Source organism: Mus musculus, chromosome X, assembly GCF_000001635.26.
Source record: "Mus musculus strain C57BL/6J chromosome X, GRCm38.p6 C57BL/6J".
NCBI classification, from domain to species: domain Eukaryota; kingdom Metazoa; phylum Chordata; class Mammalia; order Rodentia; family Muridae; genus Mus; species Mus musculus.
Genome location: NC_000086.7, coordinates 103,516,488 through 103,660,666, shown reverse-complemented (window position 1 = coordinate 103,660,666; position 144,179 = coordinate 103,516,488). Strand labels below are relative to the sequence as shown.

General features: G+C 42.3%; 1 protein-coding gene, 1 long non-coding RNA gene, 3 other non-coding genes and 4 pseudogenes across 7 annotated transcripts; 4 read left to right on the top strand and 5 right to left on the bottom strand.

Moving 5' to 3' along the window:
- Positions 1-29,002: 29,002 nt before the first annotated feature.
- Zcchc13 (zinc finger, CCHC domain containing 13) lies at positions 29,003-30,081 on the bottom strand. Its single transcript, NM_029158.2, has one exon. The coding sequence runs from the start codon at positions 29,992-29,994 to the stop codon at positions 29,482-29,484; it is 513 nt and encodes a 170-aa protein (NP_083434.1). The 5' UTR covers positions 29,995-30,081; the 3' UTR covers positions 29,003-29,481.
- A 6,831-nt stretch (positions 30,082-36,912) lies between these two features.
- On the top strand, positions 36,913-99,757 carry Ftx (Ftx transcript, Xist regulator (non-protein coding)). Of its 2 annotated transcripts, none has more exons than NR_028381.1 (11): positions 36,913-37,120; positions 45,475-45,602; positions 47,472-47,644; positions 51,251-51,363; positions 52,875-53,130; positions 53,641-53,743; positions 54,285-54,349; positions 57,578-57,625; positions 64,660-64,736; positions 96,095-96,137; positions 96,700-99,757. It is a non-coding gene; the product is annotated as an Ftx transcript, Xist regulator (non-protein coding) (long non-coding RNA). The 2 variants fall into 2 exon arrangements; NR_028380.1 differs by lacking the exons at positions 96,095-96,137; positions 96,700-99,757 and adding exons at positions 55,048-55,209; positions 88,106-91,162 and having other exon boundaries at positions 47,472-47,623.
- On the bottom strand, positions 62,240-62,921 carry Gm9159 (predicted gene 9159; annotated as a pseudogene).
- Positions 87,513-87,607, top strand: Mir374b (microRNA 374b). Its single transcript, NR_030418.1, has one exon. It is a non-coding gene; the product is annotated as a microRNA 374b (primary transcript).
- Positions 87,534-87,582, bottom strand: Mir374c (microRNA 374c). Its single transcript, NR_037298.1, has one exon. It is a non-coding gene; the product is annotated as a microRNA 374c (primary transcript).
- Positions 87,671-87,746, top strand: Mir421 (microRNA 421). Its single transcript, NR_030558.1, has one exon. It is a non-coding gene; the product is annotated as a microRNA 421 (primary transcript).
- A 13,210-nt stretch (positions 99,758-112,967) lies between the features above and the next one.
- On the bottom strand, positions 112,968-115,167 carry LOC668415 (uncharacterized; annotated as a pseudogene). The gene has a single exon (NR_033398.1). The product of NR_033398.1 is annotated as an uncharacterized LOC668415 (transcript).
- A 15,191-nt stretch (positions 115,168-130,358) lies between these two features.
- On the bottom strand, positions 130,359-131,327 carry Gm9157 (predicted gene 9157; annotated as a pseudogene).
- On the top strand, positions 134,820-135,348 carry Gm9785 (predicted pseudogene 9785; annotated as a pseudogene).

The window sequence follows — 144,179 nt, the reverse complement described above, 5'->3', positions numbered from 1 at the left end:
TTCTACTACTAAGGCACATCACAAATCTTTCTCTTTTTTATTTATTTAAGACATAAAAGTCACATTGCAACCAAGGCTGTCCTAGAATTTACCATAAATCTCAGGCTTGCTTTGAATTCACGGAATCCTCCTGCCTCAGCCTCATGCATATTGCTGAGATTACAAGTGTGAGTCACCAGGCCAGTTTTGTGTGTGTGTGTGTGTGTGTGTGTGTGTGTTTGTGCATACATGTTAAGGATTGAAGAAACACCAAACAAATAAGTACATAGTACATTAGAGAAAACATTGCAGAGAAATATAAAATGCTTATTCACCCAAGCTGAATATGATGTTTATCACTAAGAGGCATCAGTATGGAGAAGGTGATTTTTCAGGCTGAGCCATACTTACTAAAGCCTAAGCAAACCCAACAGTAGGAGAAATCTTCCCCAGAAATTAGTAGACCTTGAGGATCAGAAAAGCAATGTGCGGATAACAGTGCCCAATAACCTTCTGATGCCCTCCTCTATGAGGGAATGGTAACAGCCAGCAAGAACAATAAGCCCTATGGTCACGGACTCTTAAAAACTGATGTAATGAAGATGGTCATTGTTTTGCTCAGAGGGGCACATTCTACAACAGCAGTTTATTCCTAAATGTATCAACAGAAAATTAAAATGATCTACAATGTAGGTCATCAATAAAGCACTTGCTTTGAACATATGAAGAAGACTCTTCTGCTACATAACCCTCACAATGAGAACTAGCCCCTCATGGTTTCAAGAAATAAGTCAGTAAGACCAGTTGGAGACTACAGCATGGAAAGTCAGATAGTCAGAGGAAAGGTCCTTCTGTCTTCAAGTGTGTCCTCTGAGGTTCCTAGAGATGGAGAGCAGAGCTTAAAAAGGAGATGACTGTCTACCGTGGGACAGATTAGATCACCAGCCTTCATCACAAAGGCACTAAATTGAAGTGGACTTGAGTGGAATAGGAGAAAGCATGTATTAAGGGTAAGCTACAGACAGGTCTGCTTTAGAAGGAAGTGAACCATCTTTCTGTCACTGCTGAGGTTATCTGAGTAAATATATAGATGGGTTCCAAAATGCTCTGATCCTGTCTTTGGAGCACAGGTCCTGACCAATCCTATGTGGAATGGCTAAGTGATTCAGAAAGACCTGAGAGAGTGGTAGCCTTCCCTAGGGGTTCTCAGAGGACCAGCAGTAACCCTCATTAATCCTCTAATCAGCACCTTAATTGCTGGTATCTTCCTACTCTGTACTGGGTGCCAGCCTAGTGCACAGTTACCCTGGCGCATCTTTCAGCAAAAATCTTCCCCAAGATATTTACATTCTGCCTTCTTTCCTCCCCTTCCCCCCCCCCCCCCCGGAGCTCAGAAAATTGATTTTAATTCACCAGGCTCCTGTTGCTTAGCAGCAGAAGTGCCTTCTCCTAGAAACCAGGAACCAAAGAGGATACTATCAAAAGGGGGGGCTGTCTGGGCCCTGCTCTTGCTCAACCACCAAATGCTGCATCCACAATACTTCTTCTCTCCCATGCTGAGCATTAAGAGGCTGATCGCTGGGACAGCTGAATGACCTTACCTAACACCGACCTGCCAGCCTGGGGCCTCTTTGAGTCAAATGAATAAGGACAGCAGGAATACAACTTGTGATGATGAGGTAGCTGTAGGTATAAATCACATAATCTAGATGGATGTTGTAGGACTCTCATTAGCTTACTGAATGGCAGAGGGATTCTGTTACCCTGGGTGACTACAACTCCCTCCTGGAACAGGTACATACATGACCACCCCAGACACTGAGGTTGAAGGGGACTAGGGACCACATAAGATAAATCACTCCTAAAAGTATACAAACTGAAATTCTGGAATATCTTAGGCATACAGGCCTGATGAAATGCCACAACACAGAACCAACCAACATGATCAGCTTTGCTGTTAGGCCAGCGGGCACTGTCAGAGGCTCTGCCCCTCCCTGATGTGACAGCAAGAACAGGATGTTCAACCTTGAAGAAGCAAGCCCCTGCCTCCAGCTTTCTAAGACAGTTCCAGGACCACGCTGTAGTGGTCACCTAGGGAGAATTACGACTTGTCTCGCTTTCCAAGAATCTTTGAAATAGTTAAGAATTCAGGAGATGGCCAAAGCACTGATATTATATATTTGCTGTAGAGAGAATTATAAGAGTTTTATTTTTCTGATATTAAAAGTTACTTAATAAAAAAAAAGAAAGAAAGAAAAAGAAAAAAAAAGAATTCAGGAGCACCAGGAGAGGCCTTTCCAGAATTTGACTCTGTGTTGTGATAATGGATATTTTCCCAGAATTCCCACATCTTGACAGAAACAGCAGCTGATGGCTCCCTGAGGAGTGGAAAGGGACCCTGTAGTAACTACAGAAAAGAAGGCACAGGAACTTACATCAGGAGACTCAGCCATCTCTTCCCCCAGGTTCAACTCAGAGGCTCATGCCTGCCTCTGAGCGAGTTTCTTCCTCCTCTCCCTCCATTCCTCCCAAGGAACAGGCTTTGGCCTCTCTCGTCCACTGCCCAGCACACAAACCTGCCTCCACAGACTGAGGGGTAGCATGGCTGCCGCCAGAATGAGGGGGCTGAAGAGAAGGGCCATGCTAGCCGTCTCCAGGCACAAGCTGCTGCCTGCACACCCACAGTGCTGCTAGTGCACAGGGAGTGACACACAGAGGGTTCCTGTCACCTCTGTGGGGGTTATTCACCACACCAAATGCCTTCCCAAGGAGGCCAGGTAACCACACTTGGGTACACACCTTCCTTGACAACTTTCTGTATCCCACAGTAAAACTGGCTGTCACAGAAAACAGCAAACCTAATCACAAAAATGTAAGGGTTCCTGTACACATCGCCCAGCCTTAGAGATGGTCAGCTCCCAGACATTCATCTCAGCACTGGATCCCTAGGAATTTCAGGATGCAATCCAGAAGGACAAGAACTCTTGTCACTCAGCCTTGCTGTCATGATAAGACCTAGGATGAGTGCTATCCTAACACATCATCCGATCCTGAGTGTCAAATGCCTGATGGCTCATTGGTGTCGTGAAATGTACTAGTGTGCTTTTTTCAGTGTGCAACACTAGAAGATTCTACATCCTTGCCCAAGCAACACCAAGAAAAGGTTGCACAGGTAGGCTTGGTGGCAAACACCTTTGATCCCACCACTTGGGAGGAAGAGGCAGGTAGACTTCTGTGAGATCAAAGCCAACATGTTCTAAAAGGGGAGTCTCTAGAAGAGCCATGGCTATACAGAAGAGAGACCCTCTAAAAAGAGAGGCAGAGAGATGGGTGAAGAAAAAGAGAAAGAAGTGCCTTCCTCATGCTCTCTGATAGGGTTCCAGCACAGGGTAGTCACCCATGGAAAAATTCCACAGTGCACACACTCTTCCATAAGTGTGTTCTCCAGAGTTGACTGAGTGACAGGAACCGCTGGTCCTCAGGCTCCTCCGGAGACCTGCGGGAGCTCTGCCTTATGCTACTTAAGGCCATGCAGGGTCCTCAGTTCCAAGATGGCGCTGAGAGTCAGAGCAGTGAGGTGAAGAGGTGACAGAACCCTAGAGTTGGATTAACTTATGTCAGCCTTAAAGGAAGCCCTTGGAAAGAGGACAAAGAGGGCCTCCACCCCAATCACCCCTAGGCCTCTCTGGGTCTTCCCTAGCAGATGTCATAGGCCAGCATAGTTCCTTTTCCTCTCACCTCTCTCCTCCCAGGCGTTTGTCCTTGAGTAGCTCCCCGGAATGTGATGACTTTGGGAACCTGATTCCTGAGTGACTGTGTCCCCTCTTCAGTGAGCTACCAGAGACATTAGGAAGGTGTTTCCCACGTGGTAAACCATCTGCCTGTTTGCCTGAGTGAAGGTCTTCCTTGGGCGAGAGATGAACTGCAAGTATAAGCCAGTTTGTGGGGAGACAAGAGAAGCCAAGGGTGTGGGGGACCTTCAAAGACTGTCGGGTCTAGGGAGAATTGGACTGTTTCTGGGTTAGGGACAAAGTCCTCTCCGGTGTCCTCTCCTTCCCTCCCCTCCCCCTCCCTCTTTTCCTTCCCTCCTCCCTCCTTCACTGTCTTCCCTTCCCCTCAGGTCTCCTCTCATCCTTTCCTCCCCGCTCTTTTGTGGTTCTGGATACACTCTAGGGCCTTCTGGATGCTAGACTAGTGTTCCATCACTGACCACATTCCCAGCCCCAGAAGCATATGAAAGATAAACTCAGTTCTCTCTCTGTCTCTCTCTGTCTCTCTCTCTCTCTGTTTCACTTTGATTATAGTGATATGAAAGGTGGACTTAGGAATCTTTAAACATGGCAGAAGTTGGGACTATTTAGATAGCTCAGACGTTAAAAGCACTTGCTGCTCTTCAAGAGGGTCTAGGTTCTATTCCCAACACCCACACAGGATACAACTAGTTGGGTTTTTGTTTACTAGAAGAGCACATTTTTTTTAACCTCAGCCGCATTATATTCCATATATATTAAATGTAATTTATTTTGACTTATTCACTTTACATCTCGCTTACTGCTCCAGGTCACCCTCTCCCACCATCCATCCCCCATACAACTATTTGTAATTACAGGTTCAGAGGATCTGAAGCCCTCTTCTGGCCTCTGTAGGCACTCATGTGGTGCACAGACAGGCATGAAGGCAAAACACGCATACACATTTAAAAAATAAAAATAGATTATTTAATTGATTGGTGGATGGATTGATGGATAGAATGACTAGAGATATGGCAGAAGTTCAGTGGTTAGGAAAAGGCAGTTTTTTCATTCTGCGGAAGCTCAGGCTCAAATGTTTCCTTCTCAAGCCTCTGTCTGTGATTGGACTTTTATTGGCCTTTACAGTTAACATGCATGTATCCAGAGGCTAGAAAGATGCAGTTATAAAGTACTGGCTGCTTTTCTAGAGGACCTAGATTCAAGTCCCCACACCTGCATCGGGGCTTACAACTACTTCTAAGTCCAGTTCAAGAGGGTCTCCCTAAGCACAAGGAATACACCACTCCAAGGAATACACACTTAGAGGCACAGACATCCAAAGAGACAAAATACAACCAAGTGTCTGGCATGGGGTGTTTTGCTCCTTCAGGCTCTCCTGTATGTATTACACAATGCTTGTCCTGTGGATTCTGTATTCACTGAGCTCTGTGACACCCTGCTCTTAGATTCTGAACTTATCAGTTTAAGTAGATTCTCTCTTAGGAATTTTCCATCCAGCACCCCTACACCATGTCCCCCACTAGCACACACACACACACACACACACACACACACACACACCTTAACTTTTTAGATAGATGTCAGCTTGATTTGTCATGAGCTTAGAACTGGGGATGGAAGTTGCTAATTATCACCATCTATTGCTGCCATGGAGAAACACTTTTCAGGCCTTGAAATGACGTCCGAGCCTCTGCTTGGACCACAAACTTCAGAACTTTTAAAATAATCCCCAAAAGATAAAAAAGCAAACAGAAAATAACATCTATCACAAATTTACACCTTTAAGCCTTTGGAGGGGGTGGGGCATAAGCTATTACTATGCAACCTAGATCGTCATAGAACTCAAAATTTTCCTGCCTCAATCTCTGAAAGTAGTGAGTTACAGACATACACACCAGCCCAATGAACTGCCAAAATGCAAATATATATGAGTTTATGTCATCATAAAAATTCTGTTCTTAAACTATTAGAAAATAGAGAAGGCCACATGATGGCAGGACAATTAAAATACTAGAAAAACAAAGCAAAACAAAAACAGCACCATGGTCCTTGCCAGTAATCCTAGCACTTGGGAGAGGAAGGCAGGAGGTTCAGATATTCAAGGTCAGCTTTGGTAACAAAACACGTTCCAGAGCAGCTTATAGTCCATGAAATTCCATACAGAAAGGAAAGGGGAGAAGGAGGGAGAGGAGGAGGAAAGAAGAAAAAGAGGCGGAGGAGGAAAGACAGCAAGGGAGAAGATGGTCATCATGGGACCCTCCACACATGCAGGCCAAACGTTTATACAAATAAAACAAATCTAAAACGAGTTGGGCAGTGGTGGCGCGTGCCTTTAAATCCCAGCACTTGGGAGGCAGAGGCAGGCGGATTTCTGAGTTCGAGGCCAGCCTGGTCTACGAAGTGAGTTCCAGGATAGTCAGAGCTACACAGAGAAACCCTGTCTCACCACCCCCCAAAAAAAATCTAAAAAGAATTAAAATAAAGAACAATAAAATATACAATGGCACACATCTGCAATCCCAGCACCCTTATATTGAGTTGGAAGACAGAGACAGGAAAATCGCCCAGAAACTCAGGAGCCCAGCTAGCCTGTATGCAGTGTACTGTGTAAGACAGAAGAAAAGAGGTCCTGCTTCAGTAAGATGGAAGGAGAGAACTGGCTCCTGAAAATTGTCCTCTCACCTCCACATGGGCTGTCATGGTGTGTGGATGGGCTTGCACACACACACACACACACACACAGAGAGAGAGAGAGAGAGAGACAGAGAGAGACAGAGACAGAGAGACAGAGACAGAGATGAGAGAGAGAGAGAGAGAGAGACTAGTAGTATTGTAATTATTACCAAGCTCACTGTTCCTTTGCAGAAATCTGTTTAAATTAAAATAAAGACAAACCAGAAAAAAATTTAATCTTTAGGAAACTTCAAAATTTCAGAGCCTCCCATTAATTGGGACCCCATCAAAATAAAACTGAAGCTGAGTATAGCTAACTTTGTTTTTTGTTCTTTGTTTGTTTTTGAGACAAGGTTTCTCTGTGTAGCCTGTCTGTTCTGAATCTCTCTGTCTCTCTGTCTCTCTCTCTGCCTCTCTCTCTGTCTCTCTGTCTGTCTCTGTCTGTCTCTCTCTCTCTCTGTATGCCAGGCTGGCCTCAAACTCAGATTCATCTGCCTCTGCCTCCTTAGTGCTGGGATTAAAGGGGGGCCCCACCAGGCCCAGCTGCTACAGAATGCAATATGATTTTGGCAGCAAAACCACAACTGGTTTGATCTTGGCTGCACTTATGCAGTGGTTTTTTACAGTCATCCTGACATTTTTGACATAAACTGTATTGAAGAAAAAAAAAAAAAAAAAAAAACAGAACAAACTATGCATTGCCTCTTGTCAAAGCATGGTGAGGAATACTTTATTTTAGATTTAGATTTAGGAATTTAGGAATTACTAAAATCTACATTTTAGATGATGGAAGGTTGGGGATCAACTGTATATGAAGCATGGACAACTTGGAATTCACAAGAAAATAAATGAAAGTCAATGGGCAGAAAGTCACTAAGTGGAGGAATCATCAGGGCTCAGGAGGTTCTGGTTAAACTGAGCTGAGAGGCAGGGAGAAAGCGCCACAGTGAGCCTCCAAGGAATGTGCTTGGACAGCAGTTGTGTTGGGGGTGGGGAGCCTTGCTAAACTGACTTAGAAGACTGCACAAGGAAGTAAACAGGTTTAGGAGAAGGTTCAGGAGCTTGACTAAAGATTAACCAAACAAAGAATTTTGGCGCCAACTTTGGCCCCAGTTTTAGCAAGAACCCTGCTGTTAGTTTAGGGAGACTCTTCCACCTTTGGTAACTGATCACTTAATAGACCTTTGTTCCTACCCTTGATATCTGAACACTAACTCAGGCACAGTTGTCAGCAAGAATTCTATCTGGCTGAGGAGTTCTGGCACAAATTTTGAATCCCAGCACTTGGGAAGCAGAGGCAGATCAATTTCCGAGTTCGAGGCCAGCCGGGTCTAACAGAGTGAGTTCCAGGACAGCCAGGGCTATAGACAGAAACCTTTTCTTGAAAAACCACAAAAACAAGAACAAAAACAAAAACAACAACAACAACAAAACGAAAAAAGAAAGAAGAAAATCTTATCTGGTCAGGTAAGCAAGACTCTCCCCTACATTTGCTGGGCTCTCTAGTAACATGTTCAATCCACTCAGTGTAACCACCACCCTGGCCTTCAGGCCCTTCCTGACACATTGCTTCTTAACTGTAAATTCCTGGGTGTCTTTCCTCTATTCGTCATTGAGCCCAGCCCCATACTGAGATCTCTCTTTTGTTCTACTGCAAATTTCTTAACAATATTTATCTTTATCATCACTCCAATGTCCAACTCTAGTTTTCTTTGACAGAATCCAGACCCTTCTTTATTATTACAGAGAACCAAGACCCATAGAATACCTCTTCCAAGAAAACAAGGCACAGCATGGTGCAGCAAGATCATACCCAAAGCCTCCTGCATGCTGTAGTACTAAACTATGCCCAACCCCAAGGCAATTCTTAGTGAATTTTAAAGATAAGCATGAACATTTCAAGAATGCCAGAAGATAATGGCAGACAATTGGAGTGAGTCAGATTGTATAGGGCCTGGTAGCCAGAGTTTACTTTAGACTTTGGTTTTTATTCACCATAAAACGAGCATCCATTATAGATGCTAGCATTCCTTCTAGGCTCTGCCCCATAGTCAGGTGTGCCTGACTCACTAAAGGGGCTGTTTGTCCCCTCCTCCCTCTCTCTTACTCTTTTACCCTCTCTGTCCCTTCTCTCCCCATTCCCTTCCCCCTCTCTCTCCACATATTCCTGCAGCCTCTACTCTCTCTCTCTCTCTCCCTCTCTCTCTCTCTCTCTCTCTCTCTCTCTCCCTCCCTCCCTCCCTCCCTCCCTCTCCCTCTCCCTCCCCCTCTCCTTCTTCCTCTCCCCTCCCCCCTCTCTCTGCCCTTCTCTGCCTGTACTTCCTCCACTCCACTCCACATGCCCTAAATAAACTCTATTCCATATTATATCAGTCCTATGTCTGGTCCCTGGGGGGGTTGGGGGGATGCCTCAGCACTGACCCACAGAGGCACCCCCTTCCACCTCAACATACCTTGCTTCTGCCAAACATATCCTGGTTCTTTTTTCTCTTTTATAAAACACAACAACAGATTTTCAAGAGGTGAGTAAAAATATTTCATCAAGTCATAAACTGAATCACTTTGGCAATGATGCTAGTCAGGAGTGAACTGGCTATAGGCAAAGGCTGAAGTTCTTTTTTTTTTCTCTAAAGATCTATTCATTATATATGTGGGTACACTGTAGCTGTCTTCAGACACCCCAGAAGAGGCCATCAGATCCCATTACAGATGATTATGAGCCACCATGTGGTTGCTGGGAACTGAACTCAGGACCTCTGGAAGAGCAGTCGGTGCTTTTAACCTCTGAGCCATCTCTCCAGTCCAAAGGCTGAAGTTCTAAGGCCACTCAGAACATGTAGCCACATGACCCTTATTGAGGACCTCTTGCTATGAATGATACATTTGAAAAGTGCCATTTCTGGTTTATTCAGTCCTCTTAACTTATCAGCATCTAGGCCAGCACTGGAACTTGGTTTACAGTTCCAAGACTGTGTTCTTTCTATTGGCTTACATTACATTTCATTGCTATTTGCCAATAAGAAGGATAAAAATAAGGTATGAAGCCAGGCATGGTGGCACACACCTTTAATTAAAGCACTTGAGAGGCAGAGGCAGGCAGATTTCTGAGTTCGAGGCCACCCTGGTCTACAAAGTGAGTTCCAGGACAGCCAGGGCTATACAGAGAAATCCTGTCTCGAAAAACCAAAAAAAAAAAAAAAAAAAAAAAGTGTGGTAATGTACGCCTTTAATCCCAGAATTCTGGAGACAGGCAAGTGTAGCTGTGGGTTCGAGGCTAGTTTGATCTACACTATGAGTTCTAGGACAGCCAGGGTCAATGATGCCATGTCACAAAAACAAAAAAGGAAAAAAAAAGACAAAAGTTTTTGCCAGGCCTGGTGTTGCATGTCTTTAATCCTAGCACCCAGGAGGTAGAGACAGGCAGATCTCTGAATTCAAGGCCAGCAAGCAGCCTGGTCTATAAAGTGAGTTCCAGGACAACCAGGGACTAAACAGAAAAACTCTTCTGGGGTGGGGCAAATAAATAATGAAACGGGCCAAAGAGATGACTCAGTGGATAAAGGTACTTGCCACCAAACCTGACTGTCTAAATTCAGTTCACGGAATCCACAAGTCAGAAAGAGAGACCTAACTCACAAAAGTTGTTCTATGATCTTGGACACCATTGTACCAGCACTTGGGAGGCAGAGGCAGGTGGATTTCTGAGTTCAAGGCCAGCCTGCTCTACAAAATGAGTTCCAGGGCAGCCAGGGCTACACAGAGAAACCCTGTCTCAAAAAAAAAAAAAAAAAAAAAAAAAAAAAAGGCTCATATTGCCTAGCATATATGAGACTGTTTGATCTCTAGAACTGCATAAGCAGAACATGGTGGCACACACCTGTAATACAATCACTTGGTAGGTGACAGCAGGAGAATCAGAAGTTTAAGGTTATCTTGGCTACATAATAAGTTCTGTACCAGCCAGGAACTAATGGGACCCTGTTTCAAGAAAAAAAAAAGTTCTCAACCTATAGGCTGTGACTCCTTTAGGAAACCTCTACCCCCAGAAATATTTACATTATGATTCATAACACTAGCAAAATTACAGTTATGAAGTAGCAATTAAAATAATTTTATAATTGGGGTCATCACAACATGAGGAACTATATTAAAGGGTAGAAGCATTCAGAAGGTTGAGAACCACTATTTTATAAAAAGAAATGAAACAGTTACTTTTAAAAAGGCAACAGGGCTGAAGTGATGGCTCAGCAGATAAAAGCACCAACTCTCAAAAGTTGTCCTCTGATCTCCACTACAGCAACAGAACGAGCACGCTAGAGCACACACACACACACACACACACACACACACACACACACACTCACACACTCACGGACATGCACTTATGAGCACACACACAAATAATAATGACAAAATGCTGTCTTTTGAAATCAGGTATTTGGCTCAGAACTGTAATCAGAAGACTGATACGGGCAAAACAATACAAGTTCGAGGCCAACCAAGGCTACTTGGCAAATCTATGTCTCAAAAACAAATAAATGGGCTGATAAGATGGCTCAGTGGTTAAGAGCACTGACTGCTGTTCCAGAGATCCTGAGTTCAAATCCCAGCAACCACATGGTGGTTCACAACCATCTGTAATGGAATCTGATGCCCTCTTCTGGTGTGTCTGAAGACAGCTACAGTGTACTTACATATAACCATAAATAAATCTTTAAAAAAAACAAAACAAATAAAGGCTGGAGGTTAGTGGTAGAGATTTTACCACTATGTATCAAGCCCTGGGTTTAACAGTCCCTCGAAAAAACAATAACACCAAGAATAGTGTCATGGAGAGTTTATCTGGGCAGTTAATTGTAGGTTTTGTTTATTCTTTATTTTTTCTGTTATTTCACAATTAAATAATAGTTTTAAACTTATGGTTTATTTCTAGCAATTACCATTTAAATTTAAATGTTTTCTTAGCACATGTCAATTATACATAATAGTTTCATTACTTCATAGTTGTACATAACATATTTCAATTAAAATCATATTCATCCCCACTGGTTACCCTCTCTCATCCCTCTTCTACTCCAGCTAACCCCCACCCTCTTCCTGACCTGTCCCCTACTACCACCCCACTTTCTACTTTCATGTCTTTGTGTGCTTGTATGGGACAAACATATAATTTCTTCACAGTAGTATGGTACAAATGTTTCTGTAAGCTTGATGTGTTCAGCATCCAAGAAAGAGATTGCTAGGCCAAATTTATTGGATTGGTTTAGGATACGTAAAGGCAATTACAGCAAAGGAAGAAAAAAAAAGTCTTAGCATAGAACTGGCCTCCATCTCACAGGTAACTAAGTTAGGAGGGATTCTAGCCAAAGGGTACAGTAAGGCTCAGCAGGGAGAGAATGACTAAGACAAAAAATACCTGGGTTAAAAGGAACCATGATTCAAGTGACTGTACTTTTGCTGAAGGCAGGCCTGGGTGATGAGATAAGCAGGCTAGGGAATCTTGCTGAACTGACCCAGCAAGATTTTTGGCTATGACTGTACTTTAGTCTTGCCTCTCTTAAGGAGGAAGGATAGAGCCTAAAAGCAAAGTTTAATCGAAAAGAAAAATCAAATAGTCAGAGGCACACTAAGCAGAGAGGCTTTGTCAACTGGTTCTTGGATGCTTGTTTTTCTTAAGTGAAGGGACAAAAAGTGGTTAAGAGGCCAAAGCTCCAGATTTTCTTATTCTCCCCAAGAAAATAAAGAAATGCAGCGCCAGGTTCAGCACCTACTCCCCCAACCTGGAGAGCAAATACCCTAGCAGGTGGTTGCTTGGCACTTTTGGGATGCGGAAATGGAGAAAGAAGTGGAGAAAACATATGCCAAAGGTGTGAAAAAAATAACTTGCTAATCAAGAAATAGAAGCTAAGCTACTCTACATGATAAACAGGGACAAGGAGAAGGGAGACTATAACCCAGTGGGGAATCGGTTGCCCAGCATCTGGGAAGCCCTAGCTTCCAACCCCAGTGTCTGAAAACAGTAAAGTAAGTAGAAAATGTATAAATAAGTAGTATACTTATTAATAATACATAAAATAAATAAGTACAAAGGACATCAGAGAGGGAGAGAAAGAGAGAAAGAAAAAAAAAGAAAAGAGAAGAGAAGAGAAAAGAAAAGAAAAGAAAAGAAAAGAAAAGAAAAGAAAAGAAAAGAAAAGAAAAGAAAAGAAAAGAGAGAAGGAGAGAGAGGGGGAGAGAGGGAGCAATTTCCCTGCAGCTTAAAGGTTCTCCAGAGGATTGGAATTGTGGACTTATAGCTTACCTTTACCAGAGAGACTGAAAATAAGTACATTTATGAGAAATGTTCTACTTCTTCAATGTTGACATCTGACTGACAAATATCATTAAGCAATTTGGAGATGAAAATAGACACACTTGTGAGCCTGGTTTTAGATTGGCCTGTTTCTTCCTTCCTTCCTTCCTTTCTTCCTTCCTTCCTTCCTTCCTTCCTTCCTTCCTTTCTTTCTTTCTTTCTTTCTTTCTTTCATTCAGATTTATTTATTTATTTATTTGATTTTTTTCGAGACAGGGTTTCTCTGTGTAGCCCTGGCTGTCCTGGAACTCACTTTGTAGACCAGGCTGGCCTCGAACTCAGAAATCCGCCTGCCTCTGCCTCCCAAGTGCTGGGATTAAAGGCATGAGCCACCACGGCCCAGCAAGATTGATTTATTATTATATATAAGTACACTGTAGCTGTCTTCAGACACACCAGCAGAAGTCATCAGATCTCATTACAGATGGTTGTGAGCCACCATGTGGTTGCTGGGATTTAAACTCAGGACCTTCAGGAAAAGCAGTCAGTGCTCAACCTCTGAGCCATCTCTCCAGCCCCAGATTGGCCATTTTCTATCTGCTGGTATAGGAATATTGATAAGGCCAAATAAAATTGCCTTTCCCCTGAGACAAGGATGAGTTGCCTAAAGCGAAGAAATAGAGGACTTAAAAGTATTGGATGTGTCCTTAAAAAAGGACCCCGCTTCCTTCCTTGCTACCCCATAATTCTAGGCCCAATCCCTGAGGAATTAAACTGTTATTGGGGAGAATAAATGCAAAGATTTCAGTATCTTGGAAGGACAGGGAGAAAGAAAATAACCATATTTAAAGAATTTTGGGATGTGTGACTACAAAGCTTCCAGAATTATGAGACAAGCCATAAAAAATAATGTTGAGCTGGCCACGATGGCCCACACCTTCAGTTCCAGCACTCAGGAGGCAAAGGTCGATGGGTCTCAGTTCTGAGATCTAGATTTTATCTATCTACCCCATGATGTATGACTCCCCTTACATGTGAAGGATATTCTTGCTTTTATTCTTACCTTTTATTGTATTTTTTTATAATAGCCAATTATCTCACCGTTGTAAACATGTTCAAAGATCATTTGTATGAACCTTAACTTTTCCTCATAAAAGGGACCTCAAAATGCTAGTAAGGAGTTACTCTCTCAAATCCAGACCTAGGCTGAGACAGCCAGCTGGCCAGGCCCAGGACACCTCTAAAATAAAAGCTTATGTTAATTGGACAGTTGTGGATTGGTCTTTCTCCCCACAAATTCAGGTTTAACAAAGCGTCTGGACTTCTCACATAGTAAACAAATCCTCTACCATTGAGCTACATCATCCCTAGGCCTTGATCTGATCCATTTCTTTTCTTTTCTTTTTTTTTGGGGGGGGGTCATTTTTTTCTTCATTTACATTTCAAATGCTATCCCCTTTCCTACCCTTTCCTAGTTTCCTCTCCAAAAGTCCCCTATTACCACCACCACCACCACCCCCAGCCCTGCTCCCCAACCCACTCACTCCTGCTCCCTGGCCCTGGTGTTCCCCTGTACTGGGGCATATAATCTTTGTAAGACCAAGGGCCTCTCCTCCCAATAATGGCTGACTAGGCCATCCTCTGCTACATATGCAGCTAGAGACACAATCTCTGGGGGGGTACTGGTTAGTTCATATTGTTGTTCCTCCAGTAGAGTTGCAGACCCCTTTAGCTCCTTGGGTACTTTCTCTAGCTCCTCCATTGGGGGCCCTGTGATCCATTCAATAGCTGACTGTGAGCATCCACTTCTGTGTTTGCTAGGCCCCGACATAGTCTCACAAGAGACAGCTATATCAGAGTCCCTTGTGGGGTTTCTTTTGTTGTTGCCTTTTAAGATTTAATGGGGAAGAATGTGAACTCAGAAAAGAAAGAAAACGCAAGCTTAATACAATAAGCACATTAAAGATGCCATGGTCCTGAACTCCAGTGGCCTCCAACAGGAAGCGAAGAGCCCAGGAGTCTCCTGAAACCAAGATACTCAAATGCCCCACTGTTCCTGGATTCAAAAGGAAGTCTCAAGCTAGATATAGTGGTGCACACTTTGAGTCAAATCACTTGGAAAGCAGAGGCAGGAGGATATCTGTTAGTTCCAGGCCAGCCTGGTCCACATAGTAAGTTCCAGGACAGCCAAAGCTATGCAGAGAGACCCTGTCTCAAGAAAGGAGAGGAGAGGAGAGGAGAGGAGAGGAGAGGAGAGGAGAGGAGAGGAGAGGAGAGGAGAGGAGAGGAGAGGAGAGGAGAGGAGAGGGCAGGGCAGGGCAGGGCAGGGCAGGGCAGGGCAGGGCAGGGCAGGGCAGGGCAGGGCAGGGCAGGGCAGGGCAGGACAGGACAGGACAGGACAGGACAGAGTAGGACAGGACAGGACAGGACAGGACAGGACAGAAAATGGAAGCAAAGTAAAAGAAAAAGAAGGCTTCATTGACATCGTTGTCTGTCTTCTTGGGGGGACTGTGAAAGGAGTCTCCAAGAGCCAGTGGGAGGACCAGATGTTGGTGGCCACCTTAGTGATCTGACCAGATTTCTCTGACAAAAAGACAAAAAAAAAAAAATCCAAAACAACAACAATAAAATCAATCTACTGATACTGGTTTCTACTGGCAACCAGGTGTCTTACTTTTTGTTTTGTGTTTGAGCCAGGGTCTCAACTCTGTAGCCCAAGCTGGCCTCAATTTTGTGGCAATCCTCCATCCTCGGTGCTGGGATTACCAGTACGAGCCACATCTTATAGATGTGTCATAATTTAAATAATTTTCTGCTGACTGACAAAGAAACACTTCTCATTTATCACTAGAGTGAGTAATGCAGGCATGAACATGATTCTAATTATGTTTTGAGTATATATACATGAACATTTACATAGGATAAATTTCTAACACTTAATTACTATTTCAAAAGATAAGCACTTTTTTAAAGAACTTTCATCTATAGTGCCAAATTGCCTTCTGGAAATGTCATGTGATATTCACATTTATCATTGCCCCAGACAACATTAAATGTGTCATTCTTTCTCATCTTTGACAGCTTGATATTTGAAAGACAGTATCTTAGGGCTATGGATATAACTTAGGGGTAGAGCATCTGCTTAGTATGTTAAAGCCCTAGGTTTAATCCCCAGTAACAAAAACTGTATATGTGTGTTTTCCCAGGCAGTAGATGACAGATTCCCATGTTTCTGCTTCTTTGGGCCATGTCCTAAGAGGCCTAACAGCCACTGTGGCCCAACAATACTGAGAATAACTGCTGGGCAGGAAGATGGTTGTTGTATACTTAGAGGACATCAACATTTCTGGAAACTTCTACAGAAACAAGTTAAAGTACCTGGCCTTTCAAGGCAAATGACCACCAATCCTTCCAGTGACCCTTGTCACTTTCAGAATTTCAGCCATGTCATTTAGTTCACTATGCCAGGCATGCTGCCAAGGTCAATTGAAGCCAGGCTGCCCTGGACTCCCTAGGGGTGTTTGATGGAATTCTTTTATACCATGACAAGAAAAAGCTGATCATGGTGCCTGCCACACATTGTAACAGGCCCCCATATCTTTTTTGTTTTTGTTTGTTTGTTTTTGTTTTGTTTTGTTTTTTCGAGACAGGGTTTCTTTGTATAGCCTTGGCTGTCCTGGAACTCACTCTGTAGACCAGGCTGGCCTCGAACTCAGAAATCCGCCTGTCTCTGCCTCCCAAGTGCTGGGATTAAAGGCATATGCTACCACTGCCAGGCCAGGCCCCATATCTTAGCAGATGCCCACCCACCTCCCACTCCCACCCCAACCTTAGCACAATGGACTCTAGAAAGTAGCACTCAGGTTGTAAAATTCAGCATGTAGACAGCACCACCTACCCAAAACAAACAAACAAAAAACCAAACAGACAGACAAAAAAAGCAAAGTCTTAATCCATCAAAGTCCATAGTTCTGGGCAAGTCTCTAAATTCACTAACCTTGCCTTTGGACATCGATAGTTTGGTTTCTGGCTAACTGTTCATATTAACTGAAGTATATCAACCCAGGACATTGTTTTGGGATTTTAAAAGCTCACTCGGAATAATGATGGTGCTACACTGGGATCTTTCAAACACACAGTGTAGTGGCTGGTTAGCTAATAAAGACTTTCTATTACCTTAATCTCATGTCCAATTAGTCTTCTCTGATGGATACCCCACCATACCTCCAAGGTTGTGTGTTGAAGCCTATTAGAAAGTTCGCTTACCTGCAGTGCCTGGCTCATGAGGTCAGCTGGAAAAACCAGGTGCTGAGGGCTACCCTGGAGAAGAAGAAGATCCACTCCTGGAAACAGCAGCTGGCAAGGCTACAGTAACAGGCAGAAAAGAACGTGGAGAAGAAAATCAGACAGTTCACAGATGGCTCAAACCCAACCACTGCTCGTGTGAGCCCGATAGATAGACTGAGTTTAAAAGAAGAAAAAAGGAAGATAAAAAGGGAAATTGGGAGCTAGTGAGATGGCTCAGCTGTTAAGAGCACTGACTCATCTTCCGAAGGTCCTGAGTTCAAATCCCAGCAACCACATGGTGGCTCACAACCATCTGTAATGAGATCTGACACCCTCTTCTGGGGTGTCTGAAGACAGTGACAGTGTACTCACTTACATAAAACAAAAATAAATCTTAAAAACAAACAAACAGGGGGCTAGAGAGATGGCTCAGCAGGTAAGAACACTGACTGCTCTTCCAATGGTCCTGAGTTCAAATCCCAGCAACCACATGGTAGCTCACAACCACCTGTAATGAGATCTGATGCCCTCTTCTGGTGCGTCTGAAGACAACTACAGTGTACTTACATATAATAAATAAATAAATCTTTAAAAAAACAAACAAACAAACAAACAAAACCCAAGTTGTCACATAGCCGAGTCTGCTAAGGATGGCTTGTGGTTGGTTTTTCCAGTATTACATGTGTCCTCTTATCCTATAATGAACTGCTACATAAGTGGGGACAATTTGATGGCAGGAAACAGGACCTCAACTTATCCAAGAAGAAGAATAACTAATAAATAAGATCTAGCAATGTATTCGATCAGGTAAGACCACAATAAAGAACCAGGAAGCTGCAATTAAGAAATACTCTCAGGGCCCTACTCTGCCTCCCTCAGCTTATCAGCCTCAAATCCATCAAACAATGGCAAGAATTCCTTGCTTTCTAACAGCTAACAGTTTAAGAGCTTTGTGGAGACTGGTTACAAACCTAGGTTAGATAATGAGTTAGTGACTGGAGGCTGGAGAGATGGATCAGCTGGTTAAGAGTACTGACTGTTCTTCCAGAGGTCCTGAGTTCAAATCTCAGCAACCACATGGTGGCTCACAACCATCTGTAATGGAATCCAATGCTCTCTTCTGGTGTGTCTGAAGACAGCTACAGTGTACTCACATACATAAAAATAAATAAAATACCTTTTTTTAAAAAGTTAGTGAGCAGTTTAACATGTCCTTTTACTCATTTTAAGTAGTCCTAGTGTGTAAGGCCAGGCAAGCAGAATGCTATTTGGAAAACTAAGACAGCACCTCAATTTTGCAGTCAGTATGTGCAATTTAGTGAAAATTCATCTCAAAATAAAGGGGGCCTACGGGTGCAGCCAGGGGTAAATCACTTGTTTAGCATGTAGGAGCCATCTAGGGCATAAGCTTCAGCACTCCTCTACTGAATCAACTGTATTGTTTCTCAGTTTGTTTGTTTGTTTGTTTGTTTGTTTGTTGCGCTAGAATCTTACTCCACGAACCCTGCTTTAATCCCAGCACTCCAGAAGAAGAGACAAGCAGATATCTGTGAGTTCGAGGCCAACCTGGTCTACAGATCGAGTTCTAGGTCAGCCAGGGCTACAACAGAGAAACCTCATCTCAAAAACAAAACAAAAGAAAACAAAAAAACAACACCAACAAAAGACTAGAGAGAGAGAGAGAGAGAGAGAGAGAGAGGAAGGAAGGAAGGAAGGAAGGAAGGAAGGAAGGAAGGAAGGAAGGAAGGAAGGAAGTTAGTTAGTTGAACCTAGGACCTGATGCTCAACATGCTCTGCCACTGAACTACACTGTCGGTTCTAATTTTATAACTCTACTTCATTATTTGTTGGCTTGGGTTTTTTGTTAGTTTTTTGTTTTTCTGTTTGAGACAGGGTCTTGCTTTACAGTCCAGATTGACCTCTAACCCCAAAGCCCACGTGCTGGAATTGCAGATATGATCTAAGAGTCCCAGCTATATGTTTTTGATTTACCAAACAAATGAAAGATGGAATAGGAAGTTTTACCACTTTTACTTTTTCTGTCGTTATTAAGTATTTCTACTAGTAAGGTATATTTGTTAGAACTAATGAACCAATTTTCATGTATTAAAGCTCAAATGTTTTGTTTTTGTTTTTGTTTGTTTGCTTTGCTTTGCTTTGGTTTGAGACAAGGTCTCAATGTATAGTCCAGGCTGTCCTGGAACTTTCTCTGTAGACCAGGCTGGCCTCAAACTCAAGAGATCCTCCTGCCTCTGCCTCTCAAGTGCTGGGACCAGGCCCTTTTCTGCTCTAGTAACTTAGGCAGTATATGGTTACATTTGTTTGTTTGTTTTGATGGTTTGCTTTTGAACTCTCAACCATAAAATTATTTTCATTGCTACTTTGTAACTGTAATTTTACTTTATGAGTCCTAATGTAAGTATTTTTGGAGATAGAGGTTTGTTGAAAGAGTTGCTCCCCACAGGTTGAGTAGCGCTGTTCTAGGCTGTCTGTTAGAACTGGTGCTTTTTGGGCTGCAGAGATGGCTCAGGGGTTGAGAACACTGATTGCTCTTCCAGAGGTCCTGAGTTCAAATCCCAGAAACCACATGGTGAATTACAACCATCTGTGATGAGATCTGATGATGCCCTCTTCTGCTGTATCTGAGGACAGCTACAATGTACTCATATATAATAGATGAATCTAAAATAAACAAACAAACAAACAAACAAACCGGGCGGTGGTGGTGCACGCCTTTAATCCCAGCACTTGGGAGGCAGAGGCAGGTGGATTTCTGAGTTCGAGGCCAGCCTGGTCTACAAAGTGAGTTCCAGGACAGCCAGGGCTACACAGAGAAACCCTGTCTCGAAAAAACAAAACAAAACCAAACAAAAAACAACAACAACAAAAAAAAAGATCTGGTGCTTTTCCCACGATTGGACTAGGATTTTAGATTCATCACATCTCATGAACACATGCAATTGGCCTTCAGTATTCCTAGTTTCTGCATCCAGAGACTCAAACAAGTTAAAAATACTTTACTAAAACTTGCATTTGGGGGCTGGTGAGATGGCTCAGTGGGTAAGAGCACCCGACTGCTCTTCCAAAGGTCCGGAGTTCAAATCCCAGCAACCACATGGTGGCTCACAACCATCCGTAACGAGATCTGACGGCCTCTTCTGGTGTGTCTGAAGACAGCTACAGAGTACTTACATATAATAAATAAATAAATAAATAAATAAATAAATAAATAAATAAATAAATCTTTAAAAAAAAACTTGCATTTGGATTGATCATAGATAGTTTAAAATTTTGTAACTGTTCCTAAATAATATAGTAAAACAATCATTTACCTAGAATTTTCAATGTACTAGTTATTATAAGTAACGTATAAATGATGTAAAGATAGAGGGAAGCTGGTAATGGTAGGTAACATATGCCTGTTATCTAAGCCAGGAGTTTAAGTCCAGGCTCAGCTCTGTTTTCAGCTCCAGGCAATCTTGGGCTACATGAGACCCTCAATAAAAAGAAAACAAAAAAACAAAACTAAACACACACACACAGAGAGAGAGAGAGAGAGAGAGAGAGAGAGAGAGAGAGAGAGAGAGAAACTTGGGAGGCAGAAGCAGGAGGTGCTCTGTGAGTTCGAGGTCAGCCTGGTCTATAGAATGAGTTTCAGGGCAGCCAAAGCTACACAAAGAGACCGTGTCTCCAAAAACCAAAATAAAAAAGTAAAAATAAAACAAACACACACACACAAACAAACAAACAAAAACAGAAAAACAAAACAAAGTAAACGAACAAACCAAAACCAAAAACAAATAAATACAGAAGCAGGTAGGCCTTCTTCCTCAACACCCTGGGAAATAGATTAAACTACAAACTTAGGTGAGGAAATAGATGAAGGAATGAAGTGTTAGAGAAGTGGACTAGCCTGTGTAAGGCCCTGCTTTAATTATCTACAGTACCAAACATAAAAGTGAGGTTGAGACAGGAGGATTGCTTTTGAATTGGAGACCAACCTGGACTCTATAGGAGCTCCAGGCCAGTGAGAGATATCCAGCAAGACCCTGTGGCAAAAGCAAAATAAAATAAACAAACAAACAGTAAGACAAAACCACAACATTGATTCCATTTTAAAGGGGTGCAAGATAAGTTGGACAAGTATTTTTAATTATCTAATCCCTTTCGACTACATTTCTTTGATTGTAACTCCTTATAATAAGTTGAGTCCAATGGATCCACCTATTCCTAATGGGTAGCTATTGGAAACCAATTTGTGATTATGAGCTACGAAGTTACATTCCACTCAACATAGGTCTTAACATGCCATGGATATGAGCCAAAAAGAGTCTACCTCTGCCACCTAGATTTTTCAGGCAATCATGAGAAGAAATTGACAAAACAATATGAGAGGAACAGAATTTGAAATAGCCTTTCCTGGATGCAGTAACAGCGGAGTCTTAGGACAGAGGCCGCTTTTGGGGTTTCTAACAGGTCAGGTCTAAACACCTGCTCCAGAGAAAACAAACAAAAATAACGGTGAAAAAGTGAGGGAAGGATTTTAATTAAAATAGCCATTTTGGCAAGACAGAAATTAAGCATTGGGCCATTTGTGATTTGATTACATTGTGGTCTGGTTGATCATTATATTAGTTTGGATTCTGCCAGGTGGCCACGGAGAAGTCTCCATCACCCTATTATTATTTTAGGAACAATGTAATTTCCTTGAAATGATTGCTTCTGCTTAGGGGTGATTTAATTATGGAGCGATCTATGATCTTCCTGGAATCCAAGGCAGTTGCAGGTTTAGGACAACGAGTGGAGATTTTCAGGGCTTGCCTTTTAGAGAACTTCGAAGAGAGCATGGTAAAAGCTGATAGTATATCGCCCTCACCTTTGTGCCTTCAGCCTTGAAGTGGAATGAGTAGGTTAGGTTAGGGATTTACCAGTTTTGAAACAGGCTTTGAATGATTAACATGTCCATGTGCTTCCTAATGGGTGTCTGAAAGAAAACAGGTAGATTTTTAAAATGATAAAGCAGAGAAGTCCACATGAGGAATGTAGTGTTGTTAAAAGTGTCTTTATTTATTTGTTCTACTAGTATGAATAAATGTTTAGAAAACTCGTACATGGTGAGTTCTCTCTCTCTCTCTCTCTCTCTCTCTCTCTCTCTCCCTCTCTCTCTTCCCTCCCTCTCTCTCCTCTACAGAGTCTGAATGAGCTGACAGTCCAAAAACAGCCCTGGATTTTAGAATTAATGACCAGAAAACAAACGAGGGGAAGGGTTTGGTTTTCTTAACTGGCATTTCTTGTCATAATGATGAAAATATGGCCCTTTACAAGGCTTTCCAAAACCCAGGCCTGGCCTCTGCAAGTAAAGTAGCACATTTAGGAGGCAAAAAGGAACGGTTTCCATTTCACACTCTAGGTATAGTCTTTAGTCACTTATATATAAAAGCTGTCATGCTCACTCAAAATGCTAGGCCAGGCCCTGCAGAGGCACAGGGAGACTTTCACTCACATGTAATTACTACTATTTCCACTTTAGCTATAACTATTGCCTGTCTTACCAAGTATAGTGAAGCAGACAGCAATTATAAACAACCTAAGGAACAGAGAGCTTTGGACCTTGTGATAGGCTAAGTAGCGGTCTTAGGATCTCTCTGTACAGTTGTCTCTTATTCCAGCAGCCTTTGGAGGCCAGGCTTCCTCTGTGGACCAGAACCCATCTCTACTCCAAGACTTGTTGATCAGTTGCTACCCTTCCCTGTTCCTGGTTTGGGTCAGGGGGCTCTGCCCATGTGAGTATAGGGGTAGGGAGAGCCCTTCTGTGAACAACTATGACAGGCAGGTTTTCTCCCAAAAGTTCTCAGAAATGGTCAAATTAAAATGCAGGTTTGGGTGGGGAAAAGAGATAAGGACCCCCCCCCCAAAAGGAGCCATGAGTATAGTTCCAGCTCACCTCCGATTCTGTGGCTTCCTCTCAGCTTCAGGAAGACTTGGCCCGGGTCCATGGGGAGTCCAATGGGGATCCAGCAACACCTGGGCCCAAGACAAGCAAGCGGGAGTCACTAAAGCCCACTTCTAGGTGTTTACAGACTAGAGTAGGAGGTGGAAATGCCCAATGCTGCCTGTAGCCCACAGTCCTTGCATTTCCCTGGATTTGGGTCCTCAGGAACCGGAAGTAGGGCCTGCTTGCCCCCACACCACCGCTTTCTTCCCCAAACCACCAGATCTTTCTGGTAGCCAGGCACATATTTCCCGAAGAATGAAGTCTAGAGTGGGACAGGAGACCCTTGCCTCCCCCTGCCACCTCCCCACAAAGACATACACACACACACACACACACACACACAGTAGCAGTAGTCAAAACAAAGGGTTCCTTATAAGAGTGCCTCATCTATACTTACAGAATTCATGTCAGACCCAACACCTAGCCCTATGCTTGGCCAGTGTACATAGAGGGTTGTGTGTGTGTGTGTGTGTGTGTGTGTGTGTGTGTGTGTGTGTGTGTGTGTGTGTGTTGTGTCTCCAATGGCTGCTTTCCGGAACCCCCAAAGCAGCATAAATTGAGTTTAGGATGGACACAGAAATTTGGAAAGAGGAAGCAACTAATCAACAATGAACTAGAGATGGGACCTTGTCCACAGAGCATTGCCTGGGCTCTACAGCAGAAGTCTAAGGGGAAAAGCTTAGGGAGGAATGCCTGGGCAAAGGCCCTCATTACTTAAGAAACAAGTCCTGACTTCAAAGTGAGCTCCCCAGTCCTTAGTATCCCTCACCTGAAGTCCTGAGGCTCTGTTTCCCTACTGGGGTCCACACTTGTTAACTGCCTAAGCTCAGATCAGCAGCTGCATATCCTGTTTCTTCCCTGAATTTAGGCTCAAACTAATTCACTGCTTTGTTTTGTTGTTACCTTTTTGTTTGAGTTTAAGTTGGGGAGTGGGGGAGTGGGGGGTGGGGGTGGGGGGTAGTCTTACTTAGCCCAGAATAGGATGACAAACTGTCTTGCCTCCACTTCTCAAGTACTAGTGATCCTGAAGTGATGTGTCATTGTCATCCTGGCAGCTTTTGCTCTTTTTCATTCTTCTTTCTATAACCTTCACCTCCCCCCCCCCATGCCACCCTCAGTTTTGGATGGATTCTAGAAGTGCTGGTGGGAAAAATTATTATTTTTCTTAGTTGTTTTAATTGTATTTAACCTTTTCCATCTAAAGTTGTGTAGCATGATGATTTAAAATGTGAAAATAGAGGGTCTTTAAAACCCTGCATGAAAGGATGGATGATAGGGTGCTTCCTAGCTTGTATGAGACCCCTGGGTTCATACTCAATACCACCAAAATGGGGTGTGTGTGTGTTTCAATAGCATGTCATGTCAATGAAGATACATCCAGGGCCTGTGTTTTCATCTATTACAATGATGGTAATACATAACAATCTCCAGGCTAGGCAGGAGCTAGACAGACAAAGTTAATGTTTAAAAGAATACTGAGAGCATATGACCAGATGGTTTAGTAGGGAAAGGTGCTTGCCACCAAGATTATGATCTGAGTTTGAACCCCAGGACCCATATGGTAGGAGGACCAACTCACACTAGATTCATCTAGTCTCCACAGGAGTGTTATGGGGTTCTCTCTCTCTCTCTCTCTCTCTCTCTCTCTCTCTCTCTCTCTCTCTCTCTCTCTCCCCTCTCTTCCTCATCCCTCCCCCTCCCACCCTTTCCTCCCTATCCCTCTTCCTCCCCCCTTTCTGTGTTTCTCAAAATAAACGAATTAATATTCATCAATGGCTATTGCATACATAAACCCAAGGCAGCTGTGGTTGCCTGTATGAGATCAAACCAACCTAAATTCCATCAGGAAAGGAGAGGCTGCTTCAAGCTTGTCTGTAGAGGAGTAGCTGTTGGAAGTTAATTAGTTGATTAATTGTGGAGAGAGGGAGAGTCGTTTTTCTTTGGAGTTATGGCTGCTGGTAGGTTACCCATGCCCTAGTGAATGCTACCACACCCATGCATCCTACGCAAAGCATTTACTGAACACAAGGGATTATTAATAAGAAAAAGAAAACATAAATTTGGGAGACTGGTTGGAGGGTCCTGAGGGTTAGACATGATCAAAATACATGTGATTTAAAATAATGAAATAGTACTACACAGTTGTAATAATGTTTTAAATGTTGCCTGGGACTCTTGGAATATCGCAGTTGAGTCGTAGGGGCAGGGATTACTAACATGCCCTATGAATTTGTCTATAAGAGTACTGTGGTTCACTCCTGCAGCTTCAGGCTTCTCCAGAGGAGCATGTGCTTGTAGCCTCCTAATCTTCTTTCCAGAGAGAGTGAAAATAAGTATTTTATGAGACATGTTCTCCTTTTTGATTTGTTTATTTATGACAGGGCCTCATGTAGCCCTGACTGACTACAGCTCACTGTGTAGCCCAGGTTGGCCTTAAATTCCTAATCCTACTTCTTTTACTGATTTTCCATTCAGAGAATTGAGATTAAGGTCTTGCAGCATGTCTCCCTTCCCCCCCCAGGGCCTCAGGAATGTTAAAACCTAGGGTCTAAACCTAGGGCCCCAGGAGTGCTAAGGCAGCACTCCCCACCACTCTGCCTCCTCAGCTGTCCCCTTTGTCAATGTGGGCATCTAATTCAGAAACTCTGTAAAGCAATGTGCAGGTTAAATAACATGCTTGTGAACCTGTGTTTCTGTCTTCTGGCATAGGAATACTGATGAGACAAAATAAGGATGATCTTCTTCTAAGTAGAAAGAATTACCTAGGAGAAGAAATAAAGAAGTCTAACCTTGAATGAGCCTTGATAAAGTGTAAGATCTTTTTTTCCTGTTCAACTCTGACTCTCTTGAGCACAGGAGAAATAAAATTCCAGATGATTTGAAGGGATGCAAATGCAGAATCCAGGGCTGGGTACATAGCTCAGTGATAATGCCTAGAATGATGTATAGACCCTAGGGTTGAAAAGAATGTGGTTTCCAGTGTAAAAATGAGTTGCATTTCTTGAGGACTTGGGTTTACAGGACAAAAAAAGAATTATAAAAGCTCACTAATCCTTTTGTTATAAACTCAGTCATAGTCAAGGTTTGTCATAAGGTATTCATTGTTAACTGTCCATTGGGGAGGGTTGTTACTATTGCTGTTGTTTGTTTTCTAGTGCTGAGGATGGAATACAATACCTTGCACATGCTAAGCAAGAACTCTACCATGAAGCTGCACTCCCCAGCCCCAAATTACATGTTTTTATGTCTATGAAAGTGTGCTTTTCAGAAAACTCCTGATTGTAAATATTATTTTGATCTCTGAAGTATATTTATTTGGAATCACGGGGTTAATTTTATTAGAGGGAGGGAAAGAGCAACAACAGCAAAACACCTCAGGGCAGGCAAACTGTGAAAGTTCAGCAGGTACCTGGAGAATGGAGAGAAGGAGGGTGGAGTGGGGAGAGTCAACTGAAGGCAGGAGGTGAAGACACTAAACATGACAGGACACTGTGAAGAAAAGCATGCTTTAAAAAGGGAAGTGAAGGAAAAGTTACACTTACAAGTGAGTAGATGAAGAAATAGAAGTAGAGGAAGAGGTAGAGAATGGGGAAGAGGAAGTACAGGAAGAGGAGGAGAAGAAGGGGAAGAGGAAGGGGAAGAAAAGGAAGGGGAAGAGGAAGGGGAATAGGAGGAAGAGGTAGAGCAAGAGGTAGTAGAGGAAGAGGAAGAAGTAGAGAAAGGAGGAAGAGGAAGGGCAAGAGGAGGAAGAGGAGGAGCAGGAGGAAGAGGAACAAGAGGAGAAGAAGAAGGCAGCTGGTGAGATGTCTCAGGAGTTAAGAGCACTGACTACACCGGGCTTGGTGGTGCATTCCTTTAAGCCTTTAATCCCAGCACTCGGGAGATAGAGGCAGGTGGATTTCTGAGTTCAAGGCCAGCCTGCTTTACAGAGCCAGTTCCAGGATAGCCAGGGCTAGGAACAGCCAGGGCTACACAGAGAAACCCTGTCTCAAAAAAGAAAAAAAAAAAAGAAAAGAAAAGAAAAGAAAAGAAAAGGGAGAAGGAGAAGGAGAAGAAGAAGAAGAAGAAGAAGAAGAAGAAGAAGAAGAAGAAGAAGAAGAAGAAGAAGAAGAAGAAGAAGAAGAAGAAGAAGAGAAAAAAACAAAACAAACAAACAAAAAGCACTAACTGCTCTTCCAGAGGTCCTGAGTTCAATTCCCAGCAACCACAAGGTTGCTCACAACCATCTGAATCATCTGCAGTGGGATACAATGCCCTCTTCTGGTGTGTCTGACAGCTACAGTATGAAGATGATCTACAGTGTACTAATATACATAAAATAAGTAAATAAATCTTTTAAAAAGCGAGTAAACGCACACGCATTTGATCCCAGCACTTGGGAGGCAGAGGCAGGCAGATTTCTGAGTTCAAGGCCAGCCTGGTCTACAAAGTGAGTTCCAGGACAGCCAGGGCTATAGAGAAACCCTGTCTCAACCCCCCCCCCCAAAAAAAAGCGAGTAAACATGTCTCTACATGGCTGCAGTCTGTAAGATCCTGCCTTCTGAAGAATTTTTCAACATTTTAAAAGCTTCAAACTATACTTAATGATTATATTTTGTTTTGTATGTAAAACTATATAAATCCAAACTGTATCATCGATATCTGTAAGTCCATTATATGCTGTTACAGGTTTTTGTTTAGGGGCTAAAGATCTCAATAATAAAGCCCACTTGCTCCTCTTGTAGAAGGTGTTTCTAAAGACCCATGTTGGGCACTTCTCAACCATCTGCAAAAGGCAGCTCCAGAACTCAGAAGGCACCTGCACTCACATACACCACATACATATACATAATTCATATTTTAAGAAATATTTTTTAAGAAGGAGAGCTGGAAAGATGGCTCAGTGCTTATGAATACCGGATGTTCTTCCTGAAGACCCAGATCGATTCCAACCCCTGCCCCCATACATGGCAACTCACAACCACCTGTAACTCCAGCTCTAGGCGATCTGATGTCCTCTTCTGGCTTCCATGGCTACTTCATGCATGTGAAACACAGACATACATCCAAGTGAAACAACCATAAAATAGAAAATAAATAAATCATTTAAGTTATATAAAATAAAATAATTTTGATGCTTCTACCTTTCTCAAAATGATTCATACACATTATACTACTATTTTGTGGTTTATAACTGAATGTACACTGTGTGAAAGGTAAGAGGTTTATAATTTCTAGTTCCTGGTAGGCATGATAGCACATACCTCTAATCCCAGCATTTAGGACGCCAAAGCAGGAGGATCACTGAGTTCAAGATCAGTCTGGTCTATGTAGCAAGTTCCAGGACAGCCAGGGCTACACAGAAAGATCCTGTCTCAAAAAAAAAAAAAAAAAAAAAAAAAAAGAGGGAAAAATTGGGTTCTTCTTATTAGTATTATTTTCGTTCCTATTATGAGTAGTTTGTATGCAGTGTGGCACGTGCCTGTAAGAAGACAGTTTTGTGGAGTTGGTTCTTTACTTTCTCCTTTAGGTAGGAACCAGACAAGTGGTCAAGCTCACACCACCAGGTAGCAAGCAAGCGCTTTTACCTGCTGAGCGGGGCCAGTTTCCTTTCACTGGCCTAAGATGGCTTTCAATATTATTTAAAAGTTAACAAGATCAGAGCTGAGTGTGGTGTTTCATACCTGTAATCTCAGTATTTGGGGCACTAAGACAGAGAGAGATGTATGCTTCAGGGGGTCAATTCTGCGATAGCATGAGCTCTTTTTTTTTCTCCCGAGACAGGGTTTCTCTGTGTAGCCCTGGCTGTCCTGGAACTCACTCTGTAGACCAGGCTGGCCTCGAACTCAGAAATCTGCTTGCCTCTGCCTCCCAAGTGCTGGGATTAAAGGCGTGCACCACCATGCCCGGCTTGAGCTCTTGATAAAATAAAAAATCACTTAAAATAAAACCAACCAACCAAAAAGCTGACAAAATGAAATAATCTAAAAGTTATCAATATAATAAAACTAAATATAAAAAGCTATCAAAGTCATCAATGTTTTCAGAAACACTTTTATTTGCTCTAAAAGTCTCTGAAGAAATGTTACTTCCTCAAAATGTTCTTGCCCCCACCACCAAGGAAGTAGTTTCTCTTCTTATTTTAGTCAGTTGTCTCTCGCTTCAAAGCAGTTTATCTCTATCTGACATACATATATAGTATTTGTTAGTAAATTCAAAGACGATGTTCCAAGCTTGCTGTAATTTTTCACTATCAATTTCTAATTTAGTGTGTCAAAACGAACCGTACTCAAAGGATCCACTAGTGTCCAATTCAAAAATGGCTGTGCCCTATCTGAACTTCCTCATGGCAACCAAATAGCATATTGATTATAACATTTTTGACATGTTTCCCCCCCAGTCTTTTCTTGCTTTAAGATGATAATTATAATGGTATAGGAGTAGCTTCCATCTATCACGTTTTTGATTAGCAAAGAAATGTTAGAAACAGCGTACTTAGTAAAGGATGGCGTTTAAGGGGGTTACTAAGCGGTAGCCTCAATGGGGCATTCCCGAGCCAGATGTCCAGACTCTCCACAGCGGTAGCAGCTGACTTCGCTCGTCTTGCTGCAGTTCACCGCCATGTGGCCATTCTCACCACATCTGTAGCACTTAATTTGGGTACAATCTTTCTGGATGTGCCCAAATTCACCACAAGTGTAGCATTTCTGTTCTTCTTGCCGGTTGCAGTCCCGAGCCAGATGACCAGGCTGACTGCAGATGTAACAGCACTGCTCCCTCTCTCGTTTAGCCTGGGTACAGTCCTTAGCTATGTGTCCTCTTCTCCCGCAGTTGTAGCAGGTATCCTGGAGAAGATCACAGTCCTTGGCGTAGTGACCAGTTTCACCACAGCGATAACAAACATCGGACTGGTTGGCGGTGCTGCACTGGGGACCTCTGGTACGACCTCTTGCTGTTCGCCCTCGGGTTCCTCCCTTAGGACACTCCCGGGCCCAGTGGCCAGAGTGTCCACACTTGAAGCAACTTTTACTGCTCATGGGTACGGTGAGATCTTCCGGTGAGCAGGCCCACACCCCACTGCCACGGGCCCCGAGGCTACCTGCCTAGGATGGCTTAGATGGAAATGGTCGCTTTTCCTGGCAGGCCTCTGTGACGTTAATGAGCTTTGCACACGGCCTCAATGGCCACGTACATCACAAAGCCTTTGGGCTTTTTTTTTTTTTTTTTTTTTTAAGTTTTTTTCAAGAGACTGGCCTCGAACTCAGAAATCCGCCTGCCTCTGCCTCTTGAGTGCTGGGATTAAAGGCGTGTGCCACCATGCCCCACACTTTTCTATTTTATTTTAATTTAGTTTACTTTAGGTTGGTTTAGTTTTAGTTTTCCCAGACATCCCGATATCATCTCACCACCTACTCCAGCCTCGTCTTGAACTCAAGATTCTTTTCCCTGGGCATCATGAGTGCTAGGGCTACATATATGTACTGTTACACACGCCTACCTTTTTTGGGGTTGGTTTTCAACACTTGAGTTACTAAATTTGGGGATGAATCTCTTTCTGTTCAGGAATTCTGACCTGTAGAATATTTCCTAATTCAGTTAGTCCCTTTAGATGTGGTGGCACAGGCCTGTAGTCCCAGACTCAGGAGGCCTACACTACAGTAACATTGGGTACGTAACAAGAAAACTTGATTACTTCCTAAATCACAAAGAAATCCCTTTGCATATTTGTTATGTTAGCTTAATTCACTAATTTGAGGCAGGGTCTTGCTGTGCAGCCCTGTACTACCTGAGACTCACAGTTTAACACACTCTATTGTTAGTTTATTGCTGCAAACTTAACTTGCCTGTTTTGTGGAAATGAGGGCTTTTCAAATAGCCTAGCTTGCCTTCAAGTAATTGAGAATGAACTTCTGATCCTTCTGCCTCTACCTCCAATACTACTAGTGTACTAGGACTACACGAATGGGCTGCCATGCCTGACTTGCCATCTTAACTTTCAACAGAAAAGCACTATTTAGGTTAGGAAAGAACAAAATGGGGGAAGGGAGGAGGGGACAGGGGATTTTTGGAGGGGAAACTAGGAAATGATGGGATAACATTTGAAATGTAAATAAAGAAAATACCTAATTTTAAAAAGAAAAGAATTTTAAATAAATAAATTTAATTTTTTTAAAAAAAGAGCAAAATTGTAGCATTCAATATAAAACCAATGTTATTGCTTGGAAAATATATGCAATTAAAAGGAGTTGGGATATAGCTCACCTATTTGTTTAGGCCATGGGTTTGATCCCAACCAAAACAAAATATAAATGCAATCAGATATTGGATTTCTTGTCTCATAGGTGTATTCCCTACTGTTTATACCTTATATATGTACATGTACATTTAAACAAATACAAAAGTATTAGGGCTAAGAAAATAGCAGTCTTTTAATTTTTCTCTTTTCTGGTTTGATTTAAAAAAAAAAAGATTTACACCAAAAGAATGTATCAGACCCCATTACAGATGGTTGGAAGCCACCATGTAGTTACTGGGAATTGAACTCAGGACCTCTGGAAGAGCAGTCAGTACTCTTAACCTCTAAGCCATCTCACCAGCATGCTTGGTTGGTTTTTCAGTCAGGGTTTCATGAAGGCGAAGGTGGCCTTTACCTTTATTCTCTCACTGCTGCCTCCCAGTGCTGGGCTATAGGCATGCAATACCACACTCAACTTTAGGTGAATGTGTATGTATGTGTCTGTGACACTGGAGGCCTAACTAGGTCTTACACATGTTAGGAAAGCACTCCACTAGTGGGCTATATCCCCAGCCTGATAGTCTGTCTCCTTTCTTTATTTTAATGGTGTTATACTAGAGTATGCAGCTAGGGCTAGGTTTAAATGATTTTACTGCCCCAGCCTCTCCAAAGGCTAGAATTCATGGCAATCTAACCTCTTGACCTTCTTTATTGTATGTATGTATACATGTGTGTATGCATGCAAGCATGTGTAATAAATAATATCTGATGGTTCATTTTCAAAATAACTCCTCAAGACAGTCAGCTTTGGTAGAACTAGAGAGGAAGAGGAAACACTGGGCCCCTACATTGGAGCCTGCTTAAGTTAACTACCCTCCCCCAATTTCTGCTAGTCTAAGCACCAGCTTCCCAACTAAAACTTTAGAGTGCAAGTGCTTGCTGACAAGAGCCTGATATGGTTGTCTCTTGAGAGGCTCTGCCAGAGTCTGACAAGTACAGAGGAGGGTGCTTGCAGCCAATCACTGGACTAAGCATAGGGTCCCCAGTGGAGGAGTTAGAGAAAGGACTGAAGAAGCTGAAGGGGTTGGAACCCCATAGGAAGAACAGCAATATGAACCAACCAGACTCCCCACGGCTCCCAGGGACTAAATCACCAACCAAGGAGTCCACGTGGAGGGACCCATGTCTCTAGCTCCATATGTAGCAGAGGATGGCCTTGTTGGGCATCAATGGGAGAAGAGGCCCTTGGTCCTGTGAAGGCTGGATGCCCCAGTGTAGCGGAATGCTAGGGCAGGGAGGTGGGAGTGGGTGAATGGGTGGAGGAGCACCCTCATAGAAAGAAACAGGAGGAGGAGGGATGGGATAGAGTGTTTCGGGGGGGAATCATATTTCCTGGGAGAAAATCATATTTCCTGGGGAAATATCTAATAAAAAAGAAAAAAAGAAAAAAGAAAAGCATAAAAGTTTTGTTTCCAACTTTTTAAGGTTTTCAGTATATACTTTTTAAAATTTATTTCTTTATTATAGGTAAGTACACTCTAGCTGTCTTCAGACACCCCAGAAGAGGACATCAGATCTCATTATGGATGGTTGTGAGCCACCATGTGGTTGCTGGGATTTGAACTCAGGACCTTCGGAAGTACAGTCAGTGCTCTTACCCACTAAACCATCTCTCCAGCCCCAGTATATACTTTTAAGAAATTATCCTTCCTTCCTTCCTTCCTTCCTTCCTTCCTTCCTTCCTTCCTTCCTTCCTTCCTTCCTTCCTTCCTTCTTTCCTCTCTCTCTCTCCCTCTCTCTCGCTCTCTCTCGCTCTTTCTTTCTTTCTTTCTTTCTTTCTTTCTTTCTTTCTTTCTTTCTTTCTTTCTTTCTTTCTTTCTGGTGAAGGGGATCAAATGCAAGACCTTGTGTATGATAAACAAATGTTTTATCACTGAGCTACATCCCTAACCCCAGCAAATTTATTTAAATTATAATTTGTGTGTATATATGTGCATACAGGTGTGTGTGTGTGTGTGTGTGTGTGTGTGTGTGGTTACGTGTATTCATGTGTGGATGTGTGTGCGTGTGTGTGTGTCTGTGTCTGTGTCTATGTATGTGTCTGTGTATGCTGTGTGCAGAGGCCAGACTTTGACTTTAGATGTCAAAACAACATCTTTTCACTTCATTCTTTTTATTTTTTTCAAACAGTGCCACTCAATGAACCTAAAGCTCGTTGAATCTACTTGTCTTAGGCTCAGTCCTCTGCCAGCCGGGGATCCCAGGCATTCTCCTCGGGGCCTCCTTGGCTTGGCTTTCTTTCTTTCTAGCAAATAGGTTTCTTTGGGACTTTTTTGGTAAATTAATGGTTCCAAGTGCTATAATCAATTCCTTTGAATAGGAGACAATAACCAAGTCAAAAGAACAAACGCTTGTTAATTATCAGAAAAGTTTACGGCCATCTGGTGTGCTGATAGAGCACAGAGAATAATTTTTATAACTAACTCAACAAACTCCTTCCACTCTTCTCAGGCTAAGTCATTAGGCAGGTCCAATCTTACATGTCATGTAGGTCTTACATGTCATGCAGCTCTCTACTGCTGACATTTGTCTTCTCTCAACAACAACAACAAAAAACATGAATAGGTTCATCTCTGTTTTATATCCTGACTATTTTCAAGTTTATCAGGCAAGCCTAGCTGTTAGTAATTTGTACTCTAAAGTTGTCGTTTTTTAATGCTTAGTCTTTTTGTTTATTTGGGTTTTTTTTTGTAGTATTTTTTTTTTTTTTTTGTATTTTTTGTTTTTTTGCTTTTCCAGACAGGGTTTCTCTGTGTTAGCTCTGGCTGTCCTGGAACTCACTTTGTAGACCAGGCTGGCCTTGAACTCAGAAATCCGCCTGTCTCTGCCTCCCAAGTGCTGGGATTAAAGGGGTGCGCCACCACCGCCCAGTGAGACAGAGTCTTATTGTGTAGCCCTGGCTATCCTGGAACTCACTCTGTAGACCAGGCTGGCCTAAACTCACAGAGATCATGTGCCTCTGCCTCCTGAGTGCTGGGATTGAAGGCACTGCACATTGCTTCCTTTTTTTTTTTTTTTTTTTTTGAAATAGGATTTCATTCTATAGCTCAGGCTGGCATGAAATTTACTATGCAGCCTAAGTTGACTTCAAATCATTGATCCTGCCAGGCAGTGATGGCGCATGCCTTTAATCCCAGCACTTGGTAGGTAGAGGCAGGCAGATTTCTGAGTTCGAGGCCAGCCTGGTCTACTGAGTGAGTCTGAGTCCCAGGACAGCCAGGGCTATACAGTGAAACCCTGTCTCAGAAAAAAAATATCATTGATCCTTCGGCCTCATTTCCCAAGTGCTGGGATTACAGGATCACAAACACAAAACCACTGAACTTAGGTGCTATATCCCCTGCCCCAAAGCTGTTTTTTGTGTCTGTCTGTCTTTCTTTCTTTCTTTCTTTCTTTCTTTCTTTCTTTCTTTCTTTCTTTCTTTCTTTCTTTCTTCCTTCCTTCCTTCCTTCCTTCCTTCCTTCCTTCCTTTCTTCCTTTCTTTCTTTCTTTCTTTCTTTCTTTCTTTCTTTCTTTCTTTCTTTCTTTCTTTCTTTCTTTCTTTCTTTCTTCCTGTCTATGTCTGTCTTTTTCTTTCTTTCTTAGATTTATTTATCTATTATATATAAGTACACTGTAACTGTCTTCAGACACACTAGTAGAGGGTGTCAGATCTCATTACAGATGGGGTTGTGAGCCACCATGTGGTTGCTGGAAATTGAACTCAGGACCTCTGGAAGAGCAATCAGTACTCTTAAGTGCTGAGCCATCTCTCCAGTCTCTCTCTCTCTCTCTGTCTCTCTCTGTCTCTGTTTCTCTGTCTTTCTATGGTCAGGGTGTTATATATCCCAGGTTTGCCTTGAACTTTCTATGTAGCTGAAGATGACCTTGTATTTGATCATTCTCTCTATTTCTTGAATGCTGACATTACAGGTGTGTTTAAGTAGTACTGGGCATCTGAAGCCAGAGCTATGTCCAGGAAAATACTCTCCCAACTGAGCCACATCCTCAAACCCTAAACTACAATTGTTCCTATCTCTTATAATTAAAAATATCAGAGAAATTAAATTCTAGGAAAGAGATATCTTGGAAATTTAGAGATGATTTCTAACATTTCTATTTATGTTTACAGTTTGTCAGATGAACAAATATGTTGTTTCCCCTGGTGGCAATCAAGAAAAACTCTCTTACATGGAATCTTCAGATGGAACTAAGCTTGTTTTACAAGAAAAATTGTTTGAACTTTATTTTGTTTTTTGTTTTTAAAGATCTATTTACTTTTACTTATATAAGTACACTGAACTGTCTTCAGACACACACCAGAAGAATGCATCAGAGTCCTTTACAGATGGTTGTGAGTCACCAAGTGGTTGCTGGGAATTGAACTCAGGACCTCTGGAAGAGCAGTCAGTGCTTTTGACGTCTGAGCCATCTCTCCAGACCTAGTTTGGAGCTTGTAAGTACAGCCTGTTAATTCTGCATGAGTACAACTTTGTTCGAGATGTGAGCTAACACTTTTGTAGTGAACTCCAGGTAAACTTAGCTTAAAGGCTTCTTTCATTGCTCAAATTGGGCTGAAAAGAGCTTTTCCATCACACTCCCTTCCCCCTCAAAGAAAAAGCTCTTTCAGAAACCAGGGAGGGAATTGTCAAAGTGGGGATGTCTTACTAAAGCTGAAACATCAGAGGGGTTTTTTATGCATGTTACCTATATGTCCATTAGGTGTCGCAATATATCCAATGGCCCTGCCTTCTACTTCTATTCTGCTCATGATATTGTTTCAGATGCAGGCATGGGACTGCTTTTCCTTTTCTCCTCCTCCTCCTCCTCCTCGACCTCCTTCCCTTCTTCCTCCTCCTTTTTTCTTCTTTGTCTTCCTCCTCCCCTCCCCCACTCTTTTTTACTTGTATGGTTCTGGTGCTTTGATGCTCTACATGAAAATTCACAATTCAATGCAATGATAGATAGACAGGCAGGAGCCAGTCGGATGATCTCTCAAGATCCAGGGCTGAATAAGAAGGGGGAGTGGATCTTAAGGAGACCCTTAAAACTCAAGATTCTCCACAGGAAACAACATGCTGAGAGTGAAAATAGCCTGCCCCAAGAGTTCTGGTTCCAGGTATTAGAAAAAGACTTTTTCTTCAGGCTTTGTAACTTGGGCCCACAATTAAATCTACATACGTATATTTCCATTCCCCCAACCCCCCGGATCGGTGGAGGCTATTTTTTTTTCCTTCAGGATCTTTTGTGGTCCAAGCTGACCTAGAATTTGTCATGGAGGTGAGGTTGTCTATAAATCGCTGGAATTACAGGCACTTATCACCATGCCAGTGGTTGGTTGGTTGGTTTGTTAGTTTGTTTGTTTTCGAAACACTTGGAATATTGGGTACATCAGGAAATATGAGGGGGCCTAGCAGAGCTCCAGAGAAGCAGAGAAGGTCAAGAATTGTAGGGTGAGCCAGAAAGGGAATAATAACAGTAGTGAGATGTGATGGTAAATTAAAAAGGATGGGGACTTATTGATTAGAAAAGGGGCTGAGGAAAGGATGGGTGGTGGACGCCGGTATGAGCAGAGGTAGGAAAAGAAGTGTGGGCTAGGGACCTGAGTACTGGACTCAGTGGGCTGCTGTAAGTTGTAGAGGGGCGCTCTGAGGAGAGGGAGGAGCGCGGCGCATGCGTTGCAGCACAGCGCAGCGCTCCTGGAGAGGCTGTGGGTTCGTGGCATCCGCGCCGCGGCCGCAAGTATAGCAGGTTTCGTACCTGGTGTTCATCGCCGTTAAGTCATCGCTGCTGCCACCCAGGCACGGCTCTCTATGCCGCCGCTCCCTCCACCCTCTAGGCACTGCCTGCCGTAAGAATTTTAACTGCGACACTCGCTTCAGCAGGAGGTAAAGGAACGACGAAGGACGAAAATGTAACATGGAGGGCGGAGGAGGGAACTTGTGTCAGGGAGATCCTTAATTTGTGCATTTTCTCCTTTGAGGGGAGGGAGAACTGGAGGCCAGTACGAATCCCCAGCCCTCCAAAAGGATGTTGCGCATTACTTAATATTATGAAAGATTTTTAGACTTCTCTAAGCAGGTTTAAGGCACCTGAGCATCACTGTTTTGTTTGACATCTATTTAAAACAAAACAAAAAAAACTTTCGAGTTCTTCATTTGTTAAGGGTGAATCAAATGGATGAGTCTTTAGGATTAGGCTTCATCCGCTTTTTGTTTTCCTTGGGGGTGAGTGAATGTAGTTTGAGACTGACAGCAGCAGGCCTCGAACTCGCGGCCGTTCTCCTGCTTAAACTGGGATTACAGGCGTAAATCACCACGCCGGACTCTGATTCAGTGGTTTTAGGTTGGAGGGTTTTTAACTGTATTAAGGAATCCGTCTACCAAGTAGCCTCTCCCTTAGGCTGCTGACGGATTCCATCTGGGTTTGGGATATGCTTTATCGCCTACGACGTTTTTTTAATTCCATGTGTAACTTAGTTTATCACAGTTAATCCTGTTAAGGATTGTTGTTAATGATATGGTTTAGACACTGGGGCATAACTTTGGCGAGAAACACGTGCAGATGCACCCGGCATGAATATATATACATATATATGCGCATATATGTATATATATTCTTCACAGAGTTATCTCACCAGAGTAGCAGAACGCAGTGGCCACAGAGATTATATATATAATATATATAATATATATATATACACATATACGTATATATATTATATATATAATCATACACGAGAAGGGAGAATAGTAAAGATAGGCGCGCTTTGCGTGGATGCCAAAAGAGGAACCATATCACCAGGTGGTGGCGCTCAAGTACCCTTGAGAAAGCGTGACATGATGGGTAGGACTCTGCTGGCACGGGAGATCGTGGCCCCTTAGGCGAGGGTGGGGCAGAGAGGAGAGAAGGTGAAATCACGCATGCTCACTGCAAGCAGAAGGCCTCTGCGCGGGAATGAAAGTGCGCATGCGTAAGAGGGAGCATGTTGGCCGTTTAACACTAGGTATCGAGAACTGCGCGTGCGTGTTGCCAGTGGCTTGGCTGGGAGGGAGGGAGGGAGACGCGGAACGTTCTGGTAATTATGATTGCGAAATAGCGAGGGGTTCGGTAAGTTGTCCTTCGCTCAAATCGCCATTTTAGTCTGGGAGTACACTTAGAGAGGCAGTTCTACCATTCTAGTTGTTGAAGAGATTAGTCTGAGTGGAGGGTGTGACCAAACCCACTGGAAAAGAAAAAATCATTCCAGAATCTTAGTCTCTCCCTGGTCAGTCTGATAATGGGATTTTAAAATACAGAGGCAATAGTGAGGCTGCGAAAGATTGCTTCCGCAGCATGTTGCGCTTCTAGTCCAACCACATTCAGACAAAGCCTATGCAAAAGATCCTGGCCGAGCTTGGCTCTCCGCAGACTCATATCACCAGAGTAGCAGAACGTTGTGACCACAGCGAAGTGCGTTAAAAACCCTTGGGTTTTTCTCCCCTACAGAACATAGGGCAGAGGATTTCACTGTGTTTCTAAGTGCTTCTACATTGGTTGAAACCTAAGATCTGAGCAAACCACCTCCTGAAACTCTGATATGCAGAGTCATGTCATTGTCATTACCCTGAAAAGTAAAGGCAGTGGTGATAGGAAAGTGTCCCGGGGCTTACGTCTTCCCCTCCACCCCAAACACACACACCTTTCTCTTCTGTGGAACTTTCTGCATCATTTGGTCTGAGGTAGAAGTGGGAGATTGGAGGTTGGTTGTTTGCTTTTCTTTGGCTGCAGAACTGTTGTGCCTTTGAGGATTGCTAGTGAAAATCTATAGTAGTTAATTGCTTAAAACTAGTAATTTAGCATTTAGATATAGGAAAGGGTACAGAAGTTTAAAATGTCTTTTCTATTCTGCCAATCTTTTGCTGTTACAGTTTCATTCTCTGGGCCCGTTTATCAACTAATTCATATACAGGTCTATAGTACTTACTATCACAAGAGACCAGCATAAAGGTTTTACATAATGCGCTAACATTAACTTATTTCGTAGCCCCCACAATCCTATGGACTAGATAAACTATTACTCATTTTATTAAAAATGAGAACTTTGAGAACACATTAATTTGTCTAAGGTTTTATAGCCCATTGGATGGGCAAGGTATTTCTCCAGGTTTTATTGCTGCATAATTCTGTGTTCTTAGACATGCCTTATCCCTTATATTGAAGGGACACAGTTAAGAGTTCTTTCAATTTTTGTCTGAAACCATAAACCTTAAGGAAAGCATTAAGAAAAGAGACAGTTGTCTGTTTTTTACCCCAGTGCATAGTATTTGGTTACCCAAATGGAAGAGAACAGTGCATTGTTGCTGTGGAACCCGTGGGGGTGGCTCTCCTTAATGTTCAGTTGTCTTCTGTATTTTTTGTTCTGCAGAGGGTATAAAATGGCCGACTGCAAGATGCTGGACACACTCTTTTTTTTTAATATTTTTTATTACATATTTTCCTCAATTACATTTCCAATGCTATCCCAAAAGTCCCCCATACCCTCCCCCCCACTTCCCTACCCACCCATCCCCATTTTTTTGGCCCTGGCGTTCCCCTGTACTGGGGCATATAAAGTTTGCGTGTCCAATGGGCCTCTCTTTCCAGTGATGGCCGACTAGGCCATCTTTTGATACATATGCAGCTAGAGTCAAGAGCTCCGGGGTACTGGTTAGTTCATAATGTTGTTGCACCTATAGGGTTGCAGATCCCTTTAGCTCCTTGGCTACTTTCTCTAGCTCCTCCATGGACACACTCTTGTTTTTGCTTGATTAGTAGGTCCAAGGCAATCACACTTGCTTCAGACAGATTCGTTTTGGAAAACCTTTTATTGATAACGTCTTATGTTAACTCATAAAGATTGACTTTTGTTGGTAATATAAGAAAAATATTAGTTAAAATTATTTAGTTAGATTCATTTACATGGAATTGTTATATCAAATGGTATGAACATTTTATCGCTTGATCAAATAATTGTCAAATTCTTCCCCAAAAGATTGTACCAGTGTTTACTCAGAAGGTCTGCCTGAGGCTTTAGATAAATTGTATAAAAAAGAAACAGCACGGTTTTTCCTTTTTTGGGGGGTGGGGGAGGTGTTGAGGAAGGGTTTCTCTGTATATCCCTGGCTGTCCTGGAACTCTGTTGACCAGGCTGGACTCGAACTCATAAATTTGCCTGCCTCTGCCTACCAAGTGCTGGGATTAAAGGCGTGTGCCACTACTGCCCGGCTTTTCCTTGTTTTTAATTGGTGAAATTAAAATTTTTCTTTGTATGTTTTTCAATTTTATTTTTATTCATCTAATATTTCATATCTTAATATCTGTTGAAATGTTAACTTTTACTGCTTATTGCCCCTTAATATTCTACTGCGCAGATTTCTATAACATGGATAAATAACGATGTTATTATTATTTGACATCCCATCTTTTTAAATCTTGGGGAAATATAGATTTGATACCATGTGGTCAGATTTTTTTTTCTTCCATTCTTCACATTTGAATAGGTCTCCAAACACACTAAATACTCACTGTGGCTTTGTCTGTGGATAACCATTCAGAGGAAAAAGCTAATATCACCCAGAGACAGTGTTAACTAGATTGTTCACTAGTTTTCTCTCTTTTTGTGTTCTTCTGTATAGTTGATATAGTTCATGTTATATTTTCTGTTTAACATTATGTGTATATTTCCACATTTGTCATTCAATGGTTTCATATGTGTTAAGTATTTTATGCAGTTTTTTAGTAAATTATTTAATCAAAATCTTTTTGTTTTTATTCGATTTTTGTTTCTTTTTTAAAAGATTTATTTATTATTATACATAAGTACACTGTAGTTGTCTTCAGACGTACCAGAAGAAGGCATCAGATCTCATTATAAATGGTTGTGAGCCACCATGTGGTTGCTGGGATTTGAACTCAAGACCTTCGGAAGAGCAGTCGGTGCTCTTACCCACTGAGCCATCTCACCAGCCCTCTGTTTCTTTTTTTTTTTTTTTTTCCATTTTTTATTAGGTATTTAACTCATTTACATTTCCAATGCTATACCAAAAGTCCCCCATATCCACCCACCCCCACTCCCCTGCCCACCCACTCCCCCTTTTTGGCCCTGGTATTCCCCTGTACTGGGGCATACCTCTGTTTCTTTTTAAAAAAAAAAAACTTATTATTATTCCAGGGATAGGGGCATATGTGCCATGTTGTGTGGCGGTCAGATGTCAACTTTGAGGTTGGTGTCTTATGTCATTATGTGGGTTTCAGGAACTGAACTCGGGTTGGTCACTAGGCATGTGTGGCAGGCTTCTTGGCCTACTGTTTGCCCTGATTTGTTGTTGTTGTTGTTGTTGTTGTTTTTCTCTTTCTTCATCAAGGTCCAGAAATAGAACTACTCATTAAAGATTGCAATGAATATTGGTCGTAATTGCTTTCCAGAAAATTATGTCATTCTTTGCACCTAGTCATTTAAGTACTTAATTTTTTTCTCACTTAATATGCAAAAGAATGATATGTAAAAATTATTTTGAAAAACAATGTATGTATTTTGTTTGGAGACCGGGTCTTACATATACTGGGCTGGCATCAGGATGATATAAACTGCTGATCTCCACGCCTTCCTCCTTCATTACAAATGTATACCACTAGTTCCTGTTCTTGTTTTAAAATGAAATAATGAGCTCATAGGTAATGTAGGTCCCCAAACCCGGGTTTCAGTGTATATACTGCCAGTATATATTATTGTATATATTATTGTCATTTGTTGGAACCAGCCTAGAGCTTTTAGCTCAGTAGCTAAAGCCTGACCACTTGAGTTCAAACCCAGATCCACAGGGTTGGATTAGAGCCAACTCCTGAAATTCTCATCTCCATGTGCACCTGCCTATATGCACATAAATAAATTCAACAATGATAATAAAAACCCTAGGCCGTCTTACTTCAAATGTGAAGGGTGGGAAGACAGCTAGCTCAATTGGTAGAGCACTTACTTGCCTAGTCTGAACAAAGCTATCGGTTTGATCCCCAGCACAGCATAAAATCAGCTATGGTACGCATGTTTGCAATCCCATCACTCGGGAAGAAAACATAAGGACCGTGCTTAGCTACCTAATTCAAGTCTAACCTGAAGTGCATGAAAACCCCTTCCTTAAAAGAAAAAGTGTTAAAACCAAGCATGGTGGCGCATGCCTATATAATCCTAGCACTCTCTAGAGAACGAGGCCAGAGGATTGCTGTGAGTTGGCTACACAGCAAAATCTTGTCTCATAAAAACAATTTAAAAAACCCACCTTCCAAAACAAAACAAAACAAAACAAAAAACCCTATGGAACAACCATGGAACGTTTTTTGTTTGTTTCTGAATAACAAATTTACTACAAAAGATTTGCTGTTTCAGGCAAGTTGTCCAGAATCATTACCAGATTTTTGTTTTTGAAGGGAGGACTCTACACTTGACAGTAAGGCCTGTGGTGTTTAATGTTCCAGTTTGAGTTCAGTCACACTTGCTTATATCTTCAATATTCACTACTTAGAGCTGCCGGGAGAGAGAGAATGTTGTAAAGAACTGGTGAAATGCTTTTAAAACATACAACTAGAGCACCGGAAAGTGAAGAAAGGAGGTCAAGCAATTAAGAAGTACCCCCCCTCAAAACAACAAAAAAAATCCCAAAGCGGAAAAACCCATCATTCCTGAGAACTGCCTTTATTGACAATGTTTTACCATTAAACCACGATAGGGAAAGTTAGTAAAAATCAATAAAAGCAGAGAGCCATTGCTTTAAAAGTCGTGCAAAAATCTAGATGATACATCTTTTACTGATGGATGCTCAGGGTTAGGAGCATTTTTTAAAAAGTCGTGCAGAACTATGGGTGTGCAATACTAGGCACTGCTGATCTTTCAAAATGCTTAAACATTATCCTCAACTTGTCTACATTAAAATATACAAATTTAGTCAGGAAATACATGTCAGATGCTGCCACTAGTTATTCTGGATCTTTTCAAGTTTAAAGGCCCTTCCCGGAAGATGGAATTCGGAGGGTCAGTACTGACCACGTGAAAGTAACGCTTTGTTCTCTGGCATCCCTCCCCCGCCCCCCCCCCCCCCCCCGCGCGCGCTCCTTTTGAGGTTCTGGGGGTGGGGCTGCTGAAGTCTCTAGGACTGACTTCCATCTTCCTGTGGACGCAAGGACAAAGCTTGATCTTAAAGGTCTTCACATCATAAATGCTGTGCTCATCTGATTCTGGTTTAAACCGGAAATTTGCTCTTTTAGCAAACTCTGGCCCTAAAGATCCCTTGTGGGGTGCTCAACCATTTTGTTGGCTCCAGCCGGCTCGCCTCACACGCGCGTGTAAGGGCTAGGATCCATTTCCGGGTGACATCGCGTCTACGGCCTCTCGGGAAATGTAGTGTCAGGTAGTACGCGGGCTGAGCCAGCACGTCGCCCGTCGCCCGCCGCCCCCCCCCCCCCCCCGCCCTCCGCCCGCCGCGTCCGCCGCCTGAAGGAAGCTTCTTTTCCCGCGCCTCGCGCGCTAGCGCGGGTGGCAGAGAAGGAAGTGACGCACCGGGGTAAGGCCGGGACTCGGAGCGGGGTGGGGGGGGAGTTGGGGGGGTCTCCCGGAGCTGGGGTGCTCCTTGCAGCACATGCTGCTGAAGCTGTGCCAGATGTTGGGACTCACAAATAAATTTTTACAGTGGTAATCTCTCCTTAAAGAGACTATTACTGTTGCCCAGTTTTGAAACGGGAGTGAAAATGTGTTGCTTGCTTGCTTTATTCTGGTTTTTAAAATACAAACTAATCAGATGTTCTCAGACTTTGTGGGAAGGGTGGCCAGTATTCTTTAATTACTGAAACTAGTTGCTCCTGATCCATATACGCTTTGTTTAGTTAGGCTTACTAGATACAGTGGTCTAACTTATTTTTATTCCATATGTTGTATGTTTCATCTATTGCATTTCTTAGTCTTTCTCCCTGTGCGTGCGAATTACGTCTGTCCGTCCGTGTGTGTGTGTCTTTATTTTAGCATGACCATTGAATGTCTGGTCCTACTTTACGTCCGTGTGTGTGTGTGTGTGTGTGCGCGCGCGTGCGCGCGCATGTGTGTATGTGTTATATGCGCGTTATCTTACGTATTTTAGCATGACCATTGAATGTCTGGTTGTCTGGTCCTACTGCCTCCACTTCTCTGGTGCTGGTGGCATTGCTACGTTTGTTTTTGTTTTTATTTTTACATATTTCTGAAACAGTCTCACTTAACGTGGCTCAGGCTGGTCTGATGCTCCCTATTTAATGCTGGCTTGCCAGTTGTAGGGATCGTTCTGCCTCAGAGTCCCACGTACTAGGATTATAGACCTAGCAAATGGAACTTTTTAAAAATCAGAGTAGGCTGTAGATCTGGGGGTATGAAGTTGCCGAGGGAGTTTAACTGCTTTCAACTACATCGTTACGCTGACTTTAACCTAGTTGGTTGCAACCTCTTATTTTTCAGTATTTTTCTAGCTGTAGATAGTATTAAATTGGACTTGTATGTAGTGGGTTGGATATACTGAGATATTAGGGTGGGGTCATGCTTTACAGAAAATTGATGGAAAACATTCTTTTTGGAGCTCTGTGCTTGTCTTAAGCATTCTACCCCATGCCAGCAGCTGCTTCTTCAATATAAGTAGGATCCGGAATTAGGGGAAATTTGGAATAGTTTGAAATGTCTCCTCCTCCATTAAAGCATTTAACCCTTTATATCCCTCCCCACCCCCATCTCCAGTTGTTACAGCCCGGGAAGAAATTTTACATCAGCCAGTATAATACAACCTGTATTTAGTCAGACTGTATTCTGTCTGGGTACATAGCTGGTTTGCTATGAGGGCAGGGGAAGTTTCCTTTTCAAAGCTCATTCTGGCATATTAGTAGGCCTCCGTAAATCTTTATCGGATGAATAATAATTAGTCCATCAGCAAGCATCTGTGTGCTTGGTAAAGTCACCTCTACAGGTTCTTTTTCTGTTTTGTTTTGGTTGGTTGGTTTTGGTTTTTGGTTTTTTTCGCCTCTACAGGAGGGTCTTGACCATGTTATTGAAAATGGTCAGACACTTTCTATTTCTCTCTAGTTAATTATTTTATCGGGGATTTTCAAGAGACAGTTCTGGTTTTGTGTCTGCATCTCTGGCCTTGGTATTTGCACATTTCCATTGTTGGAACGGCTGACATTTACTTTCTTTTTTAAAACTCTTTTTTCACAGATTTTATTGGCTGCAGACACACGCAGCATCTTCTTGCGCTCCTCCTTGAGGTGGATGGGCAGCTAGCTGGAGATGACACAGGATGATGCGCATCTTTCGCACGCTGGCTCCAAGATCTCCGCTGCCAGGTACAAGGGCGCCCCCGTGCCCTTGCGCTCTTCATAGTGGGCCCATGCATATCAATCAGTGAACGCAGTCAATGGGGAAACTTCCTTCTTGCGAGGGAACTGCAGGCCCGCGCACCATGAGCACAACTAGGCCTTGGCGTGCACCTGCCCACCCTGCTTGCCTCGCCCGGACATGCTCCACTGCGCCTGAAGCTCCCACGGGCTCGTGCCGCACGCCAGACATTTATTTTCATGATGGAGCCTGGATGCTAGATTTTAACTCAGCCTCACGGCCCAGTGTTTGCCAAATGGCTCTTTTTTTCTTGTTTTCATTTCTCATTCAACCTATGCCACCGCCACCGTTACTGGAGCCACCCTTTAAATATATAAAGCCATGTAGCCCCGGGGACCCCTATTTTTGTTACTACTTTTGTGTCATACAGTCATACTCGTTCCTTAACATTTTTGGCTCCGACTGCTTTGGCAAAGCTTTTGCATTCACCCACTTCGTTCACCAGGGATCCTTTGACCATTTAGAAACGCATTAAGCAGCATATGGTAATCGCAGCACGGGAAAGTTGAGGCTGGAGGATCAGCATGGGTTTGAAGCTAGCCTGGGATACAGGAGTAAATCCTCCATCCACACCTTCCGCCCCCCCCACCCCCCCATCCAAAAGGAGAAAGAAAGAAACTCCTTATTACTTTTGCAAGGGTTTTGTTTGTATGTTTGTTTTTTGTTATTGCTGTTGTTGATTTTTTTCAGACAGGGTTTCTCTGTGTAGCCTTGGCTGTTCTGGAACTCTCTCTTCAGATCAGACCTTCGGGCTACTGATGCAATGTAGTACTTCCTGAACATTAACTGAACAGTTTACCAACTCCTCTGCTATCATTCCCCGCTCCCTTTTAAAAAAAGAATTTCCACTTCTGAGCTAGTGTCTGCTGTAGGCCAGTCTGCCTTTGAACCAAACTCCCGATTCTCCTGTCTCAGCCTTCAGAGTGCTGGGATTGCAGGCATGGGCACTGTACCTGGCAATTAATTACTACTAATTTTGTTTTTTAACCTTTATTTTTATGTGTATTGGTGTTTTGCCTATAGGGGTGTGTGTACCATGTTCGTGAGGTGCCCGATGACACCAGGAAGTGTACTGGAATCCCCTGGAACTGGAGTTAGAGTAGGTTGTGAGCCACCATGTGGGTGCTGGTAAGAGCAGCCACTGCTCCTAACTGCCAAAGCCATCTCTCCAGCTCCTAACTTTGATTTTTATTTATTTATTTTTTTACTTTGTTATGTTTTGTTTTGTGATAAACTTTCTCAGTGTAGCTCGGGCTGTTCTGGAACTTGCTCTGTAGACCAGGCTGGTCCCACTACCTGTCTGCCTCTAACTTTTTTTAATGCACTCATTTCATTTTAAATCAAGTCAACATGTATTAGCAGTTGCATGTTTTAGAAATGGTTGTGGAGAATGGGGTCAGGGTTGTAATGAAAACAAAACAAAACAAAAAAACCAAAACCTAGTTGTTTTTGTTTTCTTTCTTTTTTTTTTTTTTTTTTTTTTTTTTTTGAGACAGAGTCTCTCTGTGTAGCCCTGGCTGTCCTTATTTTTTTTTTTTTAAGATTTTTTTTTATTTATTATTATACATAAGTATACTGTATGTCTTCAGACACACCAGAAGAGGGTGTCAGATTTTGTTATGGGTGGTTGTGAGCCACCATGTGGTTGCTGGGATTTGAACTCAGGACTTTCGGAAGAGCACTCGGTGTTCTTACCCGCTGAGCTATCTTGCCAGCCCCAGCCCTGGCTGTCCTGAAACTCACTCTGTAGACCAGGCTGGCCTCAAACTTTTGTTTTTCGATTATCTGTAAGAGAATAATGTTTCTGTTCCCTTCAGATGCAGCAACAAAGCTTCTTTGTACAGACAGCCCTGGACACACTTCCAGCAGCAATTCTTCTTGCAGGAACTGGTGCAAGAACAGGATTTATTCGTGGCACAGGAGCAGTTGGTGTCCACTGGGAGTGGAGGCAGAAGAGAGACCAGAGCGGGTATGTTAGGAGAGAAAGCAGGTGTGTAAAGTTACTCACTCAGATTTATTCTGCTAGCCAGCTGGAATAGTACTAAGTAAGTTTAGAGCCCACCCCTGGCCCAAGAGCAAAAGCACTGTTTTGGTAGTGAGCCTAAGAGTTTGTTGTGACCCCAGCACTTGGGAGGCAGAGGCAGGCAGATTTCTGAGTTTGAGGCCAGCCTGGTCTACAAAGTAAGTTCCAGGACAGCTAGGGCTACACAGAGAAACCCTGCCTTGAAAAAACAAAAACAAACACAAACAAACAAAAAAGACCAGAGTTACTCTAATGCTGAAAGCAGATAAGATCACAACAAAATGAAATGAAGCAGCAGTGGCCCTTATTGCTCAAGTCTGACAACCTCAATTCAGTCCTCAGACCCCTGGAAGGAGAGACCTGACTCCTCAAAGATGGCCTCTGACCACTACATGCATATTCTCTCCCTCCCTCCCTCCCTCCCTCCCTCCCTCCCTCCCTCCCTCCCTCCCTCTCTCCTTCCCTCTCTCCTTCCCTCTCCCTCTCTCCTATCTGTCTGCCTGCCTGTCTGTCTGTCTGTCTGTCTCTCTCTCTCTCTGTCACAAATACATACACATACCCTGTCTTGAAAAACCAAAACCAACCCCCCCCCCAAAAAAAGAATTTGTTGTGATTCATTTTACTACACTGAAAAGTAAAATGAAAGAAAGTGAAATGAAATAAAACCAACTCTGCCTCAGGGTACAGTCCAAGGTCTGCTCTCACCAAAGCAAGCATTAAAAACAACAAAACCCCACCCTAATGGGGCTTAGAGCGAAGATCTGGGCCAGGGTTATAAAGGCTTGCTCAGTCTTGTTCCCTGAACCGAAAGAAACCCAAAATGGAGGTTACTTTAGTGATGAGCTCTTTCTGGAGGTGAAAAGGTGGGACGGACCTTACAGATTTATTTTTCAAACTATTTTCAAGTACCCATGTAGAATTCCTCATTCCTAGATTTGTAGGGGACATTTTACTGTATTTGCTTTATCTTATTCATTCCTGATTGTTGGGCTTTTTTTTTTAAAGTTCATTTTCATTTCATTTGTATCTGATTTATCAGGGTGCAGAAAAACAGCTTCTTTTTTATTTTTTTCTCATATATTTTCCATGATGAGATGAATATTAATTAGCACAGCCTACCTAAATACAACCATTTAGCTTTTGAAAGCATGGCTTCTGCTCATTGTTTGCTGAAAATCATAAGAGGAAGGGAAGCTGTAAAGCCAGGCTTAGTACTCTAGGCAGGCCCCATCCCAGTCTGCCTCAAGTACTTTGTGCTGGCTAAGTGTCTACAACAAAAGGAAAAGTTGAAATACCAAAGAAGGTAGAATTAGCATTAGCATAACTTTGAATTCCAGTGATCAGGACTTTACATTCACAATGCTTGTAGTTTTCCTTTAGTCAATTGGATAAATTAGAAAAGAGGACAAAATCCCACTGTGGCATCTTTACTCCCATGTAGGGAGTCGCTGTGGGGTGTAAGCAGAATGGCTTGCGGTTACACAGAGAAGCCCAGGTTGAAAAACAACAAACAGCCAGGCAATCCCAGCACTTGGGAGGCAGAGGCAGGCGGATTTCTGAGCTTGAGGCCAGCCCAGTCTACAGAGTGAGTTCTAGGACAGCCAGGGCTACACAGAGAAACCCTATCTCAAAAAAAAAAAAAACAAAACAAAACAAAAATAAAAACAAAAAACAAAAAAACACAAAAACAAAGCCCAAGCAAGATGGCTGTTTATTTTTATCTTGAACTCTGGTTGCCTCTGTGTTTGTTACCTTAATTTAAGTGAAAAGGCAGAATCCACATCATAGTCCCTTTTTTTTATTTCCCTTAGAAATAAAGATTTATATTCATTGCAGGGTATATATGCCAAAGTATGTATTTAGGGATATATAAAAAGTTTTAAGGATGGGCGTGTTCACAGATTTGATAGCCGTAAGTAATGGAAAAATCTGTTCACGCGTAGGAAATTATTAAATAAAACTTGGTGTATTCATGTACAATGACAAAGCTGCTGAAAATAAAAATATTCTCAATACCCAGGAGGCAGAGGCAGGTAGATCTGTAGAAGTTCAAGATCAGTGTGGTCTATGTAGCAAGATCCAGACTAGCCAAAGACTACATTATTGAGATCCTGTCTCAAAAATAAATGAATGAATGTAGAAGAAATCTAAAAGTAATAAAGCTAATCTTATAAGGGATTTGCTGTTAGATTTGCTTAGGAGACATCTAATCACAAAAAGTAGAATTAGCGAATGGAGGTCCGCTTTTAAAGCTCCACAAAGATGCGTAGTTAGAAGGCCGGTTAGGATGCTAGATGTAAATGATTGTTTATCCACCAGGATAGACCCCCTTTAGGCACATTCACATAACCAAAGGAGACAATCAGGGCTTAAAAACAGCCATTAAGACCATTCCCAGGGAATATTCCTCTAGCAACTCCAAGGGGGCAGTACAGGATCACAACCAAAGTTAACTTCTGGCTTGCTATAAAGTTCTTGGGATTTCTTTTTGTGGGAGCAGGAGCATAATTATGCCAGATAGAAAGATCACCCTGGGTAACAACTATTTGAAAAGAACAATATTGCTGTGCTTAAATAATTCGGGCTAGCCTGGGCGTGGTGGCGCACACCTTTACTCCCACACTGAGGAGGCAGAGGCAGGCGGATCTTTTTAGTTTGAAGCCAGCCTGAACAAAACCAAAAGAAGGAAAACAAACAAACAAACAAAAACCAGAAATAATTCTGGCACTATCATTGCTTTATAAATTTCCCATTTCAGTGGCCAGACTAAATCTCCAGGCTCTGGTTATTGTTAAAAGTAATGAGGGCTCTGGGACATCAAAAAGGTTTAAGGCAGATATACCTTTTTCTTTTCAAGGCCTCTCTTCTTTGAGCAAGTGGTATTAAAGAGCTTTTCCTTTATTAATCTCAAAGTATCTGAAGTGATCTCTTACTGAGTGAGAAAAGGGTGTTATTTCTATAACAAAATCAATTAAAAGGGCAATCAAAGCATGGTGGCCCGTGCCTGTCATCCTAGCACCTGGGAAGGGGTGGCAGGATAATCTGGAGTGGAGTCGTCTTCGCTCCGTAGAGTTTAAGGCTAATCTGGGTTACTTAAGACCATCTCAAAACAAAGAAAATGTCTCCGATGAATATTGACTTCGACTACATTATAGTAATTTAAGGAAATGACTACAGAATAATAAACATAGTTGATGCAATTTTTATAGAATCAGAGCTCCTATTTGTACCTATACATGAAAGTAGTTAGGAAAAATGGACTCTATGTCGTGGACCTTTTGGATGGCTTTGGATTTGCCCATTAGCAATAGACTTGTGATCTATTTTGTCTTATTTTACAAGGGGTTGAGCAAGGCCTTACACACATTCAGCATGGCACTCTGACCCAGATCCTCAGATAATACTCCCACTGTGATGAGGTCTTATTATGATTTGGTGGTATGGTACTAGGTATCTTATCAACTCAGGGCCCTGCACTCTGGGGGACTCACGTATACATATTTGTAGGATGACGCAGTATTTAAGACTTTAGCATCCTTGCATCTGACTTAAGGCTCTTTCTCTTCAATGCAGTGACTTCAACAGAAGTGGAGTAAATAAAGATGATCACAGAACTTGGAAGCTGACGAAATTAATTTTGGAAAAGAGCTGGCTTGGAGCATGACAGAAGAATTCGATGGAAAGAGGTTCGTGGCTTTCAGAGAAAGGCACTGCCCAGTGGGCAAGTGTGGGCATTTTACAGCCTAAGTTTATACTTAACATTCATTGCCCTATTAGGTCATGAAACATTCTTTCTCTCACCCTTGGCTCTCCAGATTAAACATGGTATTATCAGGAGTGGCAGCAGCTGCTTGTGGCTACATAGATCTTGCTCTTGTGTTTTTGTTTTATTAAGGTTTTTTTTGTTGTTGTTGTTTTGTTGTTGTTGTTGTTTTTTGCTTTTTGTTTTTGTTTTTCGAGACAGGGTTTCTCTGTGTAGCCCTGGCTGTCCTGGAACTCACTTTGTAGACCAGGCTAGCCTCGAACTCAGAAATCTACCTGCCTCTGCCTCCCAAGTGCTGGGATTAAAGGCGTGTGCCACCACGCCTGGCAAGATTTATTTATTATATACGAGTACACTTTTGCTGTCTTGACACATCAGAAGAGGGCATCGTATCCTATTACAGATGGTTGTGAGCCACCATGTGGTTTCTGGGAATTGAACTCAGGACCTCTGGAAGAGCAGACAATGCTCTTAACCTCTGAGCCATCTCTCTTGCTCTTGTCAAAAAAAAAAAAAAAAAAAATATATATATATATATATATATATATATATATATCAGCTTTAGTTTCGTATCGGTGAGGCTACAGACTTTCTCCACCTATGGTGAGAGAGCTTTGACTTGAGGTTCCGTGCCCACTAGTAGATTAGAGAACAGGTAGTGCGTGGTGAATAGTGGGTGGTGAATGACAATAGGCAACTTAAGCCCTGGGAATCTGCTTCTTGTCCTTTGTGAGGTTTAAGCTGAGAAGAGCTTTCCTCTCAAGAAAAAACAGGAAACTGAGCAGTTTTGGCTAGTGCTACCAATAGGTATAACAGGTTTGGGTCGCTGCTGAATTGCTGGATTTGAGGGTTACTTCTTATGTTAAGCAGCTGAAATGCTGTAAACATACAGTACGATGCCTTCTTAGAACCATGGGTATGATTGGGGTTCTTTCTCCTGTGACATCTCACCTTCCAATTATTCAATCAACTCAGCGTCTTGGAGGTAGGATACTAGCCATTGCTGATAACAGCAGCTGCTGTTTTTCACTTACTATACAACTGTCAAGGTGATGAAATTGTGAATGGTAGTGCTTGGTCCAGAGCCCAGTTTTGTGAATCATATACTGTCTAATGATAACTAATTGAAGATTTGGGACTCTTTTTGTTCCTGAGATACGGTTGCTTAGGCTGGCCTTCGGACTTTCAGTCCTTTTGCCTTAGCCTTCTATGCAATTAAAAGTTTATATATACCATTATGTGTTCTGTTGTGCTGTTTTTGTCACGAATATGGATTTATAGAAAGCTCGCCAAGGAGTCATATTTGTCTCCCGTTCAAAGATAGGGCTACTGAAGCCTCAGAGGAAAGATTATAGAGCTCACAGACATTTGACAGGTTGGTGTAGTTACTATGTACTTCTCTACCCAGATTAATTTCTTCTTATCTTTTTATAGTGCTGGGAGCCCAACTCAAGACTGATGTGTGCTTGGCAGGCAGTCTACCCCCGATCTCAGTCCTCCAGCCTTTCGGCCTTTTTTCCTTTTTGGAGACAGAATTGCATCATATGGCATCCTACACAGTCCTGCCTCAGTCTCTGCAGTGCTGGGATTGTAGGCCTATGCCACCTAGCCTTTCTACAATACAAACAAATATGAAAAGAAGAGGGACTTCTTTGGAAAGGAGTACAGGGACTATGGAAGAGATGAAAAGGTAATTGGGGAATATGATCAAAATTACTCTACACGTGCATGAAAATATGAAAAGATACAATTTTTAATGCAAAAGTTTGGATGATGAGAATAAAAATACAGGCCTGGAGGGGTGGCTCAGTGGTTAAGAGCACTGACTGCTCTTTCAGAGGTCCTGAGTTCAAATCCCATCAACCACATGGTGGTAGCTCAACCATTTGTAATGGGATCAGATGCCATCTTCTGGTGTATCTGAAGACACTGACTGTACTCATGCATAAATAAATAATTCTTTTTTAAAAATATACTGCTTATAGCTATAAATATTAGATTTATGTATGTATTTCCTTATGCCAGGGAGTAAGTCAAGGTTTCAGACTACCCTTGAAACAAGGGAAGGAGGGAAGGGAGTAAAAGTGGGGAATCTTTGATAGATTTAGATGTCTAGATGCCAAAGGAGGAAAAATAAAACTAACATTGGGTTTCAAACTTGACTATTCCTTGTCAATTTGTTTCTTTTTCCTCTCTACAGATAATATTGTCAGAAATTATGCCGCTTTTGAAGAGATAAACTGAACTCTTGATTCTGTGAGGTTATTAAAGAATATTAATTTTCAAATCACGGTAAAATCTTGGTAAGTGACTCAGTGACTCTACTTGGCTTGCTCAGTTAATGAGAGCAGACCAGAAAGGAGGTCTTAACTAAGCATCAAACAATTACTCCACAGTTACCCGTTGTCTGGAAACACATTGAAATAGCTTACCCTCCCTTTCCTCATGTTAGACATTTATAGATGGGGAAATTGGAAATTGTCTAGTGGAAGATAGATTTGATTCAATCTAGAAATGGTGGTGTATTCTCTGCTAAAAGATTTTTATTAAAGATTTTGTGTGTGTGTGTGTGTCTGTATTAGGATCTCAATATGTAGTGCAGGCTGGTCTAAGACATAGCAGTCCTTCTGCCTCAGTCTCCCTATCCCTGGTAAAAGCCTGAGCTACCACTCTTGGAGTATAACAGATTCCAAGATCATACTTTTTCTGATGATGGTACTTAAAATATTATTTGTTACATAACAAATCATCTGGGATGCTTGTTCAACATACAGATTGCTGGGAAGTTGGAATTTTGTCATTTGTGGAATCTGTCCCTTACTTATACTGAGGTTTTCTGCTTAGATTCAGCAACACATGAGGATAATCATTGTGTCCATGGAAACCTTGGGAAGCAGTTGAAAGCCTGGGTAAGGTGTCAATACTTTTGGGTGAGGTTTCTCATTTTGAAACAAAAGGAAAGTGGTTCCATGTGGCATTTCCATCCTTCTTCAATAGATAGTATGTGCTTACCTGAGATTATTTTAGGTGTTAAGAAAGCCCTGCCCATGGGGCTGGAGAGATGGCTCAGCGGTTAAGACCACTGGCTGTTCTTTCAGAAGTCCTCAGTTCAATTCCCAGCAACCTCATAGTAGCTCACAACCATCTGTAAGGGATCTGATGTCATCTTCTGGCACACAAGTATACATGCAGACAGAGTACTCATATACATTAAATAAATAAATAAGTCTTAAAAAAAAGAAAGAAAAAGAAAGCCGTGCCCTTATGGGACTTTCCTTTTTGTGGGTTAAAAAAGAGAGAGAGTTATATACTATATGTATAATAGAGCATATATATTAAATTGAGTTTTTCCCTTTATGATTTGAAAAATTACATTGAATAAAGTTAGCCAAAACATAGTTAGCCAAGCATAGTGGCTCATGCCTGTAATCCCAGTAGGACTGAAGTAGGAAGGTTACCAGTGTGAGGCTATCATAGTCGACATAGCAATCTTCCTGTCTCAAAACGGCAGCAGCAGGTGCCTGAGTTAATAATAGAAGCAGTGTCTTCTGGTTTCCTCGCTTCCTCCTTTCTACTGTTTTTTCTGTTTATTTTTTAAACTTGACAGTCCCTCTTGCCTGGAGCATTAACACAACGTGGCTGCAAAGTTAGTCCTTTCCCGCTACCATCTCCTGAATACTGGGACTAACTACACGTATGCACGAACCTGCCCATCTTTGCCTCTGTTAACAGCTGCCACTGTCTCTTCACGACATGATGGCTGACCTAGGTGAGTGGAAAAATCATAGGTGTAGGGTATCTTTTCGTTGCCCCTCTTTTGGCTAGACTCCAAACGGCTTTTTTTTTCTTGGGTGCTACACGGGGTTTTGGACCTACTAAACAATTCCTCTACCAATGAACTGTATCTCTGGCTCTAGGGAAGATATTTTTGAAAAAGGGTTTAGCGTTTGCCAGATCCTATGCGTGAGTGACCTCAAAAGAGAAGAGGAGGGTACTTCTCAATGACAAAGCAGTAAGTAGAGAAATACAGGCCTCACTTTTTGTTTTAGAAGTGCCGTTTCTAAGCACAAGTCAGTTGACACGACAGATATCCTCAAATGGTTTGGGGAGATCATGTCCTTCTCAACCTGATCAACCTGAGGGCCAGAAGAGCTAAAATGGCTCCTAAGGAACGGAAGCTGGGCACCAGAAGCTCCTGGTCTGCTTTGCTTTGGTTTGGTTCTGTGTTGAGGATGTACCTAGTGCTCATCTTGGTGCTCTGCCATCGAGTTATACCACCAGCTCCCAAGCTCCTGCTTGATATAGAAGGTTTTATTGAAACATAGTCATTTTCATTTATTACTGTCTGTGGTCTTTTGTGCTACTGCCTAGCTGAGTGATTGTACCAGCTATGTGGCCTGTAGAGCCTGGAGTATTACCATTTGGCCTTTTGAGGAAGTTTGGCCATTGCCAGTGTAAGTTAACTCCTCTCCCCATTTTATTTCTATGGTACTTGCCTTTACAACGGATCCTACAAATTGAAATCAGTTTCTTCCTGCATTGCTTCCCAGGAAAATTAAGATCAAGAATGTATATTGGAGAGCCGGGTGTGATGGTGCACGCCTTTAATCCCAGCACTTGGGAGGCAGAGGCAGGCAGATTTCTGAGTTCGAAGCCAGCCTGGTCTTCAGAGTGAGTTCCAGGACAGCCAGGGCTACACAGAGAAACCCTGTCTCCAAAAACAAAAACAAACAAAAAAAGAATGTACATTGGAGAGGCGAGAGAGATGACTCAGTGGTTTAAGAACACTGGCTCTTTCAGAGGTCCTTTGTTCCGTTCCCACCAACCACATGATGACTAATAACATTTATAAGGGGATCTGGTTGGTGTCCTTTTCTGGCATGCAGACATACATGATTCCACAACACTGTATACAAAATAAAATAAGGAAATCTTTTTTTTTTAAAGGGGAGAGGGGAGTGTATATCGACAGAGCGGGCTATGGTTGTGCCCTCCTGTGATCTCAGCTTTTGGGGACTGACTTCTCGAAGAGTAGGAGAACAAGGCCAGCCTCAGTCACATGAGACCCATCTGAAAAAATACGAAAGCATTTTCAGACTGGATGTGAATACAGAAAGAGCTCTTTTATATGCCTCATGGAGCCAACTAATTTATTCTCTATGGCTCTCCCCTTTCTCTTTTCCCCTTTCTTTGCATGGATGCCTTTTAAAATCCAGTTTTTGTTTGTTTGCTTTTGGTTTTGAGACAGTGTTATACTGCATAGCCTTAGCTGGCTGGAACTTGCTCTGTAAACTGTCTAGTCTCAGAGATTCACCTCCGTCTTGCCTCCTGAGTGCCCGGATTACAGGTGTGTACCATCACACACAGCCTTATCTGGCTTTTTAAAAAATTAAGAAATTACTATAACATGCGTTCATGCACGTGTAATGTGATAGGTGAGCTTTTTATTACTTGATGCCATTTATTGAGCATCTAGTATGAAACTTAGACATGTTCTCTTGTGAAATTTTGTCCCAAAACCTGGAAGAGTTGCCATTTCCATCTCCAAAAAAGATATATATGTTTTTCAAACATATATAACTTTACCCTGACGCACTGCTATAAGGTTTGGATTTTCTTTTTCCTTTTTTTTTGTCACTTGTTTTTTAATCCTTCAATGGTATTGTGCTGTGTTGTCCAGACTGGTCTTAAATTCCTGAGTTCAAGTTATTGTGGCTTTACTCATAGTAGGACTACATACAGTGAACGCACAACACTGGAATAATAGAATTGGAATTTTTGGTGTTGTTTTGTTTCTTTTGAGAGAGGGTTTCTTTCTAGTCCTGCCTATCTCAGATCTCACTCTGTAGAACAGGCTGGCATTGGATTCATAGAGCTCTGCCTATCTATGCCTCTTGAAGGGTGGACCACCATACCCAAGTTAGGATTGGATTTTTAAGTGTCTTTTGAAAGTTGTTTCCTGCTTTGACATGGGGATTCTTTGGAGATGGCTTTCTCTCTCTCTCTCTTCTTTTTTTTGGGATGCTGAGGATGGAGCCTTGAGGGGGGCACTGTGGCTGTGACCCCCTTCCCCGTTTTCTTCATGAGCAGCACTCTACCTTGTTCTCTCTGCCATGGTGATTTCTTTTTTGCTGTAGGTTGGAAGGAACAGAGCCAGTTGGCCATGGACTGAAACTTTTGGAACTGTGAGTAAAAAGAAACTTGCCCTTCTTTTAAGCTGTTTGTCGCTGGTATTTTGTCATAGAGACAGTAGTTACTCGCCATAGTCTGGTTTCTAATTAGGGGTAGAATTAGATGTTAAAAGCATCATGAAAATTGTCATTTTCTTTCTTCTCTTCACCCCCATGCTGATTTAACACAGGGCCTCTTTGTAAGCAGCTTGCTCTTATCACTAATCTATATATCCACGGCCGCTTTCGCCCTTGCGGTTCTAGAAATTGAACCTAGGGTGCCACACACATGCTAGGCAAACAGTCTGTCACTGAACTTAGTTCAAAGTCTACTCTACCACCCCAGAATGGTCAGATGTATGTACGTGTGCATGCTTTACCAGTGAGCTATACCCACAGCCCTCTCATTTCCTTTAAAAAAAAGTTTTAAATTGTTATTTTATGTGTATGAGTATTTTGCCTATATTGATGTGTGTACCACATGCATGGATAGTAGAGTCCAGAAGTGGGAAAAAGTCCCCAGGAGGAATGGCCAGTATTCTTAACCACTGAGCCATCTTTTCAGCACTCCCACCCCATTCTGCTACACTTTTTATTTAAGTATTTGAAGTTTCACAGTGTGCTGGAGAGATGGTTCAGTGATTAAAAGCCCTGACTGCTCTTCCAAAGGTTCTGAGTTCAAGTCCCAGCCACCACATGTGGTTACTTATAACCATCTCTAATGGGATCAGATGCCCTCTTCTGGTGTGTCTGAAGACAGCTACAGTGTACTCATATACATAAAATAAATAAATCAAGAAGGAGGAGGAGGAAGAAGAAGGCGACGAGGAAAAAGACGAAGAACGTGTTTTGAGACAGGGATCTTGGTTAATTGCCCAGGCTTCCAATGAATTCACTCTATAGCCCAGGCAAACTTATACTTTTGTTTTTCCTGCCTCAGCCTCCCAGTAGCTGGAATTACAGGCAATTACAAGCCTTTGTCACCATGCTTGACATCTTGACATTTTTTATTTTCTTGTTGACACTGCTGGCATGTGGTCCTAGGGACCTTAGGGATACTAGACAAGAAGTCTACCAGTGGACACCAGCCCTATTACATTTTAAAATCTTAGTGGGTCAGAACACATAAGGACCTCAGTTTCTGTTCTCAACACCTACATAAAAAGCTGGCTATGGAAGGTAGAGAGATGGCTCAGCAGAATAAAAAAGTCTTGCTGCTCTTGCATTGGATAAGAGTTCGGTCCTAATGTCCAGGTCAAGTTTCCTAGAACTCCAGCTCCAGGGGTTCCAATACGCTTCTAGCCTCCATGAACTCACACATACGTATACACATAAGAGTAAAACCCTAGAAAACAAAGCCTGGCATGACCATGAGTGCATGTAACCCCAGGGCTGTTGCTGACAGACATGAGGAGGCTTGTTGCCACTAAGTCTACCTCCAGGTTCAGTAAGAGATCCTATGTCACAAGAATAAAGTACAGAGTAATGGAGTAGGACTAGACTCTTAGTCCCCTGGCCTCTACATGAACATTGCCCTGAATGCCTATATGTATAGGTACGTTACATACCTGCATATATATGTATATGTAGAAAAATATAATATTCAGAAATCCATAGCTGCTAATGGGAATCAGGAATCAAAAAGCCAATTTTAATATGTTCCTATGTAAGTACCTTTGTTCTTCCCAGGCATATCATACTGTCTGTCTGTCTATCTGTAGGAATGACTATCCCTTCTTCAGACTCACTAAGCAAAAGAGTGACCTAGTGATGTTTCAGCTAACACCATTCATAGCAGTTTCTCTTCTATAGTACCTTCTGTCAAGGGCAGCTACGAACACACTTTCTTCCTCTCCTTATCTTTTCTCTCTTTTCAAAGACATTTATTTATCTATCTTTATGTGCATGAGTGTTTTGCTTACATGTAGGTATGTGTACTGTGCATGTGCCCGATTTCTATGGAGGTTAGAAAAGAATGTTAAATCCCCTGAAACGACTTGCAGACAGTTATAAGCAGGCATTGAACCTAGGTTCTCAGGAAAAGCAATAAGTGCCTTTAACAGCTGAACCAATCCTCCAGGTCCCTGTCCTAATCTTTTGAAGACAGGGAACAGCTTTTGGTTTTTGGTTTGGTTTGGTTTGGTTTTTTATTTGTTTGTTTTTCAAGACAGCGTTTTTCTGTGTAGCCCTAGCTGTCCTGGAACTCACTCTGTAGACCAGGCTGGCCTCAAACTCAGAAATCTGCCTGCCTCTGCCTCCCAAGTGCTGGGATTAAAGGAGTGTGCCACCACTGCCTGGCTTTTTAATTTTCTTGCCTTAGATCTTTTTTTAAGATTTATTTATTTATTATATGTAAGTACACTGTAGCTGTCTTCAGACACACCAGAAGAGGGAATCAGATCTCATTAAAGGTCTCTGTGAGCCACCATGTGGTTGTTGGGATTTGAACTCAGGACCTTCAAAAGAGCAGTCAGTGTTTTTACTCACTAAGCCATCTGAGATGCCAGCCCCCAGGGAACAGCTTTAGGTAGTAATAAGCATGGAGAAACAGAAGAGATTAGGAACTTCCCCCAAACCCTATTTTCTGTTTTGTTTTAATAGCTATTAACTATTAGCTATTAGGTATTATTTTAATAGCTAATAGTATTAGGATGACTGGGATTCAATTGTAGGAAATGTTGAAAATTCTGTTCACATTTTAGATTTTTCCCCCCATTGGTTAACCTTGAATCATTAGCCTGAAACAATCCTACTGCTTTGGTCTTCCGGTTAATTGGGTCTACAAGTACATGCCTCTGACAGTTTGTACGTGAGGTGAGAGTAACTTTCAGACAAGAACTAATAGTCATAATTGGCTAGGTATCGTGGCACATGCCTTTAGACCTTGTACCGAATTGCAGAGGCAGGTGGTGCTGTGAATTTGAGCCTGGTTTACATAGCAATTTCCAGGCCAGCCGGAGAGCCAAAGTGAGACCTTGTCTTAAAAATAGCCATGGGGAGAGGAAGTTTTAGCAAAAGTATGCCAGTGTGAGGTTAGAAGCCATTCTGCCCTTGCAGTCCATGAGACTATTTTCTCGTTAGCCAGATCTTAAAATTCAGTGGCCTCCCCTAGGAGGGATCAGTGGGTAAAGGTGCTGGTCACTCAACAAGCTGACAAGCTGGGTTCAAGCCCCTGAAAGCTAGCCAACTCCCACAAGTCGTCTTTTGCCGTCTACCTGCACTGCAGCACAGGGAACACCCGCATATACAAGAAAAATATCATTGAAAAATGTGGAAGAGTAGCCTCCTATCAAGGCCATTGTGCCAGCCTTGTAAAAGAAGAATGCCTCACTAGATTAAGAAAACCATGGCACTGCAAGAATTTCCAAGACTAGTTGGTGGTTTTGAGATTATTTTTTTTTAAAGTTAGCTTTCTGAGTCTTTGTACAACTTTTCATTTGTGTGTTTGTTTTGTAGCCTGATTAGAAATAGGGTTTCACTGTTGATGAGACTGGCCTCAAACTTACCTACATTGCCTCAGCCTCTTAAATAGAAAATGATTCTTTCTTTTTAAATCCTCTCGTTTTACCCCATCTCCAGAATTGAGTTTCCCTCATTGTTTTTATTGTTTGTTTGTTTTTGTTTTTGTTTTTTGTTTTGCTTTTTTGAGACAGGGTTTCTCTGCATAACTCTGGCTGTCCTGGAACTCACTCTATAGACCAGGCTGGTTTCGAACTCAGAAATCTGCCTGCCTCTGCCTCCCGAGTGTTGGGATTAAAGGCATGTGCCACCACTGCCCAGCGAGGTTCCCTCATTGTTATGTTTTCTGTGTGCAGGTATATAGATGTCTGTCTGTGTGTCCATGTGCGCAAACGGAGGTCAGAGGTCAATCTGGACTGTCGTCTTTGCCTTCTTCCTTGTTTGAGACCAGATCTCTGTTTTATATACTACTGTATACACCAAGCTAGCTGACCCTTCAGCTTCCAGGGATTCTTGTGTCTCAGCCTCCGTCTTTTCATAGAGGGCACTGGTATACAGACAGATGTGCACAGTTTTTACTTGGGTCTCTTACTTTACAGACTCAGGTGCTCCTGCTTGCCTAGCAAGTGCGGTTACCCCCTAAGCCCTGTTTCTGCCTCAGCTTTCTAAGTGTTGGGATTATTGGTTTGAGCCACCATGCCAGGCTTATATAGCTTTCCTTAAATTGTTTTTTAAAGAATTATTTTATGTATATGAGTACATTGTAGCTGTCTTGAGACACACCAGAAGAGGGCATCAGATCTCATTACAGATAGTTGTAAACCACTATGTGGTTGCTGGGAATTGAACTCAGGACCTCTGGAAGAGAAATCAGTGCTCTTAACTTATGCTGAGCCATCTTTCCAGCCCCTCATCTTGATTAACATCAGGGATAATACTCAACGTTGGAAATCTTCAACTAATAGAGTACAGTCGGGGGCTTGTTATAAGGCAAGTCTAGGATCCATAGAAGTAGATCTTGCTTCAAGAAAATGTAATAAGATGAGAGTCCTTGCATTCTTTGGGATCCTCCCCTTTATGGTTTCTTTGAGACATGATCTAGTTATATAATGTAGTCGCACTAACATTGAGATAAAAAAGAGAGTCCCCTTTCTTATTTTTAGTTTTTTATTTTTCATTATTTAAGTCTTTTATTCTCCCCAAAGAACTCAAATTGTACTTTTAATTGGGATCTTGTTTCTGGAGCTAGGTAACTGAGGTCTCACTCGTCAGCCTGCTGCATGGTTCCCTTCCCAGACACATAGATGCCATCCAAAAACTTCCTGATATCCTTGTTTTTAACTGCTGTGGCTTGCTGAATCAGAGGGACTGAATTTGAAACAAGTTCAATATCATTTCCTTCAAGGATTAACTCATCTTTCTGGGCTTGAGAGACAGAACAAGTAACACTTGTCCTCATCCGAACCCTTCGGATGGATTTTCTACCCAAGAAATTTTGGATTTCAACCAAAGACCCATTTTCTTGGATAACAACGTTGATGGGGAAGTGAGCATACACAGACCTCATCTTGTAACGGAAGCCCAGTGTGACATGGCCCTTGATCATGTTCTGAACGTGACTGCAGATGGTTCTGACAGTGGCCGGTTCCATTCTGTTACCCCACCATTTGTCAACCTGGAGCCTTTCATTTTTCTTTCCAGGAAGACTTAGCTCCACACTGATGTGATTGAGGTCCCCCTGGGGCCCTTCACAATGACTGTGCGCCCCTTCAGAGTGATGGCAACATCTTCTGGAATGTCGACAGTCTGATTGCTGAAAATGGTCTTTTTTCTCGTAGGAAATGGGGCAAAGCCAGAACCGATTTGTACTTTTTATTTTCATTTTATTTTTTGGTTTTCGAGACAGGGTTTCTCTGTATAGCCCTGGCTGTCCTGGAACTCACTCTGGGATTAAAGGCATGCACCACTACCGCCCAGCCTATTTTTATTTTTTTAAAGACCGTGTCTTACTATGTCTTAGGCTGCCTTTAACTCAGCATCCTCAGGCCTTCGTCTCCCCAGTGTGAGACATGCCTGTGCTCTGTAATGCCCGGCTTTTCTGTTACTGTTTTTGTTTTGTTACTGTTTTTTTTTGTTTTTTTGTTTTTCTTCTGTTACTGTTTTTGTTTTGCATGCATATATTGTACATTCCTGGTGCGCACAGAAGGCAAAAGGAACTATTTAATCCTTTGGAATTACAGCGTTACAGATGATTGTGGGTGCTGTGAATCGAACTGTGATCCTTTGGAAGAACATCCGTGTGTGTGTGTGTGTGTGTGTGTGTGTGTGTGTGTGTGTGTGTGTGTTCCTACATACAACCTGCTCATGTATGTTTTCAGAACTGACCATTTGGTATTAGATTAACCAATTAGTGTACCCTTCCCTAGTGAAGACTTGCTCCCACTCAGGGCATCCCTGTAGTTGATTGCAGTTAGTTCTCTAGGGTTGAGGCCTTAGGAGTTTTCCTCTACTTGATTCCCTTTCTTCCTTCCTTCCTTTCTTTCTGTTTGTCTATCTTCCTTTTGTTTTGTTTTGTTTTTTGTTGTTTGTTTGTTTTTTAAGACAGAGTTTCTCTGTGTAGCCCTGGTTGTCCTGGAACTCACTCTGTAGACCAGGCTGGCCTCGAACTCAGAAATCCTCCTGTCTCTGCCTCCCGAGTGCTGGGATTAAAGGGGTGTGCCACCACTGCCCGGCTTTTCTTTTTTACTTTATGTTTATGGGTGTTTTGCCTGCATGTATTGCCTGTGTTCCACGTCTATGCAGTGCCTGGTGAGAGCTGAAGATGGCCTTAGCTCTCCTGAACTCTATTTACAGATAGTTGGTGGGCACCATGTGAGTGTTGAGATTCTAAACTGGGTCCTTTGAGACTAGCAAGTGGTTTTAACTGCTGATCCATTTTTCTAGCCCTGAATCGACTTGCTTAATTTTACTGTAAAGATAAGATTTTTTTCTGATCCCATACCGCTCCCTTGGTACTAGGGATTGCATGCATGGCCTCATTCCCAGACCTATTTTCCTTTTTGGTTTTGAGACAGTCTTTCAGTAGCCCAGGCTGGCCTTAAAATTTTTATTTTCCTTACTACTTTGTTTTACCCCTTTAATAATAATATGTGATAGAAGCAGTTTAAGAAAGGTGGCTTTTTATGTTGTTTTTTAATTTAATTTGTGTGTGAGTTGGTTTTCTGCTTTCACTGTATAAGTCCCAAGCATGCCAACACATGGAAGGATTTCTTTGGCTTACCGTGCCAGAAAATACAGTCTATCGTGATGGGAAAGAGTTAATGCTTGCTTCGCTTCTATGGACGCTTGTGGTACGATTTCTTGTGCCTTGAAGCAGAGAATGGGAGAGGTAGTAAGGCTCAGTTATTACCTTCCAGGGTCTTCCTCCATAGACCCACCTCTGCCGGCTAGGTTCCACTTCTAAAAGTTTCCATAGACAGCATCACCCCCACCAAATCATGGGTTGTTTCTTGTTTGTTTGTTTGTTTTAATTTCTAACACTGTCCCAGTAGCTAAGTTCAGGATGATTTGTCTTTCCGTTCGACTTTCAGGATTCTGAGGAGTTAATGTTTCCATGAATATCTCAGAAGGAGATGTGGACAAACGAACAGTTATCTCACTCCTGTAGGTAAGTGGTTGATGAGTATGGAAGGAATAGTTTACTGGTGTAGTGTTTCATGCCTGTAATGCCATCCCTTGAGGCTGAGCCAGGAGGATCCAGGCAGGGCTGCATACCAAGACTTCTTACCAAAAAATGAAGGGGGAGAAAACTTACCTTTTCTTCTTTTGGCTGTTGGGTGGTATTTGGTCCACTCAGTAGCTTTTCTAAGACTGTGCTAGCCTTACGTTTCCAGAAAAACTCCCTACTTTCTAAGGATTCTGAATCCAATTTTTTAACTTTGCTGTTTTTTAATTCATTTACTTTTTGTTTAATTCATTAGTGTTTTATTTCTAGGTTCAAATTGCATTTCGGTGGGGGAATGGTTGACAGTTTGCCATTTTTGGATGGACTCATTAATGTTTTTTGTCGGTTTCAAATTAAGGAGATCTCAAACATATGTCATGCCATTAAATATCATTTAATGGCATCATTTTACAACTGACGCACTGTATCCCCCTGTATGATTATAGGACATTAATTTACATTTCTATTTAGACTTATCACAGATACTGTTCTCCTTTTCTCCTGGGCTCTTTTTAAGACTGTTACAAGCTAGGCAAAGATATTTGCACTGAGCTGTCCCCCCAGTCCAAACTGCTCTTATTTGAATTTATATAAAGCAAGCTACAGTAATTATTTCCTAAAATTGGATGAAGTATAAGTCCGTCTAGTAATGTGAGAGTAGCCATAGTTCTACATTGATACTAGGATACTATATTAAGTTGTTTTTTGAACATTCATCAATTGTAAGCTGAATATGGGGGCATGTATCTGTAATCCCAGCATTTGGAAAGGCTGAGGAAGGAAGGAATATTGGTACAAGATGGAGGCTAGCATACTACCCTGTCTGATCCTATGATCCAAAATGCAAATTCAAGGAGAGAGAATCATTGTTTCACTAGTCGTGAAAGCAGATCATAATCTCCTTTAGTGTTTTACTGTGTTTCCTTGATTCCTAATTAAAAGGACAGGTAAAGGTGTTTCTTGACTCTTTATTTTGAATTTTCGTCCATTTGATTTTTTAAAATATTCCTAATTGTTTGTATCTGTGAATGAGAGAGACCAAGTGCTCACATGCATGTAGACAGCAGAGCGTATCTTTCAAGAGTTGACTTTCTCCTGTCTTATTGACAGTTTCTCCTGTTTCTCCCCCTACACTAGTTAGACTCCACGCCTGCTAGTCCTCATGTTTTTTGTTTGTTTGTTTTTTGGTTTGGTTTTTCGAGACAGGGTTTCTCTGTATAGCCCTGGCTGTCCTGGAACTCACTGTACACCAGGCTGGCCTCGAACTCAGAAATCCACCTGCCTCTGCCTCCCAAGTGCTGGGATTAAACGCATGCGCCACCACTGTCCGGCAACTAGTCCTCATGTTTACTGCTGTGCACTCGAGGCTAGTTTGCCTGGCACTTCCAGGCACTTCTGTAGGGGGGCTGGGGTTATGGGTGGCTTGTACCAAATCCATCTTTTTACATGGTTAGCCCATTTACCTGCTGAGCCATCTCCCTGGCCTTTCCTTATCTCCTTTGCAGTGTGTGGTCTCAAGTGTAAGGCAATTAGAGTGCATATCCTGAGTCGAAATTCTGTTTGCTTGGTTGACGTACTTTTGTGATTTTGACTTTTATTGGGGTTTAATGAGTGGAAAAGATCACTTTGGGAGATAATTGCTTCAACTTGGCTTCTTTGGTTGTTTTTGAGACAGGGTGTCATAGCTTAGGGTTAGGGTGTCTTGGATCTCCTTATGTATTCCAAGCTGGTCACAAACTCAGAAGTTCTTTTGTTTTTGGATTAAGGCTTGAACCACTGGCTTTTATTAGCTCATGTTTCAGAAATTGTGTCTGGCCTAACCCACACCTAGTTATGTAGCTTAAGCATTCTTTTCTTTGTGACACTTAATATTTTTGTTTGTTTCCTTTTCTTTGACACAGTGGTTTGCTATATAGTCAAGTCCAGCCTCAAATTCAGAATCCTGCTTTATCATAACCTCCAGGAACCAGAATTACAGGAATGTGTCACCAATATGCCTAATTTATATTTATTTTTCACGAGATGAGCATAAGTATAGTTTCCCATAAGTATAATTTATTCCCATAATAAATGTTTTGTTTTGTTTTGTTTTGTTTTGTTTTGTTTTGGTTTTGGTTTTTCGAGACAGGGTTTCTCTGTGTAGCCCTGGCAGTCCTGGAACTCACTTTGTAGACCAGGCTAGCCTCGAACTCAGATATCCGCCTGCCTCTGCCTCCCGAGTCCTGGGATTAAAGGCATGCGCCACCACGCCCGGCTGTATTATATATTTTTGTTTTGAAATATTTCTAATGATCTTTTATCAACAGAGACTCAATGTACACTAGGCAAACACGCTACCAGCTTCAGTATCTACCTAGCCTTCACAAAGTTTTTATCATAGCTTGTCTTCTGTGGACACTGGGCTTGTACATACTACCGAAGTAAGTAGCAGTCTACCATTGAGCTATATAATTTCCTTCACTATTTTTTTTTTTATTTTTATTTTTATGTCTTTCTTTTTTTTTCACTATTTTTTTTAACATTTTATTTTTAGATCTCACTGAGTTGTTCAGGCAATGATTAAACTCAACTCCTCTATAGGATGCGCAGTCTCGAACTAGTGATCCTCCTGACTTAGACTCACTTCTATACCCCAATGCCTGTAATTATAAATGTGTGCCATTATTTGTGACCTATTTCTTGCATACAGTATTTATAGTTTTAATTTATATGTGAGTGGTTTGTCTACATATGTATGGGTGTATACCTCATGCGTGTCTGGTACCTAGGAAGATCTGACAAGAGTATTGGGTCCTTGAAAGTGTAGCTATAGGTGTTTGTGAGCCACTGTGTGGCTGCTGGGGATGGCCTCTGCCTGACAGTGCCCTTCCCTGCTGAGCCATCTCCCCCCACACACACTGTAGCTAGTGTGTCCATGTCAGCACATTCAGGCCTGGGGGTGTGCTAAGAGGCTCTGTGAAGATCTAGTACAGTGTTCATTTCTAACATGAAATAAAAGAAAGTCTTTGCATATGAGCCCAGCTCTGCTAACACTGGCTTTATGTTCTCATAGAGAGTTTTGAGTTTTCATACGACAGTAGTTTCGGTTTGAGGGGCCATATGGGTTCTGCTGTTGTAGCATGTAAACAAATCTAGGCAGTGCATAGACATGAGTGCATTTGTGTTCCAGGAGAACGATTTGATAAAAAGTGAGTGAGCTTTATTTGTGTCCAGTACCTGCTTTATTACATTTTGTTCTTATACTCTCTGTAATTATATTTCAAATGTTCACGCATCTGATTCTCTGCTCTAATCTTTTTTATGTATGTAAGTGAATCCCACGTGGACAGTACCAAAGATGTTAGAAGTTGGGTGTTAGATACCTAGAACTGGAGTTACAGAACACGGGTCCTCTCCTAAGAACAGGAAGTGTTCTTAATTGCTGAGCCATCTCTCCAACCCCTCCTTTGTAAATTGCTGGGAGGTTTTTTTTTTTTCTTTTAATTGTTGTTTTCTTTTCTGAGGCTCTGGCTCTGTAGCCCAGGCCTGGAATTCACTGTGTAGCTCAGTTTGGCTTCCAACCTGCAGTGATTCTCATGACTCAAGCAGAATTCGAGGCACTACCACGCTCAACTGGAACGCTTTGATTGATTCACTTGGTTCAGTCCAGGTTTTTGCTGATGACCGGTTTCCATAACAGGTTTTTGTTTGTTTTTCAAAGAGCAACCTTAGCTAACCTAGTAGCTTCCTCTTTCATTAGCTCCCGTGCGGGGGGCTGTGAAAGTGATCTGTTATATTAGTATAATTCCCAGTAGCTGCCTTCCTTTTGTCCTAGCTTACAGTGATAAAACGCTGACGGAAAACGTGAGGCAGGAAGGAGCTTATATAACTTATATGTCACAGAGGAAAGCCAAGGCAAGAACCTGGAGGTAGGAAATGGAGAGAGCACGAACCGATACTAACTGCCTTGTTCCCCTGCGTTGCTCAGCTATCTTTCTTATCCAGCCCAGGCCCTCCCACCGAGAAGTGGCACTAACCACCACAGGTCAATATAATGGAGACAGTTCTTCAATTGATGTTCCCCCTTCCCAGGTATGATACAAAGCAAAATAAGCTGTCATACCATTTGAGAGTGTTCTTGTTGAACCATATTTCATTGTAGAAATAGGCTTAAGTTTCTGGAGCTTGTCTCTAGTGTAGTTTCATGACTGCTTCAGCTTCCATCTGGTTCTCTGTGCATGCCACCTTGCTTCTAGTGTATTTGGGTGTCCCCGTCATAATGTAGCCTTGGCCTCCTGTTGACTTAAGTCTTTTTTTTCACTCCTTCCTTGAGCTTCTGTGGTCTGTGGGCATGGCCTTCTTACTCCCTGCATCTTTCTCTATATAGACTGTTTGCTGTAGCTCTCATCGCTCACCAGTCTCGTTGGTTATTAAATCTCATTCCTCTTGGTCTGTTACATTCCTGTGAACATAGGTGTAGCAGATCCTATTTGTCAGGTCCTAGGATATTTCCTACTATTGCCCGTTATATGTGAATGAATTTTCTCTTTATGTTTAAGTCGGAAATTGCTTCAGCCCAAAGCAATCAAGCTAATGTAAATATAATCAGGATTGTTCAAGTACTTTAAAACCCTAAAGGCAACCCAGCCCTGGAGTTGTATCATATCTGACTATCTTTGGACCTGCCCATCACACAGATAATTCTGAAACCCCATTCTCTTAGCATTGTCTTGCTTTCTCCCTGCTGCTAACAGACTTCCCCATCCTGTTTACCTGGATGCGTGGATTCTGCGTCTTCATAGCTCTTGAGTCGTTCCTTTGCACATTCCACACTTGATTTTAGCTATTTTGATTATTCCATGGACTTTAGTATTTTCTTTCATATTTCCATTTACCCCATTAGCTGATTTTGTATTCCTTTGTTTTGTTGTTGTTGTTGATTGTTGTTTGCTTTTTTTCTTTTTTCTTTTTTTTGAAACATAGCATCCTGTAGCGGTCATCAAAGTTGCTATAGTAGCTGAGGCTAGTCTTCCATTTCTAATCATGATATCTCTGCCTCCCAAATATGAGATTAAAAGTATACACCACCACAATACCTAATTTGTTCATATTCATTTCTTTAATAGGTGCTGGGGGTTGGACCTAGGGTCTCACACAGTAGACAAGTATTCTATCATTGAGCTATATTCCAAGTCCTTGTTTTTTGAAATTGTAAATTATATAGAATTTGTCACTTTGTTCTTGTTTGAGGAAAACTTTTGCGGCATGACAAATCTTAGGCTCTTGACCAACTTATGGATACATGTCCTTGATTCTGGTCTTGTGTGTAGGTGTGTGTGTGTGTGTGGGTGGTAGTAGTGGTGGAGGTGGTGGGCGATCTGACCCTGACTTGGGAGGATGCATAGTTAGACGCAAGAATACTTGTCTGTTTGTTTGTTTAAGTTTCCTTAAATATTGGACATGGGGAACACTTGCTGTTTTTTTGAATTTTGAATAGATTTAAAACTGATTAGACTGATTTAAACCTTCACGTTGCAGTAACTTGCAAGTCTCTCAATGGTTTACTTTCTAGTGGACAGAAGTTGTTGTTGTTTTATTTGGAATATAGTTTCTCCTCCCCCTCCCCCCCCCACACAAACTAGTCTTACATTCATCTACAGCCTTGGTCTCCTGAGTGCTGGGATGCTGCCATTATAGACAAGTACTACCATGTGCCATTATAGGCATGTACTACAGGGCAAGACAGTGCAGCTTTTCCTCCATCTTGTATTCTTGCTGAGGCCATTTCATGCTTAACTAGAATTTCATCTCCGCAGTAGAGAATCCTATGGAAATTCTTGGAACCCAAGGTCAGAATGTCCTAGCTAACTTATCTTAACTTCTCGTAAATTGTCTATTTGTGCTGGAGCCCCTCCAGCTAACTTATCTCAGTTTCTCTTAAACTGCCTGCATATGCAGAACACCCTCCGGGTATATCTTAGTGACTGTTAGGTTAAAGGGCTTGCTCCCTGTAATCCTAGTCCCCAACTGCCAATTAAAATGCCAGACTGCCAGGATATGGTTTTGGGATTTTTTGGATTTTTTTTCCCTTCAAAAACCTTGTGCTCTGAACACTGGGTGCCAGTGGGAATGCAGACTTGCAATTCACTATAAACTGTCTGAGTAGTCATCTTGGGGCTACCAATAACCTATGCTAGCCCTGTTTGCTCACTTGGTTCCCCTTCTTCCCTTCTCCCCTGGCAAAATCTAGGGTGGTTTTTTTTCTTCTTCTTTAAATGTTCTTTAGAAATACCAGAGAATGTGGGGCTGGAGAGATGGCTCAGTGGGTAAGAACAGCAACTGCTCTTCCTGAGGTCCTGAGTTCAAATCCCAGCAACCACATGGTGACTCACAACCATCTATAATGTGATCTGATGCCCTCCTCTGGTGTGTCTGAAGACAGCTACAGTGTACTCATACATAAAATAAAATTAAAAAAAAGAAATACCAGAGAATGAGTCATACTTTGCCACTGAGAAGGACTGTAGCTCAACTGGTAGAGTACTTGTCTGGTATCTGTGAAGACCTCCGATTAATCCAACACAGTTGGGGTTAGGGGTAGCAAAAAGAAGGGCACGAATGTTTTAGAGGGTCTGTCTTTTCTTTTCCTTCACCTCTTGCCTTTCTTTTCTTTTCATTTTGTTTTCTATTTCTCTTTCTAAGGCCTCTTTGTATGTCTCTGACTGGCCTGGAACTTACTCCCTAACTCCTGCTGGCCTCTACCTCTCAATCATTCTCACCCTGCTCTCTGGGAGCTGGGATTATAAATGGATGGCACTGTGCACACCTTCAGTGGCTGTGGCTTAACAAGTTGTCAGAAAACAAAAGAGGATTCTTTTAATATCCAATTCTTTAAACTGTGTTCCTACCTGGGGACTGTTGTGCTTTCTTTAGCTGTTTAGCTTTGGGTTTTTTGTTTTTTATTTTTTGGAGATTGAGTCTTCCTCTATAACTCAGGATAATCCAGCTGCTTCTGACGCCTGAGTGTTGGGATTACAGACATGAGCCACTCGGAGCTCTTGTTATTCTTCTTACCATGGATTTCTAGAAGAAGCTCAATAATACTATATAATAATATAAAATGTATGGTTTTGGCCCTCCTGCCATAGGGAGGTAATGGTAACTGAGATAATGTAGTTCCAGGAGTAAGGGGAGCTGGGTATGGTAGCATCACTTAGGAATGGTAGTTTGGACTGGAGACACTCTAGGAAATAGAATGGCAGAAGTTCCGGTTGATGCTATGGCCTGTGCCGTTAATATATTACGTAGCCCAGCCACCTTGTCTCTGTGCTTAGTGTGTGTTGTATGTCTTCTGTTAGGTACCAGATTTGCTTTTGCTTTTTCTAGTTCATATGTTTGGGTAGCTTTTGTATGGCTTCCTCTTTCCCTTAAGTTTTGCTTGCTTATGCTTTCCTATTCGTTTCAGCTCTCAAAGCCTCATCTTCGCATTGCGTGTTGGCTTTCCATGTATCTTTCTCCTTTACCTCCCTTTAATGAGTCCTGTGAATAACCCATCTCCAGTAACTGAGAATTCATTGCTAGACCTGTCCTGTTCCAGGTTACAGTGAATAGTCTGTAGATCTTTGGTGTTACGCTTTTTGCTTAATATGACGCTGCCTGTGCTTTTACTCTGTTTATTTCTAATGTACAGTTAACAACTGACTTCTTCCATCCTCTGTTTCAGGGGTTTCATTTGCAAATGCCTGCAGGATCCAGATGGGGGACATGTGTGAGATGGCTCCTGGTATTCATTCTCTCTCTCTTTCTCTCTCTCTCTCTCTCTCTCTCTCTCTCTCTCTCTCTCAAAGCTGGGTTTTGTGGTGTTTTTTCTTTATCAGAGAGATTACCGGATGCCAAGGGACAGATGGTGGATCTAAGAGGATGGGAGAGTATTTGAGGCCCCGACCCATTTAATGTGCAAAATGCATCTAAAGAGAAAGGCTAGTGGGCTGGTGAGATGGCTCAGTGGGTTAGAGCACCCGACTGCTCTTCCGAAGGTCCAGAGTTCAAATCCCAGCAACCACATGGTGGCTCACAACCATCCGTAACAAGATCTGACTCCCTCTTCTGGAGTGTCTGAAGACAGCTACAGTGTACTTACATATAATAAATAAATAAATCTTTAAAAAAAAAAAAAAAAAAAAAAGAGAAAGGCTAGTACTTGGCTGCTGCTAATTGTCTGGAGACGTGCATCCAGGATTGCCAGGGCTTCTGATTCGCTCCAAGGGAAACTTGAGTAGCTTCAAGGTTTTTGTTGCTTTTTATGCCTCACAGTAGAAGACTGTGTTCATAAATGCTTTAATAGTCTTATAGTCTCTGTCTATTTGCAGTTGTATTACTGTGATGTTAACTGTGTTCTGTTAACCAAGGGTATGTGGAACACTTCCTACTGCACTCAGATGAGCCCTTGGAGGTTTCCTTTGGGCAGAGTTTAGAACTGGACCACAATGTGCTTACATCTGTGTAAATTAGGATAAAATCTAGGAAAAATAGATTTTTATACATACAGAAAAACAGAGAAACAGTAGCAAAGAAGAAAAGCTGGTTTATTTGTTTGCCGTTGGGGAGCTGGTTCCAGCTCAGCTAGCTTGGGTGATAACCATTTGCCATCATGCCTGGCAAAATCTTGGGCTTTTTGGTTTTGTTTTTTAATGTTCTTCTGAAAAATCAAATAATAGGTCTAAATTTCCACAGAGAAATTGTTTCAATTAGTAGAGCATTTGGCCACTATGTTTTTCCTTGGATCAATCCAGCACACTGCGGGATGCAGGGTAAGCAAGAAAAGATACATCTTACAGGCTGTTTCCACTGGGTCCAAGCTGTAGCACGGCTATTTTAAAAGGACATTTAAAATTTACCACATTGTATGCTAAGATGTTTTGCTGTTTATGTTACTTCCCCCGCTACTTGGGGCTTTTAACATTTTCTTTGGCGTGCGTGCATGCGTGTGTGTGTGTGTGTGTGTGTGTGTGTGTGTGTGTGTGTGTTTGTGTGTGTGTGTTTCCCTGTGTGGAGTGTTATTGATGACCAGTTGTCTTCCTCAGATAATTAACAACTTATATATGGAAGCAGATTCTCTCAGTGAGACAGCTTGCTCTGGGGGGTGCCTGTTTCCAGCTTTTAAGCACAGGGATTGCAAGTGGGCTGTCATGTCCACACTTGCTGGCATTCAGCTTGTGCTGGGCATCCTAACCTGGCTTCTTAAATGTTACCAGTAGATACATAGCTAACTGAGCCCTCTCTTGAGCCTCAAGTTGCCAGCATCCTCCATTTATTTTGTAGAAAGGAGAGAAGGATGGGGAGGTTAAGAACGTGCACATGGAGCCGGTCGTGGTGGTGCACGCCTTTAATCCCAGCACCCGGGAGGTGGAGGCAGGCAGATCTCTGAGTTTGAGGCCAGCCTGGTCTCAGAGTGAGTTCCTGGACAGCCAGGGCTGCATGGAGAAACCCTGTCTCGAAAAAAACAGAAAGAGAGAGAGAGAGAGAGAGAGAGAGAGAGAGAGAGAGAGAGAGAGAGAGAGAGAGAGAGAAAGAAAGAAAGAAAGAAAGAAAGAAAGAAAGAAAGAAAGAAAGAAAGAACACGCACATGGGAGAATGCTTGTTCTGTGTGCATGTGTGTAGGGCAGCAGCAGGCTCCTGGATATCAGAGGACAGCATCTAGAGTCTGTTCTGTCTACCACCTATGTCCTTGTGGTTGAACTCCAGATATCCGCATTATGGCTGGTGCATTTACCTTCTGAGCCATGATACTGCGACCCAAGTTTGTTGTTTTCAGGGTGTTTTTTTGTCCCCTCTTGTGGTGCTAGGAATAGAACCCAGGACCATGTACTAAGTGAGGGCTATGCAAAACCATTCTACTATTGACCGAGCTACATGCATTGAGCACCACTGGGAATTCTAGGTAATTCTATCTTTGAGCCGTAGCCATTAAGTTTCCTTTGGTGGCTTTTATGTTACTGCCTCAGCCATTGGCGTAGCTGGAATTATGGGCCTACACTATCAGTCCACTTCCCAGTCTTTTTTATTGAAAACAAGCTAGGCTCAAGTTGTGTACCTCAGGCTGGCGTAGACCACAATCATGCTGCTTCATCATCCAGAAAAAGAGGATTACAGGTTTGCCAAGGCTGGATCAATTAAGTAATTTTATTTTTTAATTTTTTAAATGAACTCTCTTAAAAGATTTATTTATTTTATGTTTGTATGCTGTAGCTGTCTTCAGACACACCAGAAGAGGGCATTGGATCCCATTACAGATGGTTGTGAGCCACCATGTGGTTGCTAGAAATTGAACTCAGGACCTCTGGAAGAGCAGTCAATGCTCTTAACCTCTGAGCCATTTCTCCAGCCCAATTCAGTAATTTAAAATGCATGCTATTTTACAAGAGTTTAACTAGAAGTTGACTATCAGTTGTCTCACAGATAGTAAAGGATAGGGAAGTTTGAGAAGTTCATCAATTCTTTACCCTCCCTCAAAAAGGGAGGCCATAACTAAGTCCATTGTATGCAGTCAGTGATTTGGGGCTCAGTGTCTTCAGAAGATTTCTAAGTTGCCATGGTGTTGAAGTCTCCTAATAGTGAGCCTAAACTGTTTTAACTGCATTTTGCCTTGAGCTTTTCACTTTACTTAGTGTCTAGTTGTTCTTTAGAATGCACCCAAGTCCTGATTTGTCTTTGTAATTAACTCTGATAGGGTATTTCTCTGGCTGCATCCCTCTGAATAGTTGATCCTCACACCCCCCCCCCCCAACCGCCATGTGGCAGGTAAAGATGTCCCAGTGGCTGGCAGCAGGGAGACATCTATCCACTTAGAGAATGCTGTGCCAGTAAAGCTGGCGTCTTGAATTTCAGGGTGAGCCTGGAGAAGCAAAGTTACTAAGCTTGTTAAGTATGAAGTATTTAAACTCGGAGACGTAGGGAAAGCACGGGGACAATACACAATTTCAAGGCTTCCTGAGAGCTGAGATTAAATGTATGTATAATGTCTACCTAGATGGTTCCTTGGCTTTTTGTTTGTATGATTTATTGATTAATTTTGGTTTTTCAAGACAGGGTTTCTCTGTGTCCTGGAACTCACTCCCAAAAAAGGGAAGGATAGAAGAAAGATTATAAAATGTACATATATTGATGGAAATTTTGTCATAGCTGTGAGATTCCTTCCAGTGGTCTAGCAAAGGTACCTCAGAATAAGATTCATAATGAAATTGAAATTCTTTGGGCTTGTGGATAGTTTCATAGTCTTAAGGAAAGGATGTCTGTAGATACCTCCATTCCTACCAGGCCTTTGGATAATATGGGGTCCTGCTGATCTTAATCTTAGTCCTGGTTCTGCTGGGTGGCTCTGAAAGCCTTATCAGTCCTTGGATTGCTTAACAGTCAGGTGACTGGAGGGACTGCTGACTCATCGACTTGCTGTCTTCAAGTGACCTTCAGGATTGTAGGATAAAAGACCTGAGGCAGACTTTTAGGCACCTCTCTGGGGTCTGGCACAGTGCATTGTAAAAGGTGACAATGAAATTCCTTAGGTTTATCTTTGTGCTTTCAGCCCTGATGATAAGATAGCTTAGGCATCTGCAGTTTTTAGATTGATAAACCTTGAATAATTAACTTCAGGCATCTGATCCAAAAGAAGTAACCAAAACTAAAGGCAGATGTTCTAGGCTTTCGTCCTTGGTTTAGTGACCTTGTAGGCCCAGGTAAGGAGAGAAGTGACCTTGTAGACCCAGGTAGGGAGAGGAGCCATGGCTTTTTAGCAAAAGAAATTCTAAGTGATTGTTATTAAAACAACAGGAGAAACAACGTATGGTCTTCCATTAGACTACATATATTAGAAGTTATTTTGCATTGGTAAACATTTAGCTAAGCAGACATACACACTCATAAATAAAAATAAAATTTTTTGCCAGGCAGTGGTGGCACATGCCTTTAATCCCAGCGCTTGGGAGGCAGAGGCAGGCGGATTTCTGAGTTCGAGGCCAGCCTGGCCTACAGAGTGAGTTCCAGGGCAGCCAGGACTATACAGAGAAACCCTGTCTCAAAAAAAAAACAAAAAACAAAACAAAAAAAAAGAGTCTCAGAGAGATCTCAGTGGGATTCTATTTGTTGATAAAAAACAAAACAAAACAAAACCAATTAAATAACTAAAATGAAAAATTTTTGTAAGAAAAGGTATGTGACTATCTTAGTATATCTGAGTTCAACTATCTGACTTAATGCATGTGTTTGTTTATGTATTTTATTAGTATAGTCTGTTGTTTGTGTTTTTTTAGACAGGTCCTAATCTTAATGTACACCTTTTTACCTTGAATTAAAACATAGCCAAGGATGGTCTCGACTCTTAGCTTTGTGCAGTTTTTACAAATTTCTGATACACTGCTGTTCTAAGAAGTACTTTTATTGTTTAATCTTAGGTGTCTCCTATGTATTCCTAATTGACCTGAAACTAACTAACCTGGCCTGAAACTCACAGCAAATCTCCTGTTCCCACCTCCTGCGTCCTCAGTCGACATGTGTGCACCACCATGTCCTTCACTAACATTGTTTTAGTTTATAGTGCAGTCATTTCTTATCCACTCTCTTACCTGGGATATTGTCCACAGAACAACACTTGCCATAATAAACAGGGTCATCATTTTCTAAATATTAGCATATATTAGTTTTTTTTTAAGTATGGTGTATTTGTGACACTCAGGTTTTTTAGTATAGTTCATTTGTGACATTTTTGTAGGCTTAAATCTTTCTTACATCGTTGTAATTATGCAATATTTTCCTTTTGTGTCCAGCATACTTTACTTAACATAGTATCCTTCATGTTCATGCATCATGTATATTTGAGAAGTATTTCATTGTATGGACATGAATTTTGCTTGGCCATTCATGTTGTTCCTATAACTCTTTATATGGCTACATTTTGTTCTTGTGCTATGTGTACATAGAGCTACTCTGAAGCATGCTTGTTGCTTTTAGCTATAGGAAGGAATTCTATCAGGACAGGATTCTTTACATCTTACAATAAAATCCTTCAAATTCACTTAAATATGAAGATACGGGATTGGGCTACGTATGCAGTTGGTCCTCCACTTCACAAATATGCTTTTCCTTTTTCTGTAAATATGCTTTTATTTTATGCACAAATATGCTTTTCCTCTTCTGTAAAATTCCAGCTGAGCCTCTGTATTTGCTTTTTGAAAAAATTTGCTATTGAGGATTATATAAAATCATTTCAATTTAGCACGCAGAAATTATAAAGTTATAAAGTATATATGCTGATTTCTGTAAATTTGACAGAAGTTTTAGAACATTAGGGTGGGGGAAAGGGTCTCATTATGTAGTTCTGGTGCCCTAGAACTCACTGTGTAGTCAAGCTGGCCTCCAACTCATAGAGATACGCCTGCTTCTGCCTCTGAAGTGCTCAGACTAAAGGTGTATGCCAGTATGTCAGCCCAACTTTAAGATAGTTATTAAAGGCATATAAAGAAGTCTAATTTTATCCCTAAATTTAGTTATTTAAACATGTTCAGGTACCTGTACAGATGAGAAGCGGTGAACTACTATGTGGAAATGAGTCCAGGTCATTTACTTAGTCATAGTAAAGCTGGAAATAATAGGAAGGTCTTTGGAATGGTTAGAGATATTAGTAAAAGAAAAATGGAAAAGTCTATTACGTGCTGTTAAGATTTTGTGCAGTACCTGTCTAGTAAAAACCTGAATATGCCTCATAAAGTCGGGCAGACTCAACAAAACCTCATGAGGACTTGGGGCAACAACCCTAGGGAGTACAGACTCTTAGAAAGATAATTGTACTATCTGGTTAAAGGACTAATTATTACTCCTATCACTTTAGTGTGGCTCAAGGTAAGCCCACCTTCCTGAGTGATTGTCCCTTGGCCAAGCACATGACTCAGCCCAACTGGATTAATTTGTAAGGGAGGAGACAATGGCATGCCTGCACCCAGAGGTAAATTCCATTCTTTCTGCTGGTAGATAACAGACTTCCGTAATGTGCCTTGAATACTACCGCTGAAACATTTCTGCTACTATTTCCATTATACGTTATAGACAAGTCATCCAACGAGTGAAGTTCAAACTTTGCTCAAAGAGTACCTTCTCTGAATCTAATCATACAGCAGCCTGCCATGCTAGTGCTTTGCTATATTTTCTAGTATTGTCTTTGTAACTTCATTGATAGTCTTGATATTTTTTTGGTATTTTTATCCCCCATGATCAGTCTTTCCTGATAACTTACAGTCTACCACACTTAAAAATGGTACTCCTTCGAGGCCACCCTGGTCTACAAAGTGAGTTCCAGGACAGCCAGGGCTATACAGAGAAACCCTGTCTCAAAAAACAAAAACAAAACAAAACAAACAAACAAAAAAATGGTACTCTTTTCAAAGCAGTATATTGATTCCGAAATAGAGAGCTCTCCTTTGGAAGGAGCCAAGCATTTCCAGAGAACAGTTTGTTTTCTTATACATTGGAACAATTAGAATTGTTTGTGTGTAGGGGACATGTACATTGGGGTCAGAGGATAAGTTGATAGTTCTCTCCACCAAACTGGGTCAAACTTGGCAGGATGCATCTTTATCCCATGAGCAATCTTACCAGCCCAGTATTGTAAAATAATATAACCATCCCTTAGTTTCTGACTCCAGGGCCCCTACCCCTAGTGTTACAGCTTTCATGAACAAGAAAGCCTTGCTCCTTGCTTTTTGGCTAGATCACCTCCCAACTTTTTCTTTTCCGGGATTGCCTTTGGTCCATTACAGAACTAAGAAGACAAAAAAGGTTCTTGTGGGGCAAGTGCTGTCAGTCAGGCCCTGCATTGCCTGGTCTCTTTAGTGCTCTCTAGCTCTAGGTTTTCAACCTCCCTTTAACTATTTTGGGTTCTGTCTTTCCCTATGGTGGTGGGTCTCAGCCTGTGAGTCTTGACCCCTTAGCAATTGTCTACGACCATTGCAGACACAAATGTCTACAATAAATGTATAACCATAGCAAAATTACACGCATGAAGTACCAATGAGAATAGTTTTATGGTTGGGGGTCACCACAACATGAAGAACCGTCTTAAAGGGTCTTAGCATTGGGAAGGCTGAGAACCACTGCTCTATGGAAACTTATGGAAGTTACTCTGCCCCAAAAGTCACTTGGATTAACCCTGGCCCCTTAGCCATTCCAAATATGAGACTTGTGATCATTTTTACTCTGCCATTTGATCTTTTTAATGTGCTCTCACAGGACAACTTGAGCAGAATCTAAGAGATTCCTTTAATTACAAGGTGCAAATGTCTGCTTGGCATTAGATTTGCTGTCTCTTTGGAAGGTGTGCCGCATCTTTAGAAAATCTGTATCCTTTATGCCTGCTGCTACCCCCAGAATCTTAAGACAAGGGTAAGTTGTTTGAGATAAGGAGTGCAGATCCTTACATTAAAGGTTCACTGAGTAGGCCCTGCTGAGTTTTATGTGTAAGCATTAGAACGTTTTAATCAGTCTCCTTTCCTTCTGTAGGCTGGTGGGCTGACTCAAACTAAAGGAAACTGCATGACCCCCTCCAGCATTTTAATAGCTTGGCTTGTCATCTATTAAGGAGCAAATGGAAATCGTAGGAGTGTAATAGGAAATGTTATGGATACGGGTGATACAAGTATATGTGTTGCTTTAGGACAAGAAGGAAAGAACATCTTTCCTTTTAGATCAGCCTGACTGGTTGATTTTTTTTTTAACATTGCATAGTGCTTTCAAGAGCTAACATTCCAGGAAGCATGTATTGTAAGTAGGTAAAAACACCAGTTCTGCTCCAGTTTGTTGACAAGGCATAATCCTTTATCTGCCCCCCAGCTCACTCTAATTCTGATTTCTCCTATTTTGGAATTTATTGTATGTCCAGTGTATTTCAAGGCGGAATTTAAGGGCTGTAAGAGAACCCACTCATTTAGGACCCCTGAACAATGTTGCAAAATATGGTTTTCTGTGGCCTAATGCTATGCGATCAAGGGGCTATCAACCAACAATGGGGTAGCGTGGGAGAAAGAAATGATTTTTTTAAGCCAGGTTGTCTGTGTGTAGCTTTGGCTCTCCTCAAATTCACAAGCTTCTGCCTTGCTGTGCCTCCTAAGTCTGCCTCGTGAGTGTTGAGGTGTGTGCCACCACACCTAACTTCAAACATTCTCTTAACATGAATAGGAAAAAGGTTTTGTAACACAAGTTGCCCAGCTTATCAGGTGTGTTTGAAAATGTGATAGGTCAGCTCTCCAGCCACTGGAGTAATTGATAACAATGACTGTCGCTAAGCAGAAATGGGCAGTTTTTCTGTTTCTTTAGCTTGGAGCCTGTTCAGCACGCTCATGGACCCTCATCTTTCTATCATCCCCTTCTCTTTTGGAGATTCAACTCTCAGGGCACACTTTTTATCCCTTAGTCCTACACTATTCTAGAACTCATTTAGCACAGGCCCACTTGTGAAGTGTTGAGATTAAACTTGTCAGCCATCACTCACAGTCTAGCAACATGACTAAGCACGTATTTTCTTTCTCTTTATATTTAAGGATATAATTTTCAAAAGTTAATGTAAGAAAGGTTTCCTTAATATCACATCTATATTCCCCTGGTCAGGGAAGCCGGTTTTCTTCAGAGAAAATTTGATTGCTAGAAAAACTAGTACCTTATTTGTTCCTTGGGAGTAAAATACTATGTAATGAAACTCATTAGTAACTTGGGTGTCCTGGTGATACTACAATTTTCTTGCTAAGAAACTACAGAAGGTGCCTCTGGTTTGCTGTCGTTCCCATTAGAGTAAGACCCAGAGGTGTCCACGTAGATGCTATTATCTGTGTTTCTTTTTGAGACTGCCTGTCTTCAGCCTTTTAAATTGGTGTTTTAGTATGCATTCTGCGTTTGACCTTTGACTGGATATGTGAACATGATAGTGTGATAATTCCGAGTTTGTGGCCAGCAAGGAGCTCCTGTGCATTAACCTCTAGAATGTTGAAAGAGTAATGAAGAGAAGAAAGAAAGACCTCTCTTGTCATCAGGAGGGGGGATGAGCCTGAATGCAGTAGTGCTCTTTGTCTACCAAGAAAAGTAAATGTTTTTATGGCTGTTACATATAATGACTGCACACAATATTCAGTTTGGACCTTGCAGGTGAGGTACTTAGATATGCCTATTTTTTATTGTCTTGAATGCTTTCATTGCACTTACACAAATCCCAGTGTCACTACATATAGAAGAGTGATTCGTGTGGATTTGAGATTGAGAAGTAGCACTGTTAAACTGATTGCTTCAAGTTGTCCTTTGGCTCACATCCTTATTGTGGCGTGTGTGCATCTGCGCACACACACACACTCACATCCCACACCCTCAGATTAATTAAGGATAATGCTACTTTCCCATTCCCTCTGCATTCAAGTCACTGAGGCAGGTGGGTGACTGCCTTCTTAATTTTTGAATTCAAATTCTAGCACATGAAATATTGCCTCAGTAATGTGTAAGTGCCCTCCCTGTTTTTTGATACAGAATATTTTTCCATTACAAGTAATGAGTGATCAGAGTTGCCCAATACTGTGTAAAATGTAAGGAAGGTCAAGTAGGCAACAAATGCAAAAATCTTATCATTTTATCACAAAATGCAAAACAGTCCTTAAAACTTTGGGAATCAGAGTAGCACTACCAATCTTGTAAGGGTTGGTTATCTATGGAAAGTCAGATTAAATTCTCTTTGATATGCAATGTCCTTGACCTTTTGGAAATACTGTTCCTCCACTGATAAATCTCAAGGTCCTCTTTTCATTTACAAATGATCAAGGACAGGTTAGTAATAGCACTAAAACCAACATCCTTTGCTTTAGTCATCAGGTAATATATTTCCGGTAATAAGCTATGTCCTTTTAAAATTTAATTTAATTATTTTGGTTTTTGGTTTTGGTTTATTTTTAGTATGTATGTATGTATGTATGTATGTATGTATGTATGTATGTATGTATTTTGGTTTTTCGCGACAGGATTTCTTTGTGTAGCCCTGGCTGTCCTGGAACTCACTCTGTAGACCAGGCTGGCCTTGAACTCAGAAATCCACCTGCCTCTGCCTCCTGAGTACGGCAATTAAAGGCATGCCCCACCACTGCCCGGCGCTATGTCCTATTTTGCTCATTAGTTTATTGTGTAAGGTTATCTAATGATATTGAATCGCACTATCAAGCTTTGAACATATGGTTAAATAGAATTTCATTGTACTAAAAAAAAAAAAAAAGAATTTCATTGTACTGCTGAGCTTTCTTAGTACTTTCTCAATAATAGCATTGGAATAATTTGACTGCTTTAATGGGTGTTATTAGCAAACCCTTTGATGGTAATTGTGGAACTGCTTTTCTTGTTCATGGTAAGTATATATGCTCTGTGTCACTGAACAGTATGTCTTAATGGAAAGCTGAAGTAGGATAACTTAGAATCATACCACTGTTTCTTGTTTCACGTGACTTTGACCTGATATTTGCTGAAACAAATGAAGTCTTTGAAATTTAGGTTTCCTACAAAAAACAAAGGATAGCAGTATACTGTTCATGTGCTCTGTTTTCTCAGTGGGCATGTGTGTTGCTAGCCTTTGAATCCAAAATATTTTTTTCATGACTTGGTAAACAGTGTTAGTTTTGCTTGTATTCACTTGCAATCTCTTAAGGATATGCAAGAGTTAAGTTTCTAGGAATAATAAACTATGAGGATTAGACAGTCGCACACAGCTCCAGTGAGCTTTATTTAATGACAGATTTGTGCCATAGAGAGTTCTGGAAACACTGAGCAGGTTATAAGATGCAGATTCCCAGGGAACAAACTTCAAGAGAGTGTGGATTACATGCTTAAGTCTGATTTGTATTTGCTTGTTTTCATTCTTCAGTTGTTTGTTCACTTGGGGTGTTTGTTTTTAGTGCTTTGGGTTTTTTTCTTCTCAGGATAATGAGGTGAATTTTATTAGAAGCCAATGGGTAAGGTAGTTCATTTCTTTAGCTAAGCTGACATGGCAGTCAGGGTCTGTTTTGTAACCACCAGGCATCTTGGTAAGGGGAATCTACCTTTATTACTCCAAATATCTGGCTTCCTAGAACTTTGAGCTTAGCTTTAGGGAGTGTGGTGTTTGATTCAATATCTTTATATATAAAGGGTATGGGCATCATTTTTTGACTCTACTTCCTGCTTGGGAGGGGAGCATCATGCCTTTGGGGTCTAGAGTGTGATAAGGAAGGACACCTGACTGCTTATCTCAGAAATATCTCTACTCAGAAATATGCAACAGAAGCTGTGGCGCCTGCCTTTAATCCCATCACTCCATAGGCAGAGGCTGGTGGATATAGGAGTTCAAGGACAGCTTGATCTACAGAGCTAATTCTAGGACAGCCAGGGCTAAATATGGAAATGCTGTCTCATAAACAAAACCAAAAAGCAAAAAATCACCTGTATATACGAGGCACATTGGTTTCCAGTTATTCCATTAAACAGTTGTACTTGAATGGACCGTGAGAAGACAATTGATTTAGTCTGTGGTACTGGTTTTATGAGTTTCACTAATGCTGTTTATCTTTCATTGTGAGTTTCTATTGCTCTGTAGTGTCCTGAATCATTTTATCCTACTTCTGTATGATGTGTCATGAGAATCAACTCATTGTCTTATTGAAAACCCATCAAAAATAATTTGTGTCTCATTGCATTTTTGTAGGATTATATTTTCAATATCTTAGACTGTGTCACCTTACTGTCATGAGTAGATTTGATGTCTGGGTAACTTTTTGCTATACGCTGTTCATTCATGGATTGATTTTTGTTTTTTAAGCTTCCTCATTTACTCTCCTTTTGTGACTTCCATTATGTACCCTAACTATAGAATTCTTCTAAGACACTTTAATTTTTTGTACAATGCTTAAGACTTATTACGAGTGTTATTTGCTATATATGTTGGATTATAACTTATATTTTACCAATAATTGTCTTTTTGTGATAATTGATACTGAAGATTTTCCATTTGAGCGTCTTTGAGATGAGAATACATAGTTCCGTGCAGCCCTTTCTTCTACCTAGAGTGTTTTGTGGTTAAATGTGCTTAGGCTTTAACCCAGGACCTTGCACATGCTGGGCAAGTCCTGCTCTTGTACACCTTAATCTTTTTTTTGTTTGTTTGGTTTTTGTTTTTTTTTGTTTTGTTTTGTTTTGTTTTGTTTTGTTTTGTTTTTCGAGACAGTGTTTCTCTGTATAGCCCTGGCTGTCCTGGAACTCACTCTGTAGACCAGGCTGGCCTTGAACTCAGAAATCCACCTGCCTCTGCCTCCCGAGTGCTGGGATTAAAGGCGTGCACCACCACCCCCGGCCTGTACACCTTAATCTTGAAAATCAACTTTAATCCTTAACCGCTTTGATGGTCCCCATTTTCTAGTAAAACTTTGTTTCTCCACTTGATATGTTCCCATTTAATGATCACCACAACAGCCTTCTGATGCATTCCAGTGAGGTTTTAAAGGCAATTATCTAACACCTAAGCACAATCATAAAAATTCTGTGCACCAGGAAGACTATAGTCTACCCTTGCATATCTAATATATATGTAGAAAACAAGCGCAGGAACTCTGGGTATGTGGGATAGAGCATTTTGGAGGATGTTCCTGTTGCCTGCTCATGGTAGAGCATGTCCCCAACATGTGTGTTACAAAGGGCTTAATCTCTAGCACAAAAAAAACAGGCAATATTATTCACTTCTACATTTTGTTTTTGGAATAGCTGACAATGAAAATTACAAACAGTATTTTATAAACATAATCTGTAAATGGGAAAATCACATCAAGGATACATTCCCTTTGTCTACCTTGAAATGATCCAAGGCCAGCCTTGTCTACAAAGCCAGTTCCTGAACAGCCAGGGCTACATCGAGCAACCCTGTCTCAACAGGGTAAACAAGGAATGAAAGAAAGATTGATAGTCTCTTACTATGTTAGGTAATGTAGCTTTTATGCAAACTTTAATCAGTGGTTCTGAAGGCTTAAGTTTTCAGTAACATATTGTTGGAGAAATTTGTATCCAGACATCCTTATTGGCCTTGAATTCGTTTAAAGGTATTTTCTGCTCCTTGTCTAAGGGACTGCCAGAAAATGGGTTATACTGCAAGGTTGTGTTTAGTTGAGTATGGATGAGAATTGGGCTCAAGACACTGGAGCTGCTGTTCATCTTCCTACTTGGCTCAGAGACATGACGATTTATACCAGATTGTCTGTCCATTTTAAACTTCTAACTATGAATATAGATACACCTTAAGGGTCTTCAATTTCAAGGTGCTTATTACCCTATAATCTTAAACCCCAGGCTAAGATTATTTATTGATAATGCTGCCAACAAATGTCTTTTAACTCATGAGTAACTTTTGTCGGGGCTACAAGGGGTTTTTTAAGAGTCTGTTTCCCTCTCAGATCACTTTTTCATGTTGATCTAAATGTTTGTCCACAGTTCAAATCATTTATTATTATTATTATTCAGTTCTCTCAGTAGTCAGGATATTGAATTAGTCCCAAAGATGAGAGATATTCAGGTATATAGATTAAACCTTACAGGCTGACTAGTTACTCGCTAAGAGGTTTGGGGTAGGATATATGGAGGAGAGTTTTACAGGGAAGGAATTTTTTGTCATGGATAGCTGCCATCCTCTCATTCCTTAGATATACATTTAGTTTCTTCTCCATAGAAGAGCCGTATCTAGGAACTGCCAATCCTCAGTAAGACACGGAGATAGCAGCGGTGCCCCATCATTCTCATCTGAATAGTCTCTTGTCACTGGCAGGCTTTCTCCTGAACTTTATTTTTCTTTTGAAGTGTTTAGAGACTTGAAATGTTCATTGCTTTACTTTGAAGCATCAGATATGTGTAATATCCACTCTAGGGTTTCTGATCTCAAAGCATTATAAAGCAAGGCATGTTGGCACATGCCTAGAATCCCAGCATTTCGGGTCCTTATACAGGAAGACCATCTTGACTTTGAGTCCAGTCTGGGTTTCATAACAAGTCCCTGACTGAAACAAACAACAAAATCTATGAACATGTTTTCTACTCAGACCTATCGTATTGATCTTTACTATTCAAATAATGCATTTATAATGAGGACAATTTTACTTAAGTAAATGGTTCAGATTTGGGAAAGGAAGCTCTGAAGTGTGCATGCAAACAGTGACTCTAGGGTTTGGGCATAGGCATTAGCTGGCCTGTTTGTTAATTGCGTCCACTCAATGCTATCTTAGTTATTGTTGCTGTTAATGATGGAGCGGGCAATGCAAGAATTAAAAGAAGAAAGTTAATTATTATTATACCTTTTGAATGGTCAATGGTGTTGTGGGGAGGGATCATGGACGTTTTTAATGATTCACTAATGTGAAGTTAGCCCATGTAGGAAACTCGATGATTCTTCCATTCATGCTCTTGATTAGTAATCTATTGCCTTTCTTCTTTGTTCTAAGTTAAAAGCTTTTGAAAACTTGTGTTATAGCTGAATAAAGGTTTTTGTATAAACACAGAAAAGGATGTTTGGGGAATGGTCACAGTTGACCTGAAGCCGAATTCTAACTGATAACTAGCTATGTTAGTTCTTGTGACTGTCATCCCTGGAGAGCAAGAAACAACAGCTGGCCTTGGTGATCAGGAGAACTTCATGGATCGCGCAGCAACCTGGAGTGGTGTTCCTCTGAAGAAATCCTACTCGGGTGGATATAATACAACCTGCTAAGTGTTCTAGCACTTAGCAGGTTGTATTATCATTGTCCGAGGTTATGGCTCTCGTCTATCAAACTAATCCGTAAGGGCAAGGATGGTGACTTTGTACTCACAGTGCCTAATCCGGTGCACATTGTAGGCCTCATTAAATGTTTGTTGAATGAAAAAATGAATCATCAACAGACATTAATTGGGCGCCTGCTCTGTGATCTCCATGGGCTCAGCTTGTTCCTGCCAGTGGCCTTCAACGTTCAAGCTCTCCGCAGCGTCCTTATTTCTGCAGCTCATTCCTGTGTTCTGTGTAGTATAATCATAGTGGATATATTTTACCTTTCAAACCAATTCCAATTGATTGATAATTGTGCCTCGACTGTGTTTTATAAAAAGGATTCCATATCTGGTTCTTTTCTATCCTGAGGGTGTGGAAGGAAGGGATAATAGCTCATGTACCATAAATGTGATATTTTCTATGAAATACTGTATTTATGCCTGTGTTTTGGAAATGCCTGCTTGTCATTGTTGCATCTCTGTTGTTGTTACTATAATCGCTACCGATTACTCCCTAGGTTGGACTACAGTGATCACTGAGTAGGAGCTTCGTCTTTAAAATCTGGGGTGTGCTGTTATGGTTGGTATTCATTTTCCTTTACCCGCTTTCCCCATACCTCCATTTATAATTTTATTGCTGCTCATAGCTCCAGAAGGATATAGTAACAGAGCAGGCATGGCCTCAGTGTGGTAAGCTAAGTGAGAACAGGAAGTGGAACCAGGGTAGAAAACCCCAGTCTTGCCCCTAGTGACACACCTCAAGCAAGGTTCTCCTTCTGAAAGGTCCCATTACATTCCCAAATGTAGCCACCACCTGGGATATGAGTGTTCAAATACATGAGGTAGGGCCACGGTGTTCCTTCAAAGCACCACAGAGGGCAGAATGTACACCCTGCTAGAATAGCTTTCTATGAAAGGATCCATCTCTTCACTGGAGCAGGCAGACATATGAAGAAGACAACTTGGAGTGGTCGTGAAAGGATTTGAGGTTTGGCATGGACTCTAAGAAGCACGAGATTTGTGGTTTTCCTTCTTTGTTTCTTGCTAGGTAGTCCTGGCTGTCTAGTAACTACCTACAAAGATCAAGGAGACCCCAATCTTGTAGCAATCCTGCTGCTGCCTCACAATTGTTAGGATTATAGACATGGGCACATGTTCATTAGAAAGTTGCACTGTTCTCTAATTCATCTTTTAAGATAAACTATAGAGGGATGAAGATTAGCATGTTACACCACCACAGATAGAAACCATTCTAGTATCACGAAACATCCAACTCATGTAGAATTTCCATTCGCTGTTTGGGATGATAGAGAGATGGAATTGAGTTTTTAGAAGGTAAACCACACAAGAGAGTCTAGGGAACTGACAGAGCCTGGCTGGACTGCACAGTTCGTCCTCAAACGACTTTTTACTGACCCAGCTCCTGAGGAAAGGACCCTGGTGTCTGAACTTCAACGCTGATTTAATAATCATTGTTTTCATGACTGGTCCTTTAGAAATCTGGCCTGCTTTATATTTGCCCCTGGGGCTTAGACAAGGGAGAAAAATGGAAAATACTGTCCGAGGTAACCACAGCCACACAGAACCTCATACACCAAGTGGTTAGCCTTATCATAGAGCACAGGTGCCTGTTCTCAGTCACATGCTAGCCCTGTCTTAGGATTTTGTTTACATTAACCATTCTATTTCACAGTATTAATGTCCTTATACACAAGATACACAGAAATCTTTGTTGTGTTAGACATCAACAATGAAAAATCCCTCAGGCCCAAATATCAGAAGATAGCACGAAAATACCAAGTCAGAACGAAGAGGGTGGCCAGTGGATTTGAAGGTAGATGCAGACTTTATCATGGTTACTCCTACAATACAGAACATTCTTGTTTATTAGTCTGATACCAGCCATCTGATGTCATGTTGGCAACTAGAGAAGCTTTATATAAGAACAGGAGCTCTGTAAGAAAATATTGTAGGAATTAGGCTTTATAAGACAATCGTGGCCCTTGGCAGTCTTGGTTAAGTCTCTTAGGATGGTTAGGGTAGAACTTAGGTGTGAAAAGTCTTGACTTTCAATTATTCTACATTGAATTCCCAGAACACCTGAGTCAAGCTTTATTGTGTTTATTACCCTTGGTCTTGCCTCCTCATTCTTGTGTGGACTCCTTAACTCCTGCCTCTCTTTACCCAACCCAAATGTGTTTCAGCAATCTTCTTTCCCTGCCCAGTACTGGATCTGTGAAAAGCTGAATCATGAATCAGTGAGTGTGCGGATTGGAACCCAAGTTGCTCTCTGGATAGAACGAAAGGAGTCGTGCCCCAAGAAGATGGAGAGGGAAGTTATGAAATGCTGTGACCAAATAACAAATGCTGATGTTTGGGGAGATAACTGTTTCCCATAGGAAATAGAGTGAATGCGATGTCTTTCTTTTGTGAGGGATTCATAGACCGCTTCTCAACGCTTGTTACATGTTACTCCTTTTTTCGAGATTTTTATTTACCTAACTGGGAAAGAAACCAGAACAAGGTTTTCATTGAATTCTGATACAGGTATTTAAAGACTTACGGACAAGATATAGAAGAAGAAGTGGTAATTAACTGATTAAAGAAGTACAGTTTATATCCAGTAGACAGACAGGCTCCAGACATCCTTAGTGCTGTCTTAGCATCAAAGGTTAATCTACCTAATACTTGTCATCCTGAAATGCATGGTGGAACATCCAACAGACAAGAGCTACTTCAGGGAAGGACTATGATTTTTGTCGTGGAAGACATTTAACACAGGGCAGCTCCTGTGCACTTACATGATAGATATTGCTCTTCCGGGGACTCTGAATGCTCATCCCACTTTCAGCTCACTAGGCACATCGAACTAGAAATTTTATCATCTCGTGAATTAGTCCAATACCTGAAGGAGCAAGAGAACCAACACCCAGTTGACAAGAATATGACCTGTTGATTGAAGACCATTAAGAAAGTAACTTGATTCAGTTGGACTGGACTTTTTTATTCTATTGAAAAAGGAATTTATTTCCCCTCAGTGAACGTAACATGATCAACATTTTGAAAGTTGTGAACATGCATAGTTCTATAATTTACAAAATAATTATAAAAATCTGAGTATGGATGCAGCATAATTTCAGAACAGAATAGCCATCATACTTTTTATATATCTTAAATTCGAGTTTTCAAGAGTATATTTCTATGTTATATCCTTTGATTAGTACAATATAAAATCTACATCTAATATGTACTTCAGGTTTTATTAGATCATGCCATATTACTGTACAATTTGGACTTTTCCATTTTTATATAAAATGTAACATGCATTGTACATTAATATTTATATATCTTGTTTATTTATATATCTTTAGAATTAATTTCTGCCAATTATTTTCTTTATTTGAATACTTGGGGTATCATAAAGGTGCTGTTGAGGTATTCTCAATATGCTTGTACAACTTCCTGCCTGTAGTTAATAAATGTGGATATTTCATTAAACAATTGAAATATAACATTTTGATGGTATCTGATTGTAGTTCTATAGATTGTAAAATATATGTAGTTGCATATCTTCAGTCCATGCAGACTGTTTTTGTGGCTGGGGGTTGTTTCCTGGAGAGGGTGTGTTGCCTTGCCTTTTCTTGAGTTGTGTATGTGCCATCATGCCGAGCAGTTGGAAGTCTTCTAAATTCAGTCACTTTTTACCCCTTTGCGTGGGAACGACTAATTTGATTGATATACATAGCTAATATTTTGACTTCTAGAAAGTGAAATCCGTAGAATCATATGTAATGTTTAGAGTTTGGAGTCTGGCTGCTCTCACTTCCTAAATGTAATTGAGATTTACCCATGCAGATGGGCATTAGACCATTCTGTAGTTATTTAACGTGGAATATTTCTGCTTCTGACAGTTACAAGCAAAGTTCATAGGTAATTTTAGGTATAATTGTCCTTAGCTCTGTGTATGAGTCAATATGATTATAGTAGCCAGACACTAGAGGTATCCGATTTCGCCTGGACCTGGTGTTACAGGCATTTGTCAGCTGCCCAACATGGGTGAGTTTCCTTTTCTTTTGGTGTTTAATTCTTCCCACCTTCCAAATATTAATTCTGTCAGAAGATCTGCCATTCTTTCCTTTGCTGCGCACTGTACTTTCATGTGATCCCATTTATCAGACTTTGCTATTATTTCTTAAGCTGTTGTAGTCTTTTGAAGAATTATTGCCTATGCTATTAATTCAAAGTATTCTCCATTTTCCTATATGAGTTTGTGGCTTTATTTTAAGGTGTTTTATCCATTTTTTTATCCATGGGAACTTTTGTTGAAAGCAGGGAGACATGTCCAGTGTTTACAACTGAGCTCTCTGCCATTGGCTCCCACTTTGGTAAGGGAGCTGAATGATGGCTATGGCTTTCAAATATATGAGATAGATGCCCGTGGTACCTAATATGGCAATTCACCGAATTCAAGGTACAAAGGAAGGCCATCTGAAAGTGATAGGACCAGTGAGCGTTCCTACTAAGTCTCAGAATTATTACCCTCCCCCACCACCACCCCCGCAAACAAACAAAAATCCCTGTGGTAAAGGCCCCAAGGCATGGGATTGTTTCCCAGTGAGAATGCATAAGCACAATAGTTTGTCAGTATTGACCCAGGAGTAGAGGCTGAATTCACCATTGCACATGCCTATGTCAGCTATTTTAATAAACTTATTCAGGTAAGTGGCTGGAGCGATGGCTCAGGAGCCTTTGGTTGGATTCCCAGCACCCTATTTTGCCTTCTGCATGGAATATGCGCATACATGGTATAGAGACACAGAGACATGCAGGTAGAACATCTATGTGCATAAAACACTACCAATCATGCTAATAGTTTTTAAAAGGAGGTTTTCTGCGACATCCATGTTAGGTGTCTATGCAGTGTAGTCTGAAGTGTGATGTTGGTGTTATTCGTTGGTCTGAGGATTGCTTTGGCTCTTTGCATACGAATTGCAATATTTTACGCTAGTTATCTGATGAATATCATTCAAATTTGCACTTAATTTGTAGATCACATCAATTAATATGACTTATTCTATGTTTAGTGTTGGGCAGTGTCTAGTGTATTAATCTGCTTCACAGTTTTCATTTCTGAGATCTTGGTTACATTTATTTATACTTGTTTAATATTTATAAATCTCTTATGCATGGAATTTTTTTTAGTATAGAATAGAGTTTATTTACAACATGGGAAGGGAGTTGAGGCTGTAGAGACAAAGAAAGGCAGAGTGAGAGACAGTTTATTTACAACATGGGAAGGGAGTTGAGGCTGTAGAGACAAAGAAAGGCAGAGTGAGAGACGGGGGACGGGGGGTGGGGAAGAAGTAGAGGCCGTCCATGAGCACTAGGAGAGAGAGCAAGAGGGCAAGCATGAATGTTTAATATTACTTACAGAGAAGCTGCAGGTGGCAATGGTTTGTGCCTCATTTCTGTAGCTAAGAATTCAAAACTATATTGACTAAATAATATGAGGGCGGGGCAGCCCTATGTCATTCCTCATTGCTGAGAAAAGTTTCAGGTAGACACCATTCATCATTGTGTTGTCTCTGCATTGAGTATAGCACTTATACTCAGATAATATTCTTCTTAAAGCATTGTCAGCATCTATTAAGATGATCATGTGATTTCTGACCTTGATTCTGTGTATGTAAAATATTTCATTTTTTTGTATTATGAAACCATCTTTTAAATGAAACCAGTTTACTATGCTCTGTTGTCTTTTCATTGTGTTCTTGAATTTAGTTTGCAAGTATTTTATTGAGGATTTATGTTAATCAAGGACAAAATATTTTGCATATTCACAGAATGTGCTTGGATGAAGTCCTTTCTGTTATATGGTAGAATTCAGCAGTGAGTATTATGTGGTCCTGAGCTTTTCTTCATTTGGAAGACATACCCTGGATGAGTGGTTGTCTAGCATTCAATGATGTGTCATCATTGTACAAACCTGTATCCCCAGCACTCTGAGAAGAACACTAGAAAGAATAGCAGTTCAGAGTCGTTCTCAAGTTCATAGCCAGTTGAAGCCTTGAATATATGTCACCTGTTCTTAAAAACTTTGGGTGTGTGAGTGTGTTTGTCTGTGTCTCTGTGGTGTGGGTGTGGGTGTGTACCCCGAGAATTGCAAATTTCAGTCATAGGTGAAAAAACAATTTTGGTGGTCAAAGGGAAATAATGTATTTATGTTCTACATTTATTATTTCCCATTAACTAGTAGATTTGGACATAATTTGTTCCTTTGTCCAATTCCATGAGGTATACAGTTTGCTTTAGCATTCTTTTTTGATGTTGTAGTTTATTGCTATAAGCTTCCCTTTTAGAATCCCCTTCCCTTTGTTTCAAAGCCTGAAATGTGTTGTGTTTACATTTTGATTTGTCTCCAGATAGTTTTTGCTTCCCTTTTGATTGCTTCTGTGACCCACTGATTGTTCAGGGGTATGTTGTGTCATTTCCTTGTATTTGTAAAATTTCCAAACACCTTCCTGTTATGATTTCTTATTTCATCACTTTAAGGTCAGAGGTATTACTTTAAATTATTTCAATCTTTCTAAATTTGTCGTGGCTGTGGGTGGCCTTGAATTCGAGCTGCAGCAATTTTTGTATGTGCTTGATAAGGTGTATGTTGTTTTAGTGATGGAATGTTCTGGATGCTTTCAGTTCATTTGCACTTGCATTTTTTCTTTCGGTATTTCCTTGCTAATTTCCTGCCTCTGCCCTATGCACTGTTGAAAGTGACATCTACTTGCTTTGTGTGCTTACATCTTCTTGGGAGCACAGGCATTTACTACATCCTGATTGGCTTCTTCTTAGAAGATATGACTTAGCATATCTCCTTGCTTGTATTTACCATTTATATCAAGTATCTTTTTTGATTCCCACATCTTCAGCATATATATACCCTCAAATAGTTATATTTAATATAATTGTCAATAAAACTTTACTTTTATTTTTTTCTAAGATTCACTTGTTTCTCGTTGTTTCTCTCTGTTTTAGTTGTTGTTGTTGTTATTGGTTTTTAACCCTGGGCTACCCTGAAATTCACTATGTAGCTCACTTGAACGTAAACTTCTAACACATGTCCTGTCTTAGGGTCCCAAGAACTCCCTGCCCCCAGAATCTCTCCACCCTGGTGTACATGCTTAAAAATGCAGATATTAATGCTGGACATAAGGGTCTAGGTGTGGATTCTCTAGTCATTGAACACAGCCTGTGAACAAAGCTCCTAAGATGCTCAGACAACCTTACAGAGTTCATTGCAGATTCACCAATGCATGAGATTGCCCTGCCACAATGAGAAAATCCTCACTGAAAAGCAGAAATTCATAGGAATAAATTCAGCACAAAATAAATGCAGATAAAAGTTATTTTTTTAATGAGAGAGAAAGCCCAGATGGCTGAGAACTTAAATGTTCAACATGCTTAGTCACCACAGAAATGCAAATCAGAATGGCTAAGATCAAAAACTCGAGTGACAGTACATGCTGTTGAGGATGTGGAGAAAGGGGAACACTGCTCCGTTGCTGGTGAGATTGTAAATTTGTGCAGCCACTCTGGAAAATCTGTCTGGTGGTTCCTCAGAAAAGTGAAAATAGTTCCACCTGAAGTCCCAGCTACTGGGCATATATCCAAAAGATGCCCCAGAATACACTAAGGAAACATGTTCCACTATAGTCATAGCAACGTCATTTGGTAGCTTCGGGTTCTATGTTCTGACAGTCCAAATATATTGTGGACTCCCAGGCTGCATTTTCGTAATCTCAATAGGAGCATTCTCTGTAGAGGTCCACATTTTCTCCACACGCTGGAAGTGTCCCTAAGGAGAAGGCTCTGTCATTTCTCCATGGGTCTGAGGCTGTGGTCATTGATCTGCTGTTTTGGTGGCAACCTTCAGTGCCAGCAGTGCACATGAACTTGGAACTTCACTTAAGGCCTTCCCTGGTCTCCACAGAGCTACATTCATATTCCAGGTTTTTTGTTGTTGTTAGGTTTTGTTTTCTTGTTCTTCTTTCTTCTCTGACGGTATAATTTCAACTGAACTTCAAGTCAAATGACCAAGCGTACTGTTGAAGGTTTCCTGTTGAGTTAACATTGTCATAATTCATTTGCTGTTCTGATTTTTGAACTTTTCATTTGATTTATGACAAGGCACGCTCTAGATGCCCTAGCTAATTTTCCCTCTGTTAACTTACTGTAGGGAAAATGTTTGTTTTAGGTTCCATTAATTAATTGCTTCTGTGAACCCCCCTTGCTGCATAGCAAGGGGCTATGATGTGGACGTTGCCTTCGGAAACCCTGTGCTGTGAACATTCACTCAAAATCCAAATTCCTACGTGTGCTGCCAGCCAACTTGATATAAAGACATTCTATTGGCTATGAACTGTGTCTGACTGATCATCTGGGTGGGGGCTCCCCATCATAGAGTCAAGTATTGTTTTCTTGATTTCATTATTTTCTCTGTCTTCCTGCAGCTGGCTGAGCTTTTTAAAGATGGCTATTCTGAATTCTTCACAGGTAATGCACAAACCTGCATATTCTAAGGGTTCTGGGAGTTTATTTTGTGACTGATAGTTTCATGTTTTTCCTGACTTTGTTCTTGTAGCCCTGCATGGGCAACTGTCCATTTGGAGAAGGAGCCTCCTCTTGCAATCTTTACAGATATTTTTTGGCGCAGGAAAAAAGAATTAAAAGCCTTAAAAAACGATTTCTAGGAATAGGAGCTGTAATGGACCCACAAGATGGCTCCCAACCATCTGTAACTCCACAGTCAAGTAACTTGATGCAGCTTTTGACTTTTACATTCACCTATACAAATGTGGTGCACATGCATATTACACTAACATATGCAAACACAGAAAACAGAAAATTTTAAAGATTTTCTGAAATGTGTCAAGCTTTGCCTGTGTGTTGTGTGTGTGTGTGTGTGTGTGTCCATGTCCTTCACGCCTTTCCACTGTGGGAAAATGTAATCTTGTCATTTGCCAATCGCACATTCCCTTTCTAGGTGTTTTGTGCCAGGTCGCTGCACTGCGATGAAAAGATGATGACGCAAGTTTCTCTCATTCTCTTCCTCCAGATGGCACAGTGTCAGAATCGTGTGTGGCCTCCTGCTGCCTGAACCATGCCGCTAAGACAGTTGCCCACTGTGCAGCTTCACACCATCTGCAGAGAGCAACACTGCAGAGCCTTTGGGAGAGCCTTGCCAGTCGCTGAAAGCCTGGCTGACTGCCAAGCCTTGCACTGTAGACTGAAAATTGCTCTCTTTGCTGAGCTCAGTACTAACACTTAGATCTTCATGGTCTCCTGGGAGACCATGTCAGCTGCTGTTCAGTGAGATAAATTTGGATCAGCTGAAGATATGCACTCTCTATGCCTTCCTTGACTGTCAGCTAAACAGTGTGCACTCCTGGCTTAGTACAGCCTTGGCTGCTGAGAGCCCCATTCCTCCCCTGTGCTCTTCATTGTCCTCATGATCTGGCTTTCATCATCCATTATACTCCTAACACTGGGAGTGAAGTGTCATTGAAGAATGTTCATCAGGCACTACCTCAAAGGGCTGGAGATGATTGGTGAATGCTTTGATTCTTCATTCCTCCTAGGACACATATCAAGCCCCCAGAATTTCTCTCTATCCAGTTGCACCAGTGTGAGGAACTTGACGGTGTCAGGAAAGTGAAACTGCTTCTCTGCTCCATATAAATGTCTGTGCAGATGCAAAGCCATGCATTACATGGTAGCTCACCTTTAATCCTAGCACTCAGGAGACAGAGGCAGGAGGATCTCTCCGAGCTCAAGGCCAGCCTGGTCTTCACAGTGAGTTCCAGGACAGCCAAGGCTACACAGGAATCCTGTGTACAGGTCCTTGGTATTGCACTCCTCTCTATAAACACAACTTGCTTTTAGAATGTGTGGTTGTTAAGTTGTTCTGTGAAGGATGGATAAAGGCTAGCTCACTACTACACCCGTCAGCTTGCTCCTGTCACTTCTTCTCACCTTTGAGCACTTAGCATCCCTCTCCGTGTTGTCTTTGCTGAAATGCTTGCTAAGGCGAAGCTCCTCTGTAGCTGTCCTCTAGCCCCAGCCAAGATTCTTTCAAGATTTTTCTTTGGCCTTCTGTAATTTGAATATGATGAATGTTTTTATTTACTACTTCATTTTGTATTTTGAATCTTTTTTAAACCATGCCAGGTTCTCTAGGCTCCTGGTTCTGATATGAATTGAGCGATTATCTTAGGCCCTTGTGTTTCAAATCTTTCTTTCTTTCTTTCTTTCTTTCTTCCTTCCTTCCTTCTTTTCTTTTCTTTTCTTTTCTTTTTTTTTTTTGAGACAGGGTTTCTCTGTATAGCTCTGGCTGTCCTGTAACTCACCCGGTAGATCAGGCTGTCCTTGAACTCAGAAATCCGCCTGCCTCTGCCTCCCAAGTGCTGGAATTAAAGTCATGTGCCACCACTGCCCGGCTTACTCAAATATTTCCTTTTTTTTTTCAGTCCTCTCTAGTGATCTCATTATACATGTGTATATTCTCTAGTTGTCCCAGTTATATGATGTTCTTCTCTCTCTCTCTCTCTTCCCCCCACCCTGTGTGTGTGTGCGCGTGCATGCGCGCGTGCATGTACCCAAGGAAACTAGAAAAGGACTTCAACTCCTTGACGAAGGAGGTACAAGCATTTGTCAGCCACCTGATACAGGTAGCAGAATCTAAACTCTGATCCACATTATTAAGCAGCAAGTGCTGTTACCTGCTAAACTATCTCGCTGAAATTTATCTCTTAGAAAGTTTCTAATATATTATCACTGTCAGGGATTCTTTGGCTTGGTTCAGTCTGCTAATAAGCTTAGGAAAGGCAATTTTCATTTTGTTGCAATATTTTTGATCTGTAGCTTTTGTTGTTATTCTTGTTCATTTTTCAAACCAGGGTTTCTCCACGGCTATACTGGAACTCTCTGTAGACTAGGCTGGCCTCAAACTCTCAAATATCTCACTGCCTCTGCCTCCCATGTTCTGGGATTATATCCCTCCACTGCCCAACAGCATTTATTTTATTCTTAAGATTTGTTTTTCCCTGCTCGTTTGTTTGTTTGTCTGTTTGTTTGGTATGGTCATTTGTTTGTTTGTTTTGATGTATTTGAACTTGCTATCTTTATGTGAGGATAAGCCTAAGTGTGTAATATTTCTGTACTCATCTCCCAAATGCTGAAATGTAGACACGAACCACCACACACTAGGTTTGTTTGGTTTTCTTTTGCATGCATTTATTGTATTGTGTACAGTACTGGTACCAAAGGAGTCCATCACATTCTCTAGAACTTGAATTACAGATGGTTGTGAGTTGTCACATGGTGCTGAGAATTAAACTTGATCTTCTTCTTTTTTAAATTTAAATTTCTTCACTTACATTTAAAATGCTATCTGAAAAGTCCCCCATTACCCCCCCCCCTCACTCCCCTACCTACCCACTCCCACTACTTGGCCCCGGTGTTCCCTGTACTGGGGCATATAAAGTTTGCAAGACCAAGGAGCCTCTCTTCCCAATGATGGCCGACTAGGCCATCTTCTACATATGCAACTAGAGACACAAGCTCTGGGGTACTGGTTAGTTCATAATGTTATTCCACCTATAGGGTTGCAGACCCCTTCAGCTCCTTGGGTACTTGCTCTAGCTCCTCCATTGGGGACCCTGTGTTCTAAACTTGATCTTCTGAAGAGTAACCACTATTGATTTTAACTGCTAAGTCATGTCTCCAGTCCCAAAAGAGGTTTTTTTGTTTGTTTGTTTTTCATTACTGTGATGATCCTATAATGAAGAAGAGAATGCTGGTGGTTTGTTTATGTGTTTGTTTGTTTTTTGAGACAGGGTTTCACTGTGTGTCCTTGGCTGCCCTGGAATTTAAGCATCAGACTGGCCTTGATCTCACAGAGATCTGCCTACTTTTGCGCTGAGATTAAAGGTCTGCACTAACACCTCCCAGCCAGATGTCTCTTTAACAGACTGACTTTACTTCCTCACGAGTATTATGATGGTTTCTTCCTGTCCTGTGAGGAATGCTATTGATTTGGGGTTTGGTTTGTGGAATTTTTGTTTTCTGGTTTTTTGTAATTTTTCCCCCCTAAATATCATGCTGTCTTATTCTTTGGTTAATTTTTTTTTGCCATGTTTTCATTTATTATGAGATTGGGGACACAGCATAGAATACATGACAGGATTAGAGAAGAGCTTGTAGGGGTCTGCTCTTTTTCTACCAATTAGGTACAGGGATCAGTGTCAGGTGTGACATAGAACTGAACTTGAAGTATCAGACCAAGAAAAGCAATACACGTTCCATCCTACCCATGAGGTTGTAAGAGTTGAAATATTTTTTGATACCAGTGAATTAGAACTGACCATCATTTTCTAGAGCTACCTTAGCTTCAATCTCTGTCAAAGCCACAAAGATTTCATAGCTGATGTTCTTCAATGTTCCCAGCTACCAGCTCAGTGCAGTCAGAACACGTATTCCTTCACTAATGCGTAATCCATTTAGCCAAAACTTAAATGTAGTCCTCTCTTTTTTTCTTTTTCTTCTTCTTCTTCTTCTTTTTTTTTTTTTTTTTTTTTTGTTTTTTTTGTTTTGTTTTGTTTGTTTTTCGAGACAGGGTTTCTCTGTGTAGCCCTGGCTGTCCTGGAACTCACTCTGTAGACCAGGCTGACCTCAAACTTAGAAATCCACCTGCCTCTGCCCGAGTGCTGGGATTAAAGGCGTGTGCCACCACCGCCTGGCTTCCAGATGTTTTCTGAACATTAATCACCAGAAGATTTGGGAAACAACTGCTTAATGTGAGGTTTATATAAGGCATCTGACAATGAAAAAGGAAATACGAAGAAACTTGACTACAGTTTCCTTTAGCACTTTTAGCACAATATCAAAGGACTTTAGGAAGTCCAATCAATGTTCTAGAAGTTTTGTGAGATCAGAATCACAGGAAAGTCAACAGATACAAGATTAATAAAAGGAAGAAAGAGTGAAAATATGTCTTTGCCCAATAATAATTTTAGAAGTAAATATAGTACCAATGTCCATTAAGTAGACACAAAATTGCCATAAATGGTATCAAAGAGTGGAATCATGATCCAGTCTTAGCTATGTTGCTCAGTTTGTAGTCTTTTTTCTAGTATATATGATGCCTGAGATTCAATCTGCATCATTGCGTAAAATAACCACTCCGTATAACCAGAACCCCATAAAATTGATAGTGGTGGGACACACCTGTAATTTCCGAACTCCGGAGAGGTATACACAAGAATGCCAGAAGAGAAATTCAAGATAATTCTTGTCTACATAGCTATTTTGAAGCCAATCTATCCTACATGAGTATTTGCCTCAAAAAAAAAGGTGTATTCCTTATTTAGAATTTATTCTGTTCATTTGTTGACTTTTTAGGTGTGTGTTTTGTTTTGTTTTGTTTTGTTTGTGAATGGGTGACTGTTAGGGACAAGCTGGCCCCAAACTTCTAAGCTGTGATATGACAGGACAGCAGAAGCCATGGGGTAGAGGTTTGACCTAGGAGACAAGATGTGTTTGCTGCAAAGGGTAGAGCCAGAAATGTGGATGAGGCCCTGCGGCTCCCAGAGGGTTGTACACATCAAGCATCGCATGTTTGGCATTGCTGAAATGTTTGTTTTCTTGCTTTGATTCTTTGTTCTTCCCTTTTGGAATAGAAATATGTGCCTCTTTCTTTTTTAATTTTCAGGAGCCACAGTTCGCTTATTTTAAGAGATATCTTGGGAATATACAAACAGACATATCTATAATAGTTCTATCTATAATAGTTCTATCTATAATAGTTCTATAACATGAGCTTGTAGGCAAGACTATGAGACATTTTCTTGTTTATTGATTGATGTGGAAGGACCTAATGAGTGGTGCTATGCTAGTCAGGTAGGACTATATGGTATGATAATGACTGTTTTCTCGAAGTGTAAAATGAAATCAAGCCATTCATCCTCAATTTGGTTTTGGTCATGGTATTTTCTTACATTATTAGAAACCCTAATTGAGCCGGGCGTGGTGGCGCACGCCTTTAATCCCAGCACTCGGGAGGCAGAGGCAGGCGGATTTCTGAGTTCGAGGCCAGCCTGGTCTACAGAGTGAGTTCCAGGACAGCCAGGGCTATACAGAGAAACCCTGTCTCGAAAAACCAAAAAAAAAAAAAAAAAAAAAAAAAAAAAAGAAACCCTAATTGAAACACCCACTAAACCATCTTGCCAGCCCTGACCTTAAGTTTCTAATCCTGCCTCGTCCTTATTGATACTAGAATTACCACACATGGTTCATACCATACTTGGGATCAAACCCAGGGGTCATGCCTGGTAAGCAAGCACTGTTTCTACTAAGCTACACTGCCTGCCCCTAAAGTATTGTTTATAAGCCTTTATAAGTATTATTTATTAACCTCACACTTAAAATGCTAAGATACCGTACTGTGTATCTGTTTCCTCGTGTAGGAATCTAAAAGTGAACATATGAGGCTCGAATTGGGAAGCCACCCAAGCATGAATATGATTTACCAGGCTATCGGGCCTTGCCATGGCTACCCTCTACACATGGTAGAGAGCATGCTCAGCCTCTGCCTGTTGTCCCTCATCTTCACCACTGCTGCGGTGATAACCAGGAAGCCAAGAGCTAGTCCGGCCTTGCAGGCCATGATAAAGCCACTGCACCTTAGAAGTTATCATGGTCCAACTAAAAAATGCCAAAAACAAATGGGATGTTTCTCTGCAGTATCCTCCTAATATTACAATGAAGTTTGAAAAGGTATATGGAGACCCAGGCAGTGGTGGCGCACACCTTTAATCCTAGCACTCAAGAGGCAGAGGCAGGCAGATTTCTGAGTTCGAGGCCAGCCTGGTCTACAGAGTAAGTTCCAGGACAGCCAGGGCTACACAGAGAAACCCTGTCTCGTAAAACTAAAAAAAGAAAAAAAAAAAAGAAAGAAAGAAAGAAAGAAAGAAAGAAAGAAAGAAAAGGTATATGGCAGCTGAGGGAACCTAGCCATTAGTCTTTTATTCCACTGTGGAATTTCATTTATTTTGTTCCCTTGTAGCTGATGAGTTTTAAGCACCTAAAACAAGGTACCTTTCCTTCCCACCCCCAAACTGAAGACTTTCTTAGAAGCAGGGCATGCACAAGAAATTCCTGACGTTACTACCTTCCTATCTTCACAGTTTAAAAGAATAAAGGAAATGGCTGCCGAAGAGGTGGCCTAAATCCTAGCATGGCCTGCCCACAGGCAAGCTGTGACTGATGCTGCGGCAGGTTTACAGTCTCCCTCTGTGACTTGTGGCACATTCTAGCCCTGTGGCTGAGTCTCATGCCAGGATGGCTCAGCTCCAAGGCAAAGCCCCATAGTGTTCATTGAAGTCTCTCACCCACTTTGCTTTCTGGGATGGGCATGGATGGTGGCAGTTCTTTCCCACCTAATAGGAAAAAGCGACTGCCAAGTAAGTAACCCAGGCCCTTTGTCTAGATTATCCCTTGCTTAGGCAGAACCAACAAAAGTTTATACTTTAGGTTTTTCAAATTAGGGTTTTTCTGTGTAACCGATATCATCCTAGAACGCACTATGTAGACCAGGGTGGACCTGAGATCCTGAGTTAATCCCAGATGTCTTGTGCTGGGATTAAAGGCATACACCTCGGTGCCCAGCTGGACAGATTCTTATGACTAATCATTTCTTCTTTCTGCCCAAACCCAAACAGGCCCCAGAGTGACAAGTCCAGCCACCCCCACTCCTTCTTTCCTGTCCACGGATGTTTAAGCAGAGAGAGGGAGGAAGGACAAAGCAAGTTTAAAATGGAAACTAAAAGGGGGAAGACAAAAAGGAATGGGATAGTGGTGAATAATCAAAGAATAAATACAGCCAAGCAGGGTGGCCAACTCTACTCACTGCCCTTGAGCCCATTTGCTGGAAGCATTAGGGTTGACAGCAACATTGAAGAAAACAACTGTGTGCAAAGGACACAGTGAAATCAAAAACAAAAACATGAACAATGCCATTCCATGCTTAGAGGGAATTATTTTGTTGTAGATAAAAGGCTGAGAATAGCAAAAAGCAGCTGGGGGACTCTCCTGGCCTAAAGTGGGGGAGAAGGAAACTGGCTGTTGCCAGGGTTTTGAGAGTAGAGAAGATTAGCTGGAAGAGCCTGGAACTAGTGCAGGGCTTAAAACTGCTAGCGGTTTGACTGAATTCCGGAGGTTGCAGTGAGGAAGGAGCAGATAAGAGGGTAATGGCTTTTCCTGGCAAACAAAGCAATTTCGAAAGGTTACTGAGGAATGTGGGGTGTTTACTGACTGGGTCAAAGTCCAGTCTGAGCTGAGGATAAGAAGGTTCGGACCTGAAATCCACTATAGCAGTTGAAAGCAACATGTCTGTGATTTTCTGGGGCTATTGTGGGTCTGTATGCTGTCGGTAAAGTAACTTCTTCCCATGCAAAACTAATAAGATGCTAGGCAAGGAGCCATCATCTTTTTAAGGTATTGTTTGATAAAGAGTACAGCTCTTCTGCTCGACATATAAAACAGAGAGAAGTGGAAGAATCCCTCTTTTATTTAAGTGTACCCAAGGGGTAGAATCTCCTCATGCAACACCCCCTGGAGTCTCCAGATGTGGAGGTCTGTGGACCATAGCAGGAGCTTTCTCCAATGTCCAGGCAATGGTCCGAGTCCAGGATTCTGTGCAGTTGTTTGAGCAGCCTTCCAAGCTCCTTCCAGTGTCTGCAGAAAGTTGCTGAGGAATAGGGTGCATCTGGCACAACTTCAGGCTGAACAAACCTGGCATGTATATGGTGCTCAAAGTTCCCATCGCCCACAAGGGAGAAAGATTGCCGTGCGCTTCTGCTGTGGTACACAGAGGAAAGAACTTGCCTGTGTTTCTGTGAGCTCCCTATAGTCCAGGGAGCTTCTCTCAGGGTTTAGCTGTGTGTGTGTGGGGGGGGGGGGTTGTGTGTGTGTGTGTGTTTCCATGCCTCAGAAGCAAGAGCTCTGTTTCTCCTTTTCATCCCTAGGCTTTGGAAAAGTGCACCACCTTGGTGTATGTACATGGCGCTGGCTGCCTGTGCCTTTGCTCTTGTTCCACATCCCACTCCTTCCTTCCCTGGTACCAGTGCCTCTCTCTGATGAGCTGATGAAAGCTTTAATCCCTAGCTCTCCTCTGTGTGGAGGCTTCCCCTTTGAGGGAGGCAGAGCAGCTGCATTCAGCCTGGCTGGGGAGCTGCCAGCTGCAGCTCCTGCTCTGGCCTCTGCTGGTGGCTGCAGTGTCTCCTCAGAGGGTCCCTCCCCTCAGGCCTGTCTCCGCTCCTGTATTGTGCTCCTGCTCTTAGGCAGCAGTACTGAAAAGCCTCATGGCACAGGCAGAAGGCCTGCCCCTCCCCCGCCCCAGCCAGACCTAGCTTTTCTTCCTAGGCAGGGATGTGACAAAAGGCTTCATCTTCATGCCTGCTCTGGCTCTGTCACCAGCACAGGCCAGGAGGCTGTCTGCTGGGTGGAGATGCTGCCTTTGAGTATGTGTGTTAGGGGCTGGGGCAGGGAGACAGTTATCATCCAGAAACCCAGATGTGGAGCTGGACAACCAGGACATGAGGGGCAGTGGGCCTACCTAGGGGCTTACAGGCCAGCCCCAGCAATACAGAGGACCCCGTAGTCAGGAAGGAGAAGCCACCACAGAGAAAAAAGTAAAAGAAATACTGCCTTGGCACATACTGTTCCTCCTCCCCTACTCAGAAGCTGTGAGACGGGCTCCTTCCTTTTTTAGTTGGCCCTCCTACTGAAACAGTGTTGTTCCTGTTCTGAGGGACAGACTGAAATCAGTGCAACAAGCAGCCTTCCTTAGGGCTCTGAGTGCAAGTGTCAGTGAGAGTGTGTGCAGGAACTCTCCACTGCAGCTTTTTTTTTTTTTTTTTTTTTTTTTTTTTCAGTGCAACAAGCAGCCTTTGTGTCTATCCAGAGCCTCATGCTGAAAGATACTGTAGCAGCCAGGTATCTGTGTCTTTGTCCCCACATTCTTTTCAGGGCTGATGCTCAGAAGTGAGGTGCCTCTCCCCCACTTGGGTGGACTCAGAAGACAGAGGATTAGACAAAACCTTTCTCTCTCTCTCTCTCTCTCTCTCTCTCTCTCTCATATTGTACTTTGTGTGCATGAAGGTAAGGAATCACGTCAGCTTGTGGTCATTTTTCTCTTTCCACCACATGTGTCCTGGATATTGAATTCTATTCATCAGGCTTGGTAGCAGGTCACAAGTCCCATTACCCACTGAGCCATCTCACTTGTCCTAAACAAAGAGGACATTAGAGCCTTAACAGTGAGCAGAGTTTCTCCTTCTACTTTTTGGACTTGCATGGAAGCTGGGACTTGAACAGAAAAGATCCCCCATAAGAGCGTGTTCCAGCGTCCGTGCTCCAGTTGCTGGTGCTGTTGGTGAAGGTTGTGGCCAATCCTTGGAAGGCCTGAGTCAATGTGTGTTGCTGACTTGGACACCGCCATGTCAAGGAGCATAGGCTCAGCCCCATGCAGTGGCCAGGTGCCCTCCCCATCCTCATGCAGGTCAGAGGAATGCTAAAGTCTTCCTTAGGGCTCTGAGTGCAAGTGTCAGTGAGAGTGTGTGCAGGAACTCTCCACTGCAGCTTTCTCCCCCTGAGTACTTATGGCCTGAAGACTGGTGCCCTACAGACACTGTGCCTACTGAAACTAGATCAACCTCTCTTCCTGATCAGCTGTATACCACAATTCCTACCTCCTTGCTTATCACCAGGCAATAACCCACCACCCCATTGGACTCTACATAATAAATGTGCTGTCCTTCCAGGCTGCTGTGGTTTCTCCATCAGTATCCTGTTCACCCAACTCCAGCTTGCCTGTGTGTCCTCTTGTCTATTTATTCCCTGACTCCCCCCCTCCCCAAATCAGGTCAGTCCTTAAAGCCATGTAAGGATGTGACAGAAGGTTATGGAATCTTTTGGAGGTGGCATCTTTAGAGGGGACAGAAATCTCTTGGAGAGAGTGCTTTAAGGTTTTATAGTCTGGCCCCATTTCCTGTTTCCTTTGCTTCCTGTGTTGGGAGAAACTGTGATTTGCTGGCTTCCTGATAGCCAGGGCAAAAAGCAAGGTGCTCCTTTAGAAATGCACAAAGACAAAAGAGCAATTGGGAGAGATTATAAGAGTGTTCAAGTACAAAGGGAAGACAGTGTGAAGCCAGATCCTCTCTATGGTCACAGCAGGACCCAACCTTTCTTATGCTTTAGCCTCAGATGACTGGCCTACAGAACTGTGTGAAAGGAAATGTTATTTGATCGTGTGTTTGATGGTCTTGCAGATCAATCTCTAGCTTCAATAGTGTTCCGGTTAAAAAAAAGAAAAAAGCCAGGGAGCAACAGAGGAGTAGTAGGGTCCGCCTTTGATACCAATACTCCGAAGGCAGAGGCAGGCAGAGCTCTGTGAGTTTGACGATGCCAGCCTGGTCTACAGAGTGAGTTACATGACAGCCAGGGCTACACAGAGAAACCCTGCCTTGAGAAACAACAAATCAGAGAGCAGAGCCTTCCTCATTCTTCCACTCTAGTTTCAAGAGGGAACTCCTTGAACCATCTTCTTGGTCACCTATTTCCTGCACCAGCTAACATGCGTTTTGTGTGTCTATGGTTGGTCAATTCCTTTGCTGGCCTACCAGGGGCTTCCACACCCATAGCAATTGTCTAACCAAGGCATGGTTCTGATGGAGAAGAAGGTACTTCTGGGAGGTGGCTAAGGAGCATAAAGGCAGTACTCTGTTCTACAATGTGTAGGAGCCATTTTAAGATGAATACGGTAAAACTCTGAGTGCCATGCTTAAAAAACTTTGAGAAGAGCATAAATCTGTTCGTTTCTGGATGATGGAACCTAGAGCTCTGTCTCACACAGAGCTCAATCTTTATGGATTCCTCTATATTTAAGTCTTAGGTTAGGGAAAAGTCAAGAAAATGGCCATAAGGATTGGAGAGATGCCTCAGTAGCTGTGAGCACTGGCTGCTCTTCCAGATGACCTAGTTTGAATTCTAGGCACCCCCATGGCAGCTAATAAGCATTTACAACTCCAGTTCTAAGGGCTCTAACCCCTCTTCTGGCCTCAGCTGACACTTGTATACATGTGGTGCACAGCATATATGCATATAAAACATACGACACATTGGAGGGGTTGGGGGAGGGAAGGCTCTCACGGGACCAGCCGCCATAGGCTTCCTGGTTCCCAGGCCTACTCTTCCTCAATAGCTTGTCTTCACGAATGATGTTCTGGAGGTATCACATCTCCTGGTGAGACGGTCAGTTTTCCTGTAGGGTTCATGTCTTGCTTCCACCTACATGATTGGTGTAAGGTGAGAGTAAAGGCTAAGATGAGGATGGGGAGGGACTTCATTTGGCATTCCAGAGTAACTATTCAAATGGGAAAATAGAAACCTTACGATTCTCAGTGACTGCAGGATGCCAACCAAGAGCCTTTGGGATGTGAGCCATGAACCCAACCAAAACCCATAGATGGTAGGGTATGACAACGGTCTTCTGAAGGAGTCTACTGGGAGCAGGCCGAGGGTGAATGGCAGAGGCGGTGGGTGTTAAGTTTCTGGGGCAGCTTAAAGACAGGAAGCAGAAAAAGAGACCCATCTGACCTCATAAGATGGGGCCATTTATTTCAACTATTGAAGGAAATATCCAGAGTAAGGAAGGGGTGTCTTCGAAAGAGCGAGGTATACTTGAGTTTATACTTGAGTTTTTACTTGAGGTTTGAGAAGTACTACTGGATCTATAGCAGTTGCAAGCCTGAAGTTTCTCCCTCCTGGAGTTGTTTGTCCAGACAAGGCTGTTTTATCTTTAAAAACTCCCTTGGCCCTGCCTATTAGAATGGGGGTCATGGCCGGGCATGGCAGCGCACACCTTTAATCCCAGCACTTGGGAGGCAGAGGCAGGCAGATTTCTGAGTTCAAGGCCATCCTGGTCTACAAAGTAAGTGCCAGGACAGCCAGGGCTACACAGAGAAACCCTGTCCCGAAAAAACAAAACAAAACAAAAGAATGGGGGTCATAATGGGCACTGAGTTTGGCGATGATGGGGAAGAGCTAGAGTTTCAATATAGGGCTTTTTGGTCAGGGACTAGCAATGTTTTTGCTTGTTAACAAGTGTTAACAACAAAGGCTTGTTAACAGTGTTTCAAGGCAGGAAGGAGTTTCCTGGTGAAGCAAGTCTCTGGTACAAATGATGGAATTCTTAAAGCAAGAACGAATTTCCCGCCTGAAGTAAGGGCTGAGTGTTTTAGAGCAGTAGTGGAAACTCCAGATAGGGGCATGCAGCGCGGTGTCTCTAGCAGGCCTCCAGAGCTCCCAGCCGCTGGTTGAGCCAGAGTCTAAAGTCTTCGGAAGAACATCTAGGGAGTTTGGCCCTGGAAAAAGCCAGTTGGCTCAGAGCTACACTAGGAGGCAGATTGCAGCTGGGCTGATGAATAAGGCTGGCTTATTGGCTGTGTGTGTGCGCGCGTGTGCGTGTGCGTGCGCGCACGTGTGCGGTGTAGTGTGGAATAAGGTCCAATGAGAAGAATGGCTGTCAGCTCAGGAAGTATAAAAATAGAATGGGCTTTCAATCCGAGCTACTGTATGTCCCCTCTTCTCTCTCCCTCCTCTGTGTTGCAACAGAAGGAAGTGTGAGAGGGGATAGAAGGAGAGAGAGGAGGTGAAAGCTGGATTTTCACATCTGTTCCCACTTTTGGATTGCAGAAACCAGTTGTGGCTGAGTGGGTGGGGGAGCAGATGGGGGCAGTGCAGGATTGAGTTTTTTGTTTTTTGTTTTAATCTCTGGCTGCCAACTGGAAGCTGCAGTCATTTGCTGCCTCCAATTATACAGACTGTCAGCACAGTCTGTTGCAGGCTCTCTTCCAGAGGAGGCTTCACCTCCATGAGACCCCAAACATCACTGAGCACCCCTCCTATATTCGCATCAGCACTTATTCCTGAGCCTCTCCCTCCAGCGGGGGCAGGTTTTTTGTCACCCCAAGTCCTCCTCTACACCTGAAACTGAGTGGGAATAATGAGAATGCTTTTTAGGACCGGGCATGTAGCCCAGATAGAAGAGGGCTAGCATGCACAAAGTCCTGGGTTCCATCCCTAGCAATGTATATGTAACCTGGGTGTGGTGATGTGTGCCTATAATAGCGGCACTGAGAAGGTAGGAGCAGGAACTTAAGTTCATATTCATTCTTGACTGCACACACAGTCAGTTCAACGTGTGTACCTGGGATATGTGAGATCCTGCCTTAGAATAAAATGTGAGAGAGGGGAGAGAAGGGGAGAGGGAGGGAGAGAAAGGAGGGGAGAATTTGCACAAAATAAGCAATAAAAATAAAAGATAAAAGCCACTGGTTCTGTGATGACTTGTTATGGTAGCCTTGGCCAATATATCCTTTTGGGGAGATAGTAGACATTTAAACATGTTTGAAAACCTGACAAGGAAAGTGTCAGGAATTTATCCTGGCTTCCTAAAGACACTAGATCTCAGGTTGAAGGAGGTGTACAATTCATTTAGGACACATAGACACATGGTAGGATGGGGCTGGGGGATAAATCACCACTAAAATTCAAAATTTTTAAATATATTGGACTTGCCGGGTGATGGTGGCACAGCCTTTAATCCGAGCACTTGGGAGGCAGAGGCAGGCGAATTTCTGAGTTCGAGGCCAGCCTGATCTACAAAGTGAGTTCCAGGACAGCCAGGCTACACAGAGAAACCCTGTCTCGAAAAACCAAATATATGTATATTGGACTTAAAATGTGTTGCCACTTTTCCTGAGCAGAGATGAACACACATCAGTTCATGCCAGGTAGGGCACCGACATCAACAGAGCGGAGACTCAACCCATCCAAGTCTACCGTGGCGTTGCAATGAGTTTTGGGTAGGGAGGGGTTAATAGGTGACAGCTCACTGAAGCTGTATCTCTGGACTCTCTAGAACTTGCATGTAATTTTGGCAATAAATTTGAGGCTCTCAAGAAGAGAGTAGCAGTTGTTTACAGTTTTTATAATTTTGGGGATGGATCTTACGAACCTTCTAATTTCTGAGCTTCCTGTGTTTTGTGAACCACCCTCTTCCCTCTAGGACAGAATGTTTCAATTCCAAGGAATACAACGTTACAACGTAATATTCAGTGTGCCAACTCAATCCCACTGGAAGACACTCTTAATCTAATGCCATACTTCCATGAATTTCCCAAGAAGGGTAGATGTCATCAAAATCATATGCAAATTCGAGGAAGTTGACTCAGCACCCTGTGTGCAGCACATGAACTTCTGCATTGGAGTCCACAGCACTCGCTTGGCGCGGAGAGCTATCTGTAATCCCAGCACTGGGCTATGGAATTGGACACGGGAGGAATCCTGGAGCTCAGCCTAGCTGAATCAGATAGAGACCCAAGACTCCACAACTCAAAATAATAATAAGAAAAATAATAATAAGGTGGAGCTGATTGAGGAAGAAACCCACACAAATGTACATATGTTAGTGACTAAGCAAAGCAGGTACTTTCAAAAACAGACTCCCTGTTATGTATTAAATGTATTAATACATAAATACATACTATTAATGTATTAAAGCTTCCCTTTATTTTCTGCTAAAGCCTTATGGTGCAAGCCCACAGGCATTTCTGTTCATCTCTGGAATCTCTGATATATGCTCTGAGACTTTTGAGCTACACAGCAAAAATGTATCTACTATCTTTTCCTTTGAAATTGTACTCTTTTTTTTTTTTTTAAGATTTATTTATTTATTATATGTAAGTACACTGTAGCTGTCTTCAGACACTCCAGAAGAGGGAGTCAGATCTCATTACGGGTGGTTGTGAGCCACCATGTGGTTGCTGGGATTTGAACTCTGGACCTTCGGAAGAGCAGTCGGGTGCTCTTACCCGCTGAGCCATCTCACCAGCCCTTTTTTTTTTAAGATTTATTTATTTATTATAGAAATTGTACTCTTAAACTGAGCTAGGTCTGGAATGTATTCCTAAACTCAACCTGCTTAGGAATCAGCAATCTTCTCTCTGACTAGGCGTGGACCCCTGAGTTGAGTCTGCATGCTTCTCTTGTCCATGGAGCATCACTTTGGGAATGAGTGCTTTAATCTCTTTGCCTACTGCATGGAGGTAATAGTTATCAACTTTTTTTGTATTTTGGCTTTGCATCCCCCAAAATGTGAACCTATTGTGTTTGATTATGCATACACCACAGAGAGAGAGAGAGAGAGAGAGAGAGAGAGAGAGAGAGAGAGAGAGAGATACATAATAGTTGCTACAAATTGATATATTCTATCTTGAAGGGAAGATCATTAACACTCAAGGAGTTCGCCCATCAGTGGTGATGCACACCTTTAATTCAGCACTTGAGAGGCAGAGGCAGGAGGATTTCTGAGTTCGAGGCCAGCCTGGTCTACAGAGTGAGTTCCAGGACAGCCAGGGCTACACAGAGAAACCCTGTCTCGAAACGCCAAAAAGAAAAAAGACTCGAGGAGTTCAAAAGGGAGTCTTATTAGACTCAGGAAGCCCCTGAAAACTCCACAGATGTGCCATGCCCCCATAAAGACTACCTAGGGACATTCTTGAGCCAGCCAAGCTGCCTGGAAGAGGCAGAGAGCAGCCAGTCTTTGATCTTCCCTAACCTGTCAAGTATGTGGTGCAGTGAACCATAGCATCCCAGCTTTCATGAACTATCATCCATGCTGGGGCTTTGGTGATGCAGCTGCCATTGAGTCAGGCCTGATCCTATACGTAATCCCTTGCCCATACTCCTGTAAGTAACCTCAATAAAACCCTTTGCTTCAGTAAGTAGGACTTCGGTGATATTTGTACTTGTGCATATATATATATATATATGTGTGTGTGTGTGTGTGTGTGTGTGTGTGTGTGTGTGTGTGTATATATGCAAAGCTGTTTGAACTTACTAAACAGGTAGGTAGAAAGGATATGTTATGTACTTTTGTACATGGAAGTAGCCTGAAAGGCTGTTGAAATGAGCACTGAACAAAACTGACTGAGTACATCTGTGAGAGTCATAAAAATTATTGATTATATATGAATGGAACTGGTAATAGTATTTATTGACTGCTATTACAGTCTTAAGGCTGTGGGCCCACCTATCAAGGTCCCTCTTCCAACAGCCAATACATAGCCTTAAGGTTATAATAGAGATGTCCTTTAATTTACATTTGTCGAGAAATGCATGGGTGAACTAACTGTCTTTCTTTCTTTCTCTCTCTCTTTCTTCCTTTCTTTCTTTTTTCTTTCTTTCTTTTTTTCTTCTTTCTTTCAAACATTTTCTTTCTGTGTAGCCCTCACTTGTCTGGAACTTGCTGTGTAGACCAGGCTAACCTTAAACTCATAGAGATCTGCTTCAGCCTCCCAACTGTTGGGACTGAAGGCAGAAGCCACATGCCTGACATGGGTTATCATTATATCAAGCCATTTTATAAGTGCTAAAGACTTATGCCAACTTTTATAATTCATGTGAGAACATTTATGTGTCACATAAACATTTTACTACATTAATGTTATACCTCTGGAAAATTTAGTCAAAGAAGGAGCTAAAGGTCAGCTTTTCAAGCACACAATTTTCTATATATTATATTTAGTTACCACTTAAAGATGAGGTGGATCGAAATAGCTATAGATTTCAAGAGTGTCCGGGAACAAATATCATTTGAGCAAAGTTGTGATTAGTACTGTGACTTTTGTCACTTGGAACAGCTTCACATTTGTCATTTAACTTGTAACGTACCTTGTAAAGACACAAAAGCCCGCGAAGACCTGGAATGAAGCTTGGTGAAAGAGACCTTTCCTTGCATTTACCACGCCCAGCATGGCATAAAAACCAAAACCAAAAAAAAAAAAATTAAAAAACCAAACAAAGAATTCGACTATGCCCTCTGTTTCTTATTCGGTGGTTTGCTAATAAATTAATAGCTAACCTGATGTCCCTATTGTGCTTGTTCAACCTGGTGTTTACTCAGTAGTCCAAAGTTCAAAGTTCTCTTTCCTTACCTGTGGCCTAGAAGCTGCTTTAAGCTGCTTTCTAATTCTTTACTTGTTTAAGGTCTGAAGTTTCCAGTTCTGGCTGTGTTTCTAAGCAGGGCCACAGCCTTCAGAAGTAGCTTCCCCAAAGCAGAATAATGGGCCCTACTCCCTCCTTTTTGACCTATGTTTTCTGCGAATTAATTTTTTTTCTCATCTCCGTTTGTATGTTCACCAACCACATTCCTGTGAATCCAGGTGACCTCATTTATGAGTGGTAACCTCTCTCTTGGGTTCCTGTCTACCACCTTCTCAGTCAGTGAGGCCTCCTCTGTAAAGTTCCCTAAGAGCTTGCACCCTTGTTTGAAACAGACCCACCAGCTCAAGTATTGTTTGGAAGTCCTCCTGAACACTCTGCAGAGGAAGGCATTGTCCATTTCTGTAGCTGGCAACCACTCTGGCAGGCACTCTTTCTATATACTTAGTTGGTGAGGAGAATGTCTTTGGAAGAGGATGAGTCTGGAGAAAGTTAAACACCATTAAGAGGTAGTCATGGTAGCTAGAGCTTGTAATCCTAATACTCAGGAGACAAATGCAGGATTATAGCAAATTCAATGTAATCTTTGGCTACATTGTGATTTTTCTGGTCAGTGGGCCGCCATAGAAAGACCCTGATTTTTCATGTGTATATATGCAAAGAGACACCATTTAAAGTTGTTGGCCAAAGGACCCAGATATAGCTCTCTCTTGTGAGACTATGCCGGAGCCTAGCAAACACAGAAGTGGATGATCACAGTCAGCTATTGGATGGGTCACACGGCCCCCAATGGAGGAGCTAGAGAAATTACCCAAGGAGCTGAAGGGATCTGCAACCCTATAGGTGGAACAACAATATGAACTAACCAGTACCCCGGAGCTCTTGATGTATCAAAAGATGGCCTAGTCGGCCATCACTGCAAAGAGAGGCCCATTGGACTTGCAAACTTTATATGTCCCAGTACAGGGGAATGCCAGGGCCAAAAAGGGGGAGTGGGTGGGTAGGGGATTGGGGGTGGGTGGGTATGGGGGACCTTTGGGATAGCATTGAAAATGTAAACGAGGAAAATACCTAATTAAAAAAAAAGTTGTTGACCATACCTCATTGATAGCCTAGAGAAAGTATGCTTTGTCCCTTCAAAGGGACAGTGGCAACTGGAAAGCTGAACAGAGCAGGTAAGGAAGTCTGTTCTTTAAGATTCAAGACAACACAAGGATTATATGTGAAGAATGCAGTGTGTTGTGTTTTATAAAACTAAAAAAAAAAAAAAGAAAGAATATGTATGGTGGATGTATAGTCAGGTGTGGGGGAAGGGGCTGCCTTTGTGGGCCCATGCTGAGGCACCCTTTACTCCTGAGGGACCAGCCACATATATTCAGGTTATGGGAAGGGGAATTGAGGGAGTAGAGACAGAGAAAGGAAGAGAGAGAGGGAGAGAGAGAGAGAGAGAGAGAGAGAGAGAGAGAGAGAGAGAGAGAGAGAAGCAGACCATGAGCCAATGGAGGGGGGGAGGGGAATGGGGGACAGAGAGGAGAGGGAGCAGGAACAAGGGGTCAGAGCAATAGCAAGAAGGCAAGAAAGAAGAGTATAGTGAGGAGTCCGGCATCTATTGCCAGGTAACTGTGGGGCAGAGCCTAGACCAAAAAAAGAAGAAGAAGAAGAAGAAGAAGAAGAAGAAGAAGAAGAAGAAGAAGAAGAAGAAGAAGCAGCAGCAGCTAGCACAGTGTGTGACCCTAATGGGGATGCCAGTGTGGGTAACCTGATGAATGTTTGTCCAGGTACAGTTGAGCAATTGTTAACATTAAGCTATCTGTATATTTCATGTATGTGGTACATTCAGAAAAGTCCATTGTTACCCTTCTCTCTCTCTCTCTCTCTCTCTCTCTCTTTCTATTCTATCTTTTTTGTTGTTTCCTTTTTTGTTATAGGATGGGGGCAGTTTCAAGATAGGGTGTTTTCTATGTAACTCTGGCCATCTTAGAACTTGCTGTGTAGGCAAGACTGGTCTCAAACTCACAGAGATCCACCTGCCTCTGCCTCCTGAGTGATGCCACCACCCAATACTATTTAAAAATTTTTTGAAGCTTCACAAATTCTTTTCTACATAATTTAGAATGCAAAACATGACTTTCAAGTTGCACACAATTACATAATTTTCTAAAAATTAAGATGCGCCAGGCGTGGTGGCGCACGCCTTTAATCCCAGCACTCAGGAGGCAGAAGCAGATGGATTTTTTAGTTCAAGACCAGCCTGGTCTACAAAGTGAACTCCAGGACAGCCAGAGCTATACAGAGAAACACTGTCTCAAAAAAACCAAAATAAATAAATAAATAAAATTTAAGAAAATGCAGGTTGAGGTAGAAGTTAGCTCATAGTAGGCAGTGTTAGCATTCTGTCTAAGCTCTACCCCACAGTTACCTGGCAATAGCCAGGTAGGCCTGACCCACTATAAAAGGGGTTACTTGCCCCCTCCTTGTCCTCTTACACTTCTCTTGCTCTTTCTCTGCTTCCCTTCATCCCTCTTTCCCCATCCCCGCCTCCCCCGCCTCCACATGCTCATAGCTGGCCTCTACTCCTCTACTTCTCTTCTCTTCTTCTCTTCTCTTCTCTTCTCTTCTCTTCTCTTCTCTTCTCTTCTCTTCTCTTCTCTTCTCTTCTCTTCTCTCCTCTCCTCTCCTCTCCTCTCCTCTCCTCTCCTCTCCTCTCCTCTCCTCTTCTCTCTCTCTCTCTCTCTCTCTCTCTCCCCCTCTGACTTTCTCTGCCTCTACTACCCTCTTAACTCCACTCCCCATGCCCTAAATAAACTCTATTCTACACTATACCATCGTGTCTCTGGTCCCTCAGGGAGAAGGGATGCCTTGGCATGGGCCTGCTGAGACATCCCCTTCCCCCACACCTCACCACACCCCCATAGAACAAAATCCCCCTTCTCTTTATCTTTTTATAAACACATCAGGCAGTAAGAAAAAGAGCCTACGGTGAAAACTACAAATTATTCTGTGTGTTACCGAGGGAATGGATATTAAGGATAAAAGGCAATGTAAGGGTTAAAATAGCAGATCTAGAAGCACCAAGAAGAGACAAAGAATGAGAGAGCCAAATAGGTCAGAGAAGAAACAAAGGGGCTCTAAGAAGCAAGACCAGTGACAAAAGCTGGTTAGCAGTTAGCTTAGCTTTTTTGAGTCCTGTCCCCTTAGGGAAGCAAGAACATGCTAGGTAGTATTACACATTATATTACTGCTTTTTTGTTTGTTTGTTTGGTTGGTTGGTTGGTTTGGTTTGGTTTGGTTTGGTTTGGTTTGGTTTGGTTTGGTTTGGTTTGGTTTTTCGAGACAGGGTTTCTCTGTGTAGCTCTGGCTGTCCTAGAACTCACTTTGTAGACCAGGCTGGCCTGGAACTCAGAAATCTGACTGCCTCTGCCTCCCTAGTGCTGGGATTAAAGGCATGCACCACCACGCACGGCTATATTACTGCTTTTAATGCATCATCTCTAATGGAGTAATTATAATCGACTAAGTTGTAAATAAGGATAGCTTCTAACAACCCCCTGCCCTTTCAGGAAAGAGACCCCAGACCATCCTTTAGTAGACAAAGAGAAAACCATAAACACTGCAGCTGCTTTTGTGGCAAGTGAGAGAGCAATGAAAACATAATTAACAGCCGTGGAACACCTGCAAGGTCAAAGGTAGCAACGTCAGCAGACAGTCAAGGACAGCAATGAAAACAGCCAGAGAGCTTTACTATAATTATCAGCAAGACACCTGCAAAGTCACAAGGTAGGGATGTTGACCAAGTAAAAAACAGCTAGCAGATAGTCAACTAAGATAAGTCAACTAAAATAATCAACTAAGCCAGAGACAGAGAGGGGGCTGGGGTGGGGGGGACTTATACCCATCCTGACTGAGCATGACACAAACATCAAATGATCAGCTGTTGCTTAGACCAGGCAGATATGCATAGGCATGTAGATCCTCTATTGTCTCAGTCCCTTATGTGGCATAAGGTCTTCTATATGGACTTGTCCAGGAGCTCCTTCGTCAGGTACTTACAGTGACCTACCAGGAGCCAAGAAAGACCCCTATGAAGCTTTCTGAGAGTTTTCATGATAGGAGGAGAGAGAAAGGGGGTTAAGCCTCTGATCAAGTCATCACAAACACAAGATAGGGATGGAAAACCAGGTCCTTCTTCCAGGAAGAGAGATGCTAAAAGACCTGAGACCAGTAAGAGTAACTCTCCCAGATAGGCCTCTGGCACACATGTTCCAGTAATGGAAAGATAATGCTTGAACAAAAGAAAGCAGATGCCTCTGGTGGAGGGTTTCGAGATATGGGACAACAAACAGATCAATTGCATCTATTTCTGGGACCCAACTGTATACTTAGCCCAAGTTGATGTCTTTCTAGTGAAGAGAGCTCCAATAATAGTAGTAATAGTAGTAGTAGTGGTAGTAGTAGTGGTAGTAGTAGTAGCAGCAGCAGTAGTAATAGAAATAGGGCTGATAATAGGAGCTGAAATGTTTTGACCACATGACAAGTCAAAAGTATCTCAACTCTCATTCCAGGGGTTCCAACTTCTGACCCCATCAGGCATTCATATGAATGTGGTAAACAGACATATATGAACACAAAATACCTGTACATGTAAATTTTATTAAACATTTTTTTAAAGTTGACCGTACATAGTAAGAAAGTTACAGAAGATTTGAGTGTGGATTTGTTGGGAAAAGAAATTACTTTTTTGGCTAACTCTAGGGATACGTATTTCTCTCTATCTTAACTAGAACAGGAACATACGTCTCTATATATGACTGGAATTACAGGCTTACCATATAAAAATTTCTGACTCTGCATTTGCATTCCTTTCAACTTTTCTTGTTTTCAGGAACTATTCCTTCACTTCAAGCTCATTGACTCTTATGCTGGGATGAATTTTTTTTCTAACTCTCAGACTAAAAACAAACAAACAAACAAGTAAATTCCAAGTAAAGAAGTGGCTTTCTTACCCTATGGAAACATAAAAGAACTTGGATGGATAAATATGTGTGTCCTGAATTTTCTTCCCATGGATTTCCTCCACATCATGAGTTTGGTGATTATGACACACTATACTATGAAGGGACGATCTCACTGAAGGACTCCAAGACAAATAGTGAAGGGCAGTGTTCCAGGAAACTGTCAGGACCTTCCATGTAACGCCCCAGAATTCATTCATTCATCACTGGAATGTATGGCCTATATGTATATGAGGTTTATTTGGGGAAATAAAGAGAGATCCTGGAGCAGGGCAGTGGTGACTCATGCCTTTAATCCCAGCACTTGGGAGGCAGAGGCAGGCAGAGTTCTGAGTTCGAGGCTAGCCTGGTCTACGGAGTGAGTTCCAGGACAGCCAGGGCTATGCAGAGAAACCCTGTCTTGACTGTCTCAAAAAAACCAAGAGAGAGACAGAGAGAGTGAGCAGAGAGAGACAGAGAGAGAGAGAGACAAAGAGACAAAGAGACAGAGAAAGAGACCCTGGGCACATTTTTCTGTTAGGTTAGTTACCTAGCCTAGCCCTACCTCTAAACCAGAGATTCCTAAAGATGACTCAAAAAAGCACAAGTAGTAACATTTAAAATTTAAAATAGGCAATAGGGGTTGAAACTGGGTGTGTTAAGATGAGTATCTGGCTGGAATGTATCAACTATTCTGTCACTATTCGGACACTATTATTCTTCTTCTGTGGCAGGGAGGCCAGAAGCTTGAGTCATCTCATTCTTGCTCGGGTGGACACCAGACACCTTAGGGATGGGCTGCAGGATTGTCCTCTAAGATGAGATGACTTAGGGAAACCTGTGTTCTAAATCTGTGTTCCTTTTGTTCCCAACCATAGAGAGACTGAGCCAAAGAATGTCTCCTCACTATTTAACCTTCTCTGACAGGAAGCAATTAGACCTCCTGTGTCCTAAGATGGGGAGATGAGCTGAAATTCTTGCAAAATGTATCTGAATGTAAGAAGGTCTGTGCCTCTGAGGAGATGTGACACCATACTAGCCTGAGCATTGCCAGAAGAGATATATGGTGAACCATAACTTTAAAATCTTACCAACCAATTGGAGCAGGACTAACACTTTGGTTCAATTGGCTATCCCTTTCACTACCACACATTGTCAGTATACCAAGACCAAACTCAATGATTTCATCCAAACCAGAAATGTCATTGACCCTCAGGTTTCTATGGATTCCACTAGAGTTCAAGAGGGGCCCGTAATTCAGTTTAATGCTAGAAACCAAATAGCAACAGGATTTGGGTCAGCAATCTACCATAAATAAAAATGTAGAATGGATAAAGGATGCATTCTAAACTCAACAAAGACTTTTAAATTACACAAGGATACCTATACTTCTGAAAGGTATAGCAGATCATCTGGAGGTCATCAGGGAAACGGCATGGTAAATTGGCTAGCCCTCACTGTGATATCAGCACATAAAGGAGAATCTGTGATGATGGCAGGTAGTAACGTTGTACTTCATTTCTGAAAAGAAAACTTCTGATAGCACCATACAAAGGCTCTTCGGGAACTACCTACTATGCTCAATAGGTTAACTGAAATTATGACAGGGGAAAGGTTCCTCCATCTTGTCTCAGTTGTAACCATCTGTGTTCCAGGAATTCAAGGTCAAAATCGCAGCTAACTGAATGTTGTTGGCTTCTGTTAATCAGATTGCTTGCTTTACTTTCCCCTGCATCTGTCAACCAAGATGTGGTTTTCCTGTAATCTCTGCCTTTAAAAACTCCCATAAGAGCCAGACATGGTGGCGCATGCCTTTAATCCCAGTACTTGGGAGGCAGAGGCAGGCAGATTTCTGAGTTCGAGGCCAGCCTTAAAAAAGAAAAAAAAAAACAAAAACAAAAACAAAAAAAAAACAAAAAACCAAAAACCAAAAACCAAAAACCAAAAACCAAAACCTCCCCCATAAAATGCATTTGAGGCTGTTTTTCTCTCCACGCAATTTCTAGATGGCTTAATACAGACTTTTAATTCAGACTTCGGTCATGTGAGTAGTCTTTGGGTCTCTACCTATCAACAAATAGAATCCCACTGAGATCTCTTTGAGACTTTTTTTTTGTTGTTGTTGTTTTTTCAAGACACGGTTTCTCTGTATAGTCCTGGCTGTCCTGGAACTCACTTTGTAGACCAGGTTGGCCTCGAACTCAGAAATCCGCCTGCCTCTGCCTCCCAAGTGCTGTGATCAAAGGCGTGCGCCACCACCGCCCGGCTCTTTGAGACTCTTACCAGTGTGACCAACTGTAGATCTTGGCACAGGCTGTGAACCAGAGTACCTGCAGGTTCAGAACCTAGGGGGTTCAAAACCTGAAACTTTCCAGGGCTCTGGAAGAGAAGATCTTGGTGAATCCTACATTCCTGTCTAAAGTTCCTTCAGTAAGAATCATCTAGTCTGTCACCTCCTGAGGTCCTGAGGTAAGTCTGGTTAAAGTACCTTCTGTTTAGGACATAAAGGAAAGGCCAGCTGTAGCCACTGATCGACTGTCCAGACTCCATGTGAGACATGACTGGATTCTCCAATCTGTTCGGGTATAAGAATGTGTGGTGGTCAACCCATGGTTGTCTTTAATGTGCTTCTCTTTCTATATGTTTCTGCCCGTTCTATTTTCCTAGTGGATTTCTCTGGTGTGAAAATCACCCAGCCCCATATCACCTCCGCTTAAGACCTGTGCAGTCTTGGTACGGACCTGAATCCTTTGGCTCTATCAAGTTGCCCAGAGAAACCAAAAACCTCCACCTGTCCCACTCCCACAGTGTTCCTTTGTTGCTTGACTACTGCTCAGTGGGTCCCAGTCCCTGTGTGGAGGCATCTAAGTGGAATGCATAAAGAGTTGGAGAAAGTTCCCCAAGCATCTCACTCCATCTGCTCCCCACCTCCTGCTCTAGGCAGCCCCAAGTAAAGGGAAAGTGCCACAGGGCTGTGCAGGGATCAGGTGGGGTGAGGGTTGTCCACCCCTTCCGCTTCCATGATTTATGTCTTTTAACCAATGATCTGATCATTAGAAAACTCAAAAGCCATCTTTCCCTGAAAAGGAGTAGGAAAAAAAAAACTGTTCCCAAGCCAGATGGGGCTACTGCTGCCAGACAGACTGTATAGGATGTGTTTTCCCTTCTGTCCAACACAAAGTAGACTTTAAACACTTTTCACTAGTTTGTCCATGAAACAAAAGACATTACACAGGCCCACCTGTCAAAGAACTGAGTGGTTCCTGCTAGTCTAATGAACAAAAAGCCCACATGTTAACTAAGGCCAGGAACTTCTAACAGCAACTCACACAGCTGAGCTCTCCTCCAAGGACCACCAGAATTCTGGTTGTCTAATACCCATGTGACTTAGTACCAGGCCCTACTCCTGGACTACCTTTGAGAATGGTTTGAGAGACCTACTACCATCAGTCCTAATACCCTCTTGCCTGGTGATGACCATGATGTTCATCCATGACTGTCATGAGATGACATCCCCCTGAAAGATCTCAATACAGAGCTCTACACTAATAGGACTGACTTCGTTTAAGATGAAACTAGTCATTACAGGCCCTCCAGTTCTCCATAAAGGCTTTCTGTTTAGGACATAAAGGAAAGGCCAGCTGCAGCCACTGATCTAGTGTCCAGACTCTGTGTGAGACATGATTGGATTCTTCAGACTATCTGAGAGACCAAACTAACCTCCAAGTCCACCACCAGTTTCCCCTTATTCAAGCCCAATAATACTGCCTGGGTCAAGTAGGTAGCCAAAGGGGCCTTAACAGGTGATTCTCTATTCCTCTGACCATGAAGGTAGTTGGTATTACACCATGGATCCACTACACCCAGGTGAAGAAAGCCAAAGCCACAGATGATGATGCCAAGTGGACTGTCCTCAGACTCTGGACCCATTAAAATTAAAATTAATTAAATTAATTAAAATTTCAAGCCCTTCTACTCCCTGCCCCCTCTGTAGACCAGGCTGGCCACGAATTCAGAAGTCCGCCTGCCTCTGCCTCCCAAGTGCTGGGATTAAAGGCGTGCGCCACCACTGCCTGGCCTCTTCTTGAGTCTTGTGTTTGGTATAAATATAGGGTCCTGATTCAGCTCCCACTGCCCTCAGACTTGGACCTGGGAACTGAGGAAGACAGGGATACTGTACGTTAGAAGTAGTGTGACTACAGACCCACTGACTTAATACGGACTATCAATTTGGACTTTGGTTGTGCTGAGTGGCCTTTGGCTCTACCCCACAGCAAAATTCAAGAATAAATGACCCATTTTCAAATCTTAGGAAGCAATGTCTTGGAAAGGAAAAAAGGATAAGGATTTCAGTCCTAAAATTCCTTGTTCTAGTTCTAGGGATATAGTTAGATATCCCGTGACCCCATACATACAATGGTTGTTGATGCAAAGACTATGTAACTGACAAAACATTGCCATCATCTCAAAACAGGATTATTGATGAAATCCTCAAAACTGGCAAGTCAGGCAATGCTAACTCAATCTGAGGACAAGAATGAAAATGTATTGTAAATGGGGGAAATTGTTGGAAATTTAATGTACTGGGGTTTTTTCTATCAAAGGGTGAAATAAGACAAAATTCTAGTTAAAAAAAATTGTAAAGAAGCCACTTGGCAGAAACTCAGATTCCTCCAGGGTCAACACTTCTTGAAATAAAATATGTGCTCAAAACCGGAGCAAGCATAATGGCTCCTGCCTTTAATCCCAGCACTTGGGAGACAAAAGCAGGTGGACTGCTGAATTTGAGGCAAGTCTGGTCTGCCGATTTAGTTCAGGGATTGCCAGGGCTAGTAATGAGACCTTGCTTGGAAAATAACTCAAAAAACCCAAAATGTGCTTGACTTCTTCCTCCCTGGAGACCGTGCTGCTCTGTGTAGGCTAACTATAAGAATGTGAGCACGCCAAGGACGCCACATGAAACCCCACAGAATCATCAAACAGGGCTCATAGAGGCTCACAGAGAGATTGAACAGACAATCAGGGAGCCTGCATGAGTCTGACCTAGGCCCCTCTCTATGTGTTATAGTTGTGTAATTTGGTGTTCTTGTGGAACCCCTAAGAGTGGGAATAGGGGTGTCTCTGACTCCTTTGCCTGCTTCTGGGACCCTTTTCCTCCCACATGATTGCCTGGTCTAGCCTGGTCTATCCTTAATGTAAATGTTTGTGCCTAGTCTTCTAATGTGTCATGCCATGCTTGGTTGAGATCCCCGGGGAGGCCTGATCTTTTCTGAAGGAAAAGGAGGAGTGGATCTGGAGGAGAGGGGAGATGTGGGAAGGACTCTCTCGGAGAGGAGGGAAGGGAAACTCAGGAGAGGAGGGAAGGATGTGCTATGAAAAGAAGAAGAAGAACAAATAAAAGAAAAAGAAAAGAAAAGAAAAATTTTAAAGATGCAAAAGACCAAAAACAAACAAACAAACAAACAAAAACAAGCAAACAAAAACAATAACGAATGTAAGCACTCCTAGGGAAGCACACAGCACCCTTTACCACAGTAATGCAGCACAGTAATGCAGTAATACAGCAATACAGCAATACAGCAATACAGCAATACAGCAATACAGCAATACAGCAATACAGCACAGACGCCTGCATCCCACTGCACATGCTTTCCTGCTGCACAGGGCAGGACTGTGGACCCTTCAGCAGAAATAAAATGTTTTGCTTTGCTGAAATACTTTGGAATAATATGGTCATTTTCTTGCATGCTGAGAGCTGATTGTGGGTTTGGTTTGCTATTCTCTGATGACTAGTGTTGGTGAGACCCTGCCCCACCCCCACCCCCCACCCCCACACACACACCTGCCATCACTTGAGAAATGTCTACTCAGCCCCTTCACTAATTTTTTAATTAACTTGCTTGTTTTGTTCTGGTTTGGAGTTAGCTGTCCAGCTTCCTTAAATATTCTGGATATTAACTCCTGAGCAAAAATGTTCTGGCCAATTTGGAATCTGGCCAACTCCTTAGCAAAGTATGTTCTGGATATTAACTCCTTAGCAAATATATTCTCTGCCAGTTTGGAATCTGGTTTTGAGTTTGTTGGCTGTGCAAAAGCAAGACAACTCCTGCCACTCCAATGCACAAACCCTAATCCCTGCCAAGAACCAATGTTGAGTTTTTTCCTAGGAGTTTTAAGAGTTCCGATCTTAGCCAGGCCTAGTTGCATAATCTATAGCCCCAGCTACTCATGAGGCCAAGGCAGGAGGCTTTCCTGGGCTATAGAACTAGATGAAGGATGTCTGGGAAACATAGTAAGAAGGTGTCTTAAAATTTTAAGTTAAAGAATGTAACTCCAACCAGATATGCTTACACACACCTTTAATTCTAACACCCAGACAGGGGCAGGCAGATCTCTGAATTCCAGGCCAGTCTGGTATACAGAGGCAGTTCCAGAACAGACATGGCTACATAGAAAACTTTGTCTCACGCAAACAAATAAAGAAATAAAAAAGGGTTGTAATTCTTTGGTAGAATGTTTGTCTAAGATGTGTGAAGCCCTGAGTTTAATGACCAGCACAACAAAGACTGTAAGTTGTACATCTAGTATTTTGCGTTTGCTTCTCTGTATGTTTACCAAGCTCCTAATAACGAGGCCTTAAATATATAGGCAAATGCTGGACCATAGCTCCAGCCCTGTTTTTGCTTTTCTGATTGTATGTGGGCTAGGGTGGCCCAAAACTCATGGTAATTCTACTGCCTAATTGCCCCTGGAACTGGATTTACTGGCAGAAGCTGCCATGCCTGGTTGTATATTTTGGAATATGATACACCCTGTGCCCTGTTACTTATGCTCCCCTTCTGGGAGACACTTTCTCTCGGTCTGCTCTCCATCCCAAGAGTAAATGAAACATTCTATTTATATTTTGCCCTTAGCAGGGACCTAAAAGTAATCAGGAAACTGTTCTATATTATTCTGAGATCTAGTCTGTATACCCAAGGAAAGGGTGGTATTTGGTGTGTGATGGGAGGAAAGGTTTAAAAATGATTCTTTGGGGAAAAGTTATATGGCCCAGTCGCTAACAGAGAGATCTGGGGAAGTTATTCTCTATTCCTTTCTTTCTTCACCTGTAAAATGAGATAATATTCACCTGCGTTATAGGCTGAGAATTTGTGCTAGCCAGTTTTATGTCAACTTGACAGAGGCTAGGAGAGGAGGGAGCCTCAGGGGAGAAAAATCCTCCCTCTGTATGGAATTTTTGAAAATAGTAACTGATGATGGAGGGCCCAGCCCATTATGGGTAATTCCATCCCTGGAATGGTGGTCCTGATTTCTGTAAGCAGACTGAGAAAGTCATGAAGAATAATTCAGCAAGCAGCACCCCTCCTTGGTCTCTGCATCATCTCCTCCCTCCAAATTTCTGCCCTATTTGAGTTTCTTTCCTGACTTACTTTGATGATGAACAGCGATGTGGAAGCATAAGCCAAATAGACCATCGCCTCTCCAAGTTGCTTTGATTATGATGTTTCATCATAGCAATAGTAACCTTAGGTTACATAGAATTAAACAGTATTATTTAATCTGTTGTTATAAAAATCACATCTGAAAAGGAATAAGAACTAGTTTATTTTGGAGTTATTTTAAATAACCATGGCCAAGAAAACAAATTTAGGTTACATGAAATTTCATGTTCTGATGTGGAAGCAGTTTCATGAAGGTTTATAGCTTTACAGAGCAGAGAAAGTTATAAAACTCAAGGCAAGTTTAAAATATATTGATGGATAAACTAGTAAGGCAAGTAAAACAAGATGGAAGGTGATAATTATAGGCCTAAAATACAAGCTGGTAGCAAGCATTCTTAGCTACTGAATGGCAGAAGCTAGTGTCCTGCTAAGGGAATACAATGGCCTGGCAAACAATAGGCATTCCAGAAAGCTAAAACTAGCCCAAGACAAAGTAATTAACCTCTGAACCAGCAAAATTCCAATCTCTCCACAGGCCTGAAATCCCAATTCACCCATCATCAGTCTCTGCAGACACAGACACCTCTTCCAGAAGAGTTTTGTTCATAGAGCAAGACACAGCTTCTTCTCGGGAATTTTTATGCACAGATAATATGAACACAGACATCTAAGCACCCACTAAATAGTACTGGTGATTTAATGATTTGGTGCATGTGATAAACAATATTCTCCTTGAAAATACCAGCTCATCTCCTCTCTGGGTGCTAACAACAGCCTCCACTAGCAGCAGGCTTACACTCAGAGAGCGATTTTGGGACACTCATATTTCCGTGCAAACATCCCAGGTCACAGATATTTTCTGGTTTTGACTATAGAAAAGGAGCCACTGGCATCCTGACAGTAATAAGTTGCAGCGGGGAAGGAAGTGCGCTCATTCAAAATGCACCTGCGCTGCATTAGGCCAGGGATTACAAACTGAGCTGGGCTAAGCAGTGTCGTGTTTACACCGACTCGGGCAGCTGGCTCAGCATGAGGCTCTGGATAGACACAAAGGCTGCTTGTTGCTTGTCCCTTGGCAGCTGCAGCGGTGGCAGCAGCAGCAGCAGCGGCGGCGGAGCAGGAACCACACTGCTTAACTAGCAAGAAACCTGTCTCAGAGCCTCTCCTCTGAAAGAAAGGTGAAGAACAGTATGTGCCAAGACAGTATTTCTTTTACTTTTAAAACGCCATCTCCAAATATCCTTGCATAAACCAGGTAGCACAAGAAAACACTATTTTCTCTGTGGTGGCTTCTCCTTCCTGACTACGGGGTCCTCTGTATTGCTGGGGCTGGCCTGTAAGCCCCTAGGTAGGCCCACTGCTCCTCATGTCCTGGTTGTCCAGCTCCACATCTGGGTTTCTGGATGATAACTGTCTCCCTGCCCCAGCCCCTAACACACATACTCAAAGGCAGCATCTCCACCCAGCAGACAGCCTCCTGGCCTGTGCTGGTGACAGAGCCAGAGCAGGCATGAAGATGAAGCCTTTTGTCACATCCCTGCCTAGGAAGAAAAGCTAGGTCTGGCTGGGGCGGGGGAGGGGCAGGCCTTCTGCCTGTGCCATGAGGCTTTTCAGTACTGCTGCCTAAGAGCAGGAGCACAATACAGGAGGGGAGACAGGCCTGAGGGGAGGGACCCTCTGAGGAGACACTGCAGCCACCAGCAGAGGCCAGAGCAGGAGCTGCAGCTGGCAGCTCCCCAGCCAGGCTGAATGCAGCTGCCCTGCCTCCCTTAAAGGGGAAGCCTCCACACAGAGGAGAGCTAGGGATTAAAGCTTTCATCAGCTCATCAGAGAGAGGCACTGGTACCAGGGAAGGAAGGAGTGGGATGTGGAACAAGAGCAAAGGCACAGGCAGCCAGCGCCATGTACACCAAGGTGGTGCACTTTTCCAAAGCCTAGGGATGAAAAGGAGAAACAGAGCTCTTGCTTCTGAGGCATGGAAACACACACCACACACACACACACAACACACAAACACACAACACACACACAAACACACAACACACACACACACACACAACACACAGCTAAACCCTGAGAGAAGCTCCCTGGACTATAGGATGTCCCCAGACAGCTGACACAGGAAAGTTCTTTCCTCTGTGTACCACAGCAGGGGCACATGGCAGTCTTCCTCCCTTGTGGGCTATGGGAACTTTGAGCACCTGATGAAACTTTAATTTTTTTCAAAACCTATTTTTTTTAAAGATTTATTTATTATTATATGTAAGTACACTGTAGCTGTCTTCAGACACACCAGAAAAGGGAGTCAGATCTTGTTACGGATGGTTGTGAGCCACCATGTGGTTGCTGGGATTTGAACTATGGACCTTCGGAAGAGCAGTCTGGTGCTCTTACCCACTGAGCCATCTCACCAGCCCTCAAAACCCATTTTTAATAATGGATGGATCTTAGATGCTTTAACCTCCCTTGTAGACTACTACCCACCAGAAGTACTGGGAAAGAAAGCATACAGGGAAGCAGACTTTTTTAAAAGGTTCTCTGGAGCAACTCCTGTCTGTGTTGTCTGGAAATCGGCAGTTTAGTTTACAGGTTAGCAGTGGCAGCCCGATCCACTCGCAGTGCAAACACTTCACTGCAAACACAAACAGGTATCTGCAGTGATGGCACTACCTAGCAGAGACAGCCAGGCCTCAGCATTGGCACAAGTCAGCAGGAGGGACCTTAAGGGACACCAGAAGTTCCCAGCTGTGCCTCTCTCAGGGAAGCGGAAAATCATCCAAGACTGGAGACCCACACACATTGTGCATTTCACAGCTAGCTCTATAAGCAGTCCAAGCTTGGCCTCAATCACTGTCCATCGAGTCCTAGTTATACCCTCCAAACATCACGTGTCCTCCACAGGTCTTGCCTCAGTATGCGCACCTGTCTCAGCTGACATTACTTGGCCAATCAGCCCGAGTCCATTGAAGCAACAAGAAACTGCAGCACACTATGGGAAGTTTTTCGGTATGTTTCTCTCTATGGAGTACTGACAAATGCAGCTCAACTACACAATGTAAGCTGGGCCAAGAAATGAGTGTTGTTAGCAAAGAATCCTTTTTTTTTTTTGGTTTTTTGAGACAGGGTTTCTCTGTGTAGCCTTGGCTGTCCTGGAACTCACTTTGTAGACCAGGCTGGCCTTGAACTCAGAAATCGGCCTGTCCCTGCCTCCCAAGTGCTGGGATTAAAGGCATGCGCCACCACACCCGGCTCAAAGAATCCTTCATCATGTGTCCTCTAGCATGCTTGCTTTAGCAGAACATCCTTTCTCCTGTTTCTGCTTCAGCTAAACATTCCTTCACATGTTTGCCCCTAGCAAAACACCATTCAACCAAGTTTCCAATGAACCCTTAAGTTTCCACTTCAACCTGATGTATGCCAGGTCTGTTCAGACTGAAGCTGTGACAGAGATGTACTCTGCTCCTTAGCGAGTTTCTACAGACATTGGAGGAGCTTGGAAGGATGGTCAAATCAGCTGCCCTGATAACTAGAGGCCTACCTTGTATATGGACCCAGACCCTGCATGCACAATATCTACCAGTTGGGCTTCAGTATTACCTGCGTTCAAGTTGCACACTCTGGGTGCATGAAGGCTCACATTCAGTGCGTTCCATCAGATTTAATAGCAAGAGGGCAGAAGGGACAAATGGGAGATAGAAGAGAGTAGTAAGGAACGCTGGTCAGATGGTGAAGAGTCTTGGTCCTTATGGAAGTTCCAAGTGGAGACTTTGAGGTTCGCTTTTTAGAAATGTCTACATGACATTCATGGAAAGGCAGAATTTTTTTTTGATAAATAAAATTATTGCATTTAATGTTATTTTCTTAAAAACCCAAATCATCATATCCCTTAATGTTGTACCAAACAATGCCAGTTCAAATGATAGAAAATGTATGTCAACAGTACCTGAAAACAAAATTAAGAAGGGTATAAAGCCCTACCTACAGTTTGTCTAATTTACATCAAGCGGTCATGGAAACAAATGATCATTAAAATTATTTTATAATTATGTACAATGAACAAAAGCATAGTAAGTAGCAGGGTACTTTTCCACCATAAAATTATTTACAGCCCTTTGTTCATCTAGAAACACTAGCTTGAGAGGTACTTGTCAGGTATATTCCTCTTGAAATAACTTCTCTACAGCAAACAATTGTCTTCTATTTGGAACACATTGAAGAAAATAATTGTCTCATTATTTTTGTGTTTTGAGTCTTGATTCCTAATAGTTCAAGGTATTATGGGAGAATCCTGGTGTCCTGGATAGCTCAATAACAAACTGAGATCTAGCAGAGTGTTTGTATTCTGAGAATACTGTCCAGTGCATGCAAATGCTTGCGTGTAGGCTGTGCGCCCAGACTCACAAAGCCTGTTAGGAAAGCTTCACACAGACTTTGCTTTGCTCCTTCTTTATAGGGCGTTGCGCTTCCTTCTCCGTTTTCTTCCTTTGTTGTTCTGCTGTCTCTTCTCTCCGTCTGAAATTTTCTGCTGCTTCAGGACTTCTTCTGCTTGCCAGGCTGCGTCTTCTTCCTCTTCCCATGCACTGGTATTTTCTTGCCACGTATCTAAGTCACCTAATTTTGAAGACTGATGAATAAAAGGCCTATCTTGTGCAGCTGCCAATCTACTGGAAAAACCTGTGCTACCATCTGGGACACCAAAATTCAATGGTTCTCTCTTCTTAATGACAATTTTCTGAGTTTTCTGTATAGTTGGAGTTATGGCCTCGAAGTAGTCAGGTTCCAGTTGCTCCAAAGAGTTCTGCTGTGTTGCCACAATCCCATTCCCTCCTTCGATGCACTAGTGGGCTCATCTTCATCCCAGGAAGTCCACTCCTCCAGGTCTGTCTGCTTAGGGACAGACGAATAATCAACTGTGGTGGGCAAAGTTATTTGATCTCCACTTAATTTCCTTCCTCTGCCAGATCTGCACATTAATCTCTTTAGGAATGAGAACACTATTGCTAGGCAAGTACAAACTTTAAAGAACCGAAACTGAGTGATGGCCATGGTGAAAACCAGAACTTGCCCCTCCCCCTCCCCGCCCGCCTGCGCTGCGGAGGCTCAGAGCTGCCGCGGGCCGTGCGCGCTCAGCGGCTGCCTGCCTAGAGCTCGCGCTCAGCCATCTTAGTCCCAGCTCCACTCATTCAAAGCCGGGCGCGCGCACGCGCTCCGTCGCAGCCACCGTGGCCGCCCCTTCTCCAAAATTCCCCAGATTTTTTTTTTTTTTTTTTTTTTTTTTGCAAAACCCAGTAGTTAAGTACATATCAAGAAATTAGAAACTAAACTTAGTAAAGAAATGAGGGCTGTATATGAAGCTCAGTGCAGAAGGCCCTGGATGCTACCCTCTACTCGCAGCGTGGAAACAGACACACGCACACCAGCGCGAACACATGCAGGAAGGAAAGAGTATCTTGAAGTGTGAATTGGCTCTTGGTGAACTTCTGGTTTCTGAAGAAGGGAAGCATCCCATTAAGTGCAGCCAATGCATAGTACCTATTTGCTCTTAAATATTCTGTATTTGGTCTAGGTGTTATAGCACAAGGAAGTAAAAATCAATCTTAAATGCTCAGCAATTATAGTTAAACTTAATGCAGTGAGATTTAAAAAAAAAAATCTCCGGAGCAGTGGTGGCGCATGTCTTTAATCCCAGCACTTGGGAGGCAGAAGCAGGCAAATTTCTGAGTTTGAGACCAGCCTGGTCTACAGAGTGAGTTCCGGGACAGCTAGGGCTACACAGAGAAACCCTGTCTCCAAAAAACAAAACAAACAAACAAACAAAAATATCTCCTACTAACAGTAGTTAGCTAGCATGAACAGCCCAGAAATTAATGCTCATGTGTGTGGTCGGGTTATTTTTAACTGGAGTGTCAAGTCAACTGAATTTTGGGAAAAGAATAGTCTTTTCAAAACAAAGGGTTCAGGCAAGGCTTTATGTGCGTGTACAAAAGAGTGATTTTTTAAAAAATGATCCCAAGGACCAGGGAGATGGCTTGGTAGGTAAAGTGCTTGCCATACAAAAACAAGCTCCTGGATTCAAATCCCCAGCATCCACGTAAGGGCACACATTTGTAGTAATATTGCTGAAGATGCAGAGACAGGTGGATTCCAGAGTCACTGGCCAATCAGTGTCACTGAAGCTGTGAACTTCAACATTAAATTAGAATGTCATCAAGGAAGACATTTGATACCAATCTCTATCGACTTGAGTCTAGCCTCTATATACACATGCATACAGATAGGAACACACACACATATCACAAACACATACACTCAAATAGAAGGAACTAAGAATGCATTAAAGACCAAAACAGACCAGTTAAAATCATAAGTGCTAACAAGAATATACATTAGACTTGGCAATGACTTTAAAACAAAGTTCAGAAAAGCAAGAGAATGGGAATTTAAGGTCATCTTTACTACAGCATGGACTATATTAAGCCCAGTTCCTAAAAACAAAAACAAAAAACAAAACAAAAAAACCCATTTTTATACAAATAGCCATGTGCAGTGGTGTGTGTATAGCTATAATCCCACCACTTTGAACACAGGGGCAGAAGAATTGCATACCAGTTCTAGGCAGCCAGGGTTACATTCCCAGACTCTGTCTCAAAACAAAACAGCAACACAAAATGATGAAAATGCCCTGGAAATGGTGGCATTTAATCCCAGTACTCAGGAAACAGGGTTCGAGGCCAGCCTGGTGTAGACAGCAAGTTCCAGGACAGCCAGAGCTACACAGTGAAACTCTGTCTCTAAAACCAAAACAAAACAAACAAAAAATATCACAAAGCCAGGCGGTGGTGGCGCATACCTTTAGTCCCAGTACTTGGGAGGCAGAGGCAGGCAGATTTCTGAGTTCCAGGACAGCCAGGGCTACACAGAGAAACCCTGTCTCCAAAAAACAAAACAAAAACAACAAAAAAACCACAAAAATGTAACCTATAGTTGAGACAAAGTATTTGATAGCTGTATTATTGATAAATACTAACAAAAATATATGAATGGCTATAAATCAATGAAAGAGCTCTGAAAAGAGATCAGATTGAAGAAGCAGTTGGTTGTGGTTGCACACACCTGTAGTCCTAGAGCACTGGTGTCTAATGCAGGAGAACCTCAAGTTCCAGGCTAGTCTGGAACATATCCTAAGCACCAGGCCAGCTTGAAGCTGCAGAGCAAAAATACTGCCTCAAAAAAAATTGTAATCAGATTTCCATACTGTACCAATATATTATTCTTCAAAATAAATGAACATACAAGTTTCAAAACAGGAATTTCATACTCCCTAACAAAAATAACCTTGGATAAATGTGATTTTCCAGAGGAGCACATATTTTGATGCTTAATCGGAAATCAGTATTCCTTTTCTGTTTGATCGGTTTTTTGTTTGTTTGTTTTGGTTTTGTTTTTTCCAGACAGAGTTTCTCTGTGTAGCCCTGGCTGTCCTGGAACTCACTCTGTAGACCAGACTGGCCTCGAACTCAGAAATCGGCCTGCCTCTGCCTCCCAAGTGCTGGGATTAAAGGCGTGCGCCACCAATGCCCGGCTGTTGTTTTGTTGTTGTTGTTGTTGTTTTTTAAAGATGTATTTACTTTTTACGAGCATTGGTGTTTTGCCTGACTGAATGTATGCCTGTGTGAAGGTGTCAGATCCCATAGAACTGCCATTACAGGCACTTGTAAGAGGCCGTGTGGGTGCTGGGCCCCGGTCCTCCAGAAAGTTGCCAATGCTCTTATTCACTAATTCATTTCTCCAGCCCAGAAATCGTTATTTCTAATGCATCATCACACGAGATCCAGGATCCAGTTCAATGCGGATGTATAAATGGAGGCAAACAGAATCTTAGGCTGAAAAGTGATTTTTTTTAAAGTTTTATTTATTCTCTCATGCCATCCATCTGAACCGCAGCTTTCGCTCCCTCTAGTCCTTCCGGTTCCTCCCCGCCAATAACCCCCACTGTGAAGCATGAAATTTTTGAAAAGGTTGGCAAAGGCCCTGAACATCGCAACTTGTGATTGGCTTAGATAGCAGTTTCCTAAGACTCCCTATAGACCTTCCTCATTGGGTCCTCACATTGCCTCGCCTACTTTGTATCTAGTTTCTTTTCTTTCCTTTGCCTAGTGGCTTGTGTTTTAGCCTCCTTGCTCCTCCCTACTCTGCTTGCTTCCTCTCTGCCCTTTCTGGTCTTAGGGCCTGAACAGTACCCCCTCCCGGTCACCTTTCTGTTCTGTTCTGCTTGGCTTCCTGCTCAGAGCCCCGAGTCTCCTCAACTCACCGAGTCTCCTCAACTCACCATCTTCGGTCTTCGCTTCGAGGTCTCCTTGGCCCCACGCTCTAGCCTCGCCTCACCTACGTAAGATCTCGCTTCCTAATTTGTCTGCCCTCTACAGGTTTGTGCTTTGCCCAAGCCGCCATGGAAAGTGACTTAGTGGGCCCAGAGGGCAGCCAGGATGTTTCCAGAGTGGAGGGAACAGAGGTCTTGTCACCCCCACTCCAAGCCTCTCCTGTAATTGCCACTGCGAACTTAGCTGCCAGGCAGGGCAGGTCTACCCAGAGCAGGAGAGCGCAAGGCGGTTCAGGATTCAGGCTTCCTGGCCCAGAGAGGGTGGAGTCCAACCAGGAAGAGCGTCTCATTCCTCTCTCACAGATGATCCCATACATCTCCTGTTTTATTTGCAAAGGCTACTTAATAGATGCGGCGACCATTACAGAATGTCTTCATAGTTTCTGTAAAAGCTGCATCGTAAAACATTTTGAACACAGCAACAGATGTCCTAAGTGCAACCTTATAGTGCACCAGGCCAAACCTCATAAAAACTTGAGGATGGATCCACAATTACAAAGCATAGTATACAAATTAGTGGCAGGTCTAGAGGAAAATGAAAAAAAGCAGAGGCGTGAATTTAATAAAGAACATTGTCTGGGACCACCAGAACCCGCTGCTGATCCACAGCCAGGCCATTCAAGTGAAGAGAACACTAAGGAAGTTGTGGAATAGTGTCTTAGTTTATGTGATCTGGTATGTCTTTAGTACTGGAGTCTATGGGTACTAATGCATACACTGAACATGTTAAGCACTGAAAATCCACGTTTATCTGAGTCTCAGGAAATGAAACCACTGGACAGAGAGAAACATTTCTCAAAAAAACAACAAGCTTTGCTGCAGCTTGTCAGTTGCTGAAGGACTTTCAAACTCAACCAGTACAGTGTACAGTAGTGAATATGAGGATACAGGATGAGGATACAGGATAGTCTGCTGCCTTTTGTTAAGGTCTCCTCTCAGAGTGACTTGCTACAGCTATCATGAAAGGACAGAAAGTAAGAAGGCCTCTGCAGAACTGAATCTTACCGAAGAGTCCTAGAAAACATAGAATCATTATAAGCTGTACTGTTTCTGGCATACCTGTTTTCTGCACCAGAAATCCTAGCGTTTATAGGATTGTTACAGCTTAGAACAATGGGATTAAAAAAAACATTGACTTTTAAATTTCCTTACGATTCCAAGAACTGTGAAGTTGAATGTTGCACCTCATCATCACTGTTGACAGTTTGCTCTTTTGTTGAGCCCATTCTCTTTCAAGCTGATTGAGGTTCTGCTGTCTGCGGTGGCTTCAGTGGTCTTCCTTCTGGAAAACAACATCCCAGGGGTCCAAAGCCAGTCTTCGTTAAATTGCAAAGTAAACTCACAAAGACTGACTTTTTCTTTTTTTTTTTTTAACTACGTTTGTATGTTGACACCATATTTTGAAGTTACCTGTTTTTTGAAAGTAACAGCACTCCTGAAGAGATGTTATTCCGTTCTAAAAGGTAGGAATTACTGTAGTACAGGAAGAAATTGTCTCTAGTAGGGTGTATGACTTGAGCCATAAACCTTCAGACTTAACATGTCTTAAGATAAGAGGCAGTCTTTGTGAGATATATATATATAGTTAAATATGTATTAACTTAATTGTATATGTTATACACACACTGTAGTTACTACCCATGTTACTGGTGTAGTGAGATCACACAAGATCCCCATAGAATAATTGCTGATACCTTGTGATGGTAATGGTGCCACCTTCTGAAATAGCAAAGTTCCAGTTAACTCATAAGTTTCTATATTGTTTCTCCAGCAAGTCACTTTTACTGATGTAATTTTTGCTGTCTGTTTCCCTATTATTTTTGTCATTGGGATTTAAAAATAAGGCTGTTTGTAAGCTAACTTTAATGTAGAAACTTCTATTTAAAAAATTTTTTTCTTTGCCAAAAATTTTACATTTTGATATTTCTAAACGATATCCTACAGACTCTTGTTTCGCAAACATTTTAAATCCTGTGTTGGAAACTTTAAACACTGGACAAACAATGGTAATTGTAAAGGATTTGGGAACTGTCTGGACATGGTGGCACATGCCCGTAATCTTAGTACTTGGGCAAGGAGAGGGGAAGATCAGGAGTTCAAAGTCTCCTTCACCTACATAGGGCATGGGCAATATTGGCAGCTGTTGAAACCTTTAAGGAGTGTGGGGGTGGGGGCTGGAGCATTACGAGTGTGAGCCTGAAAGTGGATTGTGAGACCCTGTCCTCTATTTCTGGCCATGAGTTGAACGATCCCTTACAATGCCTTGCTACCTTACCACTGTCCCAGATCAACAGGAACAAGCAGCCAATGGTGTAGCCGTATGGAAACTGTGAGCCAAATGAACATTTTCTCTTTTTAGATTGATTATCTCAGTTATTTATTCTTATAATAGAAAGCTAATCAACAACATTATTTTATATTTAAAATTGATGTTGAGAACTGTAGTGGATTATTATAATTGCATATTGTTGTAATTTCCTGTTAATACAAATTGGCCTCTCTCAGGAACTACTAATGGTAGAGACATTTTCTACTCCTCTGTGTCTCTTTCCAGGTTTTCAGTGTGATGCATCCAGATTTGTATAACACACTAATGCCCACATCCCTCTGGGAGATCTCACAAGCGCTTGCCTCACAGGAAGACCTCCATAGCTGGCATCCACTGTGCCAATAGCCACAAGAAGGACATCTTAGTTACAGCATGGTCCCGTTGTTGCTTTGGCATCCATGCCAGCATAGTTGTTTTCGCCATTTGGGTTTTTGTTTTATTTCTGTTGTTTTTGTCTGTTTTCCCCTGCCCACTGGTTGAGCAGATGTTGGCCTGTGGTTGTTGTCTTTTCTCTTACATTTAATATAAACTGATTCTGTTACTTCATGCATGTGCCTCTGTGTGTTTTGTACTGCCTCATTTGGTGTTGTGCTGGACTGGCATGCTGCAAAGAAATTCTCTGGGTAAAGGCTTTTTTAAATAGTGGCTATCTTGGTAAAAATAAAGTGGACCCAAAAGTCCTAAGAATATCTCCCATATCCACAAACTCTGGAGCTCCATCAAGGCAGGGCTCCAGGGACACACCTCAAGTTCAACTTCGAGGAAAAGAAATCCTTGGGATATCAAAAATGTGTATGCCCTTTGAGCTGAGAGACAGAGCATGTGCTCACGTTCATTTTGGCTTAGTGTCTGGCCCTCTCACTTGGCTAGCACTGTGTGGGAAGGCTCTCGGGTTTGCTGATGTGTCTGTGTTGCTGTCTACTGCTGCCTGTTGTATTGCCTTGGTCAAGTCCCCAGTCCCCAGCTACATTGATGGGTCTGAAAATGTCTGATTTCTTTCTAGGACCCAATTTGCTGGGTTCATATTCCAGTAAGAGTGACCACATGTCGTATTGGTCTTTTTTTGGTTTGTTTTTGTTTTTTAAGATTTATTTATTTATTTATTATATGTGAGTACACTGTAGCTGTCTTCAGACACTCCGGAAGAGGGTATTAGATCTTTTTACGGATGGTTGTGAGCCACCATGTGGTTGCTGGGATTTGAACTCAGGACCTTCGGAAGAGTAGTCAGTGCTCTTAACCACTGAGCCATCTCACCAGTTTCCTTTTTTTTTTTTTTTTTTTTTTTGTTTGGGTTTTTTTGAGTCAGGGTTTCTCGGTGCAGGTCTGGCTGTCCTGCTGGAACTCACTCGGTAGACACCAGTCTGGCCTCAAACTCAGAAATCTGACTGCCTCTGCCTCCCAAGTACTGGAATTAAAAGTGTGAGTCACCACTGCCCGGTGTATTGGTCATTTTGTAACAGAGCTGCTAGTAGAGTTAAGTCGAGTCTGTTCCCGAGGTTCTGTCTGTGCTGTGGTGGCTTGTTCCAGAGGCACAGGGGAAAGGGTGAGCCTGTAAGGAGCGGCCAGGTAGATAATGGGCTGGTGATTTCAGGATCCTGTGCATCCACTAACTTGGTGAGGGGTTAGATGAGGCTGGGATTTTCAGCCTGGCAAAGTAGGAGAGTCACATTCACTAGGAAGACAAGGATCCTCACTGGCCAATGTGGCAATGTCTTCCCTTGATGACTCCCCGCCCCTCCAATACCCTCCTCCGTGTCAAAAGACTTAATGCTTTGAATATAAAGGCAGAAATTCCTCATCTTCACCCCTGCCCCAGGGAGCCTGAAGTTCCAGGATGGAAAAGCTGGGTAGCGTGCTCAGTGCTCAGGATGCCTAAGGACCTTGTACAAGGATCCTGCCCTCTGTGCTTTAGGGATGGATGGCTTGGCCTAAACCAGGTGAGATCCACTGGGTCCCTCTGGAGAAGGCAGAGACTGCCTCACATTGGATACATTGGGACCCACAAATGGAAGCCATCTATCACTGGTGGAGACCCTGGAAACCCTACGAAGTTGTTAGGTGAATGTCTCAAGACAGGAAACATTCTTCTAAGCTACCTAGATATAGAAACTACTCAAGAAAAATCCTTACAAGGATAGGTGAAGGAAATACTTTTTTTTAAGTTCTGTCATTTTGGAGGAAGGGTCACAGGAAGGCTCCTGGATGTAGGTACCAGGTCCCTTCGTTTCCTGCTTTTCCTCTTAGGAACCAGGAAGATCAGGGATAATCTGCAACTTTTAGGCCAAAAGTCAGCAGTGGGGGATGGGCACACACAAGGAACTTCTGGTGTTCTCTGAACCTAACGAAGGGGGAAAAAATCCTGCTGCTATTGTGGCCTCATATTCATGGGCACAAAAGAGGAAGCTCAAACTTTGATTACTGAGGAAACACCACTTGCAGGGAGCACAGAGCTCCTCCGGATTACTTACCATTCTATAAGCAAACCCCGAGAGAGGACAAATAGGAAGGTTAAATCATAGCTACATGCCTTTTAACACTAGCACATGATACACTATGTGCCCATAAAATAGAAGTAAACTGTCAAAAAATTACATACTTCGATTCAAAATTGGTTTGAGTACTTTCCCTGGTTTCAGTTTGAAGAACCAAACCAAGCAACGAACCCACGATTTAAATCTGATCTGGCAAAAGCTGAGGCTTGCAGGCCTTCAGTTTAGTAATACATGCCCTACACCTCACACTTCACCAATTGAACCAGCAACTGATGCATCGCTACACAATCATAACCCAGTTCCAGGCCCTGACTATAGGCTAATGTTCTACTTTGTTTGTGAGATAAGTGTCTCTCCTTATGCTAGGGCATCAATCAGTTGGTTTGACTGGCTCTTGTCTCCAGCTTCTCCAGTGCTGGGAAGGCAAACATGCATTTGTGTGTGGATATTAGGTGAAGGAGGCTCAGGGGCGGTTAGGCCAAAATGGAAAGCAGTCTCTGGTTGCTCCTTGATCCTTTTCCTCAAGGGTGTTGGATCTGATACAGTTTGCTAACTGAAGGGTGGGCAGGACCAACAATGGAGAGATCTGCCTGCTTTTGCCTCCCTGGTGCTAGATTAAAGGCCACCACTAAGCCAGTTTGAACTGCTTGCTCTTTTTCCCCCTTTTCTTCCTTCCTTCCTTCCTTCCTTCCTTCCTTCCTTCCTTTTCTTCTTGGTTGTTCAAGACAAGGTTTTTTCTGGGTAACCTTGGCCATCACGGAACTCACTCTGTAGACCAGGCTGGCCTTGGTCCACCTGCCTCTGCTTCCTGAGTGCTGAGATTAAAGGAGTGTGCCACCACCGCCCAGCCTGCTCTAGTGAGAAGCAGAGGGGAGCAGGGTTCTTTTTGGGTTGATTTTTTTGTTTCGCTTTCTTTCTTTCTTTCTTTCTTTCTTTCTTTCTTTCTTTCTTTCTCTCTCTCTCTCTCTCTCTCTCTCTCTCTCTCTCTTTCTTTCTCTCTTTCTTTGTCTACTTGTTTGTTGTTGTTTTTTTTAAAGATTTATTTATTGTATATGAGTACACTGTCACTGTTTCAGACACACCAGAAGAAAGCATTGGATCCAATTACAGATGGTTGTGAGCCACCATGTGGTTGCTGGGAATTGAACTCGGGACCTCTGGAAGAGCAGTCTGTGCTTAAGTTGGCCACGATACAAATAAGCTAGGAGATCTTAAGAGTGTTCTGTATCTGTCTCTGAACTGCCTGGTTGGCGGATATGGAGATTATTGCTCAAATGGGCAATCTCTCTCTCTCCCTCCCTTCCCCCCTCTCTCTGTCTCTCTCTGTCTCTCTGTCTCTGTCTCTCTCTCACACACTCACACACAAACACCATTATCATCATCATCTCCCACCACGCCCGTACTCCTGCTTGCTCCTATGTAGTGTAGCAGTTTACTGGGAACAAAAACAATCCCTCAAAGGAGAAGGGGGCCTTCAGGTATCTCTTGCGAATAGAAATGTAACAAGACTCTCAAAGGCTTCTGCCCAGCTTTGCAGAAGTAGTAAACAACAGCTGGAAGACAAAGGAGACTGACTAGCCCAGCTGTCTAGAGGCTAGTTGAATTTTCTCCAAGTTTTTCAGAGAGCTCCAAAGATAAGCTTTTCCTGACTAAAATGCTTTTGGCTTGGTATCTGTAACTGACCACTCATCCATACTCCTGGTGGTGACCCCAATTAAAGCTCACAGCTGCTTCACCAAGTTGGACTTTGGTGCAGTTGTTACTTTTGTCTGCCATAGGCTCCCTTTCTTGGGTCAAGTAGATGAGTATGTGTTTCATTCCCCCCAAAAGTGTGTCACAACAAACTTCAGTGCCCCAACAGGGACCTGACAGGAGCAAAGATGAGTTGGAGAGGAGCAATTGTGTGATCTTGTTTATATAAAGCAAGCCATACAATTGAGGCCGAGCAAGCTGCGGGTGGGGTGGATGGGGGGTCATCTAAGGAGGAAATTCCACAAAGCAGTCTCCTCACTGGAAACCACCACAACCTCAATCCATACGGTGTGCGCTAGCGTGCCTTTTTGCTACTGCATTGGTTTCATGGTTCCTGCTAGGAGAGGTGAGATGTGTAACTAAGGCAGAGCCATGGGTGGAGTGTCTGTGAGAGGGATCCCAGGAAGGCAGTCTTCAACTCTCTGGTTTGGGGTAGCATCCCTGCCTGATGAGTGGAATCTAACACTTGAATGTGGAGATGCCTGAGAACAGCGAAAGGTTTCAAATGTTAGTCTTTGAGAGTAGCGCAGAAGGGCAGAGAGTATCAGTAGCCAGCTATGGAAGTTGCTGGGCTGCTGCTATGAGATAAAAATGCTTTGGGGCAGGAACTGCAGCCCAGCAGGAACCTGTTGGTGTAAAGGAGGAATTATAAGAAAGGCAGCCACAGCTAGCATCCTCCATGTTGGCCACTGATTTAGCAGGTGAATTTGATAAAAGAAAGGATGAGTTAGAGGTGTTGGTTTGCCACTTATTATAGCTGGGGAAAGTACAGGTTATGTGAGTGCTGAAGGGCCCTTCCTGGGATCCAAGAACTTGGAACCCAAGGAAAGAACAGAAGCATGAGAAAGAAGAAAAGAAAGAGACTTTGGTAAAAATGAGAAAAGACACATAGGTCTAACCTTTAATAGAAAAGATGAGAAAATCTGTGATCCAACTTGGAGGGGGACATGGTTTAATGATAGTCCCATACAAAAGTACCTTTGATACTAGGGACTACTCATCCCTGAAGAGCTTGAATTGAAGAAGGCTTTAAAATAAGCAATGAAAGATCCTGTCGCTGCCTGGCTCATGACACTGGGTCACACTGGAGTAGACGGGATCAGTCTGACTGCTGTGGAGACAGATAACTACCCCTCTCCTTAAGACAGGGGTTTCGTAACCTGAAATTCGGATGCATGGTGCACAGAGACAACAGAAAAAAAGAACAGTAGTTACCTGAGTCTGGGGGTAGACCAATTTGGCAAAGATTGCTTAATGGAGAGCTGCAATTTGAAATAAATTGAAAAAGTTTTTGATAAAGACTAATGGTAATAGCTGTACAATAGATTGAATAACTCTAAATGACAATTTAATCTTATATGTATGTCACAATGCTAAGCACTTTATACAAAAAGACAAGTTATAGACTAGGAGAACATATTTGAGAAGACAAATTTTAGATTACAGACTTACATCTAGAACTTGCAAAGAACACTTAAAACTTAATATAGTCAAGTCTTTTGCTTACTAGGAATTCAGTTCTAATCACCAAAAATATTATGTCTAGATGACATATATGATATATATGTGTGCATGTAATATATATATATATATATGTATATATATCTTTTATTATCAAAAACTGTCAATGATCATCTAAGCCTTCCTTCAGTATGTCAATCTTTCTGTTGTCAGAGGACCTTGCTTCGGGTGGCTGGACAGAATAGAGGTTGTTGAAAGTTGAAATGACTGTGACAATGTCTCAACATACAAACACTGACAGTGAGTGGGTGGCACAGGCCTCTAATCTCAGCTACTTAGGATGCTGATATAGGAGGGTTGCAAACTCAAGATCAACTTGGCTACAGAGAGAGTTTAAGGCCAGCCTGAGCAGCCTAGTGACATCCTGCATCAAAATAAGAAGGAGCCAAAAAATAAAATAAATCCATCATAATGTTGGAAATCAGTCATAATGTTGGAGACAATAGGCAGAGACAGGCAGATTTCTGAGTTCGAGGCCAGCCTGGTCTACAGAGTGAGTTCCAGGACAGCCAGGGCTACACAGAGATACCCTGTCTCGAAAAACAAAAACAAAAACATTAGGCCTTTTCTTTAGCCCATGCTTCACCATCTTTGATCATTCAACACTGTTAAATCATAGGTTTTGAATATTTTGGAGAACAGCTTCCTCCTCTGGATCCATCTGGCAGTAGGGTTTCTCTCAGTCTTCTCTCCCATAGCAGGCAGACATATAGAAATATCAGGGCTTGTCATTGTGCTGGAGGTCATCCTCATAGTTAAGGAACAGCATCAAAAAGGTCACATCCAATCAGAATAATCACGGCTGCCCATTCAAAGCCATAGACTCAATTACAACTGTAGGTGCTAACCAGCACCCCTTTTGTTTGTTTCCAAATTTTATCTTTGCACGGTCATAATGAGATGAGTTAAATCTATTATAATCTTAGTAGTGATGCTGTTCATCTCTGGACCTTGTGAACTCAACTTTTGTTTAAGTTTTATCTCCTCTTATTTACAGTTGTTCCACACTCAAATGGTTCTATATCAATCAAACTCCATCTATCTGGGTTCTCCAATCATCCTCCAGTGCCTAGAAGTTGGCAAGAATGGAGACCCTAAACCCCTTTACAACCCTCGGATCAGCTGGAAGCAGGTAGATTGACTCAATGTCCATATTCTAAATAATTTTAGAGTCTTGAGTCTTTCTTTGTTTTGGTGTTTGGTTTTTCGAGACAGGGTTTCTCTGGGTAGCCCTGGCTGTCCTGGAACTCACTCTGTAGACCAGGCTGGCCTTGAACTCAGAAATCCACCTGCCTCTGCCTCCTACGTGCTGGGATTAAAGGCATGCACCACCACTACCCGGCGAGTCTTAAGTCTTGATGGGAGAATGTTAGGTAGCTAAACAGACATTAGCGGGGTTGAAGGCTATTGAGGAAGAACCTCTCTCACATAGAACTTTCCTTCTTCAAATTTTCTGAAACTGTCCCAAGGCCCCATTGATGAATATGCCACTCTTGACCAGAGAAAGAGAGAGAGAGAGAGAGAGAGAGCCCCTAGGATGATGACATGCCCATCATGCCCTTTC

Bases quoted from the DNA above. Each gene is read 5' to 3' on its own strand.
- Zcchc13 (NM_029158.2), bottom strand. From the start codon at position 29,994: ATGAGCAGTAAAAGTTGCTTCAAGTGTGGACACTCTGGCCACTGGGCC.